We start from the raw sequence: 121896 nt of genomic DNA, 5'->3' as shown, positions 1-121896 counted from the left end.
TGCAGGTTTCCATCTCCTTGGCATGACACTGGGGCAGAGACGGGGGGGGGAAATGAAACTGTGGGCAGATAAAGGGGGAGAATGGCATGAAACTGGGGACAGAGATAGAGGGGGGGGGGACATGAAACTAGGCGTAGATGAAGGGTGTATATGAAAATGGGGGGGGAGATATAATTTACGGGTGACTGTAGGAGGATTATACTGTGTGGAATCACATGAAAATTGAATGAGAATGGGTGGAGTCAACATAAAAGTGGGCGGGGCCGCACATTTTGTTCCCTCTTTCTAGTCTTCAACAGTTGGGAAGTACAGGTTAGAAGTGCGAGACCCCCAGTAAGTAGGGCCCCGCCAAAGTCAATTGCCCAGGGCCCCGCAAACCCTGGATCCGCCACTGGCCCAGTCCCACTATTATTGAGGAGCATACCCAGGTACTTACTTGACTATCTCAATGCAACAAGAAATGCAGCCTTTCCACCATGTCTGGCCTCAACCTAACAAATTAAATCCCACTTTGTGACAAATTCCTTTGACTCATTTCTTCCTATGTGGATCCTTATGGTGTCAGAGCTTTCACAGTCATGTAGCAACTGCTGCTGCAAGTTTGTGAATTTTATCTGCATGCCAGGAATGCCCTCTAGTGGTCATAATCCCTGTTTTGTTCTGGGCTGTAAAATCAGGATTTTTTTTTAAAAAAAATATTTGTTCTTTTTAGATGAATGTTCATAAAATTTTCATGTGAGCACAAATTATTGCCTGAATCTTTTCGTAACTTGGTTGCTGACCAATATAGATGCACATTTTGTGACATAGTGAATACATCAGACACCACAAAATAACACTTTGTTCCACAAATAAGATAAGATAAATTAAGATAAACCTTTAATAGTCCCACCATGGAGGAAATTCAATGTGTTACAGCAGCATGGATAATACAGTAATAGAAAAATAAAAAATAAAATAAAACACATACAAAGCTCACAATAGAAGATAAAAAAGATACTAGGAGTCATTACAAATAATGATATTTACAGTATCCATAGATTTCTATGAGTTTGAATTCTGCAACCTTTTTACATGTGACTGGCGGCTCCTGGCTACTTTTTTGTGATTGTGTTGAGGATTGCAGAAAGTCTCATAAATCCATGTTTTGTTTTTTTTGTTTTTAATCTATGACCTGAGGTTTTGTATAGTAATGACATCACATTGTAAAGTTAGAATAGAATAGAATCATTATCTACACTAATTACACTGGTTTTTGCTCTGATAATCTTTGTTAACCTGTGAAAACCTAATTTCCAATTTGAAGTTTTTTGTGTTTCATTTGTAAGCTCATGTAAGAAACCAGATGGTTTAAATTTACTACTGAGCAGCTGTTGTCTGCCATTACCAATCTGACAGTACATGACAGCCCAGAAATATTTCATGATAAGTTTTGAGGACATCAAATTTATTTTCTGATTCAGTATTGTATTGTTTCTGCTTGTAGGAATATTCTTTATAACAAAATCTATCTATCTATCTATCTATCTATCTATCTATCTATCTATCTATCTATCTATCTGTCTATCTATCATCAGTGATCATTATATTAGCGATACCTCTGCACCTAATTGTTAATGTCCAGATAAATCAATGAAGAACATTATTTACTGTTATCTAATTGACTGTAAAATGTGTGTCAGCCAAGGTGGTTTTATAGTATTTTAGGAATTGAGACTACAATACCACAAGCTTATTAAACTGGACGTTTAAGAGGTGCCACTTGGTATGATAAATCTCAGTCCTGTACCCTGCAGATGGCAGGTTTAACTGCTATATTACAAAGCATAGTTCATCTCATTCTGGCTCTATAAACATGAGTTCTGCATGCTCCAAGGTCCAACTGCCAAATCTCTATCCAACAGAACCACCTACGGGAGACATTGGTATGAAAAATTCATCGTATGAATGTGCAGCCAAAATTCTAAGTAAAACTACCATGCATAAATGGACAGGATCATAGGAATCTCTAAAAAAATGTCTCCAGAATTGTGTTTAATCCACTTCAACACAAACAGCTTAGTCTGTTCTGAGGGCAAAGTAAGCAGTGTTATATCTATACGTTAATTTATAAGTACTTGTGAAACAAGTTACAGCCATCAAGAAAGTTGGCAGAGCCCAACAGTTATTGCCAAAAAATATAGCACACCTATAGAAATGTCTCAGAAACATAATACTGGTGAAATGAACGCCTGAATTTCAAGCACTAGTAAGGAAAGGGAGGTGTCCCCCAAAACAAACAATTAAAATGTAATTTTTATTGGGATCTTTAAAAAATTGTGTCCCTCAAAAAAAATCAACCACACTAGTAATACTATGTGACCTCTCCAATAAATATGATCGGGAAAACAACACATAAATATTAAGGAATCAATATCCTAATGCAGTGCGGTCCACTTTTATCAACATCCAAATCTCAAAGGGTGTGTTGGAATTCACTCTGGTGTATGTTTACATCTCCCCATACACTACATTACACCCATAGGTAACAAAATTGGGCCCACTGTTCAAACAATTCCACAGGTAAGTATTAGGGGCCAAGTAGTCGCTTTACAGGGGCCTAATCAACAATGCCTGACCTCCCTGTCCCATCAATAGGTCTGGGTCTACTGGACAGTCATTTCTAGTGAGGCCATATATAAAGAACACCTTTCCTAAGCCATTCATACATTCCATGTATTAAACCATTTTAAATGGACCAGGGCTTCTGTCTTTCGAGTCTCCATGTGGACCCGAACGTTGGAAACCTGTTAGTGCGACCCTAGTGTGACAGTGTTGTTTGTAACGGCTAATAATTTTACATTTATTATAGGAAGGAAAAAATATTTTTCTTACTACTTAACAGCCTATTAATAAGAAGAGCTATTTTATTCCAATTGATACAATTGATACAGCTCTTCCATGTGCAATTCACAGTGCAAAAGTCTACTTACTGTGTGTGTCAGTGTCCATACAAAGCGTCATCTTGTTATAGCCACCTACTACAGCACTGTATCAGTGAGATAACATTAAAACATGCATTTGTAATGTGCGATAACCAAGAACATCAAGTTTTTCTTAGTGTCTCATATCATATACTTTGAGATACTATATGAAAGATGTGACACTTCAGAACCTGATAAAGTCTGGTTAGACCAGGCAGAACTAAGTTATGTGGTGTGACAAAAGAATGCTTAGACAAAGCAGATATTACTGCGCTGTGTATTGGCCAGAGTCCCGGACACTGTGAATCTCAGACAACTACATTAACTGGCAGTATCAGGCTGAAAGGAAGAACTAGACAATGAAAAACCTTTACAACAAACTTTACATTTCTTTGTCAGCTAAGTAAAGGTACTTATTATATATGTTGTCTGTATGTCTTAGATGCATTGTATATCATCTGCCAGGTAATGTTTTCAGAGCATTCATAAAAGTTATGATTGAGAGGTTACACAAAAAATGCTAAATTCATAGAGAATTATTTTATTGCATGATTATGGCCTGTTAGATAATTTTATATACAGTTTTGGAAACCAGTGTTGGATGTTACATAATCATAAGGTTATATTTAGCATTAGTATTTCACTATAATGAACATAAATGGTTAAAGTATGAAAATGACATGCTGCTTTATAGATTTTGTGGAAAATCACTATGAACTTGTGGAAGTTTATTTTTTAATGTGAGGATGTAGTATATGACTTTACCAGCCTCTGCCTACGACTTCGTCTGCATTTTGTTGGCGTCGATGATCTGCCTATATTCAGCAAATTGTTGCCGTCGATTGTTCTGCCTGCTCTGACGTTTTGGCAGCTCTCAAGCTGTCCTGCTGCTGAACTTGTTTCTCGTGCCGTGTATGTGATTGTTCCAGCAGCTCAGCAGCTGGTTGGGATGCCATATAATGAGCATGTTGTTGGCATCGATCATCCGCCTGTTCCAATGTTTCCGCCGCTTTCAAGCTGGCCTGTCGCTAAACTTGTTCCTCGCACCGTGCCTGTGATTGTTCCGGCATCTCAGCAGCTTGCTTACCATATAATGAGTGTATTGTTGGTATTAATTATCTGCCTGCTCTGGCATTTCGGATGCTCTAAGAGGCCTAGCTTAGGCCTAGTTCTCTTGACTCCTAGCTTGCTCAATCCTCTCAGCTCCGCTTGAGTAGAACTCTGTTGACTTCTGGCTACCCTCATAGCTCTCATTTTTTAAGAATTTTGTGACAAATTAGATTTTCTTTTTCCCAACATGTTCAACATTGGGAAACTGCCAATTTGAATTAAAGGTGGTTTTCCCATCTGAGTGTCTCAGCACGCTACCTGGAGCAGATCAGATAATATGCAAATGCTTGTACACAATGGACTCAGTTATCTCTGTGGTTACATAGAGAGATAACAGACAAGGCTTTATCAGCAATCTCCAGTTAGCTGAGATAAAGCTGAAGTTTAATATAGTATATGATCATAAATTGATAACAGTCGTGAAGCCATGTCATTTACTGGGATAAAAAGTAGCCTATGTGTTAAAGGAGGTTACAAACTATCTATGTGCCAAGTTTCATCCACATCCGTCCAGCTGTTTTTGCATGATTGAGTAACAAACATCCAATTGAATAACACTAGACAACAATTTTTTTTCCTTGAAAATTTCAGGTGATTATGATAAATCCATTCAAGCTAAGCAGAAGTATAATTTCGGATAGTCTGTATCACGTAGAAGTTTTGAGAAACATTAGATTAAGTGTTAGTGATTATGAAGCATGTAAATGTTACCAGTTATTAGTTCAAATGAACAAAAAGTGTTTCACTGCGGATTTTCTTTTGTACTCAATGTCTGGTCCCGTATTAGTGTCCACCAATAGTTAGCTAGTATGGATGGCGTCAGGGGCCCGGCCAAATTGAAAAATGGGGGGGGCCCGGTTTTGGCCCGCCACCGTGTGCCGGCTCCCTGGCGCCCATAGCAGTCATTGTGTATGTCCTATTTCAACTCAGATCTGCATCCAGAGGACGCAGATCTGAGTCGAAGACATACGCGGCTGAAGCAAGGAGCTGACACAGGTCAGCTTCTCACTTCGCCGCTGCGCGCCTCTCTCCCTAACACATATGCAGCTGAAGCGAGGAGCTGACATGTGTCTGACAAGGCTGTATAATCTACATCAGACCAAACGAAGATCACTCCGCACAGAGAACTAATGATTATGACGATGACCATGAGGTCTTCCTCTTTTCTCTTCTGTTTTTTTTCCTTAGCTGCTATGGCCTACTAGTATATCTTCTCTTCTCAGCTTATGTGTGTCTACGTCTGTAATATATTACTCTGTATTATCCTGTATCTGTATTACTATGCTGCTGTAACACGCTGAAATTTCCCCAATGTGGGACTATTAAAGGATTATCTTATCTCTTTTCTTAATGCTTTTCCATCATGGCAATATCCTGGTGAAACCATGCGCCATGTTAATCACAGACTGCACCAAAATTTTCAGGAAAAAATCCAAATGAGAAAGCAGAAAATGAATTTTCAATGACATTTTGCACTTCATCACTTTGTAAGTTTCAAGAAGGTTGTCAAACAATTTGATGTAATTTGATGCTTGATAGTTGACAAGGAAATTCTCTGAAACATCCTTGAAAGATTTCCAAGCAATTTTCTTAGGCCCCATCAGCACTTTCTTCAAAGTGCTTGTCATTCATGATGTGTCAGATTTGTGGACCAACAGAAATGCCTTCCTTAATCTTCATATACATTTTGTTCCTTAATCTTGGCATTTGTTGGGAACATTTGTCTCAAATAACGACAACCTTCTGCTTCCTTGTTCGTTGCTTTTACAACAATCGGGTACCCCTGGTTGTCACATATAACCCACACCTGGAGACGCTAAGAGGTATCACACGCAAATTACATCCATTACTACAAAAAGACAACCGTCTAAAATCCATATTTCCAGATCCCCCTCTCCTGTGCTACAGACAGCCACCAAACCTCAGGAATATGGTTGTCAGCAGCTTACTGTCACCTCCAACCAACACAGGAACATTTCGATGTGGACAGAAACGTTGCAAAACCTGTCCCCACATACTGACGACGGACAGGATAGCGATACCAAACTCTAACAGAGCATATAAAGTCCCAGGTACGTTCACCTGCAGCACACCCAATGTAGTGTATTTAATAATATGCATCAAATGTTCCACTGATAATTTGTATGTTGGAGAGACTGGACAGCAGCTTAGAATCCGGATGAACTCACATTGTCATACAATTAAAGAACGAAGAATGGACCTCCCCGTATCAAAACATTTCTGCAATGAGGATCATAATATGACTGATCACATGAAAGTTTTGGTTTTGGGAGGGAATTTCAGATCAAAGAGAGAACGACGCATTCATGAGTGTAAATTTATGACCCTGCTTCAAACACTGGAGAGGGGGTTAAATTTGTCACATGGTTTGATGTCACTTTACAGAAACCTGTGAACTGATAAGGACCTGTAAGTGTTTACATTGTTTCTACCAATAACGAATAAGCCTCAACCCCCCTTCCTCCTGGAATTCTATCCCTATGTGCCCTTTTTGTATATAAATATGCTCCTTCAGAAATGGTTTAAATTTACTTGAGAAAGGAGTCGAGCGTTCCGAAACGTTGTAATCTGTCATCATTATGAGTTAGCCATTAAAAAGGTATCAACTACTGAAGACTATCAAGTTTTTTTTGTTTTTTAAATAATAATTCAAATAATTCATACCTTTGCTTGTCTATAAATTACATAACTGGACAGCACATATATTGTGGAGAATACTTAGCCTGAAAATATGAAAAAAATTGCTATAATAGAAGATGTCTGAAAAACGGTACATGACAGGAAAATTTCGAGTAGATTTTCATGATCAGCTTTTCAAATTACATAAGAAACACTCAAAAGTGTTCAGGGAGCAAAATCTTCGTTGGCCAGTGTAATCAAAGGAAAAAAAATATCTTTATTATTCTGAGTTTTACCAGGAATTCATAGGTAAAGAAAGAAAACCTGAGAAATCACTGTTATTTAATAAGTCATAGTCTCGACCACCAGATGGTGCTACATAAAGTAGCTTTCCATATGTGATGCTATCTCAAAATCACAGTGTAGACCAGTAGATGGTGCTACATAGCTTGTAATATTTGGTATTCTCACTGTCATAGGGACCAGGATCAGCAGGTATATCAGTGATCTTAATGGGAAGCAACAAACATTTAAAAAATATATATATATATATATATATATATATATATATTTATATTAAAGAAAAACAATTGCAGCAGCACCTGTAAATCTGGGGATCATCCCACAAATTACACGGCAGAAACCCCTCTCCAGGCAAAAGGGCTTGCAATAGAAAAAACAATCCGGTCTGTCAGCAAAAGGACATTTTCCATCCATGCAAGTTGCTGACAGACCGGATTGAACAAAGCAGTTTATGACATATGTAAAATGAGTGGTTGCCTGAGTCCTGAGGCTGCAAGGGGATGAACAGCATGTAACTGCCTATTTGCCCCCCCCACCCCCATTTGCCCCCCCTCCCCCTATTTGCCCCCATTATAATCCAATCCAGTAATCAACTATATTGGCATCCTTTGATACAGTCAATTACTGTGGCAGGACACAGGAGTGTACAGAAGGGTGAGTATTGATCAGTTGAGACAAATTTTGCAAGGTTCAGACAATGGTTTTGTACAGTCCACACACGTCTCTTCAGACCCCAGGCTATAATCAGGAAGACCCAGGGGAGGTGAGTAAACATAACAAACAGTGTTACTCACCTCTCCTGAGCTAATTGGGCCCCAGCAGTCACTTGGGGTGCTCCGATGTAATGACGTTAGCATGCCACACGTGATCACTGAGGCCCAATCAGAAGCCTCAGCAGTGACATCTGGAGCTGGTGACTTTAGTCACTGGCTAAAAAAGCAAAGAAGATGATGAAGACAACCAGATACACAACACTTTATCCTTCTGAACAGTTAAGCTCTGAGAGTTCTGAGTTGCACAGTGGATATATAACTTACTAATGCAGTTTAATCATTCCTCTACCATTAACATTGCCAGTTCTTCTGTAATGTCCCAGAATGGCCAATATTTCTGTATACATTGCCTTTATGTGCCACTAGCCAATGCTCTGTATAGGGATATTAAGTAGTGCTGTCACCTTAAAGTGGCTCTATCAGCAAAATCATGCTGCTAGAGCCCCACATATGCGTGAATAGTCTTTAAAAAGGCTATTCAGGTATCGGTAATGTTATATTACACTACCCCCCCGTTTTAAAAAAATAACCTAAAAAAGAATGTGCTCTACTTACGGATCGTGCACGCTGGGCGGGCATTCAGGGTGTGTCTTCATCTTCTTCCCCACCTCTTCTTCCTATGTTCTCGGGTCCCGTTTTCTTCCAGCGCTCGCTCGCGGACACTGATATGAAAAACCGGCCTGGGCGCATGCGCAGTAGCATGCGGCTTCTACTACGGCTACTGCGCATGCGCCCCGGCTATCACTGTCCGTTCGCGAGCGCTGGAGGAAGACGGGACCGGAGGAAGAAGAGGCGGGGATGAAGATGAAGACACACCCTGAATGCCCGCCCAGCGTGCACGTTCGGTAAGTAGAGCACATTCTTTTTTAGGTTATTATTTTAAAACGGGGGGGGGGGGGGTAGTTTAATATAACATTACCGATGTCTGAATAGCCTTTTTAAAGACTATTCACGCATATGTGGGGCTCTAGAAGCATGATCTGTGCAGCATATTGTACTGTGTGGGGGACACTGTACAATATATCATACTGTGTGTGGGGCCACTGTGGAGTATATTGCACTGTGTGGAGGCCACTGTGGAGCATAGTATACTGTGTCGGGGCTACGGCAAAGCATATTACACTGTTTGAAGCCCCTTCATTATTTACACCACACCCATCTATTTTATAGCAGCCATGCACTATCACAAGCTGTAATATTATTGGACAGATCTGTGCAATGTAAATAGTGAAAGGGTGATCCCTTCAAACAGTTGATCAGCAAGGGTCCTGGATGTCAGACCCCCACTGATCTCTTACACTGTTAGGACCCAACAGATCATATGTTTACCAGAATATGTAGTTCCCAGTATTGTTTCCATGCTGGGCGCTGCTCACTCACCATATTCATGATAACCATAGTTGTAGGTACTATAGTTTTATGGACCATGTTAACGTTAACAATTCCAGGAGCCACGCTGCTTGCTTGCCATACGTAGCGTATAGTGAGTTTAGCTAGTGAAGTGGTGCACTTTGTATGGCAGATGAGCAGCATGGCATTGTTATTACCTGTAGCCATGCGGTGTCAGTACAGTTGATCTGCAGAGTTCCTGGTGATGGGCTACTAGAGACAATTCCACTTTTGGGCTCTAGCTATCTCAGTCTGACACTGCCTCTACGCCAAGCTTGTCAAACCATGTCTTTAAGGACTTCACTATCATGTACAGGGATACAGCCATGCTCGAATAGAAAGAGTCCTTCACCAAACTGGTCTCACAAAGTTGAAAGCATCCAAGTGTCTAAAATGGCTTTGTATGCTGTAGCTGTCTCCATGAGTGATCCATTTGATTCGTCCATTTGACTGCCAGATAGTAAAACACAATTCAGCACTCCAGTGAACATGCTTCTGCACTGTCCAGTGACAGTGTGCTTTATACAATCCCAGCCAATGCTTGGCATTGTGCATGGTCATTGACCATGGAAGGTCACTTCATGAAGCTCTATACACAGGGGTGTAGCTATGGAGAGTTCAGAGGAAAGGTTCCTCTGCCATATACACTATACCAGCGTTTCCCAAACTGTGCTCCACAGAGCACCAAGTGCTCCACGTACCATCTACAGGTGCTCCACGATATGGTGATAAACGGTTAACAATAAAAATGTGAAGCGTTTCAAAATTAAAATACTGGTTCACATGCACTCCTAATATTCTACTGGCTTGGCACTATGGTCTATTCGGCAATTATACAAGGCTGGCAGACTAACGCTTCATAGTCGGATGGCACTTCCAAACCGGTCTCAGACCGCCCTTTCCGGCTTAATACGCAATATGTCAACTCAAAGACGAATTTAAAATTGTCAGATAAAGCAAAAATTATTCTTCTTCCTTTTGCAACAACATACTTATGTGAAGCAGCATTCTCCGCCTATGTGGCCACTAAAACATGATATGGATCGCGACTGAATACGGAACCTGACATTCGATTGCAGTTATCCCAAATTCAACCAGATATTGCTAAATCAAAGCAGCCTCATTCTTCACATTAAAATGAAGACATAAATTTTTTAAGATTTAAGAAATAGGATCTGTGTTTTCAGGATTTTTGATTTTCTGTATATGTAGTTCCTTATTTTTTAGCTGTGACTAAAAGAAAAAAATTTGAATACAGTTAATAGAAAATGTAATATCTAATATCAATTAGTTAGAAATCCCCCTCCCCCATCGTTAATATTGTATGTATCTTTGGCACCTATGTAGGTTTTAGGTAAAATATGTTAAGTGCTCCCTACAGAATTTCTGTCCTGAATAGTGCTCCTCCACTCAAAAAGTTTGGGAAACGCTGCACTATACCATTATTCTGAATGACACTAGGCAGGAAGGTGCCCCATTACAGATTTCTTTCATTGGGACTCAGCAGCTCAAGCTCTATTAGATTAGTCCCTATACTGATGACACTTCCAGAGCCATTTTGAATTTCTGTAGTGGGTGATGCACCATAGCCTCTTAAGCACAGTACACTATATTGTACTATCAGTGTAAGGGTGCAAGGAGTGAAACTACAAGAGGGAGGACAGCAGTAGTCAACAAGCAAGTATACCATATACAACACTTTATCCTTCTGAACAGTTAAGCTCTGAGAGTTCTGAGTTGCACAGTGGATATATAACTTACTAATGCAGTTTAATCATTCCTCTACCATTAACATTGCCAGTTCTTCTGTAATGTCCCAGAATGGCCAATATTTCTGTATACATTGCCTTTATGTGCCACTAGCCAATGCTCTGTATAGGGATATTAAGTAGTGCTGTCACCTTAAAGTGGCTCTATCAGCAAAATCATGCTGCTAGAGCCCCACATATGCGTGCATAGCCTTTAAAAAGGCTATTCAGGCATCGGTAATGTTATATTACACTACCCCCCCGTTTTAAAAAAATAACCTAAAAAAGAATGTGCTCTACTTACGGATCGTGCACGCTGGGCGGGCATTCAGGGTGTGTCTTCATCTTCTTCCCCACCTCTTCTTCCTATGTTCTCGGGTCCCGTCTTCTTCCAGCGCTCGCTCGTGGACACTGATATGAAAAACCGGCCTGGGCGCATGCGCAGTAGCATGCGGCTTCTACTACGGCTACTGCGCATGCGCCCCGGCTATCACTGTCCGTTCGCGAGCGCTGGAGGAAGACGGGACCGGAGGAAGAAGAGGCGGGGATGAAGATGAAGACACACCCTGAATGCCCGCCCAGCGTGTACGTTCGGTAAGTAGAGCACATTCTTTTTTAGGTTATTATTTTAAAACGGGGGGGGGGGGGGGGTAGTTTAATATAACATTACCGATGCCTGAATAGCCTTTTTAAAGACTATTCACGCATATGTGGGGCTCTAGCAGCATGATTTTGCTGATAGAGCCCCTTTAAGTAATAGTGTGCATTGGCATTACATTATACTACATTAGCTCACACAAGGTTTATTGTGTTGCTGCCACCTAATGACCAAAATGACACATTGATCTGTCTGCATAATTATTTGATTTATTCCTTGCTTGTAATGGTACATGCCAGAAGTCTGTCACATGATCCTGCCAGCCAATGACATCTGCTGATGCCTCTGAAGGTTCTAGAAACTGCTAGATTTGCCCATCCTAGGGAGAGTGTGTGGTTCCTTCAGTACCACACACTGAACAACTTCGCCTCATCATGTCTCCCCTCAGGAGATGAGCCCCTCAGACTTCTACTCTGCACCTCCACTGCATTATTCAGCTGCCAAGTCTTCTCTAGTCGCCCCGGCTGAGGTGTTTTATAAAGAGGTTGTATCCAAAGGTCAAGCCTAGCCAAATCTGCTAACCATTGACCCTGAGGACAACCTCTACTGGATTGCTGCTGTGTTCTAGAGTCTTACAGACTTGGGAAACTTACTTTCCTGTCAACCAGTCCATGCTAGAAGAGCATCTTCTCCTTACAGGTATTTCTGAGTCAGAGGGGATAATCCCATGTCCAGGGCCCCTTTGCATGCTCTAGGCCTTTAATGGTTCCACCAGTCTTAGCACTATCCAGTCTACATCCATGTGTGTAGCTACATCTCCACACTGAGCCATGGTGTGAAGGCTCTTTCTAGGCAGAGACTTACTTAGACTGTATATTCCTTAATGACTGTGCCGACATCTCAAGTGACTTCCTCTGTACAGTACATATATGTCTGGATTACAGTTGTTTTATACACAATTCTTCAGTAAAGAACTGTTACCTGGTTTACTCTAACCTTGTGTGCAGAAGTCATTTGCCCACACATTGCACATGGGTATTCGCGAGGAATTTAGGTTTGTAAGTAATTTAGGTATAATGGAAGCAGAGGAAACCTCTGAAGACTTTCTGTGAAAAGTGCAGTGGGAAAAACTCTGATATATTTTTGCTACGTTTTTTTCTTGCAGTGCTATTTTGCTGCTAAGTAAATAATTGGTGGGAACACAGCCCAAACTCACATATATTGCAGATGATCCACTGTTGATGAATTCCCTCAGCTGGGAACACTGCACTATGAACAAACAACTACCCCAGTAATCCAGCAGTCCAAGGAGGGAGCAAAAAAATGACGAAAAAATAAAACTTAGCCTTTAATGTCTCTCAAAACTAGATACATGCCAAATCAGTAATGGTGGAAAAACAGCATGTAATTGCTTACTCGTTTTGAGATACAAGATCCCTTAGTGATAGCATGCTATGACTAAGGGATCTTGTATCCTGAAACACGTAAGCAATTTCATGCCGTTTTTCCACCATTACTGATTTAGCATGTATCCAGTTCTATGAGAGACATTAAAGGCTATCTTGCTGTGGCCTGCTACGTGGTGCCTTATTCTTAATCACTTCGCCTTCTATAAATTGAATATGTTGGTATAAGGTATCCTGCCCCAACTCACAATAGCCTCTTCTTCACCCGTATTTGCAGAATGTGGCGAGTGATGCACCGAACGGGGCATTTGGTGTATCTTTGTCAGAAGGCAGGGAACAATTGTGTAGATTCCCCCCATTTTGTGACCATAAAGTTTAATTATTATGTAATCACAAATTAATTTCCATAAATTTTAATGCTTCTTTAAAGGAGTTATCCAGAAATTACAGATCTCTGCTAGGAGGCCGGGGAAGGTAAAAAATAAAAAAGGAAAAACATACCTGTTCCTGATGCTCTGTGGTCCCCAACCACTGTCCACCCAGTATCACTCAGGGGCTTGCTCTGGCAGAAGTCTTCACCACAGGTGACCACTGATTAGTGGTCACATGTGGCAAGCGCCTAGGCGCCTTTGGGCCAGACAGCGGAAGAGGACTCTGGAGCTCCGGTGGCAGGTGATTTTTATTTTTCACCTTCCTCGGTCTCCTTTCAGAGATCTGTAATTCCTGGACAATCCCTTTAAGTGCTATTTGATTTCTGACTGACAACTTTTAGTGTTAATTAGTTTTTATTCTTCACCTTGCTATTGACAGTTTGAAGAGAACTAATTGACAGTGTTGGATCTGCTTTACTATATCTTTACTAATCTATAAAGATAAACTATGCTTACAGTTACAGTTTTATTGACAGTTACTTGGCTTTCTGCATGCTCCAGTAAACTGCAAGTCCATGCAGCTTGATTAAAATATGTAAGTAGGTGTCAATAGGGCAGTCACTGGAACCAGGACAGTGGCAATGTGGTGCTAAAAGCAACTGGCTCACTCCACAGTGGCTGACACCCCACTCTTCTCTGGTCATTCCTATGAAGCCAGCACTCTCTGCAAGTCACCTGTAGTCTTCTGCTAGCGGAGAAACACCATGTAACATCTAGCACTTCACTGTAGTCGTCTCTTTACTGCAACAAATGGTTATAGTACATCAAATGTCTTAGTTGGCAGACCCGCTTGGGGACAATAGGGTAACTCTGCAGGTCTACAGGTAGTAGCAATGTACAGCATGCTTCTGCTGCCACGTGAGATGTGCTGCCTGTCATCCTGTTCTCCTGCTTATCAAGTGTGGGCTAGAGGTATACTGGTATACTGAACCAGGTGGCAACTAGATCTTGTTAAAGTTGAGGGTCACATGGATTCCACTCAGTATCAGCAGATTCTTGAGAATAATGTTCAAGAATCAGTGACGAAGTTGAAGTTACGCCGGGGATGGATATGGGCAAGACAATGATCCAAAACACCGCTCCAAATAGACTCAGGCATTCATGCAGAGGAACAATTACAATGTTCTGGAATGGCCATCCCAGTCCCCAGACCTGAATATCATTGAACATCTGTGGGATGATTTGAAGCGGGCTGTCCATGCTCGGCGACCATCAAACTTAACTGAACTTGAATTGTTTTGTAAAGAGGAATGGTCCAAAATACCTTCATCCAGGATCCAGGAACTGATTAAAAGCTACAGGAGGCGACTAGAGGCTGTTATCTTTGCAAAAGGAAGATCTTCTAAATATTAATGTCACTTTTCTGTTGAGGTGCCCATACTTTTGCACTGGTCAAATTTTGGTTTAATGCATATTGCACATTTTCTGTTAGTACAATAAACCTCATTTCAATCCTGAAATATTACTGTGTCCATCAGTTATTAGATATATCAAACTGAAATGGCTGTTGCAAACACCAAAATATTTAGAACTAAAAATGATTAAGATTAATAGGGGTGCCCAAACTTTTTCATAGGACTGTATCAACTCAGTTTGTTGAACTCACACGATCTTGTAAGGCTGTTTTTATACAAGGTGTCTTTCAGCAGTGAACTATTCTTCTGTTCCTCCAAGTCATCTATATCTCAAAGCATGGGAACAATCTTTTAAATACCTGGCCATTTCATGCCTTGGGTAGCCAGGGCAATAGCTAACATCAGTAAGTTATGCAATGGGAAAATAAATAATGTTCTTCAGCAGTGCAATTCACAAGTACAACGTCATTCCACATCTAAGGAGACATTGCCCAATGCAGAAACCACTGTATTATAACCGGCTTCTTTTATAGTAAAGCAACATCGCATGTGCAAACACTATACATACCAAGCATAACACAATGCACAGGTCAATACAATAGATACAGAGCGCAAAATACAACAATGCAACATGTATTAATAATGTACCTATATGCAACGCCAGTCATGAAACTATACTACATACGCATCTGTACAAAGCAAGTCACTTGCTCTAAAAAGGGAACGGCCAATTGTTCAAGGTATGCATCAGGGCCGATTGTAGTTTTACTGTTGCCTGAGGCAAAAACTGACAGGGGAGACAGACCAGTGCCACAGTCGGTGTCAGTGTCCTTCAAAAGAATTCTCTTCATTGGTACTGACTGTGACACTGGTCTGGTTCCCCCCAAGGGTTTTTAAGCTGACTGCCAAAAGCAGGGGAGACCAGTGCCTCAGTCAGTCCCTGGGACAGCGCCGCACCTCCCATGAGGTGACCTGAAGCTACCGCTTAAGGCGGTGCTATGCCAGGGCCTCGGGAGGGCGGAATTTTTGCTGACAAGCTGTCCTGGACTGGCTTAGCGTCACCGTGTCTGCAGCCTGACACTGGAAGCGAGCGGTGTATTGGGGCGGCCCTGCTGGACACAGCGCTGCTAAAGCTCACACTCAGGCAGAGAGCAGGTCCTCTCCCTGCCTGCTCTCTGCCTGTGAACGCCACTTGCAGATATGGAAAGAGCATCGGCAGTGGACTGACTTGGGTGGGTTCAGCCACTACTTTATGCAGCGGCGTGAGTAGGCTGAATCAGTACTGTATTTAATCAGCCAGCCTACGCTGCTGTATTAAGGACAGGGTCCATCCACATTTCAGTACTAGTGACACAGCTGAGTTGACACAAGTACTGTAGCAGTGTGGACCCTGGTGTCAGGCTCTCCAGTGACAAACAATATATAGTTCCACAGTGGCTCCCAAACACCTAATAATGCTCTTCACTGGTTCCCAGACACCTAATAATGCTTCCCAAGGCCCCCAGGCAAAAAATAATGCTAGTAGAAGAAGAGAAATTCGCCGGCAGCTCTCCGTGAATAAAATATAACTTTTATTGTCGGCACATCTTAAAATGACAAAAACTAGATGCAAGTCATCTAGTTTTTGTCATTTTAAGATGTGCCGACAATAAAAGTTATATTTTATTCACGGAGAGCTGCCGGCGAATTTCTCTTCTTCTACTGGATCTTACTACGCTCAAGGAATAGAGCGTGCCGTGCACCCCGAATTCATTACTACAAGTTGATATCTCTACATACAAGGGTGATCTGAAAAACTTTTTTTCTATTTTTGTGCAAAAAATAATGCTCCCTGGCGGGCCACAGAAAAGAAATGATGCACCCCAGTAGTCTTAAGACAAGAAATAATACTCCCCAGTGGCCCAAGGCAAGTAATAATTTTCTTCAGTGGCCTCCAGGCAAGTAATCGATCACACCAATGGTCCTTGGTTAAGTAAAATGACCCCCAGTGGCCTCCAGGCAACTAATAATGCTATCCAGAAACAGTTACCAATCCTCGTTCCCCGACAGCACCCTCATGCTCTGTTCTTCACTAGTAGATGCCTGCATAGTGGAACAGAAAGCTAGAACTGCTCACCATTGTAATCCTAAGCATGCCAATATAGTTGAATGAAGAGAAACAGCCATTTTTTCACCAGAATGTCATGACACTCCTGGTGGATTTTCACAGCACCCTGGTTGGGAATGGCTGTATTGAATAGACAGATCATTATGACATAAAATAACAAAAATAGGTCAGCACTCCAAAGTAGGTAAAGAAAAAAGTGCAAGTTTATTAGCACGTCCAACATTTCTGCTCACAGGACTTTTCTCAAGCAAACAATAGGTGTACATGTGCCAGTATAAATAATGTGTTCTGGGAAACTGGCAATAATGCAATAATAATAGTAATATTAATATAATATATACTATTATAATAATATAATATAATAATATAATAATAAAAGTAATAATAATGCAAAAGTGCAAAATACATATGAATTATGCAATACAAAGTGCATAAATATAGTATTACAATATCCATGAATTGTAAACATGTTCAAATTGCATCATGTGATATGGATATAGAATTTATGATCTCTTCTCTCTATCTTATAAAAATTAATTCTTGTCTGTCTGTTTGTTCTTTATGCTCGACCAAACGACTGGACTGATCTTCACCAAATTTGCTACAGAGATACTTCAGGTATTCGGGAAGGTTTAAGATGAGTCTCCAACTCGCTTGGAAGTATGTTGCTGAGATACAGCATTCCCAAAACACAAAGTTCCCCCCCCCCCCCCCCCTTAGCCAACACAAACCTGCAAGTCTTTCACTCATATTCCATCTGCAATACACACGGTCACTCCACATGCACAATACAACACGATATCCAAACTGAGGTACACGCATCAGAGGATTAGATGCACAGATCAGCACACAGTATCACACGCCAGAGGATTAGATACACACGTCTGCACTCAGTTCCACACACTGAAGGATTAGATACGGATTAGATACGGATTAGATAAGGATTAGATACGTGCGTCTGCACTCACTCACGTCTCCCCTCCCTGTACCCGCCCACACTCTCCTAAGCCACAAAAGCCCCACCTACTCCCAGCATCAGTCACACTAGCCTAGGGAGGCAGGGGCGCGCACAGCATTCTTCCGGCGTGCAAAGAGAGAGAGGAGAGAACAATGGCCCGGAGCTCCGGGGAGTGGCGGTGGTTCTGTGCAGGTAAGTCAGTTGAGCGATTGGGATCGGAATTCCGTTCCCGATCTTTGTTAGGCAGGATCGGAACCCAATCGCGATTGTGAAATTTACTCGATCGCCGATTAGGATCCAATCTTTTCCAATCCCGATCGCTCAACCCTAGTCACAAACCAGATGACTTGCAGAGAGGGCTACAAATCTGAATGAGTTGATGCGTGTCCTGTGCTTGGCCATTCATTTGAGCAACAGCATTTCTATATGACCAGTGAACTAGACTTCAACAGCCTCAGAAGATGAAGCTTACTTTTCACACAATTCATCTGCAGAAGTGCAGCACTGATCTGATATTAATGGTCTTACCTAGGGATAGGTCATCAGTATCATAGTTCTAGAAAACTCCTTTGATGCTAAGCAGATTGAGTATATACATTTAAGCTGTGACTGGTTGGTATGGGCAACAAAACCAATTTTCTCTGTTAGGCTGGCCATAAACTTTACATTTTGTGCAAATGATGATGGTGTAATTTCTATGAACGATCAATATTAACAATTACTCATCAAGGAGAGTTTAGTTATTAAAAAAAAAGCTCAGGGAATTTTCTCAAGTAGGCTGATGATCATCCAAAAGCAGCCAATGATGCCAAATACTAGTATTTTTGGCTGGTAGTTGACCAAATATATCTAGCATGAACAATCTGTTTTTGCAGTCTGCTATCGACCAGCTGCTACTGTTTCTCTACATATCAGATAACCAGCAAATTCGCTTACATGGATCATCCACATATACAGTACATGCATCCACATTCTTAACCAATACAGTACAGACATGAGAAAAGAACACTCCTTTTGAATAGAAATGTTTTACATCTCAGGGCAAAATAAAAGACTCTGGTCCTGAAATTAGTTAAATACAACCTCAGATGACCAATAACACTTGACAAATTTCATTGCATCATTATTTAACAAAAACTAGGCCACATTGGATAAGCAGTGTTTGAAAAATTACATCCTTACTGCTTCCATAGGAATGATGTTGGTAAATATTAGACAAATTCTGGACATCATATGCACTTGATTAATTGATCATCAGCAATTGTACCTTCCTCTACTATAGCAGAAGTTTTTGCGGTTTACTGGTCTGAAGCATTCAGTTGTGTATATACAGTATAATGCCAAGGAGGAAAGGCATCAGCAATGATCTTAGAGAGGCAATTGTTGTTGCCTTTCAATGTGGAAATGGATAGAAGGCCATTTCCAGACAAAGTGATCTGAAGTCCCATCATTCTGCAGTAAGAAAAACTTTTAAAAAGTGGAAACCATTCAATGCACTAGGCAATCTTCCCAAGAGGGCACATGCACACTTTTTTTGCTAAAGTTGCCAGGAGAAAGCCTCTTCTTTCTAAAAACATCATAGCAGTATGGCTATGATTTGAAAAGTTACATCTGAACAAAGCACAAGACTTCTGGAACCATGTCCACAAAGTGGAGATGTTTTGTCACAATACACAGAGTCATTTTTGGTGAAAACCATACACAGTAAATCACAAATACCTCATAGCAAAGAGAAAGAACAGTGGTGGAAGAGTGATGATATAAACTTGATTTGCTGCCACAGGACCTTGCAATTATTGAGTTAACCATCAACTCTGTATGCAAAAGTATCCTAGAGTCAAACATGAAGCCATCTATCCAACAATGCTTGGCTGAAACTGGATCATGCAAATGGACAATATCAAGTTATTGCTGCTAAAGGTGATTCTATTTTGTATTAATTTTAATTATTATTAATTATTAATTACTTTTTACACATGTTTTTCCCATTTAGTTTTCATTTTTGTTATAAAAATTGATATGGTGTAATTTGTTATGTGCTGTTGTATTTGTGTAATGTTCAGACCTTCTAAAGAACAGATTTTTTTAAAAATTATGTCCTGATATAGAATTCAAAGCTGGTGCATATTTTTCTTATGTTTGTGTGTAAATAGATAGCTATAGATGAAGCAAATATAGGCATATAAAAAAATTAATTCACAATATAACTTGCTGCATTGTGTTATGCTATAGAACAAAACAAAAGCCATTGAAAAGTTCTGAGCCACAATATATTGTATATACTGTAGCCCAACCAGTGACAACAGCAAATTCTGAACATACGTATTTTATGACAGTCAGTATAGTGATTCAGCCTAGTATATCATATTGTTTTCAGCCATCATAAATTTTAAATTGAACTATTAACCCAAATGTGAATTTTCAGCAATGTCTGTGTAGAAGAATATAGCAGACAGGGCATAGGTTGGCTGCTGTTAATAAGTGGTTGAGCTCAAGAGTCATCGAAAGGATGAGCAGATGAGGGAGGGCTATTGTCTATTATCTTCCAGCAGCTCATCACTCTAGTACAAGTTCAGGGAGAGCAGTGAATCTTCACACCTTACCAGCTAGAGATGAAGTCTACCTACATATCCTACAACCAAGGAAGATCCAGAATATGAAAAGAGCAGAGTCATTCCTATTTAACTGTACGAGTCAGATCCTTTCTACAAAATCTTCTCATTTATTTGATATGCAATATTTCATTTTTGGAATTTGAGTGAGAAAGATTTACGTAAAGTAAGTAGAACTTTTCTTGGCTATGCATTGTAATATTCACTTTCCTTATTTTTCATTCTGTGTGTATCCATGTAAGTGTGCAAGAATCAATATAAATATTAGTGAAAATCATAGGAAAGGCAGTTATTTTTATTTCCGTTGGCATACATATTGATATTTGCTGTGAAGTAATGTCTTGCACTTGTTTTATGGTTTTGGTGCTTTGTGCAATGTATTTTTGTACAAACTTCCAAAACTATATTGGAAACGAATTTGAAAATGTATCAATTAATTTATATAAAAACTTTAAGCTTTTAAGCTTTTTTGTCTTAAGCTTTTTTTCTCACAAGCGTCAGGTCTTCAGTTTATTATAGATCTGAAAGATTACTGGCCAATGCTGGCCAACCCATTAACTTTAAAAAGATTTATCAGGGTTCCGTAAAGACTTCCTATATAAATTATAGTGCTGCAGACTATGTCATGTTATAAAAAAATTTAACAATATGGAAACACTTACAGGCCCCATTAACACTGTGAATGAAATGAATTTACCGTCATATGTATAATTTTATTCTGTTACTCTTTAAATGGTTAGTGTGCTTATATGTAACATCTGTAACTAGTTAATATTAACTCTGGATAAGCACTTCAAGTGTTACCAATGCTCCCTAACACGGGGCCATGTTTCTCGGATGACTCCAGCCCCATGTTATCACAGTGAGCACCATAGAACTGTAAGCATCACCAATAACAGTTATAGACCTACTGATTGATTTGGAAATGTCAGGCTGGCATTTACTTTTTATCACATTTGCATTGAAAAATGGAAAACATATTCTGAAATATCTTTCTATAATCACTCATAAATGTTATGTATATTAGAGCACACGACATTGTATTATTCAATATAGGGGAATTTTTTTTTTTTACATTAACATTTCCATTTCTTTTTAAACTTTTGTGACTAATTCTAGAAACCTATATTTCAGGGGGAGTTATTAACACTAATATATTATAATGTCCACTCATATACAGCTCCAGATAAAGGACTGTGCAATCCGCATAAAATCAACGTTCTGTTTTTACATACAGTTTTTAGGATACCAGCCCAAATCCAAATAACAGTCCTTTTATTTACACCTCAATATATAATACCTTCTTCAAATGTTATTCTGTATTTCTATTGTTCTATTATTGAACATTTATATAATACAATAAGATTTACCTGCATAGATTGGAGTGTCTACAATTTACAAGTGTATTTTGTAATAGGATAAAATAAAATAATCCCTTAATAGTCTCACAATGGGGAAATTTTAGTGATATAGTATCATGGATGGTACAGTAGTATATAGCAAGAGAGAAAGACATACAAGCTCATGGCCGATAGTAGTAGATGTCTTTATATTGGGTGCATGTATATAGCATAGAAGAACTGGACATTTATCTTCATTGCTATATAGCATCAGGATAGCTAGTCAGGTTTACATACAGTCCTAAGCACAACCAAAATCATACCAGAATATCTTGCTGAATCACAGTTCAGTTCAAATGATATTGGCAACTGAGAAACATAGCATTATCTAGAAAATTACAAATGTTTTACATGCGTTATGATTCAATATGAAGCTATATGCCAAATGCTTTTTGTTACTTTCCATAGGAATACTTAGTTATAATTATTAACTCTCCTAAACTGTACAAAGGATTCACATAATATTACAGACCCTTGTATGCTAGACATAATGCTATAAATATTGTATGCTGTATTTTTCTTATGTTATCAATACATTTTATACTTTTCATTGAAGTAATCCTCATTACAACCTGCCGATTAATTACATTTTGCTACTAAGTGCTTCATAAACAAGGTGTCTTACCATTATTTACCAAAATAGTTTTTTCTAATACAATGCTCATGTCAATTTCATATTACCAGGGATAAATGATATTATTGCACCTCTATACGTGTGAAACAATTCATATGTCCCTAAGGTAAATGATTTTATATATATATATGTATTTTTATGTTTTTCTCTATTTTATTCATATTTTATCTACAACAATCCATAACAATAGTTATAAGGTACAACTGTCCTGTTATGTAACAATTTGTCAAAATCAGAGTTATATTTTTCTAGGTTTTGTGCATTCTATTAGTTCTGACATCAGAGTAATGCATCCCACTACTCAGATGTGACAGGCATGCTACCGAAGACAAAAGTAGGAGAAACCTATAGTTACAGACAGCTTGCCACTCCTGTGACACCATGATGCCTGTGCAGCTGCTAACTACATATATCAGTAGTTACATTAAAACCATCTGACTAATGTGTAGATTTCCCATGTGTAGATAAAACAGCTTTAAATCATTAAGGCACAGAATCTAATAGATCTCTGATAGTGATCATTGGTGCTGGTAGCAGCAATGGTCAGTAATTTATCAACAAACTTTGCGTAAAATGAATAGTACTTATTAGAGATGAGCGAACACTGTTTGGATCAGCCGATCCGAACAGCACGCACCCATAGAAATGAATGGAACACCTGTGACGCCGGCCGCCGGCAAAGTCAGCGTCACAGGTGCTTCCATTCATTTCTATGGGTGTGTGCTGTTCGGATCGGCTGATCCGAACAGTGTTCGCTCATCTCTAGTACTTATGAGAAACTTTGTAATATATCTTATGAGAAAAAAAATGCTTTTTCACCTCTCCTCTATTAAATTGACTTTCATTCTGAAAAATGATATATGTAGCAGTCAATAAAAAAGCATTTGTATCTCATTAACAAGATTTCATTTTCAGCTAATGAACGCTTATTCATTCAGTTTGCTGCTACATTTGTACATACATTTTTAGATTATGCATGACTATAGAAATTTATGAAGAATGGTTGGAAAGAGTGAGCAGGAGAGATAGCAAAAACAAAGGTGTAGCGTAATGCTGGAGCTAGATAGGAGCTCTCTCCACATGGTGGCTCATTGGTTAGCATTGTTGTTTGCATCACTGTGGTCCTGGGTTCTGTCTGACCATGTGCAGCACTTGTGTGGAGTTTGTACAGTTTCCTCTGAGAACTCAGGTTCCCTTTGCCATGCCTAAACTATACTCAATGGTAAAATCCTATGAAAAACTGCCCTATTGGGTGTTGGGATGAGCAATTATGTGGTAGGCATTCTAGCTCCACAACTCTCCCTGTGCTTTGAGTTTTTAGTATGAGAAAACCTTATTAAAATGTTTCTCATTGCCATTTTTATTTTTTATTTTTTTGAAGGCCGAAGATCGTGCCTTCTTTCACTGATGTGCCAAAAAGGTGGCGTGGAAGCAATCTAAAAAGAGAAGGGCCCCCAACCAATGCCCACCCTCCTAGCCAAAAGCCCTAAAAACATCAGAGTACAAATGGCCTTCTCACACCAAAGCAGGGAAGGCCCGTCTTGCTCCTGGTCTCCACATGGTCTCTCATTCTGTACAACCAGAAGCCAACACAATACTCACATCCACAAAGTCAGAGGTGGGTCGGCTAGCAGGGGAGGAGGAAACCAAATGGCCACACAATTCCTCCCTCTAGACCTCAGGAGGGTCCCAGAAAGGCAACTGTATCCCTCAATCTAAGTGACAAAACGTGACAAATGTTTAACATGCAAAAAAATAAATAAGTAGGAACAGTGGTGTGATACGCTAGGTCTACCCGCCTGATCTTTAAAAATTCCTCATGCAAAGCAGAGCATAAGACAGCATAAAGGGTGAATGCTCACAAGCTATGGAAAAATAAGTATAGTGCTATGTGCATCACTCAGGGGGAACCCATCCCCAGAAGTTTCAGCACCCCAGGAGTCACTTTCCCCTGGGGAACTTCAGCATCTCAAGCCTTCAAGCTCACAAACATAGTGACTTCGATCAGTGGCCCCTTCCATATTGTGTGGTTCTCTGCTCTCCATCACTTGCATTCTGTTATTTCCCTACAGTAGGGTGACCAGTCCCACTGGCTGAAGTAATTACTAACCTCTGATAAGAACAGATATTACACTTGACCTTGGCCAAAAGGCCAAGAAGCAATGTTTGTCATTGCCATATCACAACCAATGCACATTGGTACAAATCTGTACTTTTCTATGTCCTGCTTGGTCCGGGGCTGTTTTTAAATGATAGAGTTAGAGAGAAAACTCTCTTTTACTTACAGTGAAGACTGTATGGCAGCTAGTATCCATCTATTTCTGTTTGCATATTACTTTGAACTTATAGAGCATGAAGAGAGGGAAAGTGCTAAAAATTGCAAATAACTATCCCATAGCTGCATACCAGTCTAACAGGAATATTGGTGCAGCTAGTGGACCGCTGGCGGACTCCAAAACAGGGAGCTGAATGCCGCTTTGGTATGGTCTGAGAGGGGACTGTGAAAGTGTTGGAAATATCAGGAGGAATTAGATGATGTATGAGGAAGATGATGGTGATCTAGGATCCTAGACCTCACCTCAGATAAGTGAGTGATACCAATCTGCCACCAATCTGATGCTACACTCAAGACAGAGCTCTATATAATTTTATTTGTGCATTGGTATGTTATTAACCTACTATTAAATAAAAGTTAAAGAGGACCTTTCACCATGTCCGGGCACAGGCAGTTCTATATACTGCCAGAAAGCTGACAGTGCGCTGAATTCTGCGCACTGTAGGCTTTCCCGATCTGTGCCCGGTGTGAAGAGCTTACGGCCCGGTACCGTAGCTCTTCTATGGTCAGAAGGGCGTTTCTGACCATTGGCCAGAGACGTCCTTCTGCCTCGCGGCGCCAATCGCGCTGTGCTGTGGAGCCGGGAGGAACGCCCCCTCCCTCTGCTCACACAGCTTGTCCGTAGACGAGCATTATCAGGAGAGGGAGGGGGCGTTCCTCCCGGCTCCACAGTACAGCGCGATTGGCGCCGTGAGGCAGAAGGACGTCTCTGGCTAATGGTCAGAAACGCCCTTCTGACTGTAAAGCGCTACGGTACCGGGACCGATAGCGCTTTACACCGGGCATGGATCGGGAAAGCCGACAGTGCGCTGAATTCAGCGCACTGTCAGCTTTCTGGCAGTATATAGCACTGCCTGTGCCCAGATATGGTGAAAGGTCCTCTTTAAGTTTTAGTCCTTTACATTTCTAGTTTTGGTGTTAGTTAAGCCATACCCATTTTGCACCATATCATGCACTTTTTCCTCTAACCTTGCCAACTTGTATAAAACATGTAATTTTATACCAATTTTTGGGTGAAAATCTATTCAGAATTCGATGCCTTGAGAGTTTTCCAGTTTTAAGATACTAAAACTCACAGAAATAAAGTTTGAAATGCATCTTACGTTTGCTGTAGTGAATAGTGAAGAGTGAACACCCTAGTTTACATTCAGTGGTAACAAACCTTTGTGTACACCATGTTCTAAATTATTATGCAGAAATGGTTTCAGTGGGACCAGACATACATTAAGACTAATTCTGAAAGTCTGGTTTACTGATGGGTGTCGTGAAACCCTGGTTGGTCCACATGGATGGAGTAGTGGATTTATGGTGGATGTCCCAATAAGACTGGAATTTCAGTAAGAAGAAGGCAGAGTCATGTGTTGGGCTGGAATCATAGGGAGACAGCTGGGATGCCCCTAGGGTCCTTAAAGGTGTGAAAATGACCTCAAAGTATATAGAGTTTCTGACTAATCACTAGCATTCATGCCACAAAGAGAAACCATGCCTTTTGTAGCAAAATCATCTTCCTGCATGACAATATACCATCTCATGTAGTATACCTCTGAGACATTGGCTGCTATGGTCATAAAAGGAGAGAGACTCCTGGTGTGGCCACCAACATCCCCTGACCTCAACCCTATGGAGAACCTTCTGGAACATCCTTAAGCAAAAGATCTATGAGGGTGCAAGGCAGTTCACATCAAAACAAGAGCTCTGGGAGGCCATTCTGACATCCTACTGGATGTGAGAATTGTGAAGTTATTAAAGAAGGGCTCTTATGTTAAGATGTAACTTGGCTTTTTAAGATGTTTTTGAGTGAAATAACTTTTGATTCCAGTAAATGTAACCTCTTAATGCTGCAAATTCAATAAATTCCCATTTTCAATTCTTTACAACCTATAAAATGTTTAGAAACTCTGCTGTGCATAATAATTTGGAACAGTAGATTTTGATTTTTAAATTTGTGAAAAAAAAGGTTATCATTGGGAGGTTTGTCCAATAATATTTGATTTATACTTTAATGGTTGAAGATTTAAATGTTATACTGACTGTCATTTGCACCGACCATTCAGGAATATCAGAAACCCCCCACCATAATTTGCATAATAATTTGGAACACATTTCAGTTAGGGGGCGTTCAGCCTACCGCTGGTGATCGTCAGTAGTGTCTGTAGCTATTGTCTATTACAAGATTTTAGCAATGGGCACTAGCTGAACTGTCACAAATCCATTACAATTTCATTTCAATGGGATTTTATCTTGTGTCTGTTATTGTCCATTATACACCCAATCATATGTTCGTATTTTTCCATGGACAAAGAATCCTACATGCAGGACTTTTGTGTCTGTTAACCCCCCCACAGTTTCAAGATGGACATCAAGCATCCGTTATTTTTTAACATTAAAGTCTATGGGTAATGGACAGTAATGGGCAGGCATCCATTGTTGTTAGGGAATAGCCAGATGATAATTCCCCTCTATTTTTTAGTGGCTGCTTATTATCTTGTGTCCTGAGGCTCTGCAAACTCACCCCACACTCCTGAAAGACCCATAGGGGATTTGTAAATAGGGTATACTCACCACCGGCTTATATCTGCATGTCAGTTTACTTTCCTTTATACCTCTAACCACCTAAGATGGTTACTGTAGTGTTCTGCTAGCTTTTTTTCTCCACTAGGGGAATTTTCCGCTAGTGGAAAATCTCACTAGCGGAAAAAAAAGCTAGCAGAACCCATTGAAATCAATGAGAGGCTTTTTTTTCAGCGTGGAAAATTCCACACCAAATTCCTCACCATCCTTCCATGTGAATGGACCCTAATATTGCTAGGCTGTTAGATCAGAGGTTACCAGTGCACAGAATCAGTAACCAGCTGGTAGCAGACCCCTACTCAACCACAGAGATCTTTGTGACAGGCAGAGACTCTTATATAAACAAGATAGGAAGATAAGGAGCAGAAGATCTGCTCAAAAAGTTGTGAAGGAAATAGATATCTATAATAATAAATTATATTTAAAAAATATTAGGTAATAAAATTGTCCATTATAGTTGAAATTTACCTTATGAAATTTGTATTTCCTGGAGTCCGGAGGCAGTACACACATAGGATACTATTCCCCTAAATACAATTAGAAAAGACAGGTTAACAAGCAATAATCATTAATTAAACAATTTAGGCCCTCCTATAAGAGGAACCCCGCCCTACTCAGCCTCAGTATGGTACCCAAGCAATAAGCAACAAATAGGGTGGGCATGTTTTACTGCCTCTGGACTCCAGGAAATGTAAATTTCATAAGGTAAATTTCATATTTCCTGTTTGTCTGTCGGCAGTACACACATGGGAACTTACAAAGCAATACTACTTTGGTTGGATATTTGTTGCTTCCTTAAACACTACCTGACTGGAGGGCGACCCCTCAGAGGCCTTTATGTCTCATCTGCAGTGTTTAGATAAGCGTGCTAATGGATGACCATGTTGTTATTTTGTATATTTTGGTACGAGAGTACCAAGGCCAAACTCTGCCCTGATGTAGAATGGCTGGAGTAGAGAGCGCCCCCACAGGTTCAGTGAGGGTTGTTCTGAGATGTCATAGCAGATCCTATAGGAGTCTTTGATATATCTTGCTAGTATTGATCTACTGGTTTTGCAGCCTTTAACTCTACCAAAAAATGAAACAAGAATTCTGATTCCCAACTGTTTAAAAAACCTTGTAGATAAAACCAGACGGATCTTCTTACATTCAATATATGTAATTTTTTTTTTTTAATTTAAATAAGACCTGAACACAGGTAAGGTTATTTCCTGATTGACATCAGTCACATGCTGGGACTGGCTAATGTACTACCGGAATTATATTTATGATTGCCATAAAGAATCTCCTCATGAGACGACTGGAAACAGACTGTAGTTGTGCATTGATGACTGTGACATGGACTTTCAGAGTAATATATTCCAGGTCTTCTTGTATCAGTTGAAGGACAGATGAAATGACTTCTGGACTTGCATAATTCGAGGAGCACCAATATTTATACTTTATTTCACACTGAGATGGTAGAGCTTCTTTCTGCAGACCTGCACAGCATCCACAAGGCCAGATTTTTTATTTTTATTTTTTAAAGGTTTCTCTGTTAGTCTTCAAATGTAGACTGTGAACTTGTGCATGGAAGAGCCCTTTCTGGAGAAATGGGTATTTTCAGACTGGAAGTTTCCAGAACCTGCCCTTCAAAGGATATAATGTGTAAAAAGATGACCATGCCTGACGGGGCCATTACAGCATTATTGTAGTTGCCTAAGTTTACTCGTCCAGAATTTCCCTCAGAACCTTTGGGATGGAGATACAACATTCAGATCACTGGACTACTTTATTACCCAATCATCACTACCGGGTTTCCTTTTTGGATACAGGAACCAAGACCTGTTGGTTTTTCCATTGAGTCATGGCACCAGTGTCTCTGACGATGACCCATTGACCCATCTTCTGGTAGACTCCTTGAACAGTTCTGGATTCAAAACCTCATTCTGCTGGGTTTAAGACTTTTTACAGTTGTCTCCTGTAGACTCTTTATAGGTTTTTGCAATAAACGGAGATTCGCTTGCCTGCTTATACCAGGCCCTTGTGGTTTGCCAGGAGTGGTTGAAATTGATGCAGTGGCAACTTGATGGCTTTCAGTCCCTTTATATTGGGATTTATTTCTGGAGAGAGCTTCACCTTCATGGAGAATGAAGTGACCAGAAGCTCCTGCTCCTTTTCATTTTTAGATTCATCCAGAATAAGAGTAACATTCAATTCTCTTGAGGGCGATATGAGGAGCCCATTTTCCAGGTTTGATATAACTGTGCATCCCTGAAGATGTAGAGCTGCTGTAAGACCTATGACATCGTTCATGAAGACTGGAGGGACTGAGGTGATCCAAAATTGAAGACATCTGAAATGGAAATGTAACATCCCTGTTTCCTTCTGTATGGCAATTCCCAGAAACTGGGAGGGTTGTGTGAAGACACCAAAGCTTCCCTTTGGATAACGGTCCTCCCTGAGTCCATGGACTCTATTTTGTGCACTTACTGGAGCCTACTGAGATATCAGATCTATGACTAACCCCATTTGTTGTCAGCTTTTGAACCAGAACAACTCCGCCATACACTCATTGTTCTAGTTGAGTGGCTGAGGGACTGACTGTAATGTAGCTCCACAAATTCTCAAATTGACTGAAGTAGGATGGAGTTTGCTTCATGGAGAGGATTTCTTATCCACTTGTAATGCTCGGAGCTCCAGAGAGTGACCTCTATTTAGTGTGGAAGACATCTCCTCTGAGGAACCTGTAACCATATGGACCAGGTAGAAGCTCAGTCTCTCTCCTGCTGGATATCTGTGCGCCATAGCTCAGATTTTATAGTAATCTGTTGACAGAGGCACTATGGCACTGCCTGCCCCCTTTTAGCAATCTTGGTATCTCAATCAACTGTAAAGTAAACAGATTATCTGACTGAGAAAAGACAAAGTACAAAAAAATTATCAATCACCTTTTCATAATGTGATCTATAATACTCTACTGGTAATGTTATCTTTGCCCCATCCAGTAGCAACTGTTACACACGCACAGGCTTACTGGGAATCTGCCAGCCAGATCTCAATGGATCTTTACCATGTATGCTTCCCCTGGCTGGGCTTTATCTTCAGAGCGGAGGAAGCTTCATATGAGCAAAAGAAACAAACAAAAATAAAGAAAAGGAAAAAGAGTCCTGCTTCTTCTAAAGCTTCAAGAGAAATAAAAATACTGAGGCTGAGTAGGGCGGGGTTCCTCTTATAGGAGGGCCTTAATTGTTTAATTAATGATTATTGTTTGTTAACCTTTCTCTTCTAATTCTATCTAGGGTTATAATATCCTATGTGTGTACTGCTGATGGACAAACACGAAATAGACATTTTGGAATCTTTCTGCTGTGAACCTCATATTATATAGGGTTTTAAAGAGGTTTTCTGGTTTGACAATCCCACTACTGGGTCTCCCCCTGATTAGCAGTTCATTTAGGTCAGTGGGTGTTCTTTTTATTATAAAACAGGACAGGTCCTTCAGAGTGATAGACACTTTTTTCTAACTACTCTCACTTTAGTCTCACAAAGAAAATTGAGAACATAGGACTCCTTTCTGCTAAGCTCAGAAGTTCATAAACAGTATAAACATTTTTTTCAAACTGGACAACCACTTTAAAGAACAGTTTATCATTTTGTTCATTAGTATTAATTACCTTAACTATTATTTCTAGTATTCATAAGAACATACTCAGGACAAATATATGCACAAACTTGAATTTAACTGATCAATTACTGTATTTGTCTACCACAGGTAGAAACCAAATTCTTCTAACACTCCTGGTTTACTGTCTATAGCCTTAGTAGCGCCTAATGATCAAACCTAGACCACCAGTCGGACAGATGTCTTCAGTTGTTGCTCCTGCTAAAGAATCTAATTCAATGGGAACAAAGGAAGTGGAGCTTATACTTGTAAAGGAACAAAATGGAGTCCAGTTTACTAATTCCGTACTGGTAAATTCATCCCAGGCAAATCGTGATATTGAGGAAAGAGAGACCTGGAGTAAAAAAATTGATTTTCTTCTTTCTGTTATTGGATTTGCTGTGGACTTAGCCAATGTTTGGCGGTTTCCCTACTTGTGTTACAAAAATGGAGGAGGTAAGATCTGTGTTGTTATGTAATAGATATGTATTCATTCTGCAGTACTGTTAATTAATATTGCTAGACAATAAATGTAATCATATAACTAGTTTGATTTTCGTGTCCTTCAGAAATATCAGAAAATGTTATCAGATGAAAACTTCACTATGTGCTAGAATCAGGTGGCTATTGGGCTGTTTCAACTTTCTATGAATTTTATTGGGAGTGCTGATGGTGTCACTTACAATATGTAAGTGATTTTATGGGCCTTTAATGATCTATACTGGGCAGATATGAGCAAGGGGTTGAAAACAGCAACACAAATGAGGCTTCAACAAGCTTTGCAGTACCCATTGGAAATTGCAATACAAAAAAGCCCTACAAACCTAAGATTTTCACCCGGTGATTTCAGTAAAAAAAACAAACAGATACCTGACAGACCTCATTATAGTTGATGGGGTCCCTCGTGCTCAGTTTGTGTCCATCTAACAGATCTAATTGTGCCCGTTTTTCTGTTCTTCTGGTACTCCGATGGAACAAAGGTACTGACACCCAAATGCAGTTGTGTACCTAGAGAAGCTAAAGTGATTATGTCTAATTATTTTAATTATTTTACACCTCTCTGGCTGCCACAGGGGTCGCTCCAATTTATGGACAACCTCTTTAAAAGGGTTGTCTCAGCTTAATTTTTGTATGGCCACGTCAGTCATCTCCCATTCCCCATATAAGCAAATGCCACCAAAATATATATTCTATTTTCATCAGAAACATAACTTTTAATCCAAAGGCCTTAATTCACATTATAATAGAGACCCAGTGGTCCCACATTGTCAAATTGCTTCATCCAGTCCTGCACCTACTGAAGATCTTATGCATCTTTTATCAAACACAGATTTCCACAATGGTCTCCTCCGCCCCACAATCAAAATCCTAGACATATTCCTCCACAAACCTAAATATCTAAATAAATAATACTCATCCTGAGCATCAGGAAGCTGCCACATCAAGACAAGCTTATTTGCCATGGTGTTTGTGTGGGCACTGTAACTGAGCATATGATCTAGAGTGGGGCAAAGGCTCCAAGTCAGACAGACCTACAATGTTTAACCATTTGTATACCACTTTCAACACTGATTCAGTTTGAATGAGATGAAGAAGGGAATCTCTATGTCAAGATTAAAAGGAGTCTGTCGGCAGGAAAATCACTATCAAACTAATGACAGTGCCTTGTAGGGTGGCTTCTACGCTTGCCGAAGATGTCTTTCTTATTTTTCATTGCTGGTCCATTTTCACGAAAATCATCATTTTATTCTTATGCAAATTAGCTGAAAAAGGCTTTTTTTTGCAATGAGGATCCCCAAGCTTTAAGGTCGTTTTTTTGGAGCAGAGAGTGAAGCCCTGGCAGGAGAGAACATGCCTCTAAGTCCCTTTTCAGTGCATTGCATAGAAGACTTATTTTCATGAAAATGGATCTGCAATGGAGAATAAAAAGGTACTAATAATAAGAAAGGTAATAAGAATAAGAAATAAGGTTTAACCTCATATAACCTAGCATGGGCGGACCATTAAAAAACCCACTGGCTGCACATCTACAGTAGATATTTTTATGAAGAACTGACATATATTACTGGTACATGCGGAAATATATTTTTCAGTACATTTTAGTTTAAAATTAAAAAATCTTTCTATGTGAAGGTGTAAGGCATACATTGTAATGTTAAAAAAATCAGTAAATACACATAAACACAATGGGGAAGGTTTATTAAAATGGTCTAAAAGCAAAATGGTCTTACGTGCCCATAGAAAGGCAACCAATCATAGTGAAGCTTTCATTTTATATTCTGCTCCTGGAAAATGAAATATTCATTCTGACAGGTTGCTATATACCATAGCTGTTTTCACAAAAAGAACTTATCCTGCAAAAATGTCTCATACATCTACCTGAAAATAAAATAAATAAAATATATGACTACTGGAGTAATAAAAATGTTATTGTCCTTAATATAAAGACATTTCATACACACATTAAAAACACAAACCACAATCTAACTCAATACACAAATTCAAAATCCAAGACTATCAACTGGCCCACAGTGGGTCCCTGAGCTTGGTGGGCCCCCAGTTCATACTGGCATGGCAGAGTAAGTAGACTAAACCAGGTGAATTATTTAACGGGAACGTTACCATGAAAATTCTGTGTAATCCACAGGAAACATGTTATAGAGCAGGAGGAGCTGAGAAGAATGATATATAGTTTTGTGGGATGTTATTCAGTACAGATGAGCGAACACTAAAATGTCCGAGGTTCGAAATCCGTTTTGAACAGCTGCAGACTGTTCGAATAGATTTCGAACCCCATTATAGTCTATGGGGGGAAATGCTCGTTTCAGGGGTACGCAAAATTCGATAAAATCATACTTACCAAGTCCACGAGTGACGGTCGGGCTGGATTCTGCTTGAAGTCTTCTCCCGGCGCAGGGTCCCTGCGTCTTCTTCTAGGTGGAATTCACTCTGCCTAGGCATCCGGCCTAGTCAGACCCGACTGCGCATGCGCGGGTATGCACGCGCATGCGCAGTCGGCTCTGCCCAGGCCCGACGCCTGAGCAGAACCGGCTGCGCATGCGCGTGTATGCGTGTGTATGCGAGTGCATGCCCGCGTATGCGCAGTCGGCTCTGCCTAGGCCGGATGCCTAGGCAGAGTGAATTCCAACCGGAAGAAGACTGGAAGAATCAGACTTTGTAAAGAGACCAACCCTTCCCCCTTCCACTCAATCTGATCCGTCTTACATCTATGGAGATAAATCTAGCCTAGCAACAGAGATTGAACTGTAAATTAACTAGAAGAGAGAAATCTATCTGCAGGAACCTTAGAGAGGTGTTTCAGACAAAAAACAGCAACATTTTTAATTAAAGTGAATCACATTTTGGTCCAGAATCACATGAGCTATGAAATGAGGATAAATTGTCTAAAAAGTTAGTGACCATTTAAATGAAAAGCACTATGTTCGGATGAAGGAAAATACTGCATTCCAACATAAAACTTCAAGCAGTCTGTGAAACATAGTGGTGGTAGTACCATGATTTAGGCATATTTTTATGCATATGAGACAGATTTTCTTGCCAATATTTAAGGAACAATGCCTTTTGAATTTTACCAGCAAATTCCGCAAGTACATGTCAATGGCAAATGAATCTCAAAAGAACATGGGTCATGCAGCAAGACAACAACCCTAAGCACACAAGCAAGGGCAATATCAGGCTACGACTAAGGGGCTAGAGCGCCCAGAAACGCGTCAGCCATGATTATTTATTAGACACTTTTGGGGAGTTTGTTCACTGGCACTTTTTTTGTACTTGTAATCATTTATTTTAAATAATGAAATAAAGAAGAAGTTTTATAAAATATAAAGGAGTGCGGACCAACTTTCCTCTTGTATCTAAGGGCAATATCACTACGTGGAAGCACAAAGGGACTAAGTAAAAGTTAAAGGGATTAAGGGTGTGGCTAAACACAAACAAATATGTCATGGCCTGAACAATCCCTTCTTCAAAATTTTGTATACAGCCCTGATTGTATGTATTAGGGTAAGTTCATATGGGGTTTTTGGTCCGGAACCTGAAGGCTGCCTCCGGTTCCGGACCAAAAACCGGGTAGCCGCAACTGAAAGCCAATGCACTGCCCCGGCATTTAGTTGTGCACTCCGCTCTGGATTAGGCCCAATGAATGGGCCTAGTCCGGAGGAGGGAGTGTCTTCAGGCCAAATCGCGAGGTGAAACTGCCTGAAGAATGTGCATCTTGCTTCTTTTTCCGGGAGCCGGAAAAAAACGGCTCCAGGAAAAAAGACCTGAACGACTCCAATTGTTTTCAATGAAGCCGTCTTTTTGGTCAGGATTTTGAGATGGATACAGCCTCAAAATCCTGACTCAAAATCCCGGTGTGAACTTACCCTTAGGACATAATAAGTATGTATATTTTTTTCTTTTTTGGTATAGACTACATACCCAGCCTAATGTGTACTTATGATATGTGTATAATTAATGGTGTCCATATGACTATATTAATTCTGGCATTTAACAAAATTATTTTTTTTTATATATTATACCTGTCTTAAAAAAATCAGGTATCAGGTCTTAACAAACTTTGATTTATACATGCATTATAATATAGATTTGAAATATAGCGTATACTGGTTTTACAGATTATATTACATTATAAAATGACTAAAAATAAAATGCCTGTAGCATTGCACAGTTGACATTAAATAAGTCACGTCATCTTATTTTGGCATGAAAGACCTCTATTAAGCAAGAAATGTTCTATAAATAAAATATAAAAGTGACAGTTAAACAGTAGACTTTAAACCTTAAAGGGGTTGTCCAGGCTAAACATATTTTTAATCAGGTCGGAGAAGGTGTAAAAAATAAAATAGAAAACATACTCACCTGTCCCCGATGCTTCAGTCTCTTCCCATCGCGGTCCTGTCCTGCTGCTTGGCTGTCTTCTTTTGCCGAAGTCCTCACCGATAGTGACATCCTGTGTCTCTTATACTGACACTGCTGATTGGCCTCAGTGGTCACATGACCACCTAGGCCAATTATGAAAAAATGGAAGGAACCTGGAGACATCACAGTTAGTTTCCTCTGTCCTGATCCTAATTAAGACAAAAATTATCCTGGACAACCCCTTTAAGCTTTACTTTACTGTACAGTTGGCTTTAATTTATTGCAGACATTTGAGGTTAAGAAGAGGCAGGTCATCTGATTGTGGGGTAAAATATTCAGGAATCTCACATATCAGTTGCTCAACATGGCAGTAGCTTTTGGGTGAGCTCTACTTCACAAGTTAGTGATGTCACGTTAATTTGTCATGTGGCTTGTTTGTAGGTCAGTCCGATCTAAGTGAATGGGGCTGAGCTGCAAAACTAAATTCTGTGTAACATAGGGCACTATGATATTTAGTAAAGAGGGTGCAGTGCTCCTTCAAATGCTGCAGTCTCTTCAAACACCTCATTGTTGGGGTCCCTTGGTATTGGACATACAACCTCTAATACTGATTGACCTATCCTGAAGATCCTTAATATTACAATTCTAGCAAACACCTTTAACAACCATATTGAGGTTCAGGCTTTCTTGCAGGAGGATTCTCAGGTCCTAGATGGTGGTGGTTGTGCTGTTGTAACAAGGTGTAACAAAGCAGACAGGAAAGAAAAGAATCAGACAAGTCAAAGGACTAAGACCAAAGCAAATTTCTGCCAGAAGTCAGGAGTCAAGGCCTGGAGTAGTATTGTGGGTGCTAAGCATAATAATAAATGGGCAAAACAGGAAGATAGTAAAAAATAGCCAGGATTCAGGAGCAAGAGTAGTTGAAGTTTCAGGAACATCCAAGGGTCAAGACAGCAGCAGAACCAATACACAAAACAGTAATGAAATGAAAAGATTTTCAAAGTTGACTTGTTTTATCACTAGTTTTTTAACTAGCCTTGGACATTTTATTTGCTTTTATTTGTGCTTGAAATATTGATGTCATTTCATGTCTTTATAGGTGTATTTCTCGTGCCATATTTGTTTTTCATGATAATTGCTGGAATGCCTCTTTTCTACATGGAATTGGCTATTGGGCAATTCACTAGAGAGGGGGCTGCTGGAGTCTGGAAAATCTGTCCAATATTCAAAGGTAAAAGTGTGTTACATTGAAATGGTATTAGGCTTGATTATTAGGCCGAAGTCCCTCAAAGAATAAACACTGGGAATTTGTTGTAGTGGAAACGCAGCTGCAAAAGTCGCAGCACTTTACAGTACCTGCAAAGTGAATGGGATTCTGGCTAATGTTCATGGAATGTCCGGTTCTTGTAAATATAGTAACTGAAAGACCGCAAAGTATGGAAGTATTTATTCTAAATATTCTATAAATGTGTCTGCAATGTTAGGTTACAATTACATCACATTTTATACCATTCATTAAGTAGTTGCCAGTGGAAGGTTTTTATATCATTCATTGAAAGAAAAGGGATCAATTTCTGGTAGTTTTTTGTTTCATCAGACACAAAAACTATATTTTGTGTCTGATGATAAAAAAGGACTGAAATGGTAAAATTTAAGTAATTACAATGTAACAAATTTAGTTTTTTTTCCCTTCTAGGTGTTGGCTTTACAGTCATCCTTATATCATTATACGTGGGGTTTTTCTACAATGTTATCATTGCCTGGGCTATACATTATTTGTTCTCCTCATTTACATCAGAACTGCCTTGGATCCACTGTAACAATTCATGGAATAGCCCAAACTGTTTAGAGACAAGCTATAACAATTCGAATGGTTCTGGATTTTCCTATATCAATGAAAGTTATAAAGTGACACCTGCTGCAGAATACTTTGAGTAAGTACTTTTAGCATTTTTCAACATCAAAGACAACAATGTTTCACAAATCTCACTATGATAAAAAAAAGCTTCAAACACTGCAATAATAATGTGATGTATGGGTAAAACCAAGAAGTAAAGTTCCACCTCTAAATATTTGTTGCTTTTATTATAAAGCATTTAGCATATATATATGTTGCATTTACTTAGCACATGCTTGTTGGCTTGAATGATCTATGAGCAGAAAAACAATTTTTATTTTGTATACAGATCTATGTGTATGCCACCTTACTGTAGTCTGATTCTATCCTTATGTTCCCTTTCATCTGCCTTCTACGTTTTACAAAATGATCCAATATAAGGAAATAGCAGAGGGCTGAAGGAAGGGATTAGAACTGCATAATCAAACTACGCAGAATTTGTAGTCTGTTACCTTGGAAACACATAGATTTGCATAGCAGCTGGAGACATAATATTAAAATATAAATTAAAGTTTAAATTGTCTTCAAAGTTTCTTCATTTTTGAATTGTATGTCCAGTTGAGCAATGAAAGATAATAGTGAAGGCAGATATAGATTTTAAGTATAGTTAAAGGGGTTGTCCAGGATAAACTGAAATTTAACCCCTAAGCTAAACTCCTTCCCCCACCTAACTTCTAATTTACTTCAATTTAAAAAAATCTGTAATTACCCATATCCCTGGATCGGTCATGTAACTGCTCCAGGAACACTCTCTAATAATCCGGTGACGTTCCATTTCACCACTTCCGTCACCATTACTCTTCCCCCTCCCCTATCCCCATCAATACCTACCAAGATTTCCTGTGTCCAGAGAACGGCTCCTCCCCCTCTTCCTGTCTTCTAGCAGTGGGCAGAATAGGTTAGCAAGGAAGACAGGAAGAGTGTGTTATAGGGGCTAGTAATGGACAGGATCTCTAGGCTAAAGAGAGACAGGGGAAGGTGGGAGCGGCTACGCTTAGTGAGACAAGGATGGTTTTGTACTGGAGTGAGAGCGGAGGAGGGGGGCTCAGTGAGCGGGAACTAGTCTAGCAGCTACACAGGAAGCTGCACAGCAGGAAGATAACACCCTAAACAAAGGCAGAGGATGCAGCAGTTGCCAGAGACATTCAGAAATCACTCCAAACACTGCTACAGATATATGGGTGTACTTATTAACCCATCACTAGCACTAACAGACTTTTCTAGAGAAAAAATAAAAATTTCTTTACAGAAAACCCCTTTAACTGAACATATTTTTAGTTTTATTTCTCATACTTGAACTTCAGTTGAATTAACAAAAGCTGGCAAAAGCTGTCCCCATATACTGCAAGTTACAGTACAAATAAAAAAAAAAAAAATTGTGCTGTGACTTGTACTGCTTGGATGACAGCTCATCTGCTACCCACACATGTGGTTAATCTAATACCGTTAGAGGTAGCACATGTGGGGGGCAGCTATTAGGGATTGTTTGCCTCCCCAATGTGTGCTACCCCTAAAGGCTGCTACCCCTGGTCCCAGCATGAATGATACTGTCATTTGTAACCCCCATTAGATAATTTCCTGCTGCCGCCCCTCTTGTGTGTCCCAGCTCCCGAATATCTCCAGCACTATTCCAGTACTATCTTTTCCTCCCCCTCCTCCAGTGCCTCCCCTCACTTGTCCCAGCTCCTGAATGAGGTGGGGGAGGGGCAGTGCTCGTGGAGTGGGAGGAGAACATAGTAATGGGATGGAGCTGGAGACATTTGTGAGCCGGGATACACTTATGATGAGATCACTCATGCAGGGACCAGAGCAGGAAGTAGAGCATTTGCACTTACCTTCTGGGAGTTCCGCTGGCTTCTCCTTCCTACAAGACCCTGCTGTGTAGTTTCAGCACGCACATAAGGGTGGAAGTTGTGGCTAATGGGGGAGGGTTCCCTCTTCAGGGGATGAACTGACAAGCCATAATGCAATGGTCTAAGCAGCTGCAAATCCCATGCATCCGTTTACATAAGGAGCTGGAGTAAATTGAAAATGAACTGTCGTGGATCTGTTGTTGTTTAAGGGGTTTTCGAGGCAGAATTTTTTTTACAAAGGTGTGTTAGTGCTAGTAACACTACACAACAAAAACTAACTTTCCGTGGATATCTTGGTATACAATAATCGATCCCAGTCAATTTGAACATGCTGATTTCAAATATGCAAACCGTTTTTCTCTATCACCCTCCATTCTTGAAATATCCATGATCTTAAATTTTATATTTCAATTAATTACTTCAAAACATAAGAAATGTAATTTTTGCACAAAAACTTGTATTTTAAAAGTTATTGCTCCCTGAATTTTAAACATAAACATGAACATGGCTATAGCTACTGAAATGATATATAACATACATAATTGTATGATAAACAAAAATTCAGTTTGAAATCTAATATCTGTAAAATATGTGCAAAAATTCGTTATGCATGTTCATGGTTTAAATTTCTTGGCTGAGGTCGGACTTCCGCTTATACTGATGAGTTGACAAATCACACTGAAGCGTCCAACAGTAGTCTGCCAACATTGCTGCACTCCACCGACTCTGATAGCGTGACTCCATCACCGAAATGCCCTGGTGAAAGTGCTTGCCATGCTGATCGCTGACTGCGCCTAGGTTTTCTGGAAAGAAGTCCAGAATGCCATGTGGTTGGTTTTCTTTGCCTTCCTGATCCAACCATGCAAGTTGCATGAGCATGTCAAACAGATGAACTTTTTGCCCACAACTTACCACAATCCACCTTTGAATCAAAGTACAGTTTGTATGCTTTCTTTACTAATGGTGTGAAAGTCTTCTGATGTGACTTGTCTGTTACAAAGCCGCAAACATAGCAAAAATGATCAGGTGAATTTATGCATCCTCTGGTCACCATATTTTTAACAAATCACCACATTAAAGGGGCTCTATCATTGGGAAAAGTCATTTTTAGCTAATCGCATCCTTGCATAGCCTTTAGAAAGGCTATTCCACACCTACCTTTTGTATGTAAATTGCCTCAGTAGATTCTGAATCAGTCCATTTTATTCATATGCTAATTAGCCTTCTCCGTGCACCCCGGAAGTCTGTTCGTGCACTAAGTAGGCTCCTCTGTATATAGTATATAGGCCGCTGCTGCTGACTCCTCCTTCCTGCTCTCACACATAGCACTCAGCAGGGAGAGGAGAGCTGGCTTACATCTTCTTGTGCACGGAGAAGCTAATTAGCATATGAATAAAAATGGACTTATTCAAAAACTACTGAAGCAGCCAAGGGAAAAGAAGCAGTTAGTATTGTGTGGCAGTAACCATTTTGTATGTCAGTCACTGTGTGCTGTGAGGAAGTGCCACAGCAGCAGCAGGGCAGAGAAGCTGTGTGACAGCGCCCTGCATCACTATCAGTAAGAGGACAGGATCATATCAGGCTAAGCAGAACTACAACTCTGGCAGCCTGCACCTACCTCTACAAGCTAACTGAACTCCTACAGAGACCAGGAACTGAACCTGCCGATATCTTAGACTCTCTGCTAATACATAGGAAGGTTTCAGCCAGCTGCAAGCCACTGGGCCACAGCTCACTGCTACAGGACAAGTGAACCAGCAGATGCCTGTTACAATAAAGCAGTGAGTACTGGTGCCTACAAGGTCACCGTGACAGTCCACATTCCTGCATGGTTCTCCAGGGGTGGTCGCACTACACTCCCCCTCCCTGTCTCACTATCTAAGCAATCCTTCCCATTACTAGCCCCTCCCACCCTCACCTGTCTCTCTTTAGCCTAATGGTCCCACCTATTACTAGCCCCTCCAACTCTCCCCCTTGTCCCCCTAGTTAACCTATTCCACCAATTCTAGATGATAGGGAAGAAGAGGGGAGGAGCCGTCCCAGACACAGAAAGGCTTGGAGAGTATTGATGGGGATAGGGGAGGGAGAAGAGTAATGGTGAAGTTCCGTTTCGGAAGTGGTGAAACGGAACGTCAGCAGATTATCAGAAAGTGTCCCTGGATCGGTCATGCAACCAATCCAGGGATATGGGTAATTATAGATTTTTTTTAAAAAAATTGAAGTAAATTAGAAATTAGGTGAGAGGAGGGAGTATAGTTTAGGAGTAAATTTTTAGGTTATCCTGTACAAACCCTTTAACCCCTTCCCGACATTCGCCGTAATAGTACGGCGCTGCTGGGAAGGGCTTCCCGCAAACCGCCGTACTATTACTGCGGATGCATGGTGCGCACACAGAAACTGTGTGCGCACCATGCACAGCGGGTGTCAGCCGTAATACACGGCTGACAATGCCCCGTAACACCCGCGGTCGGAACCAGGTCCGATCGCAGGTGTTAACCCCTGAGATGCCGGTGATCAACATGACCGCCGGCACCTCCGGGGTTTCGTTCTAAAATTGTGCCGATCGGCACCCCCCGCGCCGGTTTCGGGAGGTGCCGGTGTTCGTAGGAGGCAGCCCGGGGTCTGATCAGTGACCCCGGGTCTGCCCCTTCACTTACCCCGTCCTCGCACCTGGCTGATCCTGCCGTAAATGAAGCTGTCAGCCTGTGCGTCTACACAGGCTGACAGCTTCCTATACAATGCAATACCCGTGTAACACGTGTATTGCAGCGTATCTCTATTGAAGCAGTGATCAGCCGATCACTGCTTCAATCCCCCATGGGGACAGAAAAAAAAAGTTGGACAAAAGTAAAAATAAAAAAGTTTAAATAAGTTTAAAATAAAATAGAAATAAATAAAGCCCCAAAAATCCCATTTTCCCCATATAAAATGTTTTATTATGTAAAATAAAGAAAAATAGAAAAAAACATTACATATTTGGTATCGCCGCGTCCGTAATAACCTGAACAATAAGATTAAAACATTATTTAACCCGAACGGCGAATGTCGTAAAAAAAAAACGTAGAAAACCGCACAAAATAATGATTATTCACCACCTTTCCCTTACAAAATGTTCAATAAAAAGTAATCAAATGGTCAGATGAAAACCAAAATAGTACCAATAAAAAGAAGAGGTCTTCCCGCAAAAAATAAGCCCTCAACCAGCTCTGTCTAGCGAAAAATAAAAACGTTATGCGTTTCAGAAGATGGCGATGCAAAAACAATAGATTTTTTTCCCTGAATTGAATTCTATTCTGCACAAATAGCAACGCATTAAAAAATCATATAAATGAGGTATCGCCGTAACCTTTCCGACCCGCAGAATAAAGGTCACATGTTACTTATGCTGTACGCTGCATGGGAAAAAAAAAATGCTAAAAAGCAATGCCAGAATTGATGTTTCCTTTTACATCCCACCCAAAAAGAGTTAATAAAATGTAGTCAATAAGTTACAGGCACCCCAAAATGGTGGCAATGAAAAGTATATCTAATACCGCAAACACCAAGCCCTCATATGGCCACATTGCCAGAAAATAAAAATAAAAATCTACAATGTGAAGACAAAAAACCCAAAAGTCGCCAAATCATTAGGACGTAAGTGGCTGCAACTAGAAGGAAATGTGTAAGCGGTGCGAGCGTTTTCAGGGGACACCCCATATTTAGAGCTCATGACAGATAATACAGCAGCGCTGATCTCCCAGAATGCCCCTCTTCCCCGTCCGCGTCATAGGAGCTGGTGGGAAAATAGAATGGGATTTGGTGTACCCAATTTACTCCGTACAGCTTACACATTCACTTCGGGGTTACTAATGCTCACTACATCACTTGATAAATTCTTTGAGGGGTGCGGTTTTCAAAATGGGGTCACTTTCTAGAGGTTTCCACTGTTTTGACTCCTCAAGGGCTTTGTAAATGCGACATGGTTCCTGAAACTGATCCCAACCAGATCTGCCCTCTAAAAGCTCTTTGGCGCGCCTTCCCTCCTGCGTCTCGCTGTGCGTCCATATATTAGTTTACACCCACAAGTGGGGTACTATGGTAGTCGGGAGAACTTGCCTAACAAATTGTGGGATGTGTTTTCTCCTTTAACCCCTTGTGAATGTGCAAATTCTAGGGCTAAACGAAAATATTAGTAAAATAAATTCAAATTTGAAAATTTCACCTCCATTTTGTATTAATTCCTGTTAAGCACTTATAGGGTTAAATTACTAGGTATATGTTGTTTTGGCTTATTTAAGGGGTGCAGTTTTGAAAATGGGGTGATTTATGGGGGGCTTTAATACAAGGGTCTTTCAAAACGCCTTCATAACTGGATTAGGCCCTCTAAAAAATGGGTTTTGGAAATTTCTTGAAAATTTTGAATATTGTTGTTTCACTTGTAAATCTTATAATGTCCGTAAAAATTAAAAGGGTGACTAAAGTTTGATGCCGACATAAAGCAGAGATCTTGAACATGAAATTTATGATATAATTTTGGCGGTCTGACTATCTGTATGTAATGTACATCATTTCAAACTTTATAAAATGCATATTTTTAAAAATTTCCACCAAATTTCCAATTTTCTGATAATTAAACACAAAACATATCAACCAAAATTTACCACTAACATGAAGTACAATGTGTTACGAAAAAACAATCTTAAAATCACTTTGGTAAGTTAAAGCGTTCCAAAGTTATTGCCACATAAAGTGACACGTCAGTTTTGAAAAATCGAGCTTGGTCAGGAAGTCAAAAAGTGCCATCGGCGGGAAGGGGTTAAAGGACAGAAAAGCACGGTAGTATACACTTTTCTGTCCGTTAAAATTACGGACAGGGGCATACAGAGAACATAACAGATTGGTTTTTTTCTTATTGGCGGTAATGGGTCCGCTGACTGACATGTTTTTACAAGGTAAACAGCTATAAAAGCATATCAGTCAGGCGGACCTGTTTAATGTGATGTGAAAGGGGCCTTCCATTTATTTTCTGCTCTGGTTTAGGGAAAGATCTTCCACAGAGACAAATAGGCTCCCTCTACAATTTGTCCACTCTCTTTACTTTTGTCACTAGCCTAGTATATGGAATTATTTGCAAAACTTTTTAGGAATTGAGTGCACTGATCCAAACTCTGATAGTTACCTTAGACAGCTGGTCCTTTATGCCCAGTAAGATCTGCTTTTGTTGTGCAAATTCTCTACCACAGCAGATGTTGCAGCTGCCATGAGGTTTTGATGTATGGTTGCTACTTGTTTACCATGATGTCTGATTTAGAGAGGTGGAGAAGTTCTTTTGAGGTATTAATGTTTTCCTTCTTTCTGCTAAAAGCTGTTTGCCTTTGATAGCTGCTAAACATGTTAGCTTTGTGACCATATCTACAAAAAGATGTGCGACTAGACTAGTGAGCAAACAAATGTGCTGGATGTTAAGTGTAAAACACATTTGAAGGAATATATGGCCACAGGTAAAATGTCATTTTCAGCTACAAAAAATATATAGTAAATATAATATTTTCATTATATTAGTAATGAATAATCATTGTTTTTACAGAACTTATACTTGTGACCATCAAAAAAAAACTTTAAGAGACCTGTTAACTTCTTATGACTTAAAGGGTTCCAAGGTTAGAAAAAAATCTATTTTTTTCCCCCTGGAATAGCAATTACTAATGCTAGTTTTATTACAATCTGCCAGCAGAAAGATGAGATAATTGACAGGTGGATAAAAGTTAAAGGGATTGGCCACTTTCAGACCTATATCGAGAGACAAATGTTATGGTTTGTATAATAAAAAGTTGTATAATTTTCTAATATACTTTCTGTATCAATTCCTCACAGTTTTCTAGATTTCGCTTGCTTTCATTCATTCTATTACTTCTAATGGATTAAAGTCTGACCATGGTCATGTGATTTATGGTCCATGGTCATGTGATGGACACACAGGTGGTTCTTGTTATAGTCACAGCAGAATATTCAGACATCTGCCTAGTAATCAGCTGTACACCTGTGTACATCACATGACCATGGACAATAAATCACATGACCATGGTCAGACTTTTATCCACTAGAAGTAACAGAATGAATGACAGCAAGCCGAAATCTAGAAAACTGTGAGGAATTGATACAGAAAGTATATTGGAAAATTATACAACTTTTTATTATTCAAACAATAACATTTGTCTCTCAATATTGGTCTGAAAATGGCCAACTCCTTTAAACAGTCAGACGAAGGCACAAACCTAGGTTTCTATTAGCATAGAATTATATAACGGAATCCATAAAAAAGGATTTACTGAACGAAACATATATAACATACATAGCAACAAAATATTTGTTTGATTAATTTTTTTCCCACAAATTGGAAAGTGAATACTGAGTTAAAATGTTAAAATGGAAAAAAAGGCTCTGTTACCCATCTGGGCCACCTCTATACTTTATAGATGATAACATACAGTTGGGCATGGAGGCAAACAGTCTCCATATAGTTTTCTGTAGCACATTTGCCGACAGATGTGGCAACTGTACCTGTAGATCCTGCACACTGATAGGTTACTGAAAATGGTTTCCCAACTGATCCCATAAATGCTTGATTAGTGATAAATTGGGGGACCTGGCAGGCCAAGGAAGTATGGAAACCCAGGTTTCTCATGTATGACAGCACTGCAAACAAAGGCAAACGTGGCTGGCTGTCAATTACGGTACATGTAAAGGGTGCTGTGATACCAAATTTCCTCGACTAAGTCCCCGGGCAGAGAAAGGGATGTGCAATGAAGGTGCCACCTGTGCTAGTCATCTATTCGGGCTGTCCAGAGCCTGTTTACCATGTGTGCATGCCATCATGTAACCACTGCTCCCAACACCTAATAAAAGCTAGATCAAATTGCCTAGATGGTGGGCAATTTCTCAAAATGACCTGCTTCTCGGAGTACAATGATGCATCCTAGTCTATAAAATAGGCGAAATGCTTTTGTGTGTGTCATAGATACATATCTAGCAGTCAACAATCTCTCGCTGTTATGGTCAGCAGGGTTTATTAAAAAAACCAACCAAACTAAACCCTACGGAGCCCTCTGGGCTACTGACTGCTAAACAACCTGGTGTGAACGCTGTCTAACAGTTACTGTCACTGCCAGCTAAATAAAAGGACCAGGTGTGCTCTGTTACCGTTCACAGAGCCCTGTGCAGTCAGAGCAGCCGCACAAATAAACTAACTGGCTAGCCAGCACTCCTGGACTAGCCAGAGACCAACAAACCCTGTGTGCTTGCAGCCACTCAACCCCCAATGCAGCTACAGCCTAACAACTGGTCAATGTGAATACTGACTAACACACTCACACACACAAGGCAGCATCCTGCCCAACTATAAATGGCATTGCTGACTCAGGGGATATTCTAACTACGGCCACTAAGTGTTGACAGGCTTGAACCCAAGCACCACACACACATCAATTCAGGTTAGGATTTGAATTTGATCTTAGAGCGCTGGGCGTCCAGACCAGCCCCCTTATATAGGCAAGGGGCGGTCACCAGCAAATAGCCCAGCTGCCCAATCCGAGCGTCCATTGGTTGACACACATGTCGATCAACCAGTCGACCACGCCCGGCTGTTGCAAGGCAGATTAGCCCCTACAACCCTGGATTTTGCAGAGGAACAGACAGCGACGCCCATATCATGGCTGCAGTTACTTTTTATAGGGCTGTGAAAGTTTTATACCCTGTGGCAAGACCCAGTGTCTGATAAGACCACACCTGTAATCATTTAAATATCTGCCTGAAATATAACTTCTTGCAGAGTTTTGGAGCAATCCAACATTTCTAGCTGGGTGCGTTTTTTTCCCAGTGAATGTGTATTGTGTAGTTTTATATTGGTGTAAATTATTGTAAGATGGCATTTTACTCAGAATAGTTTGAAATTCTCTTTATTATAAATCCATAACAAACATTCATCTAAATTGCATGTAAGACTCATTTAGAGTCCATAAAAAGAAGACCTTCATCACAAGCACAGCTTTCCATCATTGCACCCCGCCTGATTGTCTATCACACTCTTTTGACTCTTTTAATGTACATGCACCTACATGGATCCCGGTAGACTCAAAACATTGATTATTATGTTATGCTAAGACCTCAAGTATTGAACCACAGCCAAAAATCAGAAACCCATTTGGTGAAGATCGACTGGACCGATCTTCACCAAATTTGGCACACATACACCAGGTGTCCGGGAAGGTTTTAGACTAGGTCTCAACTCTCTCCGATGCACCGTTCCGGAAATACAGTGTTCCCAAAACAATGATCGGCATTAGCCAAGTCAAACCTGCAAATCATTCACTAATATTCCAACTGCCATACCGTCACTCCATATGCACAATCCCAGGGTCGGACTGGGATGTCTAGGGCCCACCAGTGGAATTGTTTCTAGGGGCCCACGGCCAGGACCCTGCAGATCAGCGGTACCGAGACAGGGCGGTTAAAGGTAATAACATGTTGGGAGCCATGCTACTCACGCACTATACCATGTGCAGTACATATACCTACTGCTACAGCCTGTATGGCAAGTGAACAGCATGGCTCCTAGAAATGTTACCATTTCCTGTAGCTGAAGTGTCCTGGAAAAGCTGATCTGCAGAGGTCCTGGCTGTTGTATCATCGCAGATGTAATATTGATGGCCTATCCTAAGGACAGACCATCAATATTAGAAAGATGGATAAACCCTTTAAAGTGGTTGTCCAGGAATTGGAGCAACTCATGTGGTGGGCGGGAGGTGTAAAATAAAAAACAAATAAATAAAAAAAGAATACTCATCTGTCCTTGGCGCTCCGTTGTCCGGCGGTAGTGTCTATTCAGTCTCGTACTGGCACTACTTGCTGGCAGTTCTGCACCTCATGTGATCGCTGAGACCAATTAGGTACAGGAACTCCAGAAATGAGGCCATGAGACCAAACACAGGCGGGGACAACGGGGGGCTGGGGACAGGTGAGAAGGCTCTTTTTTTAAAAAAAAAAATAAAAATATATATATATTTTTACACCTCCCTGGCGGCCACCACAGTGATCACTCCAGTTTATAGACAACCTGTTTTAAGGGGATGTCTGGGCCAAATATTTTATGGCCACTTCACTGGTCCCCCATAATGTATGGGATACAGTGATGGGGCCATTATACTGTGTGGGAGCAGTGATGGGGCTAACATATTGTGCAGAAGGGGGATGTTAAAATGTGTGGGGCATAATAAAGGGGTTTCCAGGGTTAAACTTTTTTTATGGCCATAAATACCACAAACCTCACATTGCAGAAACACAAGGTCTGCGGCTACTACAGAAAAAACCAGCAAAGTGAATGAAATATAATCAAATTTACCTCATCCACACACTGCAGGAAAAAGATGTGGAACAGCCACAAACTCTAAAATGTGAGCGCTTCTAAAAACATGGCCAGTTACTTTCAGCTGCGCAATTGGGAGAAAGTGCGGGGGAAAAAAACACTGTGGAAAAAATACATTGAGATTCGCCGCTATTTTTTTCCACAGCTATTTTTTAGCCGCGTCTCACTGTTGGGCCTCATCCTTATTATCTCAATAGACTGAGCATTATACTATAAGGCTGAGTTCACACAGAGTTTTCTGGTCAGGAATTTGGTTCTATTGGGAGGGTTAGAGTTCTATTGGGAGGGTTTTTTTGAGGATGATTTTGAGGTGGATTCCTGACCAAACAACTCCGTGTGAACTCAGCCTTAGGGCTCGTTCACATCTGCGCCTGGTCTCCGTTCTGCAGGTTTCCATTTCCTGCACAAAACAGAGGCAGGAGATGGAAACCTGCAGGACTCTTTCATACCCATTCATTTGAATGGGTGAGAAAGATGTCCGGCTGTGAGCGCCGGTGAGCGTTTTATGCTCTCCGCCATTAAACCGATTTTTTAAAATCGGACACAGAGTCGGACACGCAGTGTCCGATTTAAAAAAAAAAATGGTTTTGCGGCGGAGAGCCTAAAACGCACACCGCCGCACCCGGTCTGACAGCTTTCTGTCTTCTACATGCAGAAGACGGAAAGCTGAGAACGGACTGCCGAACGCTAGTGTGAACCTAGCGTCAGCCTAAAGCCCCATGTAGCAAGACAAAGCAAAAAGCGCTGCGGGAAAAACCCCGGCGGCAACACATCAGTTTTTCCTGCAGCGCTTATTGCAGAAACTCCGCAGAGGTTTCCTCTGAGGACTTTGTTTCCTTTAGGGTAAGTTCACGCGGGGATTTTTGGTCAGGATTTTGAGGCCGTATTCGCCTCAAAATCCTGACCAAAAAGACGGCTTCCATTTAAATCAATGGGAGACGGTCAATTCTTTTTTTTCCAGGAGCCGGTTTGTTCCAGCTCCCAGAAAAAGAAGCGTGGTGCTCATTCTTCAGGTCGTTTCGCCTAGCGATTCAGCCTGAAGACACTCCCTCCTCCCATCTAGGCCCATTTATTGGGCCTAATCTGGAGCAGAGTGCGTGACTGGATGCCGGTGCAGTGCACCGGCATTCAGTCGCGGCTACCCGATTTTTGGTCCGGAACCTGAGACGGCCTCCGCCTCAGGTTCCGGACCAAAAAACCCCGTGTGAACTTAGCCTTATACCTATAGGGAAACTGCAGGTGTTTCTGTAGATATAAGTGACATGCTGCAATTTCCAAAACTGCAACAGTTTTGGAAATTGCAGTGTGTCCGCCGTGTGTGTTTTTCTGCAATGTGTGGATGGGATTGCACTCACTGCGTTCAGTAATGCATTCGGGGAGTCCGCATGGGGACCCTCCCAAACAGACTACCGAACACATTAGCAAGTGGTATGCAGTGAAAGCACACATAGACTATAATGGGGTCCATGGGCTTTCCGTGCGGTGTCCGCATAGAACATGCGGACAGAAAAGTACTTTACAATCTACTTTCCTGTCCACATGACTCGTGTGGACACCGTGTGGAGAGCACACGGACCCCATTATAGTCTATGCGGTCCGCGTACTTTCACTGCACACCGCTTGCTAATGCGTTTGGTAATCTGTTCGGGGGGAAGGGGGAGGGGGTTCCCATGCAGACTCCCCAAACAGATCACCGAACGCAGATGTGAACCAGGCCTTATACATATACCATATATACTCACACATATACAATACAATATACACATACAATACTATAGCACATATACATTTATATACATTCATATACCATATAAGTCATATATATACTTGTATGAATACTATATATATACACACACACACACACACATATATACATACATATTATTATAGCATACAGTATATACTCACACATACCTGTATACAAACATACAGTACTCACACAGTATACAAGTCACATACTTTACACAAATGTACAGAGATACATATTAAACATACAGATTTTACAAAAAGAGTTTACTCACCTATTCCAGCAGTAGTGAACTCAGCAGTCGGCTCCTGTCCTCCCCACACGCTGCGATGTAAGAGGACTCAGTGTGAGGGGGAGGGGGAGAGAGGAAGTGCGTGCGGGCAGCAGGGGAGATCTCACAGGAGAGAAGCATAGCAGCTGCAGGTAAGTGAAGGGAGAGGCCATTAGCTGATGCTGAAGAAAGACACGTTGTCCTCCGATGTGTACTTCTTCAGCATCAGCTAATGGGGGCCCCTGTGTGTGGAGGCAGATGCATTGGCCCCTGGCCATCCCGATCGGGGCCCGACCAATGCATCTGCATTGGTAAAAATCAAAACTTTAAGTCAGGGCTCGGGGGCCCACCGGGGGATTCCCCGGTACACCGGTGGGCCAGTCCGAGCCTGCACAATCCAACACTAATATCCCAACTGAGATACACACATCAGAGGAATAGATATGCGGCTCAGCACACAGTACCACATGCTGGAGGATTAGATATGCGCCTGCAGCACACAGTACCACACGCAAGAGGATTAGATACGCACCTCAGCTCATAGTATCACACATCAGAGCTTTACTCCAGGTTTCCATAGCAACCCAGCCATTTTTCTTCACTGCTTTATCAGCTTTAAAGTGCCACGGTGCTGTCGATGACACTGTTAAACAAGGTTACATTCACACAGCTTTATATCAGGTTTCCATAACAACTGATCGCAGGTTTTTCACTGATATCCAAACTGAGATACCAATGATCACACGACGCTTATGGACACACACAAACGGCATACAAAATACACCAGGGCAAAACTGGGCAATTCTTATGGGGCCACTACACAAACAAAAAATGAAATATACCCATGCGAAGCTGGGTCCTCCTGCTAATATACAGTGCCTACAAGTAGTATTCAACCCCCTGCCGATTTAGCAGGTTTGATAAGATGCAAATAAGTTGGAGCTTTCAAACTTCAAACAAGAGTAGGATTTATTAACAGATGCATAAATCTTACAAACCAAAAAGTTATGTTGCTCAGTTAAATTTTAATAAATTTTAAACATAAAAGTGTGGGTCAATTATTATTCAACCCCTAGGTTTAATATTTTGTGGAATAACCCTTGTTTGCAATTACAGCTAATAATCGTCTTTTATAAGACCTGATCAGGCCGTCACAGGTCTCTGGAGTTATCTTGGCCCACTCCTCCATGCAGATCTTCTCCAAGTTATCTAGGTTCTTTGGGTGTCTCATGTGGACTTTAATCTTGAGCTCCTTCCACAAGTTTTCAATTGGGTTAAGGTCAGGAGACTGACTAGGCCACTGCAACACCTTGATTTTTTCCCTCTTGAACCAGGCCTTGGTTTTCTTGGCTGTGTGCTTTGGGTCGTTGTCTTGTTGGAAGATGAAATGACGACCCATCTTAAGATCCTTGATGGAGGAGCGGAGGTTCTTGGCCAAAATCTCCAGGTAGGCCGTGATATCCATCTTCCCATGGATGCGGACCAGATGGCCAGGCCCCTTGGCTGAGAAGCAGCCCCACAGCATGATGCTGCCACCACCATGCTTGACTGTAGGGATGGTATTCTTGGGGTCGTATGCAGTCCCATCCAGTCTCCAAACGTCACGTGTGTGGTTGGCACCAAAGATCTCGATCTTGGTCTCATCAGACCAGAGAACCTTGAACCAGTCTGTCTCAGAGTCCTCCAAGTGATCATGAGCAAACTGTAGACGAGCCTTGACATGACGCTTTGAAAGTAAAGGTAGCTTACGGGCTCGTCTGGAACGGAGACCATTGCGGTGGAGTACGTTACTTATGGTATTGACTGAAACCAATGTCCCCACTGCCATGAGATCTTCCCGGAGCTCCTTCCTTGTTGTCCTTGGGTTAGCCTTGACTCTTCGGACAAGCCTGGCCTTGGCACGGGAGGAAACTTTCAAAGGCTGTCCAGGCCGTGGAAGGCTAACAGTAGTTCCATAAGCCTTCCACTTCCGGATGATGCTCCCAACAGTGGAGACAGGTAGGCCCAACTCCTTGGAAAGGGTTTTGTACCCCTTGCCAGTCTTGTGACCCTCCACGATCTTGTCTCTGATGGCCTTGGAATGCTCCTTTGTCTTTCCCATGTTGACCATGTATGAGTGCTGTTCACAAGTTTGGGGAGGGTCTTAAATAGTCAGAAAAGGCTGGAAAAAGAGATAATTAATCCAAACATGTGAAGCTCATTGTTCTTTGTGCCTGAACTGCTTCTTAATACTTTAGGGGAACCAAACAGAATTCTGGTGGTTTGAGGGGTTGAATAATAAATGACCCTCTGAATAAACTTTTCACAATTTAAAAAAAAATTAAACAAAGAAATAACATTCTTTTTTGCTGCAGTGCATTTCACACTTCCAGGCTGATCTACAGTCCAAATGTCACAATGCCAAGTTAATTCCGAATGTGTAAACCTGCTAAATCTGCAGGGGGTTGAATACTACTTGTAGGCACTGTATATATCAAGAGGCAGATGGAAGAATGATCAAGGTTCTAAAATTTGTCAAATTGAGATGATGGCGCCCTGTAGTATATGGCGCTTGAACCTATAGACTGCCAGTTAAAAGTTGGAAAAACGATCAAAGTCCATTTTTATGTTAGGCTTGCAAATATAGCGTAAAATGGAAAAGCGATCAGAGTCCTGCACTTCCTACAATAATCCTAGGACAACAAGTCCTGTTCTGGCAAAAAAGAGAGCAGGCCTTAAGAAAATTGCAAGAGGAAGAAAGTCAACTGCAAGCACAGGCACAAGCTTGGGGCAAAAATACAATTCCTTTTTGCCCATTAGCAAAGCCAAATATGCTGATTTGCAAGTTTTGAAGAAATTCTTTTGTCAGGCTGCACAGGAGTTCTTCAGCAAACTTGCCTCTGGTGACAAGGTTAAGGATAGCAGATCTGAGGATGAAGCCTAGAAACTTTAAAAACAACATTTTCGAATGTTTATATAAAAGTTCAACAAGAAATTTTGATAAAAAGTAGAGTTAAATCTCCAAATATTAAAACTGACTTTACCTGATCTTTCTTCCATCTGACTTTTAATATATGTATATATACAGTATATATATAGAGAGAGAGAGAGGGAGAGAGAGAGAGAGAGAGAGAGAGAGAGAGAGAGACAAAGAGAGAGAGAGAGAGAGAGAGAGAGAGAGAAAGGCTTGTGCTGCTATTGGGACTAAGAGAAAACAGAAAACTTCATAATCAATGCTTCCCTTATGTCCCACCAGCAACGCAATGATGCGAATTTGGCAAGCAGAATCCTAATGGAGGGTTCTCTTTAAGAACTGAATTCAAAATAGAACGTCCAAAGGCAGTTAGCTCTGACCTCCAGAAATTTATCCTATAATATCTCACAAAAGTTTGGTGTGAACTCCATGAGACTGTTGAACAAATTTGTTCTACAGAAACAGAACTTCTCTTTGCCCAAGAAGTTGAAACAGACCTGGTGTCGTGTGCTTTAACAAAACCAATATAACCCCTGAGATGTAAAAGTTAACCTAATAGCCTTCTTAATTCATCTAGCCATGGTTAACTTGCAGGCTTTAAGACCTTTATTTATTTCCAGAAAAAAAAGAATTCCCGCTCTTCTGAATCCCAGGGATTTATCAAGATAAATCCTTAGGCATCTTAAAATATCAAGATAATGAAGTTTAATCTCTTCAGGAGAGGATGGATTGGAAAAGAATAGAGGGAGAGATATGACCTGATTCACATTTGTATAAGATAGCACCTTAGGTAAAACTCCAGGCATGAAATGGACAACTGTATTACAGTCTATGGGACTTTTGATATGTTACTATTGCGGTATGTTACGATTGTCATAGACCAGCCTGGAAGCCGGTGGGGACCAGCTCCAGGATGGATTTTTCTACTTCGGGGAAATCTTGGCCTGCAATGCTGCATGATCAGAGTGGACTCTGACCGTGGGCATTAGATCCTTGTCTTCACTGTACATTACAGCAGAGAATTTGTAGCAATAGCGACCACGCTGCAGCAGAACAGCTGACATCTTTAAAGACCTGACATCCGTGATACTATTACGGCAGATGTTGGGAAGGGGCTAAACACTGCAATGCAAAGTTTGAAAGCTGCTCGGCTGCCCGTGAATTGTTGCTCAAATCGATGGATGGACTTCATTTTGTATTCCTCCAACTTTTGTGGCACTCACATAATGCAGTTTAATTTTCTTGACCTGAGAGATTGCTATTGATGAGCTGGATGATGCAGTTTCTCTTTTCCTGGGAAATGTTCTTTATGGTTGATCCTCGATTTGAAACAGTGCATTTTTACTTGGGAATCAACCTAATAACACACTTAGCTATTAGAAAATGTAAGAACAGGTTGTAACTTGAAGTATACACGAAAAAAAAGATTCTTCCACCACCAGGAACAAAACAATAACAATTCAGTTATATGACAAGAATCTGCATAACTAATAATGTACTAAATAGTTGCAAGTGAAATTTATGTATGAGATATCCAATAGAGATGAGCGAACAGTAAAATATTCGATGTTTGTTATTTATTCCGAATAGCATCTCAATATTCGACTATTCGAACGAATATCGAACCCCATTATGGGAGAAAATGCTTTGTTTCAGGGGATCCCACCATTCGACTCAGGAGGGTCACCAAGTCCACTATCACACCTCAGCAAATGATGCCAATACCTCTAAAATGCAACTGGGACAGCAAGGGAAGCATGTCTGGGGGCATCTAACACACCAAAGTCCCTCTATTAGCCCACTATCACAGCCTAACAACTACACACTTTCCACATTCAAAAAAACCTGTGGGAAAATACATGGAAACCTTCTTTACTCCCCAGATGGATGGACACAAACCCCAATTTAAGCTCAACAAACATTAACAAGCAGTGAGTGTGATGTGGTAACACCTTCCAAAATTCACTTTTATGACCCTTAACGTGATCCTGGATGAATGTAGTTGAGTCTGGGACCAGGTCGCAAACTGTGGTGGCCTGCTTTGTCTCCCCCGCCCAATATTCCTGGCAGGAGTGCTGAAACACCACCCTCCTCCGCCATTGAATCGACCCCAGCTACTGGCATGGGGAGATGTCAGCAGGCCACACTGAAGCTCATCAGCTTGGGGGACAGACAGAACACTGCCTCCGAGGTCAGAGATGCCATCCTGGCTGAGATGGCAATGTGTTTTTCCCTGCTACAAACAGGCATGTTTTTCTTGTGTGATAATGGCAGGAACCTGGTAGCGGCTCTGGAGCTTGCCAGCCTCCAACACGTTCCATGCCTGGCCCACTTCTAACTTAGTGGTGCAACGTTTTTTTAAAACATATCCCAATGTACACAAGCTACTGGTGAAAGTGTGGCGCTTGTGCGCCCACTTTCGCAAGTGTACAGGAGTCGCTGCTAGCCTTCCGAAGACTCCAGCAATGTCTCCATCTGCCAGAATAGAGTGTGTGAGCAGCAGAGACCTTTGATGGAGTACCATGTCCAAAACCCAAGGGTTCCTCAGACTCAGCTCTCGCAGTTTCTGCACCATGAGTTTCCATGAATGGCAGACTTATGTGAAATCCTTTCCCATCCTTTCCACTGGACACGAAACATTCTCAAACATCACAACTCCGGATATGGCAGCTGCATTAAGCAGGGTGTAGGGTACAACGCAGACCAGGCCCAAGCTGTGGTTATGTGTGGTTTTCAGTAAGGGGACAGTGAGCAATTGGAAGAGGAGTTGGTGGACGACGAGGCCACCGACCCGACATGAACAGGGGTGATGTCAAGCAGTGTAGATGTGCAGGCAAACTAATCAACAAAAAAGGTGGCTAGAAGCAGAGGTATAAACTGAGGTGATGTCTAGCGGCAAAAGCAGTGTAGATGTGGAGGGAAGCTAAATCAACAGAAAAGGTGGCTAGAATCAGAGGCATAAACTGAGGTGATGTCTAGGGGCAAAAGCAGTGTAGATGTGGAGGGAAGCTAAATCAACAAAAAAGGTGGCTAGAATCAGAGGCATAAACTGGGGTGATGTCTAGGGGCAAAAGCAGTGTAGATGTGGAGGGAAGCTAAATCAACTAAAAAGGTGGCTTGGAGCAGAGGCATAAACTGGGGTGATCTCTAGGGGCAAAAGCAGTGTAGATGTGGAGGGAAGCTAAGCAGCAAAAACGATGGATAAAGGCAAAGGCATGCAAAACTCTACCCTGTTTCAAGACTTATTCCTAGGTCTGGGACACGTTAATGGCCCCCCTGGCCAAATTATCGCCACTGAGGTGTCTACTGTCACCAGGAGGGACACGTTAATGGCCCCCCTGGCCAAATTACCGCCACTGAGGAGCCTACTTTCACCAGGAGGGACATGTTAATAGCCCCCCTGGCCAAATTACTGCCACTGAGAGGCCTACTATCACCAGGAGGGACTAGTAAAGGCACATGTTGTGGGAGTACCTGGCCGACCCAAGATCTGTCCTCTCTGATCCCTCTGTGCCTTACACTTATTTTCTCTTCTCTTTTGCTGCAATACACACATCTTTTGAAGTTCCTTTGGGATCTCAGAGGAGGTGGCCTCAGTTCTGAAAAACACATCTGATGCACCTTGGCGATATGCATTAAGAGAACCCTTAAGCAACCAAGTGTAGTCAGCTTGCATAGCATCGAGCATGGCTAAATGAAGAGAAAGAAGTTGTACCACTTCCAGAGATGGTAACTTCAGTGCTGCAGTTGGCAATGTACAGTGTAATGGGATTAGCTCAGGAATCACTGTCTTGACCACTTTTTGGCACAAAATGAAAGTTCAATCCAGCCAAGTATGGTGCAGGGATTTAACCCCACATATCCCAAAACATGGAGTAGCTGAATGGAGTACAGACACCAATACTCCCTGCTCCAGCAGCCAGACCTTTACCAAGGTTTTGGTAAGACCCACCAGCCAGGAGCACAGCTTTTCTCAGCTGCACCTAGATTGTGTATGACAGGAACCTGGGAGAAATGTATACTCCTTCTCCCACTTTTACCCTGGTCCTGTCACAACGGTCACACCAGATGTTCGGATTGTCCTTCATTAAAGTTTCCTTATACTTTAGGAAATAAACGTCTGAGGGTGAATGGTTGAGATATCGCATCAAACAATCCTTAACTGTACTTGTGTGCCTGTGAAGAATGCCACCAGTTGCCCTTGGAAATAGGTAGGCACGAGCAACCTGAGTATCAAATATATTGTTTAGTGTATCACACCGTATTGAGGGGAAGTGGTTCAACAGAGGGAGAAAAGGACCCGAAAAGAGATCCTGGGAGGGTGGAGAAGTAATGGCTGCAGTTGTACTACATTTATATAGCAGTTTTCAGTGTTCTACTACCAGTGTCCGTTGCTTGTACTGCTTGAGTTATTGGTTGAAATAATGTCACAGAAATAAATGAAAAATACAAGGGGTAGACCCTTAAAAATTGGATTGAGCTGATATAGCCTGACTGCATTTCTGGGTCTCCCACCTAAGTTTTGGGGTTACACACCGTTGAAAACTGAAAAGAGCAGACATAGCCTGACTGAAATTCTGTCTCTCCCACCTAGGTTTTGGGGTTACACACTGTGAAAAACTGAAAAGAACGGACATAGCCTGACTGAAATTCTGTCTCTCCCACCTAGGATTTCGGTGTCTCCAACCTAGGTTTTGGGGGTACACATAGTGAACATAGCCTGACCTAATTGCTCTGTATCCTTGTTTTGGGGTTACACAGCCTGAAAAGTTGCTTTGCATGTATATAGCAAGAAGTAACTGCAGTGGATTGCTGCAATTTTCCACAAAATAACAAAATTCAAGTTTTTTTTTTTCCAGCTATATGTACTTGTAATTGCTGTGGATTGATGCTATGTTTCAGGCCCCCCAAAAATTCAAGGCTTTTTCCAGCTCAATATGAACTAGTAACTGCTGTGGATTGATGCTGTTTCAGGCCCCCCAAAAATTCAAGGCTTTTTCCAGCTCTATATGAACTAGTCACTGCTGTGGATTGCAGCTATGTTTCAGGCCCCCCAAAATTCAAGGCTTTGTCAAGCTATATGTACTCGTAATTGCTGTGGATTGATGCTATATTTCAGGCCCCCCCCCAAAAAAAAAAAAAAAATAAAAAAAAATTCAAGGCTTTTTCAAGCGATATGAACTTGTAATTGCTGTGGATTGCTGCTATGTTTCAGGCCCCCAAAATTCAAGGCTTTTTCCAGCTCTATATGAACTAGTCACTGCTGTGGATTGATGCTGTTTCAGGCCCCCCAAAATTCAAGGCCTTTTTCCAGCTCTATATGAACTAGTCACTGCTGTGGATTGCTGCTATGTTTCAGCCCCCCCCCAAAAAAAATAAATAAAAAAATTCAAGGCTTTTTCAAGCTATATGTACTCGTAATTGCTGTGGATTGATGCTATATTTCAGGCCCCCCCCCCCCCAAAAAAAAAAAAAAAAAAAAAATTCAAGGCTTTTTCAAGCGATATGAACTTGTAATTGCTGTGGATTGCTGCTATGTTTCAGGCCCCCAAAATTCAAGGCTTTTTCCAGCTCTATATGAACTAGTCACTGCTGTGGATTGATGCTATGTTTCAGCGCCCCCCCCCCCAAAAAAAAAAAAATAAAAAAAAAATCAAGGCTTTTTCAAGCTATATGTACTTGTAATTGCTATGAATTGATGCTATGTTTCAGGCCCCCCAAAATTCAAGGCCTTTTTCCAGCTCTATATGAACTAGTCACTGCTGTGGATTGCTGCTATGTTTCAGCCCCCCCCCCAAAAAAAAAAATAATAAAAAAATTCAAGGCTTTTTCAAGCTATATGTACTTGTAATTGCTGTGGATTGATGCTATGTTTCAAGCCCCCCAACATTCAAGGCTTTTTCCAGCTCTATATGAACTAGTCACTGCTGTGGATTGATGCTATGTTTCAGGCCCCCCAAAATTCAAGGCCTTTTTCCAGCTCTATATGAACTAGTCACTGCTGTGGATTGCTGCTATGTTTCAGCCCCCCCCCCCCAAAAAAAAATAAAAAAAAAATTCAAGGCTTTTTCAAGCTATATGTACTTGTAATTGCTGTGGATTGATGCTATGTTTCAAGCCCCCCAACATTCAAGGCTTTTTCCAGCTCTATATGAACTAGTCACTGCTGTGGATTGATGCTTTGTTTCAGGCCCCCCAACATTCAAGGCTTTTTTCCAGCTCTATATGAACTAGTCACTGCTGTGGATTGATGCTATGTTTCAGGCCCCTCCACAAAATTCAAGGCTTTTTCCAGCTCTATATGTACTTGTAATTGCTGTGGATTGATGCTATGTTTCAGGCCCCCCAAAATTCAAGGCTTTTTCAAGCTCTATATGTACTTGTAATTGCTGTGGATTGATGCTTTGTTTCAGGCCCCCCAACATTCAAGGCTTTTTTCCAGCTCTATATGAACTAGTCACTGCTGTGGATTGATGCTTTGTTTCAGGCCCCCCAACATTCAAGGCTTTTTCCAGCTCTATATGAACTAGTCACTGCTGTGGATTGATGCTTTGTTTCAGGCCCCCCAACATTCAAGGCTTTTTCCAGCTCTATATGAAGTAGTCACTGCTGTGGATTGATGCTATGTTTCAGGCCCTCCCAAAATTCAAGGCTTTTTCAAGCAATATGAACTTGTAATTGCTGTGGATTGATGCTATGTTTCAGGCCCCTCCCCAAAATTCAAGGCTTTTTCCAGCTCTATATGTACTTGTAATTGCTGTGGATTGATGCTATGTTTCAGGCCCCCCAAAATTCAAGGCTTTTTCAAGCTATATGTACTTGTAATTGCTGTGGATTGATGCTATGTTTCAAGCCCCCCAACATTCAAGGCTTTTTCCAGCTCTATATGAACTAGTCACTGCTGTGGATTGATGCTTTGTTTCAGGCCCCCCAACATTCAAGGCTTTTTCCAGCTCTATATGAAGTAGTCACTGCTGTGGATTGATGCTATGTTTCAGCCCCCCCCCAAAAAAAAAAATTCAAGGCTTTTTCAAGCGATATGTACTTGTAATTGCTGTGGATTGATGCTATGTTTCAAGCCCCCCAACATTCAAGGCTTTTTCCAGCTCTATATGAACTAGTCACTGCTGTGGATTGCTGCTATGTTTCAGCCCCCCCCCCCCAAAAAAAAAAATAATAAAAAAATTCAAGGCTTTTTCCAGCTCTATATGAACTAGTCACTGCTGTGGATTGATGCTTTGTTTCAGGCCCCCCAACATTCAAGGCTTTTTCCAGCTCTATATGAAGTAGTCACTGCTGTGGATTGATGCTATGTTTCAGCCCCCCCCAAAAAAAAAAAATTCAAGGCTTTTTCAAGCGATATGTACTTGTAATTGCTGTGGATTGATGCTATGTTTCAGGCCCCCCAAAATTCAAGGCCTTTTTCCAGCTCTATATGAACTAGTCACTGCTGTGGATTGCTGCTATGTTTCAGCCCCCCCCCCCAAAAAAAAAATAATAAAAAAATTCAAGGCTTTTTCAAGCTATATGTACTTGTAATTGCTGTGGATTGATGCTATGTTTCAAGCCCCCCAACATTCAAGGCTTTTTCCAGCTCTATATGAACTAGTCACTGCTGTGGATTGATGCTATGTTTCAGGCCCCCCAAAATTCAAGGCCTTTTTCCAGCTCTATATGAACTAGTCACTGCTGTGGATTGCTGCTATGTTTCAGCCCCCCCCCCCAAAAAAAAAAAAAAAATAAAAAAATTCAAGGCTTTTTCAAGCTATATGTACTTGTAATTGCTGTGGATTGATGCTATGTTTCAAGCCCCCAACATTCAAGGCTTTTTCCAGCTCTATATGAACTAGTCACTGCTGTAGATTGATGCTTTGTTTCAGGCCCCCCAACATTCAAGGCTTTTTTCCAGCTCTATATGAACTAGTCACTGCTGTGGATTGATGCTATGTTTCAGGCCCCTCCCCAAAATTCAAGGCTTTTTCCAGCTCTATATGTACTTGTAATTGCTGTGGATTGATGCTATGTTTCAGGCCCCCCAAAATTCAAGGCTTTTTCAAGCTCTATATGTACTTGTAATTGCTGTGGATTGATGCTTTGTTTCAGGCCCCCCAACATTCAAAGCTTTTTTCCAGCTCTATATGAACTAGTCACTGCTGTGGATTGATGCTTTGTTTCAGGCCCCCCAACATTCAAGGCTTTTTCCAGCTCTATATGAACTAGTCACTGCTGTGGATTGATGCTTTGTTTCAGGCCCCCCAACATTCAAGGCTTTTTCCAGCTCTATATGAAGTAGTCACTGCTGTGGATTGATGCTATGTTTCAGGCCCTCCCAAAATTCAAGGCTTTTTCAAGCAATATGAACTTGTAATTGCTGTGGATTGATGCTATGTTTCAGGCCCCTCCCCAAAATTCAAGGCTTTTTCCAGCTCTATATGTACTTGTAATTGCTGTGGATTGATGCTATGTTTCAGGCCCCCCAAAATTCAAGGCTTTTTCAAGCTATATGTACTTGTAATTGCTGTGGATTGATGCTATGTTTCAAGCCCCCCAACATGCAAGGCTTTTTCCAGCTCTATATGAACTAGTCACTGCTGTGGATTGATGCTTTGTTTCAGGCCCCCCAACATTCAAGGCTTTTTCCAGCTCTATATGAAGTAGTCACTGCTGTGGATTGATGCTATGTTTCAGGCCCTCCCGAAATTCAAGGCTTTTTCAAGCAATATGAACTTGTAATTGCTGTGGATTGATGCTATGTTTCAGCCCGCCCCCTCCCAAAATTCAAGGCTTTGTCCGGCTCTATATGAACTAGTCACTGCTGTGGATTGATGCTTTGTTTCAGGCCCCCCAACATTCAAGGCTTTTTCCAGCTCTATATGAACTAGTCACTGCTGTGGATTGATGCTATGTTTCAGGCTCCCCCAAAATTCAAGGCTTTTTCAAGCAATATGAACTTGTAATTGCTGTGGATTGATGCTATGTTTCAGGCCCCTCCCCAAAATTCAAGGCTTTTTCCAGCTATATGAACTTGTAATTGCTGTGGATTGATGCTATGTTTCAGGCCCCTCCCCAAAATTCAAGGCTTTTTCCAGTTCTATATGAACTAGTCACTGCTGTGGATTGATGCTATGTTTCAGGCCCCCCAACATTCAACGCTTTTTTCAGCTCTATATGAAGTAGTCACTGCTGTAGATTGATGCTATGTTTCAGGCCCCCCAACATTCAAGGCTTTTTTCAGCTCTATATGAACCAGTCACTGCTGTGGATTGATGCTATGTTTCAGGCCCCCCAAAAATTCATGGCTTTTTCCAGCTCTATATGAACTAGTCACTGCTGTGGATTGATGCTATGTTTCAGGCCCCCCAACATTCAAGGCTTTTTTCAGCTCATTATGAAGTAGTCACTGCTGTGGATTGCTGCTATGTTTCAGGCCACCCCCCCAAAAAAAAAATTCAAGGCTTTTTCCAGCAATATGAACTTGTAATTGCTGTGGATTCTGGCTATTCTGTGTGCAGACAGCCAAAAATGAACGCTGTTTCTCCGCTATATATGAAGTTGTATCTGTTGTGTATCCCTGTTTTCCACCGTCCGGGGAAAGCTGGACTGATGTCCCTACAGTGTATAGCTGTTATGGTCAGCAGGGTTTATTAAAAAAAACTAAACAAATGAAAACCCTGCGGAGCCCTCTGGGCTTCTGAACTGCCAACACCTAGTGTGAACACTGTCTGACAGTTGATGTCACTGCCAGCTAAATTAAAGGACCAGGTGTGCTCTGTTAACAATTCACAGAGTCCTGTGCAGTCAGAGCAGCCTCCCAAATAAACTAAATGGCTTGCCAGAACACCTGGACTAGCCAGAGACCAACTAAACCCAGTGTGTTGCTGTTCCACCCAACCACCAAGGCAACTACTGCCAAGCCAACTTCCAGTGACCCCAGACTGAGAAGGGATGCTAGCTAAAGCCACTGAGTACTATCACACAACATACATGGCAGCATGCTGCCTGACTAATAGTGACATTGCTGACTCAGGGAAAATTACTAGCTAGGGCAACTAAGGTTTACAGGCTGGAACCAAAACATATATATACATATATATATATATATATATATATATATATATATATATATATATATACACACACACTATTTCAGGTTTCAGAATGTGATCATAGAGTGCCGGGCGTCCAGACCAGCCCCCTTATATAGGCAAGGGGTGGTCACCAACAAATAGCCCAACTGCCCAATCCGAGCGTCCATTGGTCGACACACCAGTCCATCAAAGACTCGAACACACCTGGCTGTTACAAGGCAGGTTAACCCCTGCAATCCTGGACTGTACAGAAGAACAGGCAGCGACGCCCATCTCATGGCCTCAGCTTCTGCACAATCCTAACAATAGCTCTGAGAAGGGCTGTTGGTTTTCTTCTTTAGTTCTTGCCTGCCTATCTGAAGCTAATCGCTATCTATCCCTCAGCAGATATGTTTCTCTCCCTATGTCTGATGGCCAAAATGGCGAATAGGGCGGCGGCTGTTCTTATGAATGGGAGGTCACATGTTTTCAGCAGCCAATGGGTTTTTTAAATTTTTTTCACTGCCTCCGTTGTCGTAGTTCCCGTCCCACCTCCTCTGCACAGTTATTGGTGCAAAAAAACGTGCCAGGGAAGGTGAGAGGGGACACAAATTTTTACTGCGCATGCGGCCTGGTATTCGATTGTGAATGAATACATCGAATGCCATGATATTCGATCGAATACCTATTCAATCGAACGGCGTTCGCTCATCTCTAATATCCAAGATGATTTTCTATAAAATAATGGTAGTCTCAGGTTTGAAGCTGTAGTGGGTGGTGAGATATGAAGCCTGAAAGTCAAAAGTTCAAAACATTGTTACCATTTTGCTTGTCATTGTATTTAGCTGTGTTCTTATATGAAGACTACACCACTTGAAATTCCCACTTTTGCCACTATCTTCGATTTGAGAATCTCCTTGTAAAGGACTCTCCCTGGATTGCATCTTTGTTGCCAGGGAGGAAGAGAAGTTCTTAAAATTTATGTGGTCCCGCTTTGGAGCTGAGCGACCACCATTGCCGCTGGGTCTCTGCTGTATAATATAGCTGAGATCCAGTGCAAATGCCCGCAATCAGTGCAGGTACTGATTGCTTTAAGGACTCCAACACCTTCAAAGCTGACCAAGGCACCGTTTTGTCAGTGTCGTCTGGGCGCCACCCATTTTGCCATGAATCCCTGGTCTCCTCAGCAAGATTCGGTGCTGGTGTTCTGTTGCCATGACAGCTGGGAGCTTATTGACGGTTCCCAGGCTTGTCTGCCTTTCTTTTATATACAATTTTTTGCAATGCATTAACATTGTAATGCATTGCCTTAGTGATCATACCCCCTGGGATTTAAGACCCCCTAAGGAATGCAATAAAAAAGTAAAAACAAAATATATGTAACAACTCTTTGGGCTGACCTCTGTAGGCATGGTGTGCTGTAGTTTTCACCTCACTATGGCGCAGTGCCTCCACCTGAATCTTGCTAGGAGCTCTGTGGGAATTCAGGAGAAACTACTTAACCGGTGTATTATGGGAAAGGTAAACAGGGTAAACTTGATAAAATATGTACAGAGAAATGTTTTGGTGATTCACATGACAATGCACAGGCACACCCTATAGTATTAAACCCACTAGTGGTGGGAATGAACTATGTGCTATGAGGAATAGCAGAGGCTTAATTTAGTGACCTACAGATGATAGTCATCACACACATGCAATCATACTGCAGGTGACATCTTGCACTCCTAAATAACAGCACACAATGAAGAATTACTAATGACTGCAGCAGTGATAAGAACAGCCCATCAGTTGGGGCCCAGTTGCTGCGGATGATGGCGCACATTCGGGAAAGGTTGGTGCACTATAGACACAGAAGATCCTTTCTACAACAGTTTTGTAAACTCTCTAACAGCGGAACAGTGAATTCCAGCAAAGTCTACTCACTAACTCTTGCAGGGAATCTGGTGCCAGCCTGGAGTATCAGCCGTCTAAACATACATCCATACAGAGTGTAAATGGATAGTGAAAGGAAGAGATATAGTCAGATATAGACCAAATGACTTGGACAGCCGTCTAAACTCATCCAAGTCCAGAAACACTCCGGAGTGCCAGCAAGTGTGTGTCTCTTCCAGGCAAAACCCTGGGAAGAAGGGTTTTACCTGGAAGAGACGCACACTTGCTGGCACTCCGGAGTGATTCTGGACTTGCATGAGTTTAGACGGCTGTTCAAGTCATTTGATCTATATCTGACTATATCTCTTCCTTTCACTATCCATTTACACTCTGTATGGATGTATGTTAATGAGCGATACATATACATGTGGATTAGAGATGAGCGAACAATGTTCGGATCAGCTGATCCAAACAGCACGCTCCCAAAGAAATGAATGGAAGCACCTGTGACGCTGACTTTGCCGGCGGCTGGCTGGCGTCAAAGGTGCTTCCATTCATTTCTATGGGAGCGTGCTGTTCGGATCGGCTGATCCAAACAGTGTGCGCTCATCTCTAATGTGGATGAGTGAAGGCACGATCTCTACTGTAAGCTTATATGCTTTGATAGGGCAAAAAACATTTTATTGCTATTTACCCCTGATGAGTGGGTGCATTTATATACATTGCATACCACAAAAAGTGCATGTCAGGTCATGCTATTTTGTTTGAATGCTATTGTGTGTTTTACTAGCCCTTCTTACTTTGGCATATACAAATTGTTGGAAAGGGTTAATCAGGGACGAACCCTGAATTAGTGTGAGGTTCCGGTCAGGGCACTGGCTATGTAGGGCGGTGACCCTGTATTAGGCTTTAGGGTGATTTTAGTTCCTTCCCAAGACTATCCTATAGGGACTGTCGTTATTCTCTATATTTCACTCTATTTTCACATGAAATGGCCTCTTTTGGAATTTTCCCTTTCGGTCTTTTTTGGAATTTTCCTACCACGGATTGAAGTCGGGTAAGTGTGATTGGTTACCTTACTTGGGACCGCCGTGTCCACTGTAAACTTTTCCGTGGTTGTGGAGTTGTTCCATTGTTTTCTATGAGGTGACATGTCAGATGTGTGACTTTTTAAAAATATTTTTGTGTATATTTATACTTTTAACTTATATCATTAAACATTAAGTCTTATATCTTGATTGCTCTTTTTGTATTACACCTCGCCCTGCCAAAAAGATTCCCTATGCATCCCCGTATATGGAAATATAAAAATGTTACGGGTGTGTGAATGTGGTGATTTTTAGAAACATATTTTTTTGCAAAGTTTTATATTTTTGTTAAGGGGTTAAAATGTAAATAAAACTATAAATTTGGTATCGCCAGAATCATACCGAAACACAGAATACAGATGACGTCATTTGGTCTGTGGAGTGAATGTTATAAAATCAAAGAAAGTCACACAAATGCACTTTTACTCCAATTCTACCCTATTCTTATATTTTTTTCTATTAACTCTCTAGTACATTGTACAGGACAATACATAGTACCATTATGTAGATCGTGTCCTGCAAACATTGAGCCCTCATATGGCTCTGTGAACGAAAAAAAAAAAAAAAAGTTAGAAGAGCTGCTGCTTGCTATCATTCATTCTGCTTATTTCCTGTGGCCATGAACACATCTCATTACCAGGAGATCAGATGTCTGCTTACTATGCTGTGACTTATAGTGAACTGTACACCTTTTATGAGGCAAAGTTTGAATGGCATGCACTTAACTATTTTTTTACTAGCAGGAAGACCCAGCTTTGAATGGGTATATTTAATTTTTTGTTTGTGTAGTGGCCCTATAAGAATTTCCCAGTTTTGCACTCGTGTATTTTGTATGTCGTTTGTGTGTGTGTCTCTGCCCGCAACTTCGTTTGCATGTGGTTGGCGTTGATGATCCGCCTGTATTCAGCAAATTGCTGCCGTCGATGGTCTGCCTACTCTACTTTAGTGATCGTGTTGTTGGCGTTGATGATCCGCTTGCTTTGTTGCTTCGGCAGCTGTGAAGCTGGCCTGTTGCTGAATTCATTCCTCGCGCTGTGCCCGTGATTGTTCCGGCATCTCGGCAGCTCAATGGGACGCCATATAATAAGCGTGTTGTTGGCGCCGATGATCCCCAACAGCTCCGCTTCAGGAGAACTCTGTTGACTTTTGGCTACATTCATAGCTGTCATTGTTTTAGAATTTTGCAACAAATTAGAATTTTTTTTCCCGACATGTTTAAAAATAGCAAACTGCGAATTTGGATTAAAGGTGTTTTCCCATCCAGTGTGTCAGCATGTTGCCTGGAACTGATCAGATGATATGCAAATGCATGGACACACACCACTGAGGGTTAGCTGAGTATTTACACACAGAGATAACAGACCTGGGACTGGAGATAAGCTACTGCAAGAGCAGTTTAATATAGTATGTGAACATAAATTCATAACACTCATGAAGCCATGTCATTTACCAGGATAAAAAGTAGTCGATGTGTTAATCTATCTGTGTGCCAAATTTCATTCAAATCTGTTTTGCGTGATTGAATAACAAACACACAAACATCCAAATACACAAACATCCAAACACACAAACTTTCACATTTATAATATTAGTAGAATTACTTCCACAACATCACTTGAGGAAGTGATCAGTTTCTTTGGCTTGCACATTCAGGTTTTCTGAGGGCATGGTCACACGTTTATACTTTTGGATGCAAAATCATGATCGGGGTAGCCAGTGACATAGCTGAAGAAATTTGACACCTCCAAAACAGATTGTACAAGCCTCCTATGTCACATAAGGCTATTGCTCCAAGCTAGCCTAGATTCCTGAGCAGCAATATCATGAAATAATTCAACACTTGCTTTTTCAAACAAACGTTTTATTGCACTTCAAAGGCACATAAAACAACAGAGGTCAATACGTAATGACACCCAACTTGACATTTGCCTGGCAACTTTTACGGTTTGAGCAGGATGAAAAAAACACATTTTAATGATTAATAAAAAAAAGTTCAAATAAAAATGGACCTGCTGGTATAGGCTAGTCAGATTCTAAATGGTGTTTGTCACATGAACCCAACAATCAGGTCTGTATTGTGCAGCTTCTCGAATTGTCTTTTGCATTATTCTGATAGCTCTCCCCATTTGGGTTCTAAGTGTTACACAAGAAACAAATATCATTACTAACAAAATATCATCACTAGAGATGAGCGAGTAGTACCACTCGCTGTTGGAATGTAAAAGTTCGATGCAGAGCCAGCATTGATTGGCTGAATGCTATACAGTTGGCCAATCAATGCTGGTTCTTCTCCTACCTTTAAAAGTCTTCTCTGTGCAGCTTCCCCGTGGTGTCTTCCGGCTCTTCATTCACTCTGCCAGGCATCGGGCCTGGGCAGAGCCGACTGCGCATGTCCGCTTGTAGTGCGGGCATGCGCAGTCGGCTCTGCCCAGGCCCGATGCCTGGCAGAGTGAATGAAGAGCTGGAAAACGCCGCGGGTACGCTGCAAGGAATAGACTGCACGGAGGATCCAGCCCGACCCTCACTCGTGGACTTGGTAAGTATAATTTGTTCGTACGTTGCCTACCCCTGAAACGAGCATTTTCCCCCCATAGACTATAATAGGGTTCGATATTCGATTCGAGTAGTCGAATATTGAGGGGCTACTCGAAACGAATATCGAACCTCGAACATTTTACTGTTCGCTCATCTCTAATCATCACCATTGTTCTTGTTACTTTTAGGCGCGGTGTTCTGCATCTTCATGAAAGTGCAGGAATCCATGATCTAGGCCTGCCTCGCTGGAAACTTACATCATGTCTTATTATTGTGATTGTTTTCCTTTATTTTAGCTTATGGAAAGGAGTGAAAACTTCTGGCAAGGTGAGATTTTTGTGCGCTGGATCTGCTTTTAATAAAAAGAATCAGAATCAGTTATTTTGAGTTAGCGATACAGTTGCATTAATAGGACAAGAGAAATTCTACTTTCAGACCCATTGATTCAAAAGAGTAAATGGTAGAAGAAGTAATGGTTTGTAGGCCAACTGGCAGAAAAATTTAATTATTCTTTTTTTAGAAATAGTGCAATGTACTTACAGAAAAACTCTACCATCAAGACTCCTGCTGCCTCCCTCACTTCTTTCCAGTGCTAGTAACTGCTTGCAAACTTCCATGGGAAATCTAGATACCAAATGCAGTTGTAACACCATCAAAATGTACATTTGTGTAATAGCTGCATAATCTTTTGTTTTACTAAAAAAAACCTAAAAGAACTAAAGCAACTTTTATATTGTTAACATTTTTCAAACTCCAACAGTTTGCATGAGAAATGTTAACTGGGTTGCCCGGGATAAAAACTAATCCCTACACTGATCTAAACAACCCCCCACCTACTTTCTGAATTACATAATTTATCAAAAATGTATATTTACCCATATTCTTGGTTATCCAGTGACAATCTGTTTCCAGAAATGAAACATCACTACTACCCCCCCCCCATTCACTCCATCATACTTACCTTTCTTCCTTCCAGGCTTCCTTCTGCAGGATGGCTTCTCCATGTTTTCTGACTGCTGGCGTGCGCTATAGTCCCAACGCTGCTCTGCGATAATCCACCTCTACTGTGCAGCTCCCATGCTTGAACAGTAGAGGTGGATCGTTGTCTGCAGAGCACAGAGCACTGGGACTATAGCAGAATCAGAAAACAAGGATGGGCTGTCCCACAGGAAGAAGAATGGAAGGAAGAGAGGTAAGTATTAGACTAAGTTCAGATGGAGTATTTTGGACTGGAACCTGAGGCAGAGGCTGCCTCAGGTTCCAGTCCAAAATACGGGTAGCCACGACTAAATGCCAATGCAGTGCACTGACATCCAGTCACGCACTCCGCTCTGGATTAGGCCCAATGAATGGTCCTAGTTGGGAGGATGAGTGTCTTCAGGCGGAATCACGAGGCAAAACGGTCTGAAGAATGAGCATCTTGCTTCTTTTTCTGGGAGCTGGAACAAACCGGCTCCCAGAAAAAAGAACCGACCAGCACCCATTGATTTCAGAGGGAGCTATCTTTTTGGTCAGGATTTTTAGGCGGATACTGCCTCAAAATCCTGACCAAAAAACTCTGTGTGAACTTGCCCTTATGGGGTCAAGGGTTGGGCTGTGTAGGATGGGAAGGGCTAGTAGTGGGCAAGATTGCTAGAGAGACAGGGAGCGGGTGTATGGGAGGGAGGAAGAGAGGAAGGGGGGAGTGAGGTGAAGAGCAACCGTGGAAGTAGCATAGCAGTCCTGAACTGAACCATGTAAACAAATGCATAAGATACCAGGAGATCCCAGAGACACCCAAAAATCACTCAAAACACTGCTAAATAGTACTAAAAGACTTTTTAAAAAACAAAACAAAACATTTTTTGCCCTGAAAAACCCCTTTAAGGACCTGGGAAAAATGTATCCCTTTGTGGTGGTTATTATCCATGTCCCTTCTCTATAAGTTTTCTCATCTAATCCCTTTAAAAGTGGGGACACCAAATTAAGTTCCACTTTCAGTATCCACTGAAAAAGCTGATTTTGCCACAGAAACTGCAGCCAGCATGACAATGATGTGTCAGAGTCCTCTATAAGATCCATATTTTCTAGCAGAAGCGTAACATAGAGCTCCTGGGACCCAATCAAAATCTGTAAAAGGCCCTACAACTGTAATGTGTAAAGTACTTGCCTCCTCATATTGGGTACTGACACTTTATGGAACTCATGAAACTGAACTACAAGTGACTGCAACCTCAGCACTCCCTCGAGTTACTCATTTGTGCCCTAGTAGGGGTTGTCTTTATGACCTTTAAGTTAAGTGGTTTTGAAAAATACATTAAAAAAGTTCTTTCTTAAAAAAAATATAGAACTATTATAATAACTTTAAAGAGAACCTTTCACCACCTCTGCCAAGTCCAGACCTTTGCATAATTTAACAGGTGTTGCTGATTCTGGCACAGTTGGAAGTCTCCACTGTTCATGAACAATCAGTGCAGTTACTTTTGGTACCTCGTATACTATACTACACTATACTATACTCTGATTGGAGCTCTGAATCATGCTCAACATTGTCCATTTCCTTTGCACTGCTGTTATAAATTAATCCCCTCTATTATTGTGACATTTTCTTTCACTTTTTTAACATTTCTGCCAACTTGGATTTTAGGTGGTATGGATTACAGCTACAATGCCTTATGTTGTCCTGACTGCATTGTTGCTTCGTGGTATCACTCTCCCAGGAGCTATGAAGGGAATTAAAGCTTATTTAAGTGTTGATTTTCTTCGGCTCCTTGATGCTTCGGTAAGTGGACATATAGATAATACAAAGATTTGCTTAATTCGTATTTTAGCTTTATTACGACTAGTGCAACAAGAAATGATACATTCTATTACTATATACATATATATTGATATTGACACACAGCGGTTTCCAACTCCAAGGACGCTTTTATTCAGAGGCTTCAGCACAAAAAAAACAAAACAGGGCAAACAAAACAAACCTACACCTGTCTGGCTCTAACCAAACAGCAGATTGCCTCACTAACCTAGTGCAAGCACCTAACCTGGCACCAAACACACTAATAAAACTGACTATAAGGCTCCATTTAGGGTCTATTCACATGGAGGAAAATGGTGAGGAATTTGGTGTGGAATTTTCCACACCAAATTCCTCACCATTTTCCTCCATGTGAAGTGTAAAGGGTGGTTCATTGCTCTCACAGACTAGTTCTTGAGATCCTAAGGAAAAATGATGTAGTAACTCACTGTGGTTACATAAAATATGTAAGTTACACTCTTCTGCTAGATATATTTGCAAACAGTTTGCAGTCCTACAATGGAGTTTGTAAATTAATCGAAATTTAAGTATACCGTATATACTTGAGTATAAGGGCTAGTTCACACGTAGGCAAAGGGGCGGATTTTGAGAGCGGATTTCGCTTCAAAATCCGCCCCTTTACAATGGTGGTCTATGTAGACCACCGGGCTTTTTTTTTCCGCTAGCGGCGGGCTGCCGCTAGCGGAGAAAAGAAGCAACATGCCCTTTCTTCAGGCGGAAGCCGCGCGGGCTCAGCCGCGCGGCTTCCGCCCCGGCAGCTCCCTCCTATGTCAGCTCATTCATTTGAGCCGACAGCGGAGGGGAAAGCCGCGACCGCGATGGTCGCGGCAGGCGGGTTTTGACAAGAGAGAGACGCGGCTCACCGCGTCTCTCTCGGTGTCAAAACCCGCGCGGGCAGTTCACGTGTGAACTGACCCTTAAGCTGACTTTTTCAGCACATTTTTCATGCTGATAAAGCTCTCCTCAGCTTATACATGAGTCAGGGTCCGCAGAGCACAGAAAACTGGAAGGACCTGGAAGGGGGAGGTCTTTTAGTGCTACTTCTCTGTGATTAGCTTGTCATGAGGTCACGTGACTGTGATGTTATCAAAGGTCCTGTAGCCACAGGTATGTAACATCTGCAGATAAGGTTGAGTCTAAATCCTAGTAGCTCCGCCCACACCAGAGTCTGATCACATGGTCATGACGTCATCAGAGGTCCTTTAGCACACTAGGATTTAGCATCTACCCTGCAGATGAGTGGCCAGGATTCATTGTGTCTTATGGAAGATGTCTGTTGTATGGAGGAGAGGAAGCTACAGTAACGTGACACACACAGGTCCCTTCCTTTAGTTACTCTACCTATTAATGTCTGGCATTTGGGGTTATTAATTTAGTTTCAGTAACTCCATGTGCCTCACATTAATAGCAGTTAACCCCATCATGTCTCTCATATTAACCCCTGTGTGCCCCATATAAGGGTTAGTAATATGTGAGACACATGAGGGTACTAATGAAGGACCTTAATTATGAAGATACCTAACTATTACCCCCATATGTCCTGCATATCTGTAACTCTTATGTGAGGCACACAGGGGGTTAATGTGAGGGACATGATGGGGTTAACTGCTATTACTATGATCCCCATGGAGTTACTAAGCTACAATGCACATGACCAGACTTTTTATCTGCAATGGTGGATTTCCTCCCCCCCCCCCTTGGCTTATACTCGAGTCAATAAGTTTTCCCAGTTTTTTTGTGGTAAAATTAGGGGTCTCGACTTATATTCGGGTCGGCTTATACTCGAGTATATACGGTATATGATAAATCTGTTGAAAATGAATGTATTTACATGGATCCCTTATGCCAGCATTTTCTTGTATTGCTGTTGTGTTTGCACAATTATCATGGATGTGTACCTTCAGTGAAAAATAAATACTTCACCGGTCTCTTAGACCCTCATGTACAATACTTATGCCTTTCCCTTTAAAGTAATTTCTCATTTTGTCACAAAACTTTATTACCTACTTGAATAAGATATTAAGGTTATAATCTATTGTTTTCTATTGTCAACATTGAGAAAAGGCAAAGGCTGTAGTAATTTAAGTGTCCCTCTATTCTTCTCCATGTTAAATTGAATTAAGAATACAGTTTAGAAGTGGGTGAAGATATCAAACTGTTTACTGTATCAACAAGTTTATGAATTGTGGATTTTATTCGTGAATTTGCAAACTGAGATGCATATACTAAAAGCTGATTACATCAGACATGCTATAAGCTAGACAGATAACTATCGATTCTACATAGTTGATGAGGTTGGATGAGGACATCAACTCCTATAAACCTACAATATTAATCCATAGGAAGAACACATGCGACTGATGCCATTAGCCTCATATAAGGGGAAAAAATTCCTTCCTGACTCCAAATCCGGGTATAAAACCCTGGATGAGTATTTTGATGGTGTTCATTGGGACTCTCTCACAATATAGTTTACCTGACAGATTGACTTCGACCATCATGAGAAACTGATCATGCAGATTGTTTCTCAGCATATACCGTATTTTTCGGACTATAAGACGCACTTTTTTTCCCCCAAATTTCGCAGGAAAATGAGGGTGCGTCTTATAGTCTGAATGTGGGTTTGCAGCATGGCCGCGCTACTGCCACCGCTGGTTTTCTTCAGCGGCAGTAGCGCGGCAATCCGCAGGCCCCGGCAGCTAAGACAGTCCCCGGCATCTGCTGTAATAGACCGGCGGATGCCGGGGACTGTCTTAGCTGCCGGGGCCTGCGGATTGCCGCGCTACTGCCGCTGAAGAAAACCAGCGGTGGCAGTAGCACGGCCATGCTGCAAACCCACTGCTCCTCCGCAGGTCCCGACAGTTAGTTAGCCCCCCCCCCCCCCCCCGGCCTCATACCTTTAGTGATGCAGGCCGGCTCCTGCACGGCGAGGCCGCAGGAGCCGACCTGTTCCGATGACAGCCGGGAGCCTAATGAAGGCTCCCAGGCCTGTCATAGATATATATTACTATCGCGGCTGGTCTATGACCCTCCGCGATAGTAATGTATAGAATCTCCCATAGACGGCAATACACTTGTATTGCCGTCTATGGGACTTGCAATCAAATGATTGCAGGTTCAAGCCCCCTAGGCGGGGGATATTAAAATAGTAAAAAAAAAAAAAAAAACCCACTTAAAAAAAATATAATAAAAAATAAAATAAATAAAAGTTCACCTCCTTTCCCTAGAATACATATAAAAGTATAACATTACTGTGAAACATATACATTAGGTATCCCTGTGTCTGAAAATGCCCGGTCTACACCTATATTAAATATTTTACCATTTTTTGCCTGAAAATTTTTTTTCCCTATTTTTCTCCTCTAAAACCTGGGTGCGTCTTATAGTCCGAAAAATACGGTAAGTAAGATGAGAGATATCTGCCAGTGGTATATTTCTTCCAGACTGCTGAAAAAAGATCTTTGATGGATGAGTCAGGGTAGATGGTGTTCAGTTGAGCAAGCGTCTTCCTATATTTGTGAAAGTGATTCAATAAACACTAATAAAGCAGATAAATGCTGTTTACTCTAAATTATTGCCTGGTACAGTTTTTTTTTATTGACAAGTCTAGGTTTGTTTTCCATAGATCTCCTCAGTATATACAATGAATTAACAATACCTTATATTCAATGCGCCTTCAAAGATATGTCAGATAAATTTATTTATTAGAAAGAAAAAAACTAAAGAAAACATAACAATGGTATTCATTTCATATGCAACTAATTTAAACCAATATTTTATTTTCCATAAGAAAGAGCACCAGAAGGGCATAATTTCCCTCTCCGTGAGCTCACGACTTGACAACTCAAAGCGATAATCTGAGAAATAGGAATTGGACTCAGTAATTGGTGAAATTACCTTGCATTCAACAGTATCTTTCATCTTTATGCTGAATGAGCTTCCTGCAATTATCTCTAATAACAGCTCTCCCTCTCTCCCTCCTCCTTCCACCATTCTTTGTCTGGTTGGTTCTGGGGATTGTTTAAGGTTTGGATTGATGCTGCCACTCAGATCTGCTTCTCACTTGGTGTTGGGTTTGGTGTGTTAATCGCCTTTTCCAGTTACAACAAGTTTACAAACAACTGCTATAGGTAAGCAATAAACGTATATAGGCTTTGTATAAAATATGTTACCTAAACAATCAGCTTCATATAAAACAAGTTGGCTCAATGAGAAAACCGTAAAGGAAAACTTTAGAAGCTCTTAGGTCATTTTACACCACAAGAAATTAAAGTTCTTTACTGAATACTGAAAATCATTTCCAATTTACAAGAGTAACCCTATATTCTACAAGTCCCAGAATTTCTAGACTTAAGAGCTGTTTGAAACTTTTTAGGTTGTCTGTATAATGAATGTAATTGTCCTGACGACGGGATCCTTGTAAAGAAAACCATAAGTATGTGTATGGAATGTTAAATATAAAAAAAGTTTCACCTTTAGGTCACCTTCACAAGACTCTATTAAAGAGGTTGTTCAGAGTGTTTAATTTAATTTACTACCTCCGGGAATATATTCAACCTGGACCTGGGGCTTCAAGCTGGTTCTGACCCTGAGTCATATGATTGGAACCAGCACCCCTTCCCATCCTCTCCCATTTTTGAAGGTAGCTACTTGTGTAATGGTGCTGTCACACTATAGTAAAGTCAGCTACCTGTGAAAATGGGAATGCTTGATCTGATCCTGTGACCTGAGGTTAGAACCAGCCTGGAACCCTCAGGTCTATGCTGAATAAATCTCTGGAGAAAGTAAGTTAAATTAAATTAAACTAAACACCTTGGACAACTCCTTTAAGGCTATATTTTAAATATATATATACATATGGACACACCTTCTCATTCAAAGAGTTTTCTGTATTTTCGTGACTATGAAAATTGTAGATTCACAGTGAAGGCATCAAAACTATGAATTAACACATGTGGAATTATATACTTAACAAAAAAGTATGAAACAACTGAAAATCTGTCTTATATTCTAGGTTCTTCAAAGTAGCCACCTTTTGCTTTGATTACTGCTTTGCGCACTCTATATATATATCTAATATATTTGTTATATTATTATTAAAGTTTAAGATAATTAGACATTTTGAAACTTAAGATTTGATCATTATACTTATCTATCTGTCTGTCTATCTATCTATCTATCTATCTATCTATCTATCTATCTATCTATCTATCTATCAGTTTTGGGGTCCTTATTTTGATTTAGCTAAAAAATAGAGCATGACATATATTTTGATGGTCTGACACAACCATAATCCACATTCACAGACGTTGAAAGTAATGCCGCCATGTTATGGCTGTTAAGAAAAACAGCGCATAGTTGTCTATGACGTTCACGTGAATGCAGGCTTAAAGGGATATTTCCATGTACATAATCATATCTATATTTGTAGATAATTAAAAGTTATAATATTTTATAAGCAATCAAAAATTCTGCAAAGTTTTAAAGATTTTCTCTACTATCTTAGTGCTGACAGTCTGTTATCTTGATCGGTTGCCAATGGTTACGACCACTAATGCAGAAACTTTCTACGGTCTGGGACCTTTAAGTTCACACATGTGCCAAATTTTTCAAGCACGGTTTTTAAACACTTTTAGACCCAAGGACTAAAAATATCTTTAAAGGGCTACAGAATATGTGGGGCTATATACAGTGTTGGCCAAAAGTATTGGCACCCCTGCAATTCTGTCAGATAATACTTCTTCCAGAAAATGATTGCAATCACAAACTCTTTAGTATTAATATCTTCATTTATTTTGCTTGCAATGAAAAAACACAAAAGAGAATGAAAAAAAAGTCAAATCATTGATCATTTTACACAAAACTCAAAAAATGGGCCGGACAAAAGTATTGGCACCCTCAGCCTAATACTTGGTAGCACAACCTTTAGATAAAATAACTGCAAACAACCACTTCCGGTAACCATCAATGAGTTTCTTACAATGCTCTGCTGGAATTTTAGACCATTCTTCTTTGGCAAACTGCTCCAGGTCCCTGAGATTTGAAGGGTGCCTTCTCCAAACTGCCATTTTGAGATCTCTCCACAGTTGTTCTATGGGATTCAGGTCTGGACTCATTGCTGCCCACTTTAGAAGTCTCCAGTGCTTTCTCTCAAACCATTTTCTAGTGCTTTTTGAAGTGTGTTTTGGGTCATTGTCCTGCTGGAAGACCCATGACCTCTGAGGGAGACCCAGCTTTCTCACACTGGGCCCTACATTATGCTGCAAAATTTGTTGGTAGTCTTCAGACTTCATAATGCCATGCAAACGGTCAAGCAGTCCAGTGCCAGAGGCAGCAAAGCAACCCCAAAACATCACCTCCACCATGTTTGACTGTAGGGACTGTGTTCTTTTCTTCAGAGGCCTCTTTTTTTTCCCTGTAAACTCTATGTGGATGCCTTTTCCAAAAAAAGCTCTACTTTTGTCTCATCTGACCAGAGAACATTCTTCCAAAATGTTTTTGGCTTTCTCAGGTAAGTTTTGGCAAACTCCAGCCTGGCTTTTTTATGTCTCTGTGTAAGAAGTGGGGTCTTGCTGGATATCCTACCATACAGTCCCTTTTCATTCAGATGCAGACAGATAGTACAGGTTGACACTGTTGTACCCTCGGACTGCTGGGCAGCTTGAACTTGTTTGGATGTTAGTCGAGGTTCTTTATCCACCATCCGCACAATCTTGCGTTGAAATCTCTTGTCAATTTTTCTTTTCCATCCATATCTAGGGAGGTTAGCCACAGTGACATGGGCTTTAAACTTCTTGATGACACTGTGCACGGTAGACACAAGAACATTCAGGTCTTTGGAGATGGACTTGTAGCCTTGAGATTGTTCATGCTTCCTCACAATTTTGCTTCTGAAGTCCTCAGACAGTTCTTTGGTCTTCTTTCTTTTCTCCATGCTCAATGTGGTACACACAAGGACACAGGACAGAGGTTGAGTCAACTTTAATCCATTTAAACCGGCTGCAAGTGTGATTTAGTTATTGCCACCACCTGTTAGGTGCCTCAGGTAAGTAACAGGTGCTGTTAATTACACAAATTAGAGAAGCATCACATGATTTTTTAAACAGTGCCAATACTCTTGTCCACCCCCTTTTTTATGTTTGCAGTGGAATTATATCCAATTTGGCTTTTTGACAATTCTTCTTGTGGTTTTCCATTGAAGACAAATTAAATGAAGATAATAATACCAAAGAATTTGTGATTGCAATCATTTTCTGGAAGAAAATGAGTATTATCTGACAGAATTGCAGGGGTGCCAATACTTTTGGCCAACACTGTATATGAGTAAAATAAATAAATGAATAAATAAATTATGCCAATACAGTCTCCAGCAAAACTGCCTTTATAAATTACCCTCTTGATAAATTTCCCACATTAAATTTCTTCTTCATAGTTGAAAAGTATCCCTCTGTTTTCTCTTACAGAGATGCTATCATCACCACTTCAGTCAACTGTTTGACAAGTTTTTTCTCTGGTTTTGTCATTTTCTCCTTCCTTGGATATATGTCACAGAAACATAATATTCCCATTAGTGATGTTGCTAAAGATGGTAAGAACAGTAAAGCTTCTCACAATGTGCTTTAGGTTAGGTTTAAAGATATTTGCCATACAGCTGAGGAATCATATTTTTAACTGCGTACTGCTATTGGATGTCTATTAGAGATGAGCGAGTAGTATTCGATTGAGTAGGTATTCGATCGAATACTACGGTATTTGAAATATTCATACTTGATCGAGTACTACTAGCTATTCGCAGTAAATATTTGATTCAGAATCAGCGTTGATTGGCCGAACGCTATACAGTGTATGGCATTCGGCAAATCAACGCTGGTTCTGCAGCAGGCTCATCCTTGCTAGTCGGGAGACCTGGCAGCTTGCTGTTACGAGGAGGCTGACTTTTTCTCGTAGGAATGAATTGACCAGCGTTGATTGGCCAGTGTACAGCATTTGGCCAATCAACGATGGTTCTGCTGGAGGTTCGTCTGTGAGGAGCCGGAGTCTAAGATCGGACCACAGCAGTCTCCATTGTAGTCCGATTTTAGACTCCGCCTCCTCACAAACGAGCCTCTGGCAGAACCAGCGTTGTTTGGCTGAATGCTATACACTGGCCAATCAACACTGGTCAATTCATTCCTATGAGAAAAAGTAAGCTCCCTCGTAACAGCAATCTGCCAGCCCTCTCGACTAGCAAGGACGAGCCTGTTGCAGAACCAGTGTTGATTTGCCGCAGGCTCGTCTTTGCTATTTGGGAGAGCTGGCAGCTTGATGTTATGAGGGAGCTTACTTTTTATCAGCGCAACTGCAAGCGTTGTGCAGTTAAAGTGCACGGACCCCATAGACTATAATGGGGTCCGTGCACTTTAAATGCACAGCGCTCCTCCTAAACACTCTCCTCCTGCTACTCATGGACTTGGTGACTCTCCTTTAGTCAAATAGTGGTTTCCCCTGAAACGAGCATTTTTTCCCATAGACTATAATGGGATTCGATATTCGATCGAGTAGTCGAATATTGAGGCTCTACTCGAAACGAATATCGAATCTCGAATATTTTACTGTTCGCTCATCTCTAATGTCTATACTTTTGGTTGCCTTTGTCTTCAACTTCAATGCAAGAAGAGTAAGTGAATGACAACAGATTCAACTGTATAGGCATCCAGATGCATAACATTGTACCCTGTTTTAGCTGGACAACTGGAGAATAACTCAAAGATGTTTTCTACTTTGGACAATCTACTGAAGGGTCCATTTCATAATAAGTTGATCAGAGTTTTTACCCACTGAATCACCCAAAAAACAGCTGTTAACTGTGGGTAAACATGGGAAACCCTGGCAGGAAGTGTTCAATTAATCTGCTGCGCCACTGCGGAGGAAAGGGGGCTTACACATTTTATCATAGAGCACAACCTTTATATCTCTCTAACAATGTCAGTAATTTGTAGCCAAGAAATTCAATAGTTCAGGCATTGATATGAACTCAAATAGACAGTATGAAGCTGCTTTAGGTTCACTTTTGGCCAACAATTATATGTTGGGAAACGTGAGAAATCCTAGCAGTAAGTATTCAATTACCCCAGCCTCTGAAGTACAGTATGCCACTGTACAGTATATACAGTGGCATAAATCAGCCATTGACTTCCATTGAAAAAACTGTATACTCTGTGAAATAGTTGTGCAGTGTCTCACTGCATAAGAAAATGTAGTAGACTTCCCTGGCATAGCCCTGCTGTTCTGTATGCTGAAAGAACACTTATGGTGGGTATATAATGGCCTATAGAAACATGTAACATGTAGGATGTAGAGATAAGTGATTCATTTCGAGTAGCCCCTCAATATTCGATTACTCCAATCGAATATCGAACCCTATTATAGTCTATGGGGGAAAATGCTCGTTTCAGGGGAAGGCAACGTTCGATCAAATTATACTTACCAAGTCCACGAGTGAGGGTCGGGCTGGATCCTCCGTGCAGTCTTCTTGCAGCGTCCCCGTGGCGTCTTCCGGCTCTTCATTCACTCTGCCAGGCATCGGGCCTGGGCAGAGCCGACTGCGCATGTCCGCACTACAAGGTGCCAGATGCCTGGCAGAGTAAATGAAGAGCCGGAAGACGCAGCGGGGAAGCTGCACGGAGAAGACTTCTAAAGGTAGGAGAAGAACAGGATTGATTGGCCGACTGTATAGCATTCGGCCAATCAATGCTGGTTCTGCATCGAACTTTTACATTCGAACAGCGAGTGGTACTCGATCGAGTACGAGTATTTCGAATACCGTAGTATTCGATCGAATACCTACTCGATCAAGTACTACTCACTCATCTCTTGTAGGATGGGAACTTTCCTGGCACATATCGCAAATATGTGCAAAAATGAGTACACTGAATGAATCCACATAAATGAATCTGAATGGGTTATTTGTATAATAGACAAGAAAGGTCCTATGGCTGGAAAAACTTTCTGTAAATGTTCCTCACCCTGACCAAGATAAGTGTAATGAATAATGTATAATATATGTATAATATAAACCCCCTCTATTAACTCAGAATTCCCTAAACGTATATATGAAAAATTGCTTTTCTAAAGTAGACAACCTTTGTGAATAGGAATTCAACTGAAGTGTACATTCTAACATGTGGATTAGATAACACCCCATATGACTCCAAAAGGGTATCCCTTGGGAAATAATTGAAGCCACATCAACATTACAGTTTTATTGTGATGTAACAAGATTTTTGTCATATGTAGTCAGATGTATTGCACATACTGGAGGGGATTTATCAAGACCGGCATATATTGCTCTAGTTTAATAATCCCTGTATTTCATTAATGACAAGGTCCATGTCTCATCATGAATGAGTTGCTAGCTGGCATAGATTTCAGGCATCATTTACTCCAATAACCTGAGTAAATAATCATAAATCTGAAGGAACCAATAGCTCCAACCACACTATTCTCCTTGTCTTGCCTCCTTTTAGGAAAGTGGCAAGGTTGGCATAAAAGAGAAAAGGGTCACAATTTATTAAGCAAAACCCCCAACACCAAAAAATTGATGTACAAGGTTTCTAAATTTCGGCCTATCTGTTGACTTGAATTACTGAAAAGTATCAAATCTCTGAAATTGATTTTGCTATCTTTTAGGACCTGGATTGATATTTATAATCTACCCGGAAGCTATAGCTACCCTTCCACTTTCCTCTGTATGGGCAGTTATATTTTTTATAATGCTTCTGACACTTGGAATTGACAGTGCAGTAAGTAAATATCTCAAATGTTACTAATGTATCATTTTTACTGTATTTATTAAGTCATCTTTAATTTTTTTCATTTCTAACAAGGGAAAGAGGAAAAACAGCTGGTTCCATAATAATAAAAAATGGCAGAATGAGTAGCTTTTACTGATATGTTTCAAGAAATGCTAGGCACTGCATATTTTAATTTTGTCTACCTTCATCTCACTTATGGTGATGTGTACGTTTTGCAGATTTTCCAGGGGGCATAAACAGACATCACTGTCTACATGTCAACTTATTAATACTAACTAATAGATAGGTGAGGGCACAGGGCCTGCTCCTGGGCCATGCCAACTAAAGGTTGTGTCTGACGAACACACTGATTTTTGGCTGGGGGTGTCTGATGTGACTTGGGATGAAGTGATGAAGTCATCCATTCTAGAACCCCCGGGTTGCTTGTTAAGACAAGATCGCTATCTGACACTGGGAGCTCAGGCCTTTAAAAGTGACCCCTGCTGCCATGCCACTTTACTCTGCTGCAACCTGTGACCGTCCCCTGTTCAGGGCCTGTTGCTTCTCTGTCTGACATACTGTCAGATCAAATGAACAGATGACTGCTTTATAACAGATAACTGCAGAGTTTTGTTTTGTGTTTCTACCACTTTCCAGCTGCATTTTTGAGTACCCACGCCTACTATGGGGAACAGTGGTTCTCTCCACCATTATCAAGTATCCTGCTGCATTACAATATGTATGGGTTAATTGTTTTATACCGCTGTGATATCATTGGAAGTAGCACTTTGTTGACTGGTGTGTCCACGCTACTCAGTCCATATGTTGGTCTACAGAGCATAGTCTCCTAAGGATCTCCCCTTGAAGGGGAATGAAACACGTAGAGACATGAGTTATGAGTTTTAGTGAGAGATATCGCAAGTTATATCTTTAGTTCTATTGGGCTAAAGCTAATGATATTTATGACAGTATTCACTGTTATGTATGCTAATCGCCCATACCAGTTCCTTTATGGACGCATGTGTACAGTGCCATAGGTTGTGACCTTATCCACATATCTATTACATATCCCTAGCGAGAGGGTTAATTAATATTGCTATTTGCAGCTATTGTTCTATTAGGGGTTTTTAATTTACACATACCTTGTTGGATGATATCACTCCTCAGACATTTAATGGAACTTATTAGTGAGTGAAGTTGATTGTAGTCTCTACTGTGGAGACATTAGTGTTAGCTTGCACTCCTAGTCTTGGATTTACAGGGAATTAGTATTAGGTTTGCAGCTTACTTGTTGGGAGGTGGTGTATACACATTTTCTTCATTGTCCTCCTGGGAACTCTTTTTTGGATATTTTAATGTATATCAATAAACCTCTTGTTTTAATTCAAGCCATTCAATGAGTTGATAAAACAGCATTTAAGTATTTCACAGAAATTAAAACAATATGGAGTTGAAATCTAGACATTTAATTTTTTTCAATAATACATTCATTTAGACCTAAAATTAATACATTCACAAAGGGTTAAAAAGAGAAATTGCTTCTCACAGTTTGTTATGTAATTTCTCCCGTACACAGAAATATCCCACATGTGAGTGTAAACTGATGTTTGGGAACACAGCAGAGCATGGAAGGGAATTGGCACTTGAAAAGCAGATTTTGCTAGAATAGGTGCCATGTCTCATTTGAAGAGCCCCTAGAGTACAAATACAACGGAAACTCTCCAAAAGTGACCCCATTTTAGAAACTACAACCCTGACAGAATTCATCAAGGAGTATAGTGAGCATCTTGGCCTCACAGCCGTTTTATAGATTTTATTAACATTGGGATGTATAAATGAAAAATAAATAAACCGTCACTTTATCATCAAAGTTTTCATTTTCACAAGCAGTTGAAGGAGAAAAAGCACCCCACAGTTTATTAAGCAATTGCTCCTGAACATGGAAATATGCCATATGTGGCCATAATCTGCTATATGGGTACAGGGCTCAGAATGGAAAGAGTGCTATATGGCACAAGCTGGACATAACATATTGTGCATTGAAATGACGTATTTCTGGAAAAATTTCCTCCTTTCACTATCAACTGCATATTAAAGAGGCTTACAGCACCCCTGGATAAATTCCTTCATGGGTGTAGTTTCCAAAATGCGTGTCACATGTCAGGAGATTCCACTTAACTGGCTTTTCAGGTCTCTGCAAAAGTGTCATGGCGTTCAAAAAACAAACCATCTAAACCTATGCTCCAAAATGCACATGGCACTCATTCTCTTCTGTGCCCTGCTGAGTGCCCAAATAGCAATTTACACTTACGAATGAGATTAAGTACATCATCCTAGGTACAAGATTGCCATACATATGGGCATAAACTTCAGTTTGGGCACACGATACGGCACTAAGTGGCTTTTGGAGTGCAGAATTAGATGCTTGGTATCTTGATGGGAAAAATATGCAAATCTGTTTTCCAATATGTAAATAGGAAAACAGAGCCTCTGTTTGCTGCTCTCTAGGAGCAGCCCCCTTAAACATCATGCCCGAGTTTCCAACAAGTCTTGATGCTACGATGCAGGGTTTAGCCAAATCACTATCCCAGCTATAGACACCACTGTTTCTGGTTCCATCTTCCTCAACACAGCATAGAGAAAACTGATTTGGCAGAGATGAGAGACTTCTAGACCAGTTTCTGGGGATAATATCATTCCTTAACCCCTTCCCGACATACGCCATAATAGTACGGCGCATGTCGGGTCTGTAACTATGGCGACCGCCCGGGAGCCGGGCGGCCGCCATAGCCGCCGGGTGTCTACTGCTTTAAGCAGTAGACAACCGGCTCTAATGCCTCCAATCGGTCCCCGGACCGATCGGAGGCATTAACCCCTCCGGCGCCACGGTCAAAGGCGCCGGAGGCGCCATTTTCCCGGAGGCGCATGGGCGCCGCCATTTTGGCCGGGATCGCCGGCTCCTGGAGCATGCTCCAGGGCTGATGTCTCATTGCCATGACAGCCGGCAGCCTTGTACAGGCTCCCAGGCTTGTCTGCAAATCCTCTCTTTTGCAGGCTGGTCTATGCAGCCTGCAAAAGAAAGGATGATTTTTTGCAATGCATTAGCATTGTAATGCATTGCATTAGTGATCAGACCCCCTGGGGTTCAACACCCCTAGGGGGTCTAATAAATGCAAAAAAAATAAAATAAAAAAAAAAGTTAAAAAAATATAAAAAAATATAAAAAGAATTAAAAGTTCAAATCACCCCCCTTTCCCTAAAACACATATAAAAGTAGTTAAAAACTGTGAAACATATACATGTTAGGTATCCCCGCGTCCGAAATCGCCCGCTCTACAAATCGATAAAAATATTTTTCCTGTTCGGTAAACGCCGTGGCGGGAAAAATAGTCGAAAGTGCCAAACCACCGTTTTTTCACTGTTTTGATTCTGATAAAAATTTGAATAAAAAGTGATCAAAGCAATAACATTTCCCGAAAATGGTAGAACTAAAAAGTACACCCGGCCCCACAAAAAAAGACGCCATATGTATCCCTGTACACTTATGTATAAAAAAGTTACGGCCGTCGGAATATGGCGACTTTTAGAAAAAAAATTTTTTAACACAGTTTTGGAATTTTTTTTAGGGGTCAAAATGTAAATAAAACCATATAAATTTGGTATCCCTGGAACCGTACCGAAACACAGAATATAGGGGACATGTCATTTTGGCTGCACAGTGAACGCCGTAAAACCAAAGCCCGTAAGAAAATCGCAGGAATGCATTTTTTTCTTCAAATCCACCCCATTCTGAATTTTTTTCCTGCTTCCCATTACATTATATAAAATAATTAATGGTAGCATCATGAAGAAAAATTTGTCCCGCAAAAATTAAGACCTCATATGGCTCTGGGAGCGGAGAAATAAAAAAGTTATGGGGTTTAGAAGGAGGGGAGTCAAAAACGAAAATCAAAAAATGCCATCGGCGGGAAGGGGTTAAGGAGAAATCACCTTCACAGGCTTATGTAGACTTACAAAAAGCCTTTTTAGCACTGGGGAATTATGGGAAAATATGCAAATGTTTTCCAAGACGTAAACAGGAAAACAGTGCCTCTGTTTGCTGCACTCTAGGGACAGCCCCCTGTGCTGAGGCGATCCAACCAGATCGAAATAGCGATGTCCACATCTGGGATACTATTTTGGCTAAACACTGGATCATAGCATCAAGGCTTGTTGGAAAGTCGAACATGATGTTTAAGGGGGCTGCCCCTAGAGGGCAGCAAACAGAGGCACTGTTTTCATATTTACATCTTGGAAAACAATTTTGCATATTTTCCCATAATTCCCCCAGTGAGGCCAAAAAGACTTTTTGTAAGTCTCCATACGCCTGTGAAGGTGATCTCTCCTTAAGGAGTGATATTATCCTCAGAACCTGGTATCTTGATGTCATTTCATGTTTGCAGAGCCCCTGAGGTGCCAATAAAGTGGAATCCCGGAAGGGATGACCCCATTTTGAAAACTGCGCCCCTTGAAGAATTTTTCATGGGGTGTAGTAAACATTAGTATCTCATACATTAATGCACAGTGGATGATTAAAGGGATTCTACCACTAAAACCTTTACAAAGGCTATTCGTGTCTTACCTTTAGACGTGGTCTCCGCTGCGCAATCCTTAGAAATACCGTTTTTTACCGGTATGCAAATGAGTTCTCTCGCAGCGATGGGGGCGGGCCCCAGCGCTCAAACAGCGATGGGGGCGTCCCCACCGCTGCCAGAGAAGTGTCTTCAGCGACGCCTCCTTCTTCGTCCACAGCGTCATCTTCAACTTCTTCTATTTCCGGTGCAGGCTCGTAATTTCTAGGCCTCGGGCAGAGTAGACTGGAAAATGGCCGCTAATAATACTGTGCAAGCGGCCATTTTCACATGCATGAACGTGTATTGCAGTGTATAGAGGAAGTCAGCTGATGCAGACACATAAGATGACTTTCTCCATTCAGCAACCGGATCAACCAGGTATGGGAGATCTAGGCAGCCTAGGGTCACTGGCCAGACCCCAAGCTGCTGAAAATGCATATCAGCACCCCGTGATATTGTTGCCTGCGGGGGCAGATGGAAGTCATTTATTAGTGGAAGCCCTTAAATGTTACGGTCATGTTTGATTGCAGGGTTTTTATGGTCATGTTTAATTTAAGGGGTTAACTTACAGCTAACACCCGCTCCAGCCACCGCCGGCTCAGACTATAAATGGGCAGGAAGCTTCTGTAATAGTAGGGTGGATTGCCTTAAGACTCTGGCATCTGCGCTGTAAGGGGGCATTCACACGGAGTAACGCCGGGCGTGTATCACAGCCGTACACGCCGGCGTTACGGCAGACTGCCGAACACTTCTCATTCACTTCAATGGGAGCGCTCGTAAACGCCGCTGTTATGAGCGCTCCCATTGAAGTGAATGGGAAGTGTTCGGCAGTCTGCCGTAACGCTGGCGTGTACGGCTGTGATACACGCCCGGCGTTACTCCGTGTGAATGCCCCCTAAGGGTGTGGCTTGTATTCGCCACAATGTAATGGGTAAATCACCATCAAATGTAGGTTTTATTAGTGTTTGAGCTATTCAAACCTATTTGTGACATTTCAGTCTCACAAGAGCCCTTTATTAAACAGACAGATTAGTGCAATAATGAATAGCCAAAATGATAGAGGTCTACCGACAGAACATAATGTTACAAAAATGTCTGAATTGCTCAAATTTACCCTCTGGAGTGTTGGTTTTCTTCTGTGTTTACTGGGAGATCTTATCTGAGCACCTAATATTTCTCTGAGTGCCTCATAAAAGACATATGTAAGGGCTGATCTCCCAGATTCCCAGGAGAGCTGGCAAATCTTTGAGGTCATGTTATTTGTGACGTGGGCATACCGATCATGTAACAAAAAGAAGCCAACTTATTTTCAAGCCTATACGAAATAAAAGGGGGCATAACATACCTCCAAAACGGACACGGTTTAGTCAACAAGGGTTTTTGCCAACCTGAAAATGTACTATTGTCTGATATAATGTCAACGGTCTAAATTTATGTAAATGCAGTAATTCTGTATACTGACAAGCTCAGTTACCTTTTGTATTACAGATGGGTGGAATGGAATCAGTAATAACAGGACTCATTGATGAATTCAAGTTCCTACATAGACATCGAGAGCTGTTTACTCTTTTCATTGTTCTCTGTACTTTCTTCATATCCCTCTCCTGTGTAACTAATGTAAGTTAATTTTCAAGTGTTTCCCATATGAACATGAAGTCAAACTTACTGAGCAGACTTATGGAGGTTAGATTGAGCCTTTAATAGACCTGAAATGTGAATCTGACCTCCTTTCATACATGAAGTACATTGTTAGACAGAGGAGCAGAGAGGACATCCGGACTCCAAAGTGGAGCACATACCTTAATAATAAGTTATCAGTTAGACTCGGTTCACATCTGCGTTCAGTATTCCGTTCAGGGAGTCTGCTTGGGTACCCCCCGAATGGAATACCGAGCTCATTGAAAAAGCAGTGAACAATAAAAGCACACGGCCCCCATAGACGATAATGGAGTCCGTGTGTTTTCTGTGCGGTGTCCGCACGAATCATGCGGAGAGGAAAGTAGTTCTTAAAGTACATGAGGTAAAACATCATTATGGTGAGGTGGGGCGTAAAAATTGTTTTAGTTACGGGGGATGACTTAGGAGTTCAGGGATTTGGAGTTAGTCTGATGGGGCGGCTGGTTGAAGTGTTATTTAAAAGTCCACGTAAGGGCTTGCAAATCCATATGTTAGACTGAATCAGTGTCAGTAAGACCCAAAAGACGGAGAGCCCGCCCACTAAAACAGCGGTTACTTGCGCAGACCTGCAGACCCCATAGACTATAATGGGGTCCACTGGGTGTCTGTCAGGTTTCCTGAAAACTGAAAACCTGCAGAGAGAAATGTCCTCTGTGTAGGACTTTTCTCTTTAATGTTTTTTGGCGGATTCACTGGCAGAGTCTCCGTAGATTCAGACGTTCTTAAAATGACACTTCATTGTTAGTAACCTCAAGTCTGTCATACTTTGATTTGCTCCAAAGAAGTACTTTCTTACATCTGTATGCAGTTGTCATTTAATTATCTGTGTAGATTCATCCTGGACAGTATTTTTTATTAAAGAGTAACCATTACAATTTTTTTTTGTAAATAAATAGTTTGAGTCAATGTAATATATCTCAGCAAACAAAAATGGTTCAATCTTCCCTTATCAACTCCTCTCTTCCCCTGCCTGCTAAATTGCTCAATTCACTACCAGATCTATATTCACTGAAGACAGGCTACAGTTCCTAGAGGCCTATGAAGAAGGGAGAAAGAGACGTAAAGAGACATAAGTATATTGTAGTAGATTACAGTAAAATATCTATCTCACCAGAGCTTTTTTCACATCTGTACTGCTCAGTACCTGTAAAACATGTTGGAAAACTGCTAGAAATCTGTTAGACACTTGCTGATATCATAGGCTCCTTTAACATCTGCATTGTCTTCCATTGTTCTGATCCATTATAAAGCAACAGGAGTGTCATATGTTTGCAATGACAGAGTTGACAAGAGCCCAGAAGATTCAATTATCTATAATGGGGTCTACTGGTCTATTTTTTGGTCATTTTGTTGCACAAAAAAGTGCTGCCTGCAGAACTTTTTCATTTACAATATTTAATAATAATAATAATTAAAAATTGTATTTATATAGCGCCAACATATTCCGCAGCGCTGTACAATTTGTAGGGTTCAAATACAGACAGAAAGATGCATTACAAAGAAAGTCATTTCACACAATGGGATTAAGGGCCCTGCTTGCAAGAGCTTACAATCTATGAGGTAAAGGGGGTGACACAAGAGGTAGCAGGGGCAGCATTGCTTATGCAGAGGTCAGACACTTTTGTAATAGAGCTTACTGTCGTTACACAAACATAAAACTTTATGAGCCGTCACCAGTCGTGTCCTTTAACATGTGGATGGAGCTTGGACCTATAAAGTTAGCATGAGATGACATCATATCATGTGGGGTAATGTGGGAGCGGGGACAGAGGAGGGTTAAGGGTTTATGTTAGAAATTGTGATAGGCTTGTCTGAAAAGATGTGTCTTTAGTTTGCGTTTGAAACTGTAGAAATTGTGTAATCTGATTGTTCGGGATAGAGCATTCCAGAGAAGTGGTGCAGCTCGGGAGAAGTCTTGTATACGAGTGTGGGAGGTTCTGATAATAGAGGATGTAAGTGTTAGGTCATTGAGTGAGCGGAGAGCACGGGTTGGGAGGTAGACAGAGATGAGGGAGGAAATGTAGGGAGGAGCGGCATTATGGAGAGCCTTGTGGATGAGGGTGATAACTTTATATTTTATTCTATAATGAATAGACAGCCAATGTAACGACTGGCACAGACCAGAGGCATCGCTGTAGCGTCTAGCCTGATAGATGAGCCTTTAATAGATTCTGTGATGGAACGGAAGCAGAGCAGTAAAGCAGGACTGAGCAGTAAATTGAGCAGTTTAGAAGTTGCTGGTTGCTTTTCTCATTTACTACCCATCACTATGGCAAGAAGTTTACAGAGTGATCCCTAGCACTGCAATCTTGGGAGAAAAATGCACTGCCTTTCCCACTGAAATTCTACAGTAAGTGACATAGCAGTTAGGTGGTAGGGAGTTTTTAATGAAGTCATGTTCTAAACCCAAGCCTGTGTTGGATCCATGACAATATGTAGGCATCCTCTACACTTATGCAATGTTAACAGCCATGTTCTCTTTTATTATAGGGAGGAATTTATGTTTTTACTTTGCTTGACCATTTTGCAGCAGGTACTTCAATTTTATTTGGAGTACTTATTGAAGCTATTGGAATTGCATGGTTTTATGGTAAGAAGAATTTATCTCCTTTTTTATATACATTGTCTTAACAATATATTACTTTGGTTCATTGAAGTAATTTTTTTTAAATCTAAATAGTTACTAAATTCAGAGTTGATCAATTTTATAATATATATTAATATCCTGATTAGAGATGAGCGAGTAGTATTCGTTCGAATATCGAATCCTATTATAGTCTATGGGAAAAAACGGGAATGTTGTTCCGGTTTCCATGGAAACCAAAATTCGACACCTTGGATCCTCCAAGTTCCGGAAGTAGCAGGATTAGGAGCACGAGGAGGTTTTTGCATTGAATTCAATGGATTTTTCCCACGTGGTATTCGACCGATACGAGTATTCGATTGAATAGTCGTATTCGATTGAATACTACTCGCTCATCTCTAATCCTGATAGATCTGAGATCTCTAATTCATTGATATATCTTGTTTATATACTGATATAACCTTTGTGAGATCTCTAATGTCTCCTATTAAAGGATTATTTTCATCTTTAAATTATGGCCTATTCACAGGATATACACACTTCATGGACCTTCAACTTCTGGAAAATTGCTGGATGATGCTCCGCTAATATAGGGAACAAGGATCATATGATTCCCTTCTCCCTCCATTTTTTAAATATATTTTCCTATCAGGCATTTATGACACGGAATTTCTTCTATATCTTTATAGAGTGATGATTTCCAGGGGATTTTACTCATTTGCTCTGTGCAAAGTCTGTCAGCGGTTTTGACCTCCTAAATTGGTATTACCTAATACAATCAGGGGTGAACCTACCTTTGTCGCCACCCGAGGCGGACGACAGAAAGCCGCCCCCCCCAGGCGGAGCGGAGGGGGCGTGGCGGAGCGAAGGGGGGAAGGGCGGAGCGAAGGGGGCGTGGCGGAGCGGTGTTAGCAGGCAGAGAGCAGGCAGGGAGAAGTCCTGCTCTCTGCCTGAGCGATGCTCCAGCGGCCTCCCCAATCCACTGCTCGGTGACGCTAAAGCTGTCCTGGACTGGCTTAGGTAAGCAAAAATGCCGCCCTCCCTGGGGCCCTGGCATAGCGCCGCCTGAAGCGGTCGCTTCAGGTCGCCTCATGGGAGGTGTGAATACAATGTACTTTAAAAATTTGATAAATTACTGCACTGCTTTCACTCTGACAGGTATTTCTTCAGCAAGCAAGCATCCTTCATTCTCAGGTGATGCAGAAGTTGTTCAAAGTGCTTTTTCTAAGATACTGTATGCTGTATTAGTGATAGCACAGCCAAATACTTTCACAAGGATCTCGGTTTCTGTAGACATAAACACCATACAGTAAAGCTGAGCCAAATGTGTTAATATTCTCATAGTAAATGAATATATGACAAATTCTTTACCTTCGTTTGATATTTCCTACCTAGAATTTGGCAGGCTGCTCTGACCTTCTTTTACCTTATTGCAGCACTTTTGCAACATTTCCTTATGTTGCACAAATATCTGTTTTTTCTCCAGGAGTTAGTCGGTTCAGTGATGACATACAGGAAATGATTGGAAAGAGACCTGGATTGTACTGGAGACTTTGTTGGAAGTTTGTCAGCCCTTGTTTTCTTCTGGTAAATATTATATACCTGAAGTCACAAAATTATCTATCTATCTATCTATCTATCTATCTATCTATCTATCTATCTATCTATCTGTCATTTTGCCCTCCATTTCATATAAAACTATGTTACAATATATATTTTTTTATTTGTTTATATGGTTTGATTTACCTCAGTTGACCTGATGGACTGCCTTCACAGTAGGCTGTATTCAGCTTATGGTCTTTTTTTGTCAGCCCATTATATTCAATAGCAAAAAATAAATCAGCAGTGCTTAAAGGTCACACACAGCCGCTGCTTATAGAAATACAGACGCTTAAATTTGATCCTAAATATAGGTCTTCCTGAATACAGCCCCCCAGATGAGGCTCTCTAAATACAAACTCCCATTCAAGGTCCCCTAAAAGAAATACAGACTACAGACATTTAAATAGCAGCTCCATTTGCTCACCCTCTCCTTCTTATTCTCTGGCTTCAGCATTTGTATAGATCTGGTTACTAGGATTGAGCCGATCTTGACTTTTCAGGATCGATTTTAAAATCCGATTTCCGATCATTTTTCATTGAACCCGATCTTGATCCCAATTCCGATCCCAATGCAAGTCAATAGGATTTTTTTTATTAATCGGAGATCGGATTTTAAAAGCAATCCTATTAACTATACAGCATGGAATCTAACAATTGAACGCTTTAATTGTTAGAATCCACGATGTGTAGTGAATCACTAAGTAGCCTGAGGATTTTTTTTAATCCTCTGGCTACCTAGTCCCTCCTGGTGTCCACTTACCTGCAGAGATGGCTGCTCCGGTGCCCAGTGTTCTTCTTCGCCTCGCTGCCGCTCCACGCTGCTCTTCTTGCCTCGCTGCCCCCGCCATCCAGATTAGGAGAGTGTGGGCGGGTACTGGGAGGGGAGACATCACGTCTCCCCGCCCTGTACCTGCCCACACTCTCCTAAGCCACAAGCCCCACCTTCCTAGCTCTTTAAACACTAATCTGGGAGGCGGTGGCAGCGAGGCGAAGAATAGCAGCGTGGAGCGGCAGCGAGGCGAAGAAGAACACTGGGCACCGGAGCAGCCATCTCTGCAGGTAAGTAGCTACTAGAGATGTTAGTTTAGTCTCCCATTAGAATGAACGGAGGCAGCCGGCGCGCAGGGGGTTAAGGCTGTCTGCGGAGCGTATACTCAGTATGAAGGCTAAACAATGCATTGTGGGAAATAGTACCAATCTCGATCCCACCTAAAAAGATTGTGTTCGGAATTCCGATCAGGATCGTGAAATTTTCTCGATCGCCGATCGGAATCTGATCTTTTCTGAACACGATCGCTCAACCCTACTGGTTACATGACTGTTTCTGTGCAGGTCCTTCAACAGTAACAAGACTTTCAGGGGAGAGGGGGGAACATTGATGGTCTTTTCCTCTTTCTATATTGCTGTGTCTTCTTTGTCTGAGTATGCCTCTACAGTTTTATAAGTTGGCCTAGTGGGAGGCAGGGCAGAGTATAGATGGGGCTCAGAATAGTTTTCAACTTTATCTAAAGGAGACATACACAGTTGAGCAGTGGCGTAACTAGGAATGGTGGGGCCCCGTGGCGAACTTTTGACATGGGCCCCCCTCCCTTCCTGACCGACAACGAAGACTTTGACCGACCGACCCCCCTCCCATGCCGCATTCCTGCGCGCTCTATTATGTCCCTCAGTGGCCCCTGCACACAGTATTACACCCCATTGTGGCCCCTGCACACGGGATTATGCCCCATAATGAACACCCATGAACAATTATTATACTCTGGGTTATTTTCAGACCCCAGAGCATAATAATAGAAGACCGAGGGGAGATACAGACATAAAAAAAAAGTTACTTACCTGTCTCCGGCTCCGCTGCAGTCTTTGGTTGTGTTGGCCATCTTTAATAATGCACGGATGTCACATAACATTCCATGCCCTCCCTCCATCTGCCCCCAGTTTCATGTCCTCCCTCCATCTGCTCCCAGTTTCATGCACCCCTCATCTCTACCCCCATTTTCATGTCCTCCCCTCCATCTCTGCCCCTAGGTTACTGTTGCTCCTCAATTGCTCCACACCACACATACATACACACTCACACACAGACACACACACACACACTCTCCTTTCTGCATCTCACAGCCCCCTCCCCTTCAGTACAATACAATACAATACACAGAGCGCCCCCTGACTACTATTAGACAGTCATTAGTAACAGCAATTGCAGGCAAGTCTGAATACAATGTGTAGAGTACAGATCCATCTACTGACACTGACCTCCCCTCCTCCTAATATACAGATCTCAGGACACTGTCCTCTCCCCTCCTCCACACCACACACACAGACACACACTCTCCATTCTCCATCTCACATTAATCCCTCCCCCTCAGTACCTAGCACACCTCTCCTTCTCTTCCTCGCTTGCAGGACTGTATGGGCTAAAAAGACACGCCCACCTAGTCATGTGACGGCTGACGTCACACAAGATCCTTCATCCACAGGTCCTGCAAGCTTTCCCTCGATCTTATCGCAGTTACAACAGTTTGTCTGTGATAAGATCGGGGGTAGCAGGGGTAGCTGTCACCGGGCCCCTAATGTCTCGGGCCCTGTGGCAGCTGCCTCTGCTGCTATGGTGGTAGTTACGCCACTGCAGTTGAGAATAATACCATTGTCAGAGATGCCAGTTGCCAGAGGCCTGGAGTCCAGTGGGTAAAGTGTCCTTGATGCTGCAACTTAAATCTATTTCAGGGATCACATTGAAAGGGATAGGGGTGCAGATGTAGCAGTCATATTTGGGTTTCTCTACTGGCCCTACAGTACTTTTACCACATATCCCAATTATATATCTTCAATGTCTTAAGTGAGAAAGTTACTTTAAATTCTGGGCAACCATTTCCATTGAGTGGAATTATTATTCTGTATTAAAGGGATTTTTCAGATCCCCCATATACAAACAAAGTTAAAAGTAATTAATAGGGGGTATAGTAACATAACAAAAGTTTAGCTCTGTAACTATATGAAAAGGCCTATTCAGCTCACCTCTCACTAGGTATGAAAAGTTCTCTCCCCAAGTGCCCATACAAAATGCAAGAGAACCAGTAATAATCCAAAAACAATACACAGGTTATTTGTCTTTTAGTTCAACATCAAATCAATATTCTAGGTCGGTTCCTTTGGTGTGAAATCCAAAACCCCTTTTCGACTTTAACAGCTTTCTCCTTCACACTCTTACCCTTGCTTGATCTTTTCAATGGCACAAAAAATGGAATCTGGAGAAATCAAAAAGCAAAGAAGAGAGAAGCAAGAAATTATGTTGAGGGCTTCTAGCCTACTGGAACTGCAGATATGTTCTCTGATACTGTCTTTTGGTTTGTGGAGTGGTGATCAGCACCTTAGAGAGTGACTGACTATATACACATCACTTTTTTTTAATTTATATGCAGTATTGTAATATTGATTGAGGGATCTGGCTGATGTGATGCCTATTACACGATATATGTGCACCAATCATGGATATTTTCACTTGTAACTTGACACCTTCTATGATATTATCTTTATGTACACAAAGTGTGTATATATATATATATATATATATATATATATATATATATATATATATATATATATATATATATACCGTATTTTTCGGACTATAAGACGCACTTTTTTTCCCCCAAATTTCGGAGGAAAATGAGGGTGCGTCTTATAGTCTGAATGTGGGTTTGCAACATGGCCGCGCTACTGCCACCGCTGGTTTTCTTCAGCGGCAGTAGCACGGCAATCTGCGGGCCCCGGCAGCTAAGACACTCCCCGGCATCCGCCGGTCTATTACAGCAGATGCCGGGGAGTGTCTTAGCTGCCGGGGCCTGCGGATTGCCGCGCTACTGCCACCGCTGGTTTTCTTCAGCGGCAGGAGTGTGACAATACTGCAGGCCCCGGCAGCTAAGACACTCCCCGGCATCCGCCGGTCTATTACAGCAGATGCCGGGGACTGTCTTAGCTGCCGGGGCCTGCGGATTGCCGCGCTACTGCCGCTGAAGAAAACCAGCGGTGGCAGTAGCACGGCCATGCTGCAAACCCACTGCTCCTCCGCAGGTCCCGACAGTTAGTTAGCCCCCCCCCAGCCTCATACCTTTAGTGATGCAGGCCGGCTCCTGCACGGCGAGGCCGCAGGAGCTGGCCTGTTCCGATGACAGCCGGGAGCCTAATGAAGGCTCCCAGGCCTGTCATAGATATATATTACTATCGCGGCAGGTCTATGACCCTCCGCGATAGTAATGTATAGAATCTCCCATAGACGGCAATACACTTGTATTGCCGTCTATGGGACTTGCAATCAAATGATTGCAGGTTCAAGCCCCCTAGGCGGGGGATATTAAAATAGTAAAAAAAAAAAAAAAAACCACTTAAAAAAATATAATAAAAAATAAAATAAATAAAAGTTCACCTCCTTTCCCTAGAATACATATAAAAGTATAACATTACTGTGAAACATATACATTAGGTATCCCTGTGTCTGAAAATGCCCGGTCTACACCTGGCCCCACAAAAAAAACGCCCTATACATCCCCGTACAGCTGCAGGGTCACCTGTCAATGTGGCCTTGCAGCTGTTCCAAAACTACAACTCCCATATATTAAATATTATACCATTTTTTGCCTGAAAATTTTTTTTCCCTATTTTTCTCCTCTAAAACCTGGGTCTTATAGTCCGAAAAATACGGTGTATATATATATATATATATATATATATATATATATATATATATATATATATATATATATATATATAATGCTTGTCACATACAGTATGTGCATGATGTAGACCTGAGGAAGGTGGATATACAGTTGAAATGAGTCACAAGTACCTTTCCTGCAATAAATCATTGCATTAATTACATCTATAAGTGAAAGTTGTTAGCTGTTTTTGTCTGTCACATGATTCATTTCTTAGATATTTTACTTCTGCGCTACATAAATAGTTTTTGAATAGGTGTTCTTGCCACCTTTTATTAAATTCAATTTTGTAATTATCCTTGGACATTTCTGTTTTGTTCCTCCAATGCATAATTGCTTTTCAGAACATCATTAGCTAGGTGATTATTTACATGTAATTATTATTTTTTGTATGAACCCCTTAAATAAATGCAGAAACGTTCACGTGTACAGTAAACTTGAAGTTAAGCTTTATTATGATCACTTAAAGGGGCTCTATCACTGGGAAAAGTCATTTTTAACTAATCACATCCTTGCATAGCCTTTAGAAATGCTATTCCACACTTACCTTTAGTATGTAGATTGCCTCAGTGGTCTCTGAATAAGTCCGTTTTTATTCATATGCTAATGAGCTTTCAGCCAGTACAGGAAGTTCCCAGCAGCAATCCTCTCTCCTATTATCTCCTATGTGTTGAGGCAAACAGGAAGCTGAGTCATCATCATCATCATCAGCAGTCTCCCATAGGAAACAACAGGAGAGGAGTGCACGATGTATCGTGCAACAGTCTAATTAGCATATGAATAAAAACTGACTTATTCAGAAACCACTGAGGCAATCTACATACTAAAGGTAGGTCTGGAATAGCATTTCTAAAGGCTATGCAAAGATGTGATTAGTTAAAAATGACTTTTCCTAGTGATAGAGCTTCTTTAAGTTACAAATGTATCTAGTTACTTTTTTGTATAAAAAAATGTACAAGCAGATCTATAAGTATAAATTGTATGTATATTTTGTAATGTACAACAAGGATTTTTTTTTACTCTTATCTGATTTGAAGAATAGAATACTTAAAAGCATTGCGTTTTATTCAAACAACATTTCTGAACAGATAATCCTACAGAAATGAATCCACAATAGCAATTCTATTCTCAATGTAATTCACAAATATCAATATAACCCCCCCCCCCCAAAAAAAAAAAAAAAAAAAAAAAAAAAATATTCCCAGTACATCAGTGGAAAACCACATGAATGGAAATACAGATAATTACACTTTATTAATACATAAGCAATAAAAATAGCTAGAAGTGAACATAATGCTCTTAATAACAAAGCAATAATACACAAAATAAATATATAAACATTACACAAGTTACAACCCAGTTATAACAATATTACAAAATAATCTAATAAATATAAAGAGCTAGCCACAAAAACTTTCTTTACAAATGTATACTGCTAAGTAATATAAATTGGAACTAAACACAGTAACTGTCAAATGTGTGCTAAATACCGTGATATACAAACCCATATGTTATGGCAATTTGAAATATCACAGTGGCAGTAAGATTTTTCAGTATGAACCCCTAAAATAAACACAGAAGTGTTCACATTTCTACTGTAACCTTGAAGTTTTGTGTAAGGACCAGTTATCCCTGCCCTTACTTAGAGTGTTCAATAGTTTGGGTGCGGATTCCCCTTTTACATGTCAATCCCTTTTGGCTCTAATCACGGTCATCCCTAAGCTGGGCAGGGACCATACTTCCTGTTCTAACTTTTGCCCGATCTCCCTTCTTAACGTGGACATCAAATTGTACGCTAAAATGCTTGCGAACCGCCTCTCCCCTCTAATGCCCCGCCTTATCCATACCGATCAAGTCGGTTTTATCCCCGGTCACGAGGCCCGTGATAACTTGAATAAGACGCTTCTTATATTAAACGCGGCCCGCTCTCGCGCCCTTCCCCTTTGTCTATTGTCGGTCGACGCGGGAAAGGCGTTCGACCGGGTCCACTGGGGCTTTTTGAGGGCTTCCCTGGAACAGATTGGAATTGGCCCGATCTTCCTTCACAAGGTATTGGCACTGTACGGGGACACCTCCACTAGAGTGCGTGTGAATGGTATCTTCTCGGATCCCTTTTTGGTCCGCAACGGCACTCGACAGGGGTGCCCCCTCTCCCCTCTTCTTTTTGCTATTGTGATGGAACATCTTGCAGTGGCTATTCATGCTTGTTCAGACATAATGAGGTTTCCTGTGGGGTCCGCCGAGATTAAGACCACCCTCTATGCGGACGACTTATTGCTCTATGTTACTCAACCCTCCCGTTCTTTCCCGGTGATCCTCGACGAGTTCTGTTGGTTCGGCGAGGTCTCTAACTTCCAGGTTAATCTCTCTAAGAGCGAAGCCCTTAATGTCTCTCTCCCCTCCTCTGAGGTCTCCCTCTTATCCTCACGGTTCCCCTTCCGGTGGCAGCCCCGTGCCATTAAATACCTGGGGGTCCAGGTCCCTTCTGACCCCAAGGACCTGGTGGACCTGAACTACTCCCCTCTCCTCAAGAAAACCGCCTCCGACTTGAGTTCTTATGGCTCCCTAGGACTGTCCTGGTTCGGCCGTATCAACGTCCTAAAAATGGATGTCCTCCCCCGCCTCCTCTATCTTTTCCAAGAGCTTCCGATCCCGGTCCCTGGATGTTTCTTCTCCGCTCTTAGATCCCTTTTTGGGCGGTTTATATGAGGCCCCTCCCGAAGTAGTTACCTGACCCGCTCCTCTATTACCGCGCGGCGGTCCTCCTACGCCTTATAGACTGGCGCTACAGACGTGGCGATAAACAATGGGTTTCCCTTGAAGAGAAACTCACCTCCTCCTTTCTCCCTTCCATCCCCTGGGTTCCTTCCCATCTCCGTCCTGTCTCCATTCGCTCCTCCCAGTTGGCTATTAATTTTCTATCAGTGTGGGATAGCCTTTGCAGGTCATCCGCTATTGCTAGGTTCCCCGATCCCTTGAGTCCTCTGTTCAACAATCCCATGTTCCCACCAGCTGTCTCTGCTCCCCGCTTTCTGAGTTGGGCTGCATCGGATTATATCTGTCTGGGATCCATTTGCGGCCCCTCCCCCTCCCTTCCCCCTTTTACCCAACTTCAATTAGCTTGTCCGGATTCGACCCTCTCTTGGTTTGAGTATCTCCAGCTTTCTGACTTCTGGCGCCGCTGCTCAGTGCCATCCTTCCTTTCCTCCCCACCCTTGCCTTTGGAAAGTCTGCTGTCGGGGGCCAGACCCCTTCCCCTCCTGTGCCCTCTCCCTCTTGTATGACGCCTTGCTGACTGCCGCCATTTCCGGCCCCCCCCCTTATGTTAGGTCTTGGGAGTCCGATCTGGGTGCCGCTCTGTCTGCCGCTGATTGGGACCGTTGCTTTCTCCTCTCCCACAGGTTGCCTTTACCTTGTAGTGCCCAGGAGAAAAACTACAAATTACTGACCTGATGGTATCTCTGTCCCAACCTCCTTCACAAAATCTATCCCTCGGTCTCTGAGCGCTGTTGGCGCTGTGGTATCGCGGAGGGTTCCCTCCTCCACATTTGGTGGGACTGTAGGGAGATACAGCCTTTCTGGTCTTCCGTGTTCTCCCTGTATGGGAAAATGTCTGGTCGCATCCTGACCCCTACCCCGCAGATTGCTCTCCTCTCCCTCCTCCCTGGTAAGCTTTCCAGTGTTAAGGGCGATCTCTTGCACCACTTCCTTACGGCCGCCAGAACGGTTATTCCCCGCCACTGGCGCAGCTCTACTCCCCCGTCCCTGCTGGAATGGTTACAGGAATTCCTGTTTATACATAGAATGGAGTACCTCGTGGCAATGGATTTGCCTGACTCCTCTAAGTTCAAGACCCTCTGGCGGCCGTGGGTGGTGTTTCAAGAATCTTCAGAGTTTTCAGCCCTGTTATCTTGACTCCCTTGGTGTGTCCACTCCCTGCATTTCGTACTCCCCCCTTCGAGTTTGCGCCCCCCGCCTGTCTCTATTTTCTTCCCCATCTCACTTGTCTGTTGTCTTGTCCTTTCCTTTCGTCTACCCCTCATTTCTGGCTCTGCCTTAGCCCTCACCTCTTTGTCTTTCTGTTTTGCGACCTCTTGTGCGGCCTTGATTTTCCTGTTGGGGTTGTACCCCTTACTTCTCATTTTGTGGCCCTGCGTGGCTCGCTTGTTGTTATTTGGGATGTGTTGTCCCCTTTATTTGTTTGTTCTTCCTGCTTATGTCTATTACATTGTTGTATTTAAAACCTTTAATAAAAATTGATTACACCTAAAAAGGACCTTTCACCACCTTCAACAATTCAAGTTCTTAGCATCTGTTAATAGGCGCTGCTTCAATGATTCTAGCACAGTTAGATAATATAATACATAGATTGCTACTTTGATATGAAGGATATTGTTAAGATATAATTAACTATTTGGTGAAGAAACAGTGAGCAGTGTCTTTCATGGATTGATCATCACAGTTTACAGGGCAAACATGGCACCTGCTGCAGAGATGTGGAAATTGTGAGTTTTATATTGTATAGAAAAGTCTCAACAAATATCACAGTTTTTTTTCTCTATTTTAATAGCACAATGAATCTATCTTTCAGCTTATTGTTAAAGTAATGATAATTTGCTTTTCTTTTTTCAGTTTGTTGTTGTTGTCAGTATTGTAATGTATACATCCCCAAAATATGGAAACTACACATTCCCAGAATGGGCAAATGTGATTGGATGGTTACTTGCTATTTCATCCATGGCAATGGTACCAATTTACGCTATATATAAATTTTGTACTCTACCTGGATCCTGTCGAGAAGTAAGTTATATATGTTGTGCATGTTATACACTGTATGTATATTGATAATATATGATGTTTTTGTATAATGTATTATATGCTAAATTTTCTTTGAAAGGGAGTGGCTTTTACAACGCTTTCACTTAGACATTTAAATCACTAGACCGGGTAACAAATGGGCATATTGGGCCTTACAGAGATGCTTTTTGTAGCTGCTCTTCACTTTGGATAATAGAAGAAATGGTGGCCCCTATACAGGTGTGGGCTGGCCAATCCATTGTTCTATTTCATCATACATTGGGCATGATGGGTATGATTTATACTTTTTCCACAGTGTCTTCTGGGAAGAGTTCTGCAAGGATTTCAGCCTCTTATCAGTAGAGGTCAATGGGATTGAACTCTTGAGTTGGCTCACTTACTGTTAGTGTCCTCTAATTCTGACCCATCTCCACATAGAAGACATGTGCATCCATTATAAATCATGATAAACAATTTACTCTATTCCCAGTTACCCCATTGACCTTCTGTAGAGACACCAGCCCTCCCTGATCTATGAGTGAGACAGAAAACTTCCATCCCCTTATGCAGATGCTTTTAGAGCCTTCCACCCCAAGGTCTGATCTCTGTTGGGTCTTGCTGAGGTGGAGGTGAAGGCAGGCTTGAAGGTGTGAAATAAGTTCTCTAGGAGTTATACGTTATTTAGACATACTATTGTTTAAGAATAATTAGGCTTTTCTGTGTGCTGTAATGTTTGGATAATTCCTTTTCCACTATGGTGGAAAGTGAATTGAGCGTTCTTCATGTAGACCCATGAGTCTATACAAGAATAAGAGTTAGTGATGTGGTATCCCAAGGGATGCAGGTGTTATAGTAGGACCTAATGGAGATAGTAGTCCCTCTGATAGCTGAGCTTTTATAATGGTCACGGTAGCTGTAGTGGTGGTCCTGACTGCGGGGCACCTCTCATAGGACACACAGCAAGTCAATTTTCAAAAGAAGGATAGCAAAAGACACAGTCCTTTGTTAACCAAAAGTTTCTTTACGGAGTACTCTCATAAAGTGCAGCAATACCTCACAGTGATACAGTCTTATGTACAATACAGCAGGGTGCATGTGATGCAGGATTCCCTTATAAACTGACAAGGTAATGGCCGATACTGACACAACTTTCCTCAGATTTGGTAGTTTAGAGTATTGAGAAGACACAGTCCAGATTATAGCTACAGAAGAGGGATCTACACTGGTTGGCTCCCGGCGGGTGACTAATTTGGGGTATATGTAGTTACTCACAGTTACTGGGCCGCGGTATCTGATAGCCAGATACAGAACTAATACACGTGGCCTGGAAACCACGGAGCACTGGACATGACCGGAGGCCTTCTTTAGGTCCAGGAATGCAGAAAGGCTCCTTTATAGCTGCTCCTTTCTGTCAGGTTCTCTCCTTCTTGGAGACAGTATAAGTATGGCTGTTATCCCCTCTGTATGGACTGGTGAATGGTCCTAGGAGACTCTGTATCTTACATGGCCTGTGAGACTCACCATGTAGTTCCTAGGTTTGGCAGGAGTAATCTGAATATCCTGCCTGGAATTGGTGCTGTTACCTCACACACTACACTCTACAGAACATGGCTGCTCTGGTATCCTTTCTCCTGCTAAAAGGAAGGCGGGGCTAAAGTCTCCACCCACAGCTTACTAGAAACTTCTCTGAAGCTCGTGCTGTGTATGGAGTGATTGGGTTCCTATATCACATGCACATACACAGAGTGAAACATAGGTGGCAGCAGAATAGTACATGGCAATAAACACAATGTAGGCACACAGGAAATACAGATTATACAATAGATAGTGATACTCAGTATTAGTACATTGTGAAAAACATTACATTACATAGCATACAACTATTATAATGGCAAGAAGGAGTGTACTGGGACAATACAGTGATGCCATACACAGATCTGTGTGGCGGGTGGTTAGTGATATTTACCACAATATGATTATGTGTATTACACAGTATAATAGGCTCTTCACAGTGCCCTCTGATATAATGCTCCACAGTCATTGCTTTGAAATGTATTTTTCTCACAGATTAGTAAACATTATTTTTTAAGTAAAATAAAAAAAATACTTTTCTAATAACTCTGCATTTAAGCATCTACTTTATGGTCACAACACTGAACTTTTACTTTTACTGGCAATTATCATAATGATAGTAATTGAAAAATACCTAAATGATAAACACAATGTACTCATACAGTACAATACAGTCCTATGAAAAAGTTTGGGCACCCCTATTAATCTTAATCATTTTTTGTTCTAAATATTTTGGTGTTTGCAACAGCCATTTCAGTTTGATATATCTAATAACTGATGGACACAGTAATATTTCAGGATTGAAATGAGGTTTATTGTACTAACAGAAAATGTGCAATATGCATTAAACCAAAATTTGACCGGTGCAAAAGTATGGGCACCCTTATCATTTTATTGATTTGAATTCCCCTAATTACTTTTTACTGACTTACTGAAGCACAAAATTGGTTTTGTAACCTCAGTGAGCTTTGAACTTCATAGCCAGATGTATCCAATCATAAGAAAAGGTATTTAAGGTGGCCAATTGCAAGTTGATCTCCTATTTGAATCTCCTCTGAAGAGTGGCATCATGGGCTACTCAAAACAACTCTCAAATGATCTGAAAACAAAGATTGTTCAACATAGTTGTTCAGGGGAAGGATACAAAAAGTTGTCTCAGAGATTTAACCTGTCAGTTTCCACTGTGAGGAACATAGTAAGGAAATGGAAGACCACAGGGACAGTTCTTGTTAAGCCCAGAAGTGGCAGGCCAAGAAAAATATCAGAAAGGCAGAGAAGAAGAATGGTGAAAACAGTCAAGGACAATCCACAGACCACCTCCAAAGAGCTGCAGCATCATCTTGCTGCAGATGGTGTCACTGTGCATCGGTCAACTATACAGCGCACTTTGCACAAATAGAACCTGTATGGGAGAGTGATGAGAAAGAAGCCGTTTCTGCACGTACGCCACAAATAGAGTTGCCTGAGGTATGAAAAAGCACATTTGGACAAGGCAGCTTCATTTTGGAAACAAAAATTGAGTTGTTTGGTTATAAAAAAAGGCGTTATGCATGGCGTCCAAAAAGAAACAGCATTCCAAGAAAAACACTTGCTACCCACTGTAAAATTTGGTGGAGGTTCCATCATGCTTTGGGGCTGTGTGGCCAATGCCGGCATCGGGAATCTTGTTAAAGTTGAGGGTCGCATGGATTCCACTCAGTATCAGCAGATTCTTGAGAATAATGTTCAAGAATCAGTGACGAAGTTGAAGTTACGCCGGGGATGGATATTTCAGCAAGACAATGATCCAAAACACCGCTCCAAATCCTCAGGCATTCATGCAGAGGAACAATTACAATGTTCTGGAATGGCCATCCCAGTCCCCAGACCTGAATATCATTGAACATCTGTGGGATGATTTGAAGCGGGCTGTCCATGCTCAGCGACCATCTAACTTAACTGAACTTGAATTGTTTGTCCAAAATACCTTTATCCAGGATCCAGGAACTGATTAAAAGCTACAGGAAGCGACTAGAGGCTGTTATCTTTGCAAAAGGAGGATCTACTAAATATTAATGTCACTTTTCTGTTGAGGTGCCCATACTTTTGCACCGGTCAAATTTTGGTTTAATGCATATTGCACATTTTCTGTTAGTACAATAAACCTCATTTCAATCCTGAAATATTACTGTGTCCATCAGTTATTAGATATATCAAACTGAAATGGCTGTTATAAACACCAAAATATTTAGAACTAAAAATGATTAAGATTAATAGGGGTGCCCAAACTTTTTCATAGGACTGTATGTTCACCAGAATCCATTGCTGAGTAATGCCGCACAGTGGCCCTACAGAGTATAATATTCTCCCCACTGTTGTCCCATACACTATAATGCCCCAGAGTGGCTTCACACAGTATATTATGCTCCCCAGAACCACCCTCCACAACAGTATAATGCCCCACAGTGGCCCCACCCAATATAATATGCTCCCCAGAGCCCCCACACAGTATAATCATCCATAGTGGCCCCAGACAGTATAATATTTTTCCCTGTAGCCCCACACAGTATAGGAGGCTCTTCATAGTGCCTTCCATTATAATGCTCCAGAGTGGCCCCACACAGAGTATAATAGGCTCCTCACAATACCTTCTCTCAGTATAATGCTCTACAATGGCTCTACACAATATATTAGACTCCCAAGAGCCTCCTATATTAATGCTCCATAGTGGCCCAAAACAGTATAATATGCTTCTCAGAGCCCGCCCCCCATAGTATAATATTTCACAGTGGCCCCACACAGTATAATATGCTCACCAAAGTGGTCAAATTCACTATAATGCACCATAGTGTTCCCACACAGACCTCAGAGTATAATAATTAGGAGCTCAGGTTAGGTGAGGGAAAGTAAGAAACAGTTATACTCACCTTGCTTCACCTCTCCTGGGCATTCTTGCATCGTTCACCTGTCTCTGCCGGCTTCCCCTTCAGGTCTGAGGCTGATGTCACATGGCAAAGATATCACCACTGTGGAATGTGATTGGGCCTCAGCAGTCACCTGGGGGAAGCTGGTGATATGACACCAGCACACCCCACTTATCCATTGAGGTCCAATCGCAGTGTTGACATCGGGAACATGTGATGTCAGTCACAGGCTAGAAATGGTCAGAATATGACTCTGTAAGTCCAGGGGAGGTGAGTATTAGAAATAAGCAAATTTTTCAAAAAAACGATTCAATACGAATTAATTTGTGGTGAATTGCATTAAAGAACAGCCATTTCTTGGCTGCCGAGAGCCTGTATAGTGGTGTAGACCACTTTGTCTTGAAGTGGTTCTTAGTGATTCCCATTAGGGGACCTGAACCAGCGATGCACATGCATTTCAGTCTATAGAGGAAGTCAGCCTATGCAGATACATTGGCTGACTTCCTTACTTCTGGGCAGGATCAACCAGGTACTGGGAGTATTCGCCAGACCCTGGGCATGTAGACGATGCATATGGCTGCAAGCATAGCATTGTGGGTGATCCCGCATTCCCAGAGTTCAATGCCTCATGTCCTAACGAGCAGCAGCCATTTTATGAAAAAATGTGATTCCTTACCACAAGTGTGAGGAAATCCAGATTCAATGTGAATCAAATATTTCCTGACATTCGGATTGAATTCCACTTTGTTAGTTTTGATTTGCTCATCTCTAGTGAGTATAAATGTTTGCTATTTTTACTCACTTTCCCTAGGCTGGCTTCTATTGGAAAGGGGCCCAGCAGCTATGTGTCTGGGCCCCAGCCATGCGTAAGACGACCTCCTAAGTCCACCTTCGGTTGAAATCAACTTTGGCCATTTATTTCTTACTTGAAAAAAGTTTTTATAATAACAAAAAAGAAGTTATGATCTCATAGATCGTAACAAGTCCTATAAGGAATATGAAGTTTGAGCCAAAATGGTCCATATGCCACAACTTATATATATATATATATATATATATATATATATATATATATATATATATATATATATATTTTTTTTTTTCATTTGCTTGCTGGAAAACACACCACAAACACTATCCAAACTAACACACAATTACAATTTCTGGTTGGATGTACAGTATACTAACCAATTTGTTTCTCTTTCAGTTCAATTACAAATGTTTATCTAAAATTATATTTTTAATATTAATAAATGTAGAATTTATTATAAAGTAAGTCTAATGTACCTATACATTTGCATAGTGCATAGCAATCTGCTAAGTAATATGTTTATATTTACTGTATTTCAGAAAATTGCCTATGCTATAACTCCTGAAAATGAATATGATCTAATAGAGAGTGGAGAAGTGCGTCAGTTTACTGTAAGTTATTTCCTGTATTTTATTTGGGACAAGTTTTATAATATGAAATTTATACAGCCTGTTTAAGAATGTTTTCCAGTTCCAGAAAACTAAGCATGAAAGTACTTAACAGGGGCATGTTAAAAATAACAAAAGGTTACTCACCCTTCCATACAATTATGGCCGATGTTAGGTCTTTTTAGTTTTTAAAACTTTTTTTTTTTAACTCCCCATCCTCCATGGGACTGGAAGCTGTAATATTTTGTTTGCACGTCCCATAGACTGAATTCCAACTGTATTGCAGTCTATGGGATTTTTGTCACATAACTATTTATAGACCAGCATCAGTATCTATATTACTAAGAGAGGACTGGGAGCATTCAATAGGCTTCTGGCTGTCATAGGAACAGGATGGCTCTCACAAGATTGTGGGAGCTGTACTGTTTCTATTCTAGTCAAGAGTGTAATGTCAAAGGTACAGGGGGGCATTTTTTTTAATATATACTTTGAAGGGCCATTAATGCAATGTCTGAGATCAAAATGAACTCTGGTTGCGGCATTAGCTCTGAGTCTCTGCTGTACAATGCAGCAGAGACCTGGTGACTATGGTGGCCACTCTGCTGTAGTTAGGGGTAAATAAACCAAACATACATAAGTAGCATAAATGGCAAAAGAAACAGTCAGGGAAAGTGGAAAGTTGATATGATAAACAAGTAACAAATAACACATAAACAAAATTGGTGTAAAAACAAATATCCACTAAATTATATTATATTATAAATGACATTTATATTTTTTTGCTAATTTCTTGTTAGAGGTCTCTTCTGTTGTAACTTTATACTGCTAGTTGGAGGGGGCCAGCTTTTTTTTGCATGAGTTATATAGGTTTGATACATCTTAATAAGCCCTTGTGGTTTCGCAAAATAGATGTTGGTAACCGGTATACATATTGTATGGAAGAACCATCATTTTAATAATAGCTGCTCTATCCAACCAAGACAACATAGGCTTTTTAAAGTCCAGCAGTAAATAAGTAACTGTTTTCAATATAAGTTATAGCAAGTAATTTTCATACAAAAAAATTGTACAGTGACTAGTTAATTTAATGGCCAGGTCTCCTGCCATTTGTAAAGAAAAAAGTTTTGGAGGATTGTTCTTTCTGAAGCACTAACAATTAAACCCAAAATTTGGGATTTGGTTGGGTTGACTTTACAGTAAGAAACCAGTTCAGAAGGACAGACTAGATGCAAGGCAGTGAAAATCACATTTTTGGTATGCAACCCAATTTTATTGTTGACAGGGTCAACTTGAATGCCCGTTATGTCAAGATTAGATTGGACGGCCTCCGCCAGGAGTTTTATGACCATAGGAAATATAATAGTGGCAGTGGACAACCCTTGCGGATACCTTTACAGAGAGGAATTTGACATAAACCCTGACACCAGTACCCTAGTTGAGAAATTGGAGTATAAAGCTAGAATGGCTGTCTTCATAAAATCTCTAATCCCAAAGTTTCTACACTATCCAAAGATGCCTTTTTATTCTGCATTTCAGCTCCATTTACATGAAAATCAATGTTTTATTCTCAGCTGAAAAGGGCTTTAGGGGTGTTTCTGCTCCTGCTGGGAATCTTTAAAAGATGTAATGCATCTTTGGAAAGTGTGGAAACTGCCATAAAAGCTACTGTCATTAGTTTGATACCAATATAACACAATAAAACCATAAAGTATAACTCATAGTGGAGTTGGCACTGAAATCAGAAGGTATAAAGGTGCAATATGCGAGATAAGGTACTCAATGAAACCAGTAAAGTCTCTGGCTGGAAGCCCAGGTAGAACTCACAGAAGTATAAGCTATTCAGTATACCAAATCAATCAGGGGTGCTCTTCCTGCTTGTGGACACTCATTCTGAGGCCTGAGAAGTGAGGAAAGGCTGTGGCATAGGAGGAGATGCTCTGGTCTCCATGATATTACCGATGATGAGCTTGGTAGGGAATCCCCAATGATATCTGATGCTATTATCTCTCAGAATTTATTTTAGACACTAGGTCACGTCTTACATGCAAAGTTGCTACTAGCAAGTCCAGACAATGTCTGCTAAAATTGTACATCGCCGGGACTGCAGAAAGGAGAGATTTTTTAATATGATTGAAATGAATTTGGGCAAGAGTGTCTTGTAGGGATCTGCCTACAGCATCTGCAGCTTTGGAGTTGAGCCATTTCACCTCCTTCTCCAAATTATCACTGTTACCTATGGTGTATTAACAATACACAGCATGGTGTATAATACTAATTGATTTCTGCAATGTACTTGGTTGTGAAATCCTCCCCATGGAAAATAATGTAGTCCCACAGAGTGTTTATTAATAATAACAATTGTAGCATTAAGCCATTACAAAATAATATAAAAGAAGTAGATACATAGTATGAAATAATTATTTAAATGATTTATGTCACTCCTTTACCAGGACCACATTAGTATTGCTATACCGTATTCAACAGGAAAGAGCGAAATAAGAGTGTATTTTCCTTGACCTATCATTATTGGTGCTGCACTATCGAGTGACTTAGTGAAGCATGCTAATAATAGGGTTAAGAATGTAATTAGTAGCGCCTGCTACTGCCGGCCACATGCTAAATCGGAACATTCACCCTGTTATTGCCTTCATTGTAATGTTACATCTAATAGCCTCAATAATGAGAAAACCAGAACTACTAAACATAAACACAAGAGTTAAGAAAGCCTGAAGTTGTCCACATGTTCTTTTTATATATGAGCATTAAGGCTGAGGCCTTCTTGCTTGCAGGATTTTCTCTTTGCAATCTTTAGGGCTCATTCACACGTGAACAAAGGGGTGGATTTTGACAGCGAATTTCGGATTTCAAAATCCGCCCCTTTACAATGGTGGTCTATGCAGACTGCCGGGCTTCTTTTTTCCACTAGCGGCAGGCTGCTGCTAGCGGAGAAAAGAAGCGACATGTCCTTTCTTCAGGTAGAAGCCGCGGCGCGCTGCACATGTGAACTGACCCTTAAGCGGGTTTGGGGATGGAAATGCTGGTGTGAGTCCAGCCTTAGAAATATTTTGTCTAAGAGTGAATATCTTTGTAATTTTGTGATAACTGTAGGCATTATATATGGCACCACATAGAGTACTTACAGCTTGGTAGTGCAGAACTGTGGGGACTTTATGTACTTCTATACAGATACTGGGCAGAATGTTTTCATGTGTTTGGGGCCTAATACAATACAACATTGTATCTCAGAGATATGTTTGTATCTTGGTTTATTAATTGGTTTTATACATGTTAAGTATATTTCTTAATGTCTCCTCATAGCTTCACCATTGGATGAGTGTGTAAGATAATTTACAAAGGATTCCGGAATATCATCACCATTTCTAGAAGATTCACAAGTTTTGTAACAAGAAAAGACACTTAAAGTATGTCTTATCTGATGAGAGGCATTATTGTGTATGCCAAGAAAAGTTTTCTCTTCAGAATGTTTGCTCAGTGTCTGAAAAATATAGATAAGTATCAAAGCTGTCTTCAAAGCTGTCTTGTCTTTGTGTAATGTTTTACTACTATCAATATTTTTTTATTTTCTTTTTAAATATATTTGATATATTTTATCTGAAATGTTGTTGATAGAAGTACAAAATTCCTACAAGTTCAGTATATGTAGACTGGGTGCAGTGTACCAAAATATTGAATGAGAAGCCTAGTACAATGTAGTGACAGCTGTGGTACAGAAAGCTATGACATCAGTGACATACCGCTGAGATCAGCATATCTGTGATTGTCCTCTCTAAAACTGCACTCAGTATTAAACTTTGCAAAACTCACGTGTAAACACATTCTCTGCATTAAGGCTATAAAAACCTTCTCTTTACCAATTTAACAAAACCCCTAAGTAACAGTTTATTCAGCTTCCAGTATCTGCATTCCTACTCCTAGTGAAGTCCTGTGTACTCTGAACTTATCCCATGACTGGGAGCTGTCTGCCACCATTTATAGGCTCATGAGTGGAGACTTCCTCTTCTCTACTACACTCTAATTTGAAATATAGTATTGTCTGTGCCCAGGATAGATAGGTCTGTTATTCGTATAGTCTCTATGCTCACAGACGCATGTTGTATCTGTTTCATACAGATGTAGTAAAGTTGAATTCCCACTTAACACATTAACAAAATTGTAGCATAGAATTAACATGACTCTTTAAGGGCTTCAGCAAAAAAGTATTGTCGGAAAAAAACGAAGCGGAAACACATCACATTTTCTCTGCAGTGCTTTTAATAGAAAGTAAGTTTCTGCTTCCATTATACTTATAGGGAAGCTGTAGGTTTTTGTAGGTATAATTGAAATATTGTGATTTCTAAAAACGCAGCAGTTTTGGAAATCACAGCATTTTTCTGCAATGTGTGGATGAGATTCACTGGAAAAGATTACAATAGAAGATCACACCTCCACAGATAAAACAACTGACCCATCATTACAGCCACTACTGACAATAGATAGTGCCAAAGCTTATCTACTTCCCCTCCCTACTCAGAGTGTGTTTAGATCTCAATGAGTTGGTTCCAGTCTATTGCTGCCCATAATCATATCATTAAACTGCTGTTAACAGACACTCAGCCAAGAAGACAGACCCCATAATAATATACTGCTAGACTGTCAGGAATGATCTTCTGACAGTGAAGAGCTATCGGTAGCGGAACCGATATCTCTTCCCCCGGAGCACATAATGGGAAAGCCGACAGTACGCTGCATTCAGCAGACTGTCAGCTTTCTAGCGGTATATAAAACAACATGTGCCTGAGGACATGAAAGGTCCTCTTTAAATAGTACATCAAGCACAAAACTAAATATACTTGTTTCTCGAGAACTGTGGGGACTAGAAAGAAAATTCCAACTGTGCTGAAATCAGTGAAGAAGCCCCTATTAACAGATGCTAAATACTAGTAAGGACTAGCCCAAGCCCTAAAAATATCCCTTGAACATGCCTAACTTATAACTTAGCTAGCCAACCTAATATTACAGTAGATATCATGCATTATTCAGGTATCCAATGAATGAGAAATGCGACTAGTTACACCAGAGAGCACGATTTCAATACTTAACACCAATGCCTGCATTACACATGGTAATATTAGTCTTCTGTTTAGATGTTCAACTCATTTTATGGAGCTGCCAATACACAATTCTTGTGTTGATGTAATTTCCACAGGGAACTCTAAGCACCTAGTCTGTGCATTACCTTGTCCCACCTATGTTAGGTGCTTCCACTGCACAAAAGTAACACAGTTGACTGAAAGTAGAGTCATATCAAGAAATTGTGGAAAAGGTGGCAGCTGATAGCACTATAGTGTCATGTTTAAAGCTATCTTCAATATGACCCATCTTACATAGCCACATAATGTCTATGGAGACGACATAACTATGAGCTTTACTTATCTGTTTTGCAATGGTTGGTGTTGAAGCACCTGAGCTCAGTACTTAGGAGGGGAATCCACATATGTTTTTTTCAGTTACTCCAGAGAGCACATCTTCTTTATTTTACATCACTACAGCCAATGCCTACATTGCTGTTCTGGGAATCTGCTCTTGAGGACCAAATTTAAAGGAGCCTGTTGGGTCCAAAATGCCTTCCAAACCAATAATATTAAAGCCTAGGGGCCTTTTACAGAAGCAGAAACATATCTTTGTTGCCAGGATATAGATAAGCAAATCAACCTGCAAATACAGGGGTGTGGGCCTGTTTTGTCAGATTTGCCTACAAACAGTTTCAAGTGTTACAACTCTCCCTTGGAATGTCGCTCTTTAGTCATGATGACTGTATTGTTTCATTAACTTGTAGCCACATTGCACTATTATTGGTTTGGGTGGTATTTTAGACTTGACGTATTTTTTTGTTTAGGAAATTTACATGTAAAGTTTCTAAAATGTATACTATCTATATATAGTGCCATAAAATGTGTATTATAAAATAGATTATAATTTTTAACTGTGCTTTAATATTCTAGAGATATATATAATACAATTAAAATAAATTATATTAAAATAAATTGTATCTTACAGACACTTGAATGCGAAATGTTCCACTTTCTATATTTCTCCTTTAAAAATGTGTATCTAGCATTGTAGCTACCGTACTCGTATCCATTGTCTAACTGATAAGAAAAGGTGTAACATTGTATGTGTCTGTCATGTGGAATGGGCTGATATCACATTACTACAGGTTGAATTAAATGGAAAATTTCACTGGTACATATATATATATATATATATATATATATATATATATATATTTCATTTTGCTCTTAAAGAGGACCTTTCACCACTTTTGGGCACATGCAGTGTTATATACTGCTGGAAAGCTGACAGTGCGCTGAATTCAGCGCACTGTCGGCTTTCCTGATCTGTGCCCGGTGTAAAGAGCTTACGGTGCCGGTACTGTAGTGCTCTATGGTCAGAAGGGCGTTTCTGACCATTAGCCAGAGACGTCCTTCTGCCTCGCGGCGCCTATCGCGCTGTGCTGTGGAGCGGGGAGGAACGCCCCCTCCCTCTGCTCACACAGCTCGTCCATAGATGAGTATTATCAGGGAGGGAGGGGGCGTTCCTCCCCGCTCCACAGCACAGCGCGATAGGCGCCGCGAGGCAGAAGGACGTCTCTGGCTAATGGTCAGAAACGCCCTTCTGACCATAGAGCACTACGGTACCGGCACCGTAAGCTCTGTACACCGGGCACAGATCGGGAAAGCCGACAGTGCGCTGAATTCAGCGCACTGTCGGCTTTCTGGCAGTATATAACACTGCATGTGCCCAAAAGTGGTGAAAGGTCCTCTTTAAGTGGGATACATCTTGTAAGCCATTTTCATAATTTTTAGGTTATTCTTGATGTCATATAGTCTGTACATTATTCAGTGGTATAGTGTATTTTTTACGTCATATTATTATACTATATGATATCATTGTCCTATTATAATGAATTCCAGTGCAGAAGAAAACTAACATGAGTCACTGTAGCGTTAATATGGGTAGCACCATGTCTCTTGCAAAAATGCAACTGCTGACCTGAAAGTAAACTGTAAACTACCTGCTAACCTTAGCAAATGAGTTAAACAAAGTTGGTGCATATTTCAATGACATTATATTGTAATTTAATAAATAATTTTGATTAAGAGAATTGGGGAACCTTTGAGACCCTAGGTAGTGGAGGCCTGAGGGCAACTTCCCCATTTTCCCTTCCTATAATCTAGGCTTGTGTGGGACCCATCTCCTTCTCCCTCCCTGTCTGAGTCATTGCATAGGGTAAGCTCATGCATACCACCACTGATTTCTATTACTATTCTGAAATGGATTGTTTATTGCTCGTCCTTCATTAGCAGCTGTATGGCTTTGTACATTTACCTGTGTGATCATTAACAATTAATAGGTAATAAACATTCCAAAAGAAAACAATGGTGGTCCCCAAAACATTTGGTTGGTAGCAGGGCAGTTGCCATGTAATGGCAGCCATGTAACTGCCACCATGTGTGGCCTTTCATCCTTGACTGCAATTGCTCCTCTACAGTTGTGAAGCAGCAGTCTCTGGGAAAATGCCCAATATACCCCAAATCTTACCAAAACAAGTAGACAATCTGAGGGAGTTCAATCCTCTAGACAACAAGCGTAAAATTTATGAGACTGACATGATTCCAAAAAGGTGTAGGAAGTCATTTTATACACCTTAAACAATATCACATATTATTCTTGTATATGTTACTATCATATACAGAAATTAATAGCAAGTGGAATTTTTTTAAAAAAAGAATAACTGATATGCAAAAAAATGTCAATGGGAGCTGCTATAAGTATAAAGAGCCAGTGCATAGACTGTTCCACATTGCAAATTCAGTCCACTCGTGTTAAACATTTGACTGTTAAACTTTATTAATATGAAATGCAATGTTTTGTCCTGCCTCTTCTGTATTTGTCAACTTGTATTGTCATGTAATCTGTAAATGGATTTTTATTTCAGCAATGCTGCAATATGTCTTTTTAATATGCGGAAAAGTTTATTCCTTATAACAGAACTGAAAATATGGTCAGGGGACGGACTATACTATGAAGGAAAAGCTAGGAATACTACACATAATGTCAACTCAATCAAAAAGGAGTGTATATGTTGTGCTTAATAATGCCCTTTAAAAGTCAACCAACAACTAATAACAGAAAGCTCGATAGGCTCCAAAAAAAGGTCTAATAGCCTAGCCAAGGAGTTGGTTATCACTATGTTGAGGTCACACCCAAATTCTAAGGCAATGAATGCAGGTATTTAATCAAATCAAATCAGGTATTTAATCAAAAGGTGGGCACACTGATATGCAAAACACAGTGCCCTATCCTACTGTCAGCACAGATAGTGTGCAGAGTATCACTAGCACCATCACTTCACACTCGGCAATATTAGATCACCAACCATCACACACACTCCTCAAAATACTGGTTAATGGGCCAGTAAAGGAGCAAACCCAAAAATTTCTGACTACTGTAGCTTGTTAACTGATGAGCTTATATTACACTCTCCCAAGTAATCTAGCTAGTCGGATACACATAGTCACAGCCTCATATATAATACGCCTGACACTTTCTGTAAGGAGAATAGTCTCCATTCATCAGAGGCAAAGGCAAGAGGACTTGGAAGCAGACAGGTAAATGCATAGCCCTATAAAGTTAAGCAACTTATGTCTTCTCTTTTGAAGTCTTCACAGCTCTCAGTAAGTGAAATGTATCAAATAGAGGCAGTGGCAAAGTTGTTGCCTTTGTCCGACCCAGTGATCACTACTGGTGTGACTTAGCTGCTGGGACCTAGAAGACTCAGATTAGCTTTCCCAATGTCAAGTATCACTATAACCTTGGGGTTCCAATTACAGTGGAAAACTGCAGAATAATTAAAAAAAAAAAAAAACAACTTTTTAAAAATGTATAAAAAATGACTGCTTCCAAGAGGTCTTTTATGGTCTCTTGTGGGAAATGTCATCTAACAAAGTTATACACATGCGTATAAAATGATAGGATATAATAACATTCAAATCAAGGAAAAAAAAACAACTTACCACCTATGTCAATCCAAAGTATCACCATAGCTACCATTACCATTTTTAGATTATACACATTATATATTAATATGACTTAAACAAAATTAGGGCATCTAATTTAATACTTTAGTTCTGTGTCAATTTTCAAATGTAAAGAATAAAGAAGTGAAAATCTGTTTTCTCATATTTGATAGAGGAAAGGAGCAAAAATAATCACATAGAAATGTTGTCAGCATCAAGGTTCCTCTTCTGTTCCTCATCCTTGCTCTGACATTCTCTAGGGATCTATAATTATATACAGCTCAGTGATCGTCTCCATTCCTAGAACCTATATACTATATAAAAGAGTAAGTGATCTATTGTAAAGCAGCTATCCTCCTTATGTGTTATGATAATTATGTCAATCATTTCCTTGGGTCTTTAGTTCAAGGTCAATTAACTCAATGAAACCAGTAAAGAAGTGCAGAGGTTGGCAGTGCCCTAACCAAGGATTTATAGGTTTCTTACTTTATCTGATTTTAAATATTAATTTAATATTTAATATTAAGATTTATTAATATCAATAATAATATTATGTTCAGTGATTAAAGATGCTGATGTTGTTTAGTGATTGATAAGCATCAATCTAAATTTCACCACATCTAAAATCACATTCATCACATTCTACAGATAAGTAGACCAACTGCAGCAACCAAATTCAACACAAAATTTTAAAAAAATAGGTATCAAATGATTGTTAACCTTTTCGATTACCTTTGCACAGCCAACATGTGAAAGCATAGAAGAAGGATCACATGACCTCAGGGATTAGGTAGGCATCCCCATGATATTTTGCAAACAGCTTTCATTATAGATGACAGACAATAATGTGGGGCTATAAGTTACAGTCCTATGAAAAAGTTTGGGCACCCCTATTAATCTTAATCATTTTTTGTTCTAAATATTTTGGTGTTTGCAACAGCCATTTCAGTTTGATCTATCTAATAACTGATGGACACAGTAATATTTCAGGATTGAAATGAGGTTTATTGTACTAACAGAAAATGTGCAATATGCATTAAACCAAAATTTGACCGGTGCAAAAGTATGGGCACCCTTATCATTTTATTGATTTGAATTCCCCTAACTACTTTTTACTGACTTACTGAAGCACAAAATTGGTTTTGTAACCTCAGTGAGCTTTGAACTTCATAGCCAGATGTATCCAATCATAAGAAAAGGTATTTAAGGTGGCCAATTGCAAGTTGATCTCCTATTTGAATCTCCTCTGAAGAGTGGCATCATGGGCTACTCAAAACAACTCTCAAATGATCTGAAAACAAAGATTGTTCAACATAGTTGTTCAGGGGAAGGATACAAAAAGTTGTCTCAGAGATTTAACCTATCAGTTTCCACTGTGAGGAACATAGTAAGGAAATGGAAGACCACAGGGACAGTTCTTGTTAAGCCCAGAAGTGGCAGGCCAAGAAAAATATCAGAAAGGCAGAGAAGAAGAATGGTGAAAACAGTCAAGGACAATCCACAGACCACCTCCAAAGAGCTGCAGCATCATCTTGCTGCAGATGGTGTCACTGTGCATCGGTCAACTATACAGCGCACTTTGCACAAATAGAACCTGTATGGGAGAGTGATGAGAAAGAAGCCATTTCTGCACGTACGCCACAAATAGAGTTGCCTGAGGTATGAAAAAGCACATTTGGACAAGGCAGCTTCATTTTGGAAACAAAAATTGAGTTGTTTGGTTATAAAAAAAGGCGTTATGCATGGCGTCCAAAAAGAAACAGCATTCCAAGAAAAACACATGCTACCCACTGTAAAATTTGGTGGAGGTTCCATCATGCTTTGGGGCTGTGTGGCCAATGCCGGCATCGGGAATCTTGTTAAAGTTGAGGGTCGCATGGATTCCACTCAGTATCAGCAGATTCTTGAGAATAATGTTCAAGAATCAGTGACGAAGTTGAAGTTACGCCGGGGATGGATATTTCAGCAAGACAATGATCCAAAACACCGCTCCAAATCCTCAGGCATTCATGCAGAGGAACAATTACAATGTTCTGGAATGGCCATCCCAGTCCCCAGACCTGAATATCATTGAACATCTGTGGGATGATTTGAAGCGGGCTGTCCATGCTCGGCGACCATCTAACTTAACTGAACTTGAATTGTTTGTCCAAAATACCTTTATCCAGGATCCAGGAACTGATTAAAAGCTACAGGAAGCGACTAGAGGCTGTTATCTTTGCAAAAGGAGGATCTACTAAATATTAATGTCACTTTTCTGTTGAGGTGCCCATACTTTTGCACCGGTCAAATTTTGGTTTAATGCATATTGCACATTTTCTGTTAGTACAATAAACCTCATTTCAATCCTGAAATATTACTGTGTCCATCAGTTATTAGATAGATCAAACTGAAATGGCTGTTATAAACACCAAAATATTTAGAACTAAAAATGATTAAGATTAATAGGGGTGCCCAAACTTTTTCATAGGACTGTATAATATGTTGAAGACTCATAAGCAGTATAAAAAACCTAGGTGGAAAGAGAAGGTGTCCGTTTTATGGGGGGAGATTAGAGAGATAGGAACATTCCAGACTAAGAGAGATAGGAAGTAATACATAGATAATACAGTGTTGGACTTCAGGAGAAGTGTAGTGTACTTAGGACTGGAGAAGGAGACTTGTTGCAATAGATGCATCATAATTCACAAAACATTCAGTGAAAACATCCAAATTCAATCTTCAAGAACAGACAATTCAGTAATGTCACAAGGCACTTTTTTTTTGGAACTTATGTGGAGTAATTTGGCTATTTTTTTTCTTGCCAACTGAAAAAACCTAGTTATACACTACCTATGTAATAGATTTTTTCGCAAAAGTTGTACAGGAAAATTTAGTCTTTTTGTATCTTTGCAAACAATGTTAAAACAAGAACATTCAACTTATAGTATGTACTATATATAGCACAGTAGTTGCACCTCTTCATTGAATTTTTGTTGTGTAAAAATGGGACAATAAAACTTTGCCTGTTTATTTTCCCTTGCCTAAAAAACCCCAAGATTTAAAAAGTGTAAAAACAATTGCTAATGCTATGGGTTTATTCTAAAGGCTATTTGTGATTGTAGACTAGCATCCATTTACCTGTAGCCATATTTTCCGCTGTCATTCTGACATTATTAGGCTGTATTTGTGTTAGCAGGGGTTAGAGTCCTAGCAGCCCTCAGACTGTAATACATTACTTTTTAATGCAGTTTGCATTTCCAGCTCAGACCAAATCGAGCTTTTGGTCCAAATAAGCCAAATCCGAACAAATTCTGAAAGGTTTGCTCCCTTGTACCACATACTATGCTACATCCATAGTCTAGTACAGTAAAATAAATAAAATGTTATAAGCCTAAAGGAATTTACTGACTGCATATTAAAATGACAGAATGCTTTAGAGAGTGCTTGCTATGAACAATTTTACACATGGAGTTAGCATTAACATTTATAATGATATTGATGGATTCTTGTTATAATGCCACGTACTGCGAAAATACTGTTATTTAAATGCAATGTCAAGTCAAATAAAAAAATTGGTTTCTGTGAAGTGTCTGATGTCCTTTACTTCTTCTAATATATTTATAAGTCAGAAAAATGTATATACAGTACAGGAAAATCATACTCATGCAGTATCTGCCTACTGAAAATCTCATTTAAAGTAATGGGTACTTATATAGAGTTGGTCCCTTATTTTGTGGCTAATATGGAAGTGATTTCCACTAGTTTTTGGATGATGGCTATAATCTTGGCCCCTTTAGTCAAAATATACAGTAGGCCACAAAAAGATTTCTAAAAGGTCGATGA

General features: G+C 40.9%; 1 protein-coding gene and 1 pseudogene across 1 annotated transcript; one reads left to right on the top strand and one right to left on the bottom strand.

Annotated features, from left to right (window-relative positions):
• Positions 1 to 3283: 3283 nt before the first annotated feature.
• Positions 3284 to 112403, top strand: SLC6A3 (solute carrier family 6 member 3). The gene is made up of 15 exons (XM_075271013.1): positions 3284 to 3372; positions 31088 to 31432; positions 36957 to 37088; positions 37554 to 37791; positions 69732 to 69870; positions 72170 to 72304; positions 76367 to 76470; positions 79804 to 79928; positions 83009 to 83121; positions 89214 to 89342; positions 91893 to 91992; positions 93473 to 93573; positions 102933 to 103100; positions 108923 to 108994; positions 112310 to 112403. The coding sequence occupies exons 2-15, from the start codon at positions 31147 to 31149 to the stop codon at positions 112331 to 112333; spliced, it is 1866 nt and encodes a 621-aa protein (XP_075127114.1). The 5' UTR covers positions 3284 to 3372; positions 31088 to 31146; the 3' UTR covers positions 112334 to 112403.
• LOC142201669 (U2 spliceosomal RNA) lies at positions 24453 to 24591 on the bottom strand (annotated as a pseudogene).
• Positions 112404 to 121896: the final 9493 nt, after the last annotated feature.

The sequence above is a fragment of the Leptodactylus fuscus genome, chromosome 4 (genome assembly GCF_031893055.1).
Source record: "Leptodactylus fuscus isolate aLepFus1 chromosome 4, aLepFus1.hap2, whole genome shotgun sequence".
Taxonomy (NCBI): domain Eukaryota; kingdom Metazoa; phylum Chordata; class Amphibia; order Anura; family Leptodactylidae; genus Leptodactylus; species Leptodactylus fuscus.
The sequence above is the reverse complement of the archived record's forward strand: the minus strand, read 5'-3'. Positions and strand labels throughout refer to the sequence as shown.

Coding starts and splice junctions, on each gene's coding strand:
- SLC6A3 (XM_075271013.1), top strand. CDS start 31,147: ATGATCAAACCTAGACCACCAGTCGGACAGATGTCTTCAGTTGTTGCT. Junction 37,792..69,731: donor CCTGCTGCAGAATACTTTGA/GTAAGTACTTTT, acceptor TGTTACTTTTAG/GCGCGGTGTTCTGCATCTTC. Junction 108,995..112,309: donor GAGAAGTGCGTCAGTTTACT/GTAAGTTATTTC, acceptor GTCTCCTCATAG/CTTCACCATTGGATGAGTGT.